The 127764-nt window shown below is 46.2% G+C and overlaps 1 protein-coding gene across 3 annotated transcripts; it reads left to right on the forward strand.

Moving 5' to 3' along the window:
• Positions 1-6962: 6962 nt before the first annotated feature.
• VOPP1 (VOPP1 WW domain binding protein) lies at positions 6963-109769 on the forward strand. Of its 3 annotated transcripts, none has more exons than XM_030797047.1 (5): positions 6963-7298; positions 58818-58876; positions 83260-83337; positions 88524-88660; positions 96290-97030. In XM_030797047.1, exons 1-5 carry the CDS (start codon positions 7245-7247, stop codon positions 96400-96402), a joined length of 441 nt encoding a protein of 146 aa, XP_030652907.1. In that variant the 5' UTR covers positions 6963-7244; the 3' UTR covers positions 96403-97030. The 3 variants fall into 3 exon arrangements, with proteins under 3 accessions (XP_030652907.1, XP_003275066.1, XP_030652908.1); XM_003275018.3 differs by lacking the exon at positions 96290-97030 and adding an exon at positions 107327-109769 and having other exon boundaries at positions 6983-7298; XM_030797048.1 differs by lacking the exons at positions 6963-7298; positions 58818-58876; positions 83260-83337; positions 96290-97030 and adding exons at positions 87977-88186; positions 107327-109769.
• The last annotated feature ends 17995 nt before the right edge of the window (positions 109770-127764 follow it).

Consider the following 127764-nt stretch of genomic DNA (forward strand, 5'->3'; position numbering starts at 1 on the left):
AAACCGAATCCAGCAGCACATCAAAAAGCTTATCCACCACAGTCAATTTGGCTTCATCCCTGGGATGCAAGGCTGATTCAACATACACAAATCAAGAAACATAATCCATCATATAAACAGAACCAAAGACAAAAACCACATGATTATCTCAATAGATGCAGAAAAGGCCTTTGACAAAATTCAACAGCCCTTCATGCTAAAAACTCTCAATAAACTAGGTATTGATGGGATGTATCTCAAAATAATAAGCTCTATATAGCAAACCCACAGCCAATGTCATACTGAATGGGCAAAAACTGGAAGCATTCCCTTTGAAAACTGGCACAAGACAGGGATGCCCTCTCTCACCACTCCTATTCAACATAGTATTGGAAGTTCTGGCCAGGGCAATCAGGCAAGACAAAGAAATAAAGAGTATTCAATTAGGAAAAGAAGAAGTCAAATTGTCCTTGTTTTCAGATGACATGACTGTATATTTAGAAAACCCCACTGTCTCAGCCCAAAATCTCCTTAAGCTGATAAGCAACTTCAGCAAAGTCTCAGGATAAAAAATCAATGTGCAAAAATCACAAGCATTCCTATACACCAATAACAGACAGAGAGACAAATCATGAGTGAACTCGCATTCACAATTGCTTCAGAGAATAAAATACCTAGGAATCCAACTTACAAGGGACATGAAGGACCTCTTCAAGGAGAACTACAAACCACTGCTCAATGAAATAAAACAGGACACAAACAAATGGAAGAACATTCTATGCTCATGGATAGGAAGAATCAATATCGTGAAAATGGCCATACTACCCAAGGTAATTTATAGGTTCAATGCCATCCCCATCAAGCTACCAATGACTCTTTTCACCGAATTGGAAAAAACTACTTTAAAGTTCATATGGAACCAAAAAAGAGCCCACATTACCAAGACAATCCTAAGCCAAAAGAACAAAGCTGGAGGCATCACGCTACCTGACTTCAAACTATACTACAAGGCTCCAGTAATCAAAACAGCTTGATACTAGTACCAAAACAGAGATATAGACCAATGGAACAGAACAGAGCCCTCAGAAATAATACCACACATCTACAACTATCTGATCTTTGACAAACCTGAGAAAAACAAGAAATGGGGAAAGGATTTGCATTTAATAAATGGTGCTGGGAAAACTGGCTAGCCATATGTAGAAAGCTGAAACTGGATCCCTTACTTACACCTTATACAAAAATTAATTCAAGATGGATTAAAGGCTTAAACATAAGACCTAAAACCATAAAAACCCTAGAAGAAAACCTAAGCAATACCATTCAGGCCATAGGCATGGGCAAGGACTTCATGACTAAAACACCAAAAGCAATGACAACAAAAGCCAAAATTGACAAATGGGATCTAATTAAACTAAAGAGCTTCTGCACAGCCAAAGAAACTACCATCAGAGTGAACAGGCAACCTACAGAATGGGAGAGAATTTTTACAATCTACCCATCTGACAAAGGGCTAATATCCAGAATCTACAAAGGACTTAAACAAATTTACAAGAAAAAATCAAACAACCCCATCAAAAAGTGGGCAAAGGATATGAACAAACACTTCTCAAAAGAAGACATTTATGCAGCCAACAGACACAAGAAAAAATGCTCATCATCACTGGCCATCAGAGAAATGCAAATCAGAACCACAATGAGATACCATCTCATGCCAGTTAGAATGGTGATCATTAAAAAGTCAGGAAACAACAGGTGCTGGAGAGAATGCGGAGAAATAGGAATGCTTTTACACTGTTGGTGGGACTGTAAACTAGTTAAACCATTGTAGAAGACAGTGTGGTGATTCCTCAAGGATCTAGAACTAGAAAAACCATTTCACCCAGCCATCCCATTACTGGGCATATACCCAAAGGATTATAAATCATGCTGCTATAAAGACACATGCACACGTATGTTTCTTGCAGCACTATTCACAATAGCAAAGACTTGGAACCAAACCAAATGTCCATCAATGACAGACTGGATTAAGAAAATGTGGCACATATACACCATGGAATACTATGCAGCCATTAAAAAAGATGATTCACGTCCTTTGTAGGGACATGGATGAAGCTGGAAACCATCATTCTCAGCAAACTATCGCAAGGACAGAAAACCAAATGTTCTCACTCATAGGTGGAAATTGAACAATGAGAACACTTGGACACAGGAAGGGGAACATCACACACCGGGGCCTGTCGTGGGGTGGGGGGAGTGGGGAGGGATAGCATTAGGAGATATACCTAATGTAAATGATGATTTAACGGGCGCAGCACACCAACATGGCACATGTATACATATATAACAAACCTGCACATTGTGCATATGTACCCTAGAACTTAAAGTATAATAATAATAAATAAAACAAAAACAAAAACTGAAGTCAAATTAAATTTAAATGAGTTTAATTGAGCAATGAACGATTTGTGAATCAGGCGGCCTTCTGAGCCAGGGTAGGCCCAGAGACTCCAGTGCAGCCACATGGTGGAAGATTTATGGATAGAAAAAGGAAAGTGATCTACAGAAAACAGAAGTGAGGTACAGAAACTGCTGGATTGGCTGCAACTCAGCGTTTGCCTTATTTGAACACAGTTTGAACACTTGGCTACATTTGATTGGCCAAAACTTGTTGATTGGCACAAGTGTAGGCTATCATTTGTTTCCACCTCCACTTGTTATAGTTCACCATGAACAGAAAAATCTTTCGGTTGAACTTAAACATGTAGGAACTTTAGGCTAAACTTGATTTAACACAACAAGTCACCTCATCCCTTGCCTGGAATCTAAATGGAGAAATAGCCACTTAAACAACTATGATATAGAGTGCTGAATGCAGACACTAGGGAGTCTAAGTGTAAATCAGAAATAAAATTCTAAGACTCCAACTAACTGAATGGATCCCTCCTCTCAGCCAAGGGAATCCCAAAGGAAACCTAAAAAACTAGTTCAGGCAATGATGGGACGGCAGGTGGGACAAGCCTCATCTTAACCCAGACACGACTTTCTGTTATTTCCAGGTCTTTAGATAATAATTTAACTTTTTCAACCAATTGCCAAACAGAAAATCTTTGAAAATATCTATGTCCTGGAAGGCCCCCTAATCCCCAGTTCAAGTTTTCCTGCCTTTCCAGACCAAACCAATGTACACCTTACATGTATTGATTGATGTCTGCCTGTAACTTCTGTCCTCCTAAAATGTATAAAATCAAGTTGCAACCCGACTACCTTAGGCACATGTTCTCAGGACCTCTTGAGACTGTGACTTGGGCTTTGGCCACTCATATTTACCTCAGAATAAATCTCTTCAAATATTTTACAAAAGTTGACTTTTTTCTGTTGGCACATGGACCACATTGACACAAGAATAAAACAGGGTGATCACAGGAGAATAAAAAATTCCAGGGAGCAGTTTCACATGACTAGAGGCTATGTTAAGACCCCGAAAAACGAAGGTGTTGACCAAGCTGGCTAAGACTGACTGGATCCAACATAGCACTGGGTTTGACCCAGGTTTCACCTAGGACTTCATTATACACTCATTAACATACTAAATCACACACTCACCAGTGCCATAACAGTTCCAAGAACACCCATATTTGGTGTACAAATGGGTTGCATCACAGTTCCAAGAACTCTCCACCTTTTCCCAGAAATTTTCATGAATATTCCACCTCTTGATTAAAGAAACCCATAAAGGTAGTAGCAGCCCCAAACTCCATTTGCACAACTCTCTCTTGAGTATGCCAGCAATTGCTTTCTTGAGTGCTTTTTGCTTTGCCATAAATCATACTTTCACTATTTTTGACTCATCCTTGAATTCCTTCTTGCGATGGTGTCAAGAGCCTGGACACCGGCTGAAGTCAAGATTCCCCTGGCATTTGGGGGACCTCCCCTAGCCCACTGGTATCAACATCACATCCATCTCCTCACTGCTTTTCCAGCCTCTGCCCTTCCCTCCACCCTTCCCAACCCTGCCCTAGTCTGTTTTCTACACAGCACTAGGGCTGATGCTTTGAAGGCTTAAGCCAGATTATGTGACTTTTCAGCTCAAATTCCTCAAATGACAGCCCATTTCTTTCAGAACTAAATCCAAGATCCTTATAATGGGCTACAAATCTGAGCGTCTATTTCTTCTTTGAATTCAGGTTCTACCCCTGATAAGGGAGCATAGAGCTCCAGCCTCACCGATCCTGTCAGGAAATTCCTCAGGCCCATTTTTCCTGCCTCAAAGCTTTGATTAATAGCCTTGCTTTGCCCCCTTTCCTACCTTTGGGTCTCTGCTCCTGGCAATTTGCCATAGGGGCCTGGCCTGGCCCTCCTATTTTTTTTTTTTTTTTTTTTTTTGAGATGGAGTTTAGCTCTTGTTGCCCAGGCTGGAGTGCAATGGTGGGATCTCGGCTCACCAAACCCTCTGCCTCCCAGGTTCAAACGATTCTCCTGCCTCAGCCTCCCGAGTAGCTGGAATTACAGGCATGCACTACCATGCCTGGCTAATTTTGTATTTTCAGTAGAGACAGGGTTTCTCCATGTTGGTCAGGCTGGTCTCGAACTCCCGACCTCAGGTGATCTGCCCACCTCGGCTTCCCAAAGTACTGGGATTACAGGCATGAGCCACTGCGTCCGGCCGACCCTTGTATTTTTAATTACACTCAGTCTTACCTTCCAAATGCTTCACTTAATTTGTTTTTCTTTCTGGCACTTATATACATACTTATTTATTTATTTATTCTATTCTCTGTTACCCCTCACTAGATTGAAATCTGCATGACAGCAGCCACTCTGCCTTTTATGCCACTGCTTTGTCTATTTTATTCAGGGCTGTATCCGAAATGTCCAGAATAGAGCCTGACCCAAAACAGATGTACATAAATATTTATTGGATAAATAAAATACATGTTCATCATTCATGTAGACTCCACAGTTTTGCAGGGAAGCTACAGGTCAAGCCCAGTCTCTCTCTTATTTGTTTCCTTTGCCAACACACATGCCCCAGGCTCTGGGTCCTTACTCCTCAGGGGCAGCTGAGTAGACCAGGACATGTCCAGTCCTGCCCCAAACAACTCATCAAGAACTTTCTTCTAACCCCAAGTCACACTCTAACCGTTGTTCTAGTGAATGCAGCTTTATCTTGTAACTTTTTCAGTGGTATCTGATGCCCTTATAATTTGTGCTCAAGGAAACAGCCTGGCTGGTTAACCTACACCCCATCCTCCAACCATGCCAAGCAACTACCACATCATTCAGGACCAAACAGAGAGCACACAGGAGAGGTATCAGACTGAGGTGAAAGCAGAGTCACAGTTCTAATTTTATACTTGGAAAAAAATTTGCACAAATTACAGGAAGTCGAGCTCAGCAAAACAATCTTCTAGGCAGAGATAGAGATACAGGAGGGAGGTTATGTCAGACACTAGTAGGTTGCTCACAATGCAACAGAACCACAATTTGCACACGAATACATCGTGGACACATGTCAAAGTTCCATTTTAATCCATTAATGATGGAAACAGTGGGATGACAAAGGTGCTTCAAAGGGGAATGCAGGCAACCGACCTACACACACAGTCAAAAGCGGGGAGAAAAGAGAAAGGAAACGCTGGGAATGAAGTGGCTCAATCAGATAGGAAGCTGGTTATGATTCTCACCTTAAGCAGGGGTCATTTGTCTTATACACACACACACGTTTTAATGGAGACAGGGTCTTGCTATGTTGCCTAGGCTGGGGTTGGCAAACTCCTGGGCTCAAGTAATTCTCACACCTCAGCTTCCCAGACTGCTGGGATGATAGGCATGAGCCACCCTGCCTGGCCCATTTGCATTTTTACAGGACGAGATCACTTCTATCCCCACTGGAAAAACATTTGTCTTGCTAACACACAACAACCTTTCAGCTTAGTTTTCTATAAGTTAACTTTTCCATTAAAAAGAGTTGTAAAATGTCCTCATTGTAAATAGTAAATCAAAATTACTAGAGTTCAATGGCGTTTGGCAGTCTTATCAGACAGGTGCCTTAGCATGACTGAAGGCCATAGGCATTGTTTCTGTCTTACTTGCAAGTTCTGGTTCTGACAGGTATAGTCAGGTGGTGCATGCTCTATGTTAATCAAATGAGGCTTTGAAAGCTGGGAAAGAGTTGGGGACTTGCCTCGGGTGACATCTGTTTGTGTGACCCCCTCCTTCCACTTCCTGTGCTGCGCAGTTCATGTCCTTTATGCCCCTCTGTGATGCACCCACCTCCTGGTCTCCGCACTCAGCATTCTGCATCAGGTGGTTTAACTGACTCTCCCTCCCTCTAGGCTATGGGAGCAGTTTTCCTGTCCTCCTCTCGGCCTCCAACTCAGGATCTGGTACATCTTACAAGTTTAATAGTGTTTGTTGAATAACCTCATGAAGAAGGTGGGATCTGAGCTGTGTTGTGAAAAAATAGTGTCTGCGAGGACATGGAGGTGGGGTCAGCGGAGGCGAGGACAGCGCGAGCTCTGCACAGTTTTCTGCTGCGGGAGGGTGGCCTGCAAGGCGGGGCGGTTGCGGTCAAGTTCAAGTAGGGTCAGCGCAGGAGGACACTGGCATAAAAAATAGCCACATCCAAGGGAGCAGTGAGGTGTGGGGACCATCTATTTCGGTGGGCCTTCCCACTCCCAGGCCGGCCTTCCCAACACGCGTGGGTGTGGGGGCACTGCCCCAGCTGCGCGCAGGAACAGCGGGGAGAGCCAGGAGCGCAGCGGCTTCGGGATGCCACACTGAGCAGTGGGTTCGTCTGCGGCCACCTCTCAGGGAACAAGCTTCGCCCCGCGGAGACTCTGCTTCTTTTAAAAGCCTTCCTGGATGTAGTCAAGGGCGACAGGACGACCTCCCTCGGGAAGGGAGAGCCTGGCATTCCCCCTCCCATTTGTCAGGCGGTGCAGCGCCTCCTCCCGCCCGGGGCGCGCGCACCTCAGCGTCGCGGGCCTGGCGCCCAGCAGCCGCGCCCCAGGCCAGGCCTAGGGTTCCGGGAGCCCGCGGGCGCGCGCCCGGCCGGGCGTGTCGGGAGCGAGCGGCGGCCGGGGGCGGAGCGCGGCGAGGGCTGCGCGGCGCGCCCCGGCTCCCGCCCGCTCCCAGCCGGCCCCCCAGCCCTCGCCCGGACGGCTCCCGGCTCCAGTCTGCCAGCCCGCCCTGCGCCGGTGCCGAGTCAAGAACCGCGCCTGCGACCGCGTCCGGGCGCGCTGGAGAGGACGCGAGGAGCCATGAGGCGCCAGCCTGCGAAGGTGGCGGCGCTGCTGCTCTGGCTGCTCTTGGAGGTAGGGGCCGGGGACCCGGCGCTGCCGGAGGCGCGGCGCCCACCATGCTGGCGGCTGGGGGCGAGCAGTTCCGAGGCGCCCCGGAGTACCTTGCCTGAGAGCGCAGACGGTGGAGCGACGGGGAGCCACAGCCCTGCGCGCCTCCCGGAGCTGGGAAGTGCGGGACTCTGGTGACGCGGAGGCTCCCGCCCCGGTCCGCGCCTTCCGTCGTTTCTTCGGTTTTCGCACCCCGCCCCCACCCTGCGGGTGAGCGCGTTTCCCGCGCCGGCCGCCTCCGTTAGCTCGGGGTGACCTTTGTGCACCGTCCGCCCCCTCTCGCCGCCGCGGAGGGCCGAGGATCGGATGGACCCCGGGATGGGCGGCGGTGGTCCTCGGGCGCGGCGCAGGCGCGGAGAGCCTGGGGCGCCGGGCAGTTCGGGGTTAGGAAAGGATGGGTGCCGAGCCGGGGTGAGGAGCGTGCGGAGGGGACTGTGGGGAAGTGTCGCGGGAGTGCTGGGAGTTGTGGAGGTGAGCAGCGGGAAGAGGCGTTCCCGCGTGTGAAAATGAAGTGCAGCCTTTAGGTGCGGGGAGGAAATTCCGCGGAGAGCCTGGCTGGGTCGGGGTGCGGAGCCGAAGCCGGCGGGGAACTTGTTGAGCGGCTCCCGGGTGCGAGCGCCCGTGACCGCAGCCCTGGCGGGGACCGCGGCTGCTCCTGGCTGTGAAATTGCATCCTCGGATGGGGCCACCTACTTCTCACTAAAGCAGGTTCCTTAAAATGCGAACTAAAGGAATTCTGGGGTGTCCAGTCTGAATCAGGGCTTGTTCAACTTTCTCCTTAGCTTCATTATTCTGAAGGAAATTTGCATTAAATTAATAAAGTCAAAGTAAATAGGTAATGAGTCCCATGCCTCTGTTTTAGGAAGTTGTGAAACTGTCTTCCTTAATAGAGATTGGTGCTGGAAATTACTAGTTTGTCTTCGCCCTTTATTAAAAAGTAATTATTACAAAATGTTGGAGGAAAAGTGTTTTCCTGAAAGGAAGGCTGGTGGACAAATTTCTCCTTGCTCCAGGCTCCGCCATAGCCGAGACTTCCTGTTTCTGTTCGGAAATATCCCCCTAGCTTGGTATTTAATGTGTTTGTGGAGTGCCTCTGCTTGCATTCTTTCCATTTATTCAGAATTTTAGAACCTTAGGAATCACATTCTCTGAGTGACTCACCATAGAGAACAAAGAAGTGAATCAGAGACCACTAATCGCATGAAAACAGATGTGTGTGTACCTTAATGTGTGTACCTATACTTGCAATCTTTTTTATTTTTGTTTATTTCTTCAGTTTTGAGATGGAGTCGCATTCTGTGGCCCAGGCTTGAGTGCTATGGCGCGATCTTGGCTCACTGCAACCTCTGCCTCCTGGGTTCAATCTATTCTCCTGCTTCAGCCTCCCCCAGTAGGAGGGACTACAGGCGCCCACCACCATGCCCGGCTAATTTTTGTATTTTTAGTAGAGACGGGGTTTCGTCATGTTGGTCAGGCTGGTCTCGAACTCCTCACCTCAGGTGATCCGCCCGCCTCGGCCTCCCAAAGTGCTAGGATTACAGGGTGAGCCACCGCGCCCGGCCCTGCAATCTTTTTTTTTTTTTTTTTTTTTTTGAGACGGAGTCTCGTTCTGTCGCCCAGGCTGGACTGCAGTGGCGCAATCTCGGCTCACTGCAAGCTCCGCCTCCCGGGTTCCCGCCATTCTCCTGCCTCAGCCTCTCCGAGTAGCTGGGACTACAGGCGCCCGCCACCACGCCCGGCTAATTTTTTGTATTTTTACTAGAGACGGGGTTTCACCGTGGTCTCGATCTCCTGACCTCGTGATCCGCCCACCTCGGCCTCCCAAAGTGCTGGGATTACAAGCGTGAGCCACTGCGCCCGGCCCTGCAATCTTTTTTAATCGGCACTTGATGAAATTATTTAGGGTTTCTTTCATTCTAGTTTGTGCCACCCATGTCTCCCAAGCCTTCTGTCTGAGTGGTTCTGTGCCCTATATGTAGCCTAGGCGGCCTCAATGACTCCATTCTTTCCAAAATAGCTGTTTCGTTGCATAGGAATGTATCCTCTTAATAGGAGTTCAAATCATGTCTGCAAAGTTGAAACGACCTTAAAGGCAGAAGTGTGATATAAAACTGAAACCTAATGCCTAAGATGATACTTTCACAGTCAAATATTAGATGATTGTTTCAGAGGGGACAGTGTGATGTCACCCACTTTGACATGATGATTATCCTAAATACCACCACTTTGTGCTGGAGAGGCGTCTCTCTGAGGAGTTAAGGAGATTTCTTCATCATTTATCACATGAAATTTTATGTATGAGATTTATATTTGAGATTTTTTCATCTCCGTTGGGGTGCTCTGATAAATACCTGTGATGCCTCTGAAGTCCTGAATCACATACATGGATGTGCAGTCGCAGGTGTGGAGCATGTGCCGTGGCAAATGGCTCTTTTCAGGTTGAGTGCATAAAAGCAACCCAAGGAGCTATTTGGTGGCTTCTGGCTTCTGACTGCCGGCTGCAACCTGGGACATTTGTCTTTGTTTCTTTGTTCTGCCTGAGCTGGTTTCAGTGTATAAATTTGCCACGTGGTTGATCATAAACCACCTGAAATTAAGGGGTGGCCTTGTGGCAGTGGTGACTCTGTTCCCACCCCCAGCACCCTGGCCCTATCCAGCACCATCCAGAATCTCACATGCACAGGGGTTTCTGTGTTAGTGAGAGGTCCTTGAGTAGGAAGGGCATTCCAAAGACTGTTTTGAGAAGGGCTTTCCTCCCTTGCCTCACCATCCCTTTATAGAAATTTACTTACCTGTTAGACATAGAACTGCATATTTATGTTTGCTTAGCAAACATTCATAGAGTGCTCCAGGGTAACTGCCAGGCACTGTTCTATAAATGTTACATGTTATCTCATTAATCCTGCTAGCAATCACTTTTATATTCATTTTTGTTTCAAATGGGAAGCGAACACTTAACACTGCTGTTAAGTGTGAGGGCTTAAGATGCTAACCCGGGCAGTCTGGTTCCAGTGTGTACCCCGCCTCGATGCTCTGCTTCCTCTGCCGTCTGCGCACACAGGAACATGTTAGGAATTTGCATGCTCTACATCCCGGGGGCAGTGGTGGCCCTGGAAAGTGTATTCCCCTTGGAAACTCAGTCACCCTTCCTTGGAAAGACCATGTGATTTACCCTACAAACGGTGACACTTTGAAGAGTGAAATCGGGTGTTGTTAAGAGCTGTGCCTGGACAGTGGGCATCACCAGGACTCTCCTGAGAAACCCTGGTTGTGTTCCCCTCCTAAAGCCCAGGTAGGGCTTCAGGGAGGAATGAGCAGCAGCTGACAGCACCATCCCTCTCCTAGGGAGGCTTCTTGGAAGCTCATTACTGGACTGACCTTTCTTTTCTATCAACTCAGAGTTTCCTGTGAATTACATGCACAGCCAGTGAGGGCCCTGATTTTATCTCCCTCTCCCCTGTTGCTCTGTGCCAGCTGGTTATGATCCAGGGACCCAGGCCACGAATGTGGGAGATTCTCAAGGGTGGCTAAGAGTAGGGAACCTCAGAGGCCTTTTTGGTTCATAAAATGCTAAGGTTCTATGCTTCTGTTCCGCCAGCTGGCTGAAGTGAGGTCCTGCAAACAATCCTTACAGGAAGAGTGAAAGTACTAAGCTGTCTCCTAGTAGCCCTGCTGAAGTTATTCCCAGTGGCCTTCACACAGTAACTCCTTAGAAACTAAAAGGAAAAAAAAGGTTTTAAAACTGACTACACTTCAGTTGAGTAATGAGGCCCTGAGCATATGCACCTCCCCCGGGCTTTTTGTTGTGTGCATTGTTTTCTAGATACTGTCACTGCATTCTCTTTCTAGAGGTTTGGTTGTTGACACTTTTAAAATCTACTTAGTATTTGTTTGAAGGGCTCTGTTCTTATTGAAGTGAGCCCAGAAATGTATAGTATGCTATTTAGTGTAAAATTCACCAATACCAGTGCCTCTACTTCCAAGGAGATAGACTCATTTTAGTTAAGGGACTGCTCTCATCTTTCTGATCTTTCCCAGGAACCAAGAGCTGGAAACGCTTAAGCCACGTTGCCTTGTGCTTCAATGCTGTTGGGCAAAAGCACAGTTCTCCTTGGACTAGAAAAAGGAACGGTTGTCAGGCGGGGTGTGGTGGCTCATGCCTGTAATCCCAGCACTTTGGGAGGGCGAGGCGGGCGGATCACGAGGTCAGGAGATCGAGACCATCTGGCTAACACGGTGAAACCCCATCTCTACTAAAAATACGAAAAATTAGCTGGGCGTGGTGGCGGGCGCCTGTAGTCCCAGCTACTCGGGAGGCTGAGGCAGGAGAATGGCGTGAACCCAGGAGGCGGAGCTTGCGGTGAGCCAAGGTTGCGCCACTGCACTCCAGCCTGGGCGACAGAGTGAGACTCCGTCTCCAAAAAAAAAAGGAACAAAAGGAACAGTTGTCTCTTAGAGATAGTTGCAAAGTGGACATTATCTTTGAACTAGGGAAAAATAATAAGATTACTGAGTATTTTTCTGAAGTTCTGTGTATTTTGATGCCTGGGAGTCTGGAAATTAGAACCGAGTTATGTTTAAGAGTGTTTTTTGTCTCTTGCCAAATGTCTTTTGTGCCCTGGAATTCCAACAAATGTGACAGTCCCTGGCTGCCAGTTTCCTGAAATAAACCTTTCAGCCCACCCACTCTTAGAATTTTTAGAAACCAAGCAACATGCAATTTGAATGAAAAAGAATCCTGCAGGCAGTTTGCTGTCTCTGGAAACTCCACAGGAGGCCAGGTGGTCATGGGTGAGAAGTGGCAGCAATAAATGAACCGGCTGGCAAGAGCTCTGCTCTGAAGTGGGGAAAGCCTGGGTCCAGGTGTCTGAGGAGGCCTGTGGGCATTGGGCCCAGACCTGGGGCTTTCCTTGGTTTTTGCTTTCTTTTACTTTGGGCACAGCTATAAAGGCTAACGGGGGGTAAATGACTTAGAAATACATGGCAAGGATAGGATTAGGCTAGTACTCACTTGATTAGCTCTGCAGGGCAAGGACATTTCCTAGAACTCACTCTATCATGTCCTCTTGATGAAGCTTCTCAGATGTCACCTTCTCAGTGAGGTCTGTCTTGACCACCCTATTTAAAATTTCTTCTCAGTTCTTTCCCTAGTCTACCTTACTCTGACCAATATCCTCCTTTTCCCATAACTGTCTTTAAAATATGACAGAATTTACTTTCTACCATGTAAGCAATTTAGGGACAAAGGTTTTGCTCCGATTTATTGATTGACATATCCTTGGTTGCTGGAACCATGCCTGGTGTAGAGCAGGGACTCGATGGAGACTTGAATGAGTAATGCGGTCAGTGGTAAGAGCCCTGTGGGCAGGAGCTGAGTACATCAGCAGTGGGAAAAGAAGAGGCAGTTGGTTAGGGGCTGGAGGGCAGCAGAGCACCTCTAGTGATGGAAACCCACTGTGTCTTAAGACAAAGTATCAATTTTTGGGGCAACTTCAGTTGTTAAAGTTTTCTGTGATATTGAGGGGAAATGACAGTATTTTCAGCCTGGTCCTAGGTCTGCATTCATGGGCTTTTCAGAAATATCACAATGACAGGCCCTCAGTCTTCTAACACAACTGTGTGGTCCCATTTTGTGTGTGTGTTCTTTTCCAGGCCTCACCTTCTGTTGTTTCAAAACATGGTTTTAAATCATCTCACCGTCCTTATAGCTGCAGTTTGAAAATTTTGGACTGGATGGTGACGAGGATGTCCTCAATATCTGAAAATGATTGGTCCTAGAAAAAGGCCACTTAGCCATTAATCCATGTGAATCAGGGATCAACATTTCCTAGTCAAAGTGGAAAAAAAGTTTGGTTGGGACTTTATTTTGAAAAAACAAATATCAAATTGTAAACATAAAAGTAATTTCATCCTGAGTACTCATTTTATTTTATTTTAAATCTATCTATTTATTTATTTAGAGACATGGTCTCCCTCTGTCGCCCAGGCTGGAGTGCAGTGGCACGATCTCGGCTCACTGCAACCTCTGCCTTTTGGGTTCAAGTGATTCTCCTGCCTCAGCCTCCTGAGTAGCTGGGATTACAGGTACATGCCACCACAGCCCAGCTAATTTTTGTATTTTTTTTTCTTTAGTAGAGACGGGGTTTCATCATATTGGTCAGGCTCTGAGTACTCATTTTAGAATGATGAGTCCATTTTGGGGGGACAGTGTAATTTTCCTGACAAAATTCTATAATGCACATAGGACAGTCTTCACTTGATGTTGGACTTCAGTGGCATGATCATAGTGAAAGTTTTTTCCCCGGAATTAGTTGCGCTAGTCTGGAAACTCCCACCACCCCCACCTCCAGCTTCTCTTTGTCGTTTTTATTCATCTCATTCTCCTTTGGCCACCTTTTGGTTCATATTAAATGGCTTGACTGCCAGATCTTTTGTCACTTTCATTAGCTTCATGAGCTGCTGCACCTTTGTGAGGTCTGCAGGGCCTGTTTGCTGTCTGTGTGTGGTATTTGGGTTGCACTCTCCTGTGATCTTGGGATCAGAGATTGGTTTTGGAGCTGCCAGTGTTAAGTGGGCTGGGGTGAATCCAGTGTTTCTTGTGGTTTGTCCTGAAACCTTTGGTTCCTCTCCAGATCCTCCCCATTGGTACTTATTGAACAATAGGAAGCTCTGTTCTGTGGGTGTGGTCTGACTGGCAGCATCAAAACCTTTGGCCCTTGTCATTAAGCAGATAAAATTATACTAGTGCGTCCTCCCACCTCCACCCCTGCAGCCAGGAGATTCACCCTGAGTTTGCAATGAGACCGAAATCTTTTTAACATGTGCTGCTGCTGACCCACCACACCTCACAATAGTTGTAGAGCTGTTTATTATTTTTTAAAAACCTAAATTGAGGACTTTAGATTGTTTCCAATTTCACAGTAATCATTCATCTCATCTACTTAAGCCTGTCAACATCTGTCTGAACACTATTTTTTAAAATCCAGTGTCCCATATTGTTTTGTACCCTGGACCAATTTGATTATACTCCTGTTGGTTTTATCCAACTGATTAACAAACATGTTGAATAGAGCAGAGTCAAATACAGAGATTCTGGGTGGAGATGGATGACTGAGATTTTGACTTGGAGAGTAAGGATATCCTTAATTTTAAAAAGTCAGAGTTTAATTTTAAATGCTGGTTTTGAAGTGTTTGATGATCTGTCCTTGGTGAAAAGAGATCCAACAAATGAGAGTCTAGAATGCGGGAGCAGGGTGTCTAAATGCAAAGGTGATCTGCATTCAGATACTGTGGAGCAGTAGAGAAGAGGCCTTGCAGAAGGCCATCGGATTCGATAATTGGCAAACAGTGACCTTCCCTTAGGGTTAAAGAATAGAATGGTCAATGAAGACAGGGAGGCAGTGACTAATCCATACATATATAAAATTTCAGGAAGTACAGCTATATACTTCAAAACTGTCAACAAGAGAACAATGTCCTCAGACCAGAACAAAGAGATATTATCCTGTAAATCAGGTTTGAAATTGATCAATTGCTTGCTTCAAGCATAGGGCATATCTGGTGGTCGTTAGGAGTCACATTTGGATGGTGCCATGACTGTGTATTACAGAATCTCAACTCTATCTGAGTTGCCTGGGAGTCTTTGAGTAAACCTAAGCTCCTACTGACATTCACCTGTAAAGAGAAATCCCTCAGTGTTGCTGGAGGCCCTTTGGAAGATTCCCTACTTGGTCTGGAACTTGTGGCCCAGGGTGGATTAACAGAGTATTTATATTGTCAGTCATTCCCAAGCAAGTTTCCTGTGCCCAGGTGGCTGCACACCTGCGGACAGGAGGGAGGGTTTCCTTATCCTGTCGATTAAAAAGTGGGCTTGATTGTTATTATCTGTGACTAGATTAAGAAGAAACTTTGTCATAAGCATCCATAACAAGGGAAAGCAAGATTGTGATTATGATCATAGTTGGCTCTTAATTTCTGCCCTAGGTAAGACAAAAAAAGGGTCCATAGCCATCTCTTTTGCTAGGATGGTTGAGCAGCTACTCAGGTGACAGCTTGACTTTTAATACTGGGCTGAAAGATGAGTGAAACTCTTTAGCTCTTTAGTTGGCCTCATTCTCTTGGTGTTTTGTGATGTGAGTGTCATCAAGGGCCAAAACATGGCATTATGGAGAGGGTGGGGACAGATCCTAAACCCTTATGGGGAGTGGGGAGAAGAGGAGAGCGAGAGAGAGCGAGAGAGAGAGAGAAAGAGTGTGTTGATGAGATTATTATTGAAGAAGGTCCTAGTTCCTAGCTCCTCCTCCTTCCCTTTAGTTGGAGAGAAAAGAAGCCAGGCCTGCGGTGAGTGAAGCTGTGAAGCCAGGTTCCTATAGCTTAAGGGCAGCTGTGTAAAACAACATGGGGTTCCCTTAGATTAAATCTCTGCAACCTCTGTTCTTCTCTGCTGCCCTCAAGATAAATTCCAAACACTGTTTTTCCACCTTAGAATTTCTTCAGGAATTCTCCTTTCTTTCCTTCTTATTTCTTTCCTCCCAAATTGAGCAGCTTTCTCTAGCTCAAAGGTTGTCAAAATTTTGGCTCTTATACTCTTTTAGGGAATTTTCAAAAACTATATACCCTCTCACATAATTTTAAGTGGAACATACAGGTTAAGCAACCCTAATCTGAAAATCCAAAATCCTAAGTGTTGCAAAATCTGGAACTTTTTGAGTGCCAATGTGATGTTACAGGTGGAAAATTTCACACCTGACCTTGTGTGACAGATCACAGCCAAAACATTGTTTCATGCACACAATTATTAAAAATATTGTATAAAATTACCTTCAGGCTATATGTGTAAGATATATATGAACATAAATGAATTTCATCTTTAGGCTTGGGTCCCATCCCCAAGATACTTCACTGTGTATATGCAAATGTTCCAAAATCCAAAGAGATGCAAAATCCAAAACACTTCTGGTCCCAAGCATCTCAGGTAAGGGATACTCAACCTGTGTGATCTTGTTTATCATAGATTTTAAATGGTTACAATAGATTTGATTTCTCATGTATTGTAAACATTGTTAAAAACTAAACTATAATATCACTCTTTTAATGTATTCAGTGGAATCTAAATACGATTAGCAATTTGATCCTGATTTTTTTTGAAAATATGCAAATAATCTTCTCTAATGGCTGCAAATATAGCATTCCTTTTTTGAATTTCTACTTTATACAATTTTCTTCTAATAAAATATATTTATGCTTGAAAGACTAGTTTTGATCCGTCGTTTTTTGTAACAAAATCTGTATCCAAATTAATTTTTAAAACATTTCCTCAGATATACCTCCAAAAAATTTAAAAATGACTAATTTATCATCTTTATTGCACATTTGATTGACACTATACATGTATTACCAATTGAATATTATTAAACATAAACGGTAAAATTTACTGGAAATAAATTTCTGAGTGAGATGGACAAGGATATTTTAAGTTAGGGCATGTATAACTGATGGAAATGGAAAAAGTTTCATGTTGAACTTCCGAGTGATGTGCCCAAACCACATAGTAATCTACAATTAGGTCATCTTTCAATTTAATTGAAAGCAAAGAATTTGAAACCAGTTGAGATGCAAGGCATGCGTTGACAAAAACTCTCCCCTTGACCAAACTTTGGTTAGGATCCTCTGAGCCCCTTCTCACTAGGCCTCCACCTTGCCCTCTGTGTCTGTCCTCAGTGGAGCTCAGTTTCAGCAAGAGTCCTGCCAAGTCATCCCCTCACCTTTAATATCTGATCACCTTAGGCTGTCTTCAGCAAGAATTCCTCCTTACTTCTACCTATCATGCCTCTCCACTTAGCAATTTTGTATCCATTGACCCCCTCACTCTGCTCCTTGGCTGTGAATTCACACTCATTTTGGTTGTATTTGGAGTTGAGGTCAGTCTCTCTTCTCTGTTGTGATAGATTGACCCCTATTGCAATAGTCTTGAATAAAGCCTTACCATTTTTGACAAGTGTCAGAACAATTTCTCTTTAACAGTGTCACTACCAGTATTTTCAGTGGCCTTAGATTGGTACTTAAGAGAGTTTTTAGTTCTGGACCAGCACATCCCAGTAAGACTAGAAATGGGAGGGAGGCGTGCCTTTCTTTGTAAAGGGAGAGAAGGGTGACTGTAAACGGGGAATTAGCACTGTCACTTGACCAGCATCTGGACCAGGGCCTGTGTCTCAGGCAGTCAGCTTTAGGAAAGCAGACCCATGGAGGTTGAAGGTTTGGAATTTGAGTCCTTTAGCAGTATGGAGGAGCACCCTTGGAAAGCTTTCAGTATCTACAGAGACTTCCTTGCCATTCTCAGCTTTGGCTGTACGTTAGAATGAGGTAGGGAGTTTTGAACAATTACCTACACCTGGAGCCTAGTCATCTTTATTTTTTAACAGATGCACATTGCTTCTGATGCATAGATGAGGATCAGAAGTCTTCATCCAGTCCAGCAGACTGAACCGACTGCTGTGGGTCTTGAAGGCACCATACTTTCACTTCCTGTTTTCCCATCCCTTTGACTGTGCCGTTTCGACTCCCACCATACTTGAAGACCCTCAAGTGGTGTCATAGAAGGCTACTCTCATTGTCCACTTAGGTATGAGTTAATCCCCGACTTGGGCAAGCTACTCCCTGGGCAAGCTACTCCCACGTGCTCTGAGCTCAGATACTGTAATTGCCTGTTTTTTTTTTTTTTGGGGGGGGGGGGTCTGTGAATTCCTTTTTTTTTTTTTTTTTTTTTCCCAGACAAAGTTTTGCTCTGTCACCCAGGCTGGAGTGCAGTGGTGCGATCTTGGCTCACTGCAACCCCCACCTCCCCCTCTCCTGCCTCGGCCTCCCGAGTAGCTGGAACTACAGGTGCCTGCCAGCACGCCCGCTTAATTTTTGTATTTTTAGTAGAGACGGGGTTTCACCATATTGGCCAGGCTGGTCTTGAACTCCTAACCTTGTGATCTGCCCGCCTTGGCCTCCCAGAGTGCTGGGACTACAGGTATGAGACACCGTGCCCGGCCTGGTCTGTAAATTCTTTAGACCTTAAGCTCCTAGAGGACCTGTCTGTTCCAGAAGTGTGTGGCACAGTGAGGGGGATGGGCTTGGGAGCTTGGGTGTAGAGGTTAGCCTTCGAAGGGGAGTGGGGCTGTGAGGAAGGAGATGAGGAGGTCATCAAGAGGGAAGGTGCACGTAGACTTGAAGTTCGTGGGGAAAGGTTGGCGACCCGGGTGGGATGTCAGGAACTTTGCGTTGAAGTAAGCCACAGAGGTAAGCTGGGAAGGACCTGGGCCTCCAGGTCATGGTGAAGGTCGCACAGCGGTTGTGGTGAGGGTCCTGGGAAGCTGTGCATGTGCATCTCAGAGCATCCATGGTCGGGGTGCAGAGTGAGCATTTCGGGCAGTCCTGGATACAGCCAGCTGCCCTGACTGGCCCCCTAGCAGCATGGAAGCAGTGAGGTAGAAAGGTGGCTGCCAGACTGGGGATTGATACGGGATGGCAGTGCATCATGAGTGAGAGGATTTTGGGGAATTATTGTTATGATGGCTATGTTAGGGTCATTTCTTGAGTGTGTAAAATTAGAAGAGGGTTGATGGATTGGAAAATGAACAAGGCGTATTGGTAAAAAAGTAGGGGTTGACGTGGGAGTGAGGTGAGGGTATGGGACAGGTGCAGAGAAGGGAGAGTGAGGCTGCTGGCCTGTTAGAGAAGAACTTGCTGTGACCTCTGTGTTCATTACCTGTTGTTGCTGTAACAAGTGACTACAAACTTGGTGGCTTAAACCAATCCAGATTTATTATCCTCCCTCTCTGGAGGTCAGAAGTCCTAAATGGCTCTCAGTGGGCTCAATTCAAGAATGTCAGCAGGCCCGTGTTTCTTCTGGAGGCTCCGGGGAGGATTCGTTTCCTGGCCTGTCCCAGCATCTAGGGACTGCCTGTGTTTCTTGGCTGGTGGTCCCTTCCTCCCCTTCAAAGCCAGCGATTCTGTGTCTTCTAATTTCTCTCATGCTTCTCTCTCTGTCACTGTAAAGACTCTTGAGATTACATTGGGCCCACCTGAATTACCCAGCGTAATCTCCTCATTGTAAGATCCTTAACTTAATCACATCTGCAAAGCCCCTTTTGCCACCTAAGGTGACATTCCTGGTTCTGTGGATTAGGACGATGACATCTTTGTGGGCAGGAGGTAGCATTACTTTTGCTTGCCACAAGGTTGAAAAAAATTGCTTAAAATGGATATTTTAGTGAAATCACTGTTGTAAAGGTTTTTTTGTTTGCGTTTATTGTTTGAGACAGAGTCTCACTCTTTTGCCCAGGCCGGAGTGCAGTGGCATGATCTCGGCTCACTACAACCTCTGCCTCCCAGGTTCAAGTGATTCTCCCGCCTCAGCCTCCCAAGTAGCTGGGACTACAGGCGTGCACCACCATCCCCAGCTAATTTTTGTATTTCTAGTGGAGACGGGGTTTCACCATGTTGGCCAGGCTGGTCTGAAACTCCTGACCTCAGGTGATCCGCCCGCCGTGGCCTCACGCAGTGCTGGGATTACAGACATGAGACACTGCGCCTGGCCAGTAAAGGTTTTTATACTCCATTGCCACGTTCTGAGGTTCTTCTGTGGGGCTGACATGGGCAGTGGAGTGAGTGAGAACTTGCCGGTTCCACTGCATGTGCCCTGGGTTGGGATGGAGTCATTAACATAGGTTGTAGGTCTGTTTTATGCTTTGAGTTCTTGGTAGAATGACACAGGAAAAATATATGTTGGCTTTATTAATAGCTGGTCACCCCAGTGGAAGCTGAGATTCACTTCTGACTTTCTGAATTGCATGAGAAGTTAAATCGCAGATAGGGAGAAGGCTTTCTCTCATAATGAGAGCCTTGGACAAATTGAGATCACAGGTTACTCGATACAATTGATGCTTTTATCACTTTCTGGCAGAAAAGGAGGTGGACTTCAAAATCACGACATCTGGGCCCTGGTCAGCTGAGCCAGGCATTAGAGTCCTTCCACTGTGGTGGCCTGTTGGTCGGCCCAATGGCACGGTCAGCTCTGGGGGCAGCAGCTGCTCTCAGGGGCTTGCTAACAGGCAGTGCTCACGTTCCTCCATAAGATGGGAAGGGTAGGCATCCGAATTAGGGGTCTCTGGTCCCTTTCTGAGTGTCAGCATGACCTAGTGATGTATTCAGAGAAGCTGCCAAGAGTGGAAGTGGATTTATTTAGTGATGATTGTCACCACTAGAATCAGTACCTTTTTAAACTCCACTCTGTTTATCTGAATTCAGTTGTGTGGATGGTTCTTGTTTTGATGGATGGCTCAGGATCCCATTGAAGCCATCAGTCCAGAGGATGAGGGACCAGACTAAAAAACCCTTACTATCCACTGGATACTTAGTGACTTATATATAGCTAAGTTGTTTGCAAAGCTTTGGGCACAAATAAAATTAATACAATTAGGTCTTCAGAAGGAAATGCAGGATGGTATTAAACTTTTCAGTGAGGCTATCTTGTCGCTAACCTTGAACACTGACCTTTCCTTTGCTTTCTTCTTTGGTTTTTAGCAGCTCTGCATTGTTATTGCTGAAGAGGTCTCAGAACACTAAAATAGCTCTTTGTCAGTCAGCTTTACTAATGTTAATGATGCCAGGGTTTGGTGTTCACACTGTAGCCCTGCTGTGTTTGAGGCTGTATGTAGTCTGAAGTTTTTACTCTGTCTTTTGGGTCTTTGTCTGCAAGGAGCCTGGGGTGGGACATGGATGGATGGGTGGGTGGATCTGGGAGGTGAAGAGACTTTACAGCACCTGACACAGCACAGTAGCCTCTGGACAGGGATGCCTGGGCTCTCTGGAGGCTGAGCAGAGATGGTTGGAATTGGCATTAGCAGGGTGTCTCTGGGGTGGCAGGGTCCTCTCCCTGATTAAAGCATCATCTGTCACCCCTGCAGGTGTGCACACCTGAACAGGTCAGCAGGTGAGAAACACATTGTTTGTATGAGTTTTCATTTAGTTGTCTAATGGAAGTTTAAAGAACATATTAAAAATATGAATGATATTCTTTTTCTTAAAATTCATTCTTTTGTATTTAATTTTTTTGACATACAACAAGCTGCACATCATTAATGTATACAGCTTGATGAGTTTGGAGATAAGTATGCACCCGTGAAACCACCTCCACAATTTGTGCCATAAGCCTCTAAAAGTTTCCTCCTGCTATCTGGTTATTATTATTATTATTGTGTGTCATAAGGTCTACCCCTTAGCGGATTTCTAAGTACACGGTAGAGTAGTGTTAACTGCAGGACCTCTGTGGCACAGCAGCCCTCTGGGACTCACTGATTTGCATAACTGAAACTTTGTACTTTTTGACAAATACCTAATTTCTCCTCCTCCCAACCCTACGCAATGCCATTCCACCCTCTGTTGAAGGGTTTTCTTGTCTGTCTCTACTTACAACGCCTCACAGAGTACTTACTAAACCATATATTGATTAGAACGTCTTTGGCCCTCAGTGATAGGAAACCCAAGTCAAGTAGTACAGACTTGGAGGAAGTTCATTATCTGGCATGGTTAGGCGTCCTCCTGTTGGAGGCCCCGGGCCTGGGTTGTTCAGAGGCTCTACACAGCCTCCCATTTGCTCCACCCTCCATTCTGCCGTTCTCTGGGGTCGGTCCTGCCCTTGTGGTCATGTGTAGGTTGCAGCAGCTCCTCACAAAATGCAAATCAGTCAGCATCCAGCATGTCTTTCTTATGTATGTGTTTTGTTCTGTCGTGGCTGGGCAGTGTTACTTGGCCCCTTCCTTTTTCCATCCCCATAGTATTCCAATATTTTCTAATGGGGCACTCATTTTGGGTGGGGTTGGTGTTAGATGGATCCTGAAGAATTGGAATTTTCAGATTGGAAGTCAAGCCAGCGATTGAAATACAAACAGACATAGGAGCCTTCTTGCTAGCATATGGGGTTTTTTTAAGTCCTTTTTTTTTTTTTTGAACCATCTTATGTTTGAGTATTTTTTTTAAAACTTTCCAACCTTATTTTATTTCTCCAGATGATGGTGGCAATGTGATAACCAGCACTTAGCAGGTGCTTGCTGTGTGGCAGCATTGTTTTAAGTAAGCACATGGTGTTTCATCTGTGCAGCCTTCCCACCCCTGCCCCAGGCTCCGTGCTGCCCTCCTGTCCATTTTGCAGATGAGTGGACTGTGGCTCAGGAGACTGGGGTTTTCTCAAGATTTTCTGTAGTCGGACCTAGCATTCAAACCTCAGCAGATTGACTTGCCAACCTAAAATAACAAAAGGGGTCAGAATATGATTTAAAGAGCATTTAAATAAGTGCAAAGTGTAAGGTAGGCCACCCAGAAACACCAACTCTGAAGAAATGGAATCAGTTTTCCGAAGTAGGAAGTGAAGGCTTCATTTGTGTGGGCTGAGACAGTGGAGTTTTTAGCAGGATTACAACATTATTCATACAAGGTTGGTGTGTATGTTATAGCAATTTGATTGGCTGTAGGTGGTGTTTCCTTTTGGGGAGGGGATATTTAACATTTTCTTAACAGAGGGTGTAATAGTCCTGGGTTTTCTTTCATCTGGTCTAAGCGAAGCAGGGCAATGAAGGGGGGTGTTAATCTACAACAAGGGTCATTAATTCAGAGCGCAGGAGGCTTTTGACCCTGACATGGTTTCTCTTTAGTCAATGTACAGAGCAAGAAAAAGAAGAAAATGAGTTATCTATAATCTGAGAAACATAAATTGTAACCATAGGTGACTCAGATCACACTCACATTTCTCTCAAAGCTTGAAGTGTTTTGGAGGGTTCCAACAGCTTTTAGGTTTATTTGTTTTCACAGACTTCAGAGTATGTTCTTAAAGGCCCCAATGTGTAAAGTTTATATAATCGTAGCATTTTCCTCTTTGAGGTTCCATCATGGCCTGTCCCGGAGGGAGTTCCTGTTGCTGGTTCATGTTATGCATTTTGGTTATTAAGAGACTGAGAAACTCCATCATGTTATCCTAAGTAATGTGTCTTTATTATAAATAGGATGTGGAAATTTGGAAGATGAGAATTTTGGCTCATGGAATCCAGAATCGGATGAACAGGTTTGTGAACTGGAGGGTGGCTTAGGAAGGAACTGGCAAGGCTCACTGTGGCCTTGAGACCTGGTGGAATGAGTCAGGATCATTGTCCTGCTGGGCTGAGCCCCTGCCTCTCCCACCTCCTCCTGCCTTGCTAGGTAGCCTGCACACTCGCCCAGTCCTTTGTGGCAGGCTGGGCTCGGAAGGTCTCAGAGGAAGCTCAGCAGGTGGCTGGGAGAGAGCAGAGGCTGCCCTTAGGGGCACTAGGTGAGCACAGCAGCTTTCTGCTTCATACATTGAGTGCTTGGGGCCCCGCATAGGTAAGCAGCAGAGGGGCTTCCAGCACACACTCATGTTCTCATTATCATATACAGGTTATTAGAGAGGGGAAATCTACGGGGAAACATCTTAGAACACATGGAAAAGAAAACAAGTGAATTTTGCTGATAGCTATTGGGGTTATTCATTCGTTTATATTTATTTGCTTTGTGCTGTGTTCATCAGCACAGCTCACCGAAGGGAGTCCAGCATAACAGTCTATATGATACTGCAGTCCCCGAAAGGTTTTTGTAAGCAGGAACTATGTGAGCAAAATTTAGTTTATTGTTTCAAAATTCTCAAAGAATTATGTTCCCAGCAGAGCCTCCTGCTGTGTCAGTGGTAATTGATGACTACTGCCGTTTTCAACAATAATGAGGTGTGTGCTAGCGAAATGAAGAGGAGCCCATGCCTGAGGAGCTCTTGATACTTAGGAAAAGGAGAACGGCTGCTTAGAACAATACCCTGGACCCAAATGGCATGACCACTAAGAGCTGGATCTTACCTGGCACCTAAAATGTGCTGGGCAGTGTCCTAGTGGTTACCCCCACTGTGTCCCTCATGGTAGCCCTGGAAGCTACATGTTGCCGCTCATTTTACAGATGCACAAAGTAAGGTTGAGAAGTTAAGGGATTTAGCAAAGGTCATCTGTGCAGTGAAAAGAGGCAGTAGTTGTTCTTTCCAGCCTTCACATGTGAGGAAACAGTAGTGCTAAAAGTGAGCGATTGTCATGCAGTCTGCTTCCCTGGGGCCAGCAATTGAGCTGGGGGTGGTCGGGAGGGCAAGCTGCCCATGCAGAGCATCCTCCCTCTCCTGTCCCTTCCCCCTTCAGGCTTTGGTCCCTGTCCTGTGCTTTGCTTCTGTCTCTTGTTTTCCCTCCACTACTTCTCCAAGTTCTACAGGCAGATTGGAAATTTATTTTAAGACTGGTTCCTTTTTAAAAAGTATATTTATCTATGTAACTTAAGTTTCTGATGGATTTTTCTTTTGGCCTGGAGGCATGATTCAGTGTAGTGGTTTAATTTGTAAACAGCACCTTTCACCTGATTTTCTTCTTGGTGAGATGCGGCAAAAAGCAGCCACCTCGGAAGCTTTCCTTCTCCATTTCCAGACCCTCATCTCAGCCTCAGATGCTGATGTCTCCTGCGCTTGGGTGAGGTCTTCCTCCTCTCCTCATTCTGTGAAAAATCCTGGGGAATCTCATCTATATCTAAATCTTCAATGACAGTTGTTTATGTGAATGTCTCCAAAATCTATATTTCTGGTCCAAGAATTCCCTGCTGAGCTCCAGCCCCTGTCGACCCAGTTGTCTAACAGAGACGTCCTCCAGGGTGGCCCGGAGGCCTCAGACAATGTATCTGAAGCAGAGCTCACCCTTTCCCCAAAGCTCCGCCATTGGTTCTATGTCAGTCCATGGCACCGCCTCCCATCCAGGACAGTGCTCCAGAAACCCCACCATCCCTACATCCTCAGCAACCCAAGTTCGGCAATTTTTTACTCAAAGTTTCTAGAATGTGCCAGGCCCGGTTTTCTCTATTCCTGACTCAGTCCAGGCCATTTTCCTCGTGTACAGTCCTTGGGATGTTTCTTCTCCATTCTGCCCATGTGAACTTTTGAAAACTTTGTCTGATCTGTTACTTTTCTTCTGGAAATCCACTAATGGTACCCTATTGGCCTATGGGAAAAATTCCAGCCACCCTCAAGTTAGTTCCCAGTGCTCTTCAGTGCCCTGTGAGATCCTGGATGGAACGAGATAGAGCTGCCCTCTGCCGACCTTGGCAACTCCACAGCCCTTGCCAGGACCAGGTGCTGTATTAGATAAGGAGGCAGCAGGCATCACACATGTGTAACCTTGTTTCATTTTAGGATTGACCAGCCACTTGGAAAGTTTTAGAGCCTATCTCTCAATAAGAGATAAAACTCTTACTGGCATACCTCTCTGTCTCTTTTCTTTACCAGTAATCACAATTTTGGATAAGCTTTTGCATTTTGGCAACCATGAAGGATGGTAAGTAAAGAGGTCTAATATCGTAAGTCTTGAGCAGGGCAGGTAGCAGCTACAGTTGCCACGATGGATCCCTCCAGGACATGCCTTCCTCAGCGTGGTCTTTGTAAATGTTGTCCCCTAAGTTGTGCAGTGCAAGCCTGTGCGGCTGAACAGGAGAGACTTGGGAGCAACCCTGCTGTGCGGCTGCAGTCTGAAAGGAAATGACGCCTGGTTGCTAGGCCTAGGAAGAGGGTGAGAGTGTGTGTGTGTGTGTGTGTGTGTGTGTGTGTGTGTGTGTGTGTGTAGAGTGCAGGGGAAGGGAGCACAGAGATATCAGGGGAACCAGGGCTTGAGGACAGAGCTGGGATGTGTCTGGGATGTGTCTGGGATGTATCTGGGATGTGATGGAAGGAAGCAGTCGTGGTGTGTGTGTGGTAGGGGTGGGGTGGGGTTGCAGGGATTGAGGTCAGGGAGTGGGGGCTTCTGGAAGGGTTGAGAAAAGTATTTACTTTTGACCCCTAATTTGTATCATTGGTTTCGTTAAGGGGTATATTTAAACCAAAACCAGAAATGTTAGGCCTAGATCTATAATCTAAATACTATTTATTTTATGGTAAATGAGTTGGAGCTTACAGCCAAGCCTAGTGACCTTCGGGTCTGTATCATGGGAAAACAGCCCATTGCTCCCCAGGCTAGTCTTTTTATTTTCCTCACTCTGGGAAGCAGTCCCCTTAAAGAGGTTTTTACTGGTGACTCCTCCCAAGTACTGCAAAAGTAGAAATGAAAATGTATCCCCAATAAAATCCTGTTAGGTGTTGGAACTAAAATATGAATCTAAAATATAAAAATAGCCTGTATAACAGACGAACTGCAGCTCCTTTCCAACAATGCCTCCTGCTAGGGCAACACATATATTGGAAATGAGATTATGAGATATAATTAACTTGTCTGCCTATACTGTTACTCTTTGAATGTTTCCAAGTTTATTTTAGGAAGATTGACAGTCATAATTATATTGTCAAGCATTTGTCATTTTTGCTGTAGCAATAACACTGAAACCCAGACAAAAAGCTCCCACCTGACTTTGATTGGAATGGTGCAGCAGACAGATTTCGGTTGCATGTCTGTTCCTAAAGCGACTTAGCATTTGTCAGCAATTTGCAGCTAGCAGCATGTATAATTTTTTCTTTGGGTTCAGGAGTTTAGTCTAGGAGGAAATCCTGTCGTGTTGCCATAGTGCTCCGTCACCTTTCTGGGTTGAGCATGGCTGAGTGACTCAGCCCATGGGAGGTCTCCTAGGAGAACAGGCTCCACTTGCTGCCTCTCTGCGTGAACTCTGTGTGCCGGCAACCTGGCGACCAGACTCCTGCCTTCGGAGGGGCTGGGGCTCCAGGACCTGAGTGCCCCCCACTGTTGGAAGGCGGTGTCATGTGGTAGGAAAAGGGCAACTTTGGAGCCACACAGACCTGGTTCCAGCACTTTCTTTTGAGGCATCAATCACTTAGTGTTTTCCTAGACTTCATTTGTCGCCCTGGGAAAATCATGCTTGTGTTGCTGGGCATGTGTAAGCATGGAGATCCATCCTGTGTGAGTGTGTAGGTCTGAAAAATAATGGGTAGCTGGCATCCTTAATATGTGTCATCTGCTTTCTGATAGAGGCAGCCGTTTGATTTAAGACAGAAATGGGAAACTATTTCCCACCCCATTCCTATGAAGAGAACAGCATTTTGCGATAGTCTGAGCTTCTTGGGAGGAGAGGCATTTTGTACGGAGGTTTTAAAATCAGCTAAATTACCTTCTTTCTGTCATTGCTATTTCTAAATCCAAAAGGTGCTTATATTTTTCCATCTTACCCAGTCCCTCAGTGGACTGCCTTGCCCATGCAGTGCATGTTAATAACTAGCAGAGGCACAGACCTCGACCCTTGTAGGCCCACCGCTTCCTTTTCCACAGGGTCACTGGTCCCTGACCTGGCTAACCTGGCTCCTAGGGCTTTCCCTCCACCTCCACACCTTGTCAACACCTTTTTTTTTTTTTGGACACAGTCTCTTGTTGCCCAGGCTGCAGGCTCACTGCAACCTCTGCCTCCTGGGTTCAAGCAATTCTCATGCCTCAGACCCCCAAGTAGCTGCGACTATAGGCATGCGCCACCGTGCGTGGCTGATTTTTGTATTTTTAGTAGAGATGGGGATTCACCATGTTGGTCAGGCTGGTCTCAAACTGCTGACCTCAAGTGATCCACCCGCCTGGGCCTCCCAAAGTGCTGAGATTACAGGCGTGAGCCACCCTGCCCACCCTTCAACATGTATTTTGTATTTGATAATTTCCTCCTTCAGATTTTTTCTGCTTTCCCTCCCACTGCATGTAAGATGAAAGAGAGGCCCTCTTCCTCCACCTCAGCCCTGACCGTGTTGAACCCTTCCCCACTTGGAGTTTCTTTCCCTTTTTCCTAAGGGAAGGGGGAAAAACAAGGTGACCTATTCCATTTCTAGAAATGGAATAACTAGACCAGAGCTTACTGGCAGATTTCCTGAGGGAAAGAAACACCAAGTGTTTGTGCATTTAATTCTTTGTGTCTGATGGGAGAATTGACTTTCGAGGCATGCTTTGGGGAGCACTCAGAACCTGATTTTGAAGGGAAAGCATTTTGTGCTGTTTCAGCCCTGCCGGACGTATTTGCCAGCACAGGTGCACGGTGCGCACGTGGGGTTCTGGTGCTCCATGACGTAACATTCCAGGACATTACTTTGATGTCAGTGAAAACTTCCATTGACTCTAGGAGTGATGAAACAGCAGCAAGCATGGCAAATAGGTTTATTTCACATGAAGCCTTGCTCGTCTTCTTGGTAGCGACAGCCCGGAGTGCCTTGCTGTAGAGAAGTCTGGAAGAAAGCCATGGCTGATGAGGGAAGTTATGTCTGCGGGATGGTAGGGCTCATGGTTTGTTGTTTTCTCTGCATAACAGGGAGATAATTTGCCAACCCAACCGGAGCACTCAGTGTCTTCATGCTGTCATGTGCCCCTTTGCCTGTAACCATGCCCTTCCCTCTTCTCGGGCTGTCCTCACTGTGTGTCTCTCAGTTCTCGTTTTAGATACAGCCTTCTCCAGGAAGCCTGCTCTGATTCCTTCAAGCCAATGTAGTCTCTGACTCTAAAATTTCATTGCTTTATTATGAAAATAAGCCTAATGCATTCTAATTGTGGAATAATTGGAAAGTAGAAAAATATACAGACACGAAAATAGGTCATGTTTTCCTTCCAGCCATTTTCTGCACTGTTTTCATACACTGGTCGTTAACATATACTCAATCGTGCATCCTTCTGTCAGGAACACTTCCATTCTGTTAACAATTACCCATCAGCCCGTTAGCGGCTATATGATACTTCGCAATAGGGCTAATGATGGACTCGCGAGTGCTCCTGACATTGAATATTTAACTTGTTCCCGTTTTTGTATATTATAAGAATGCTGAAATGAACATCTTTGTACATTTTGGACTTTTTTAAAGGATGGATTTCTAGAAATGGAATGACTAGACCAGAGCTTACTGACAGATTTAAAGACATCTGATATATATTTCCAGACTGCAAACTTTCAGAAAGCTTTTTTCAAACCAAATTTATATTCCCTCCAGCAGTGTACAAGACCATGGGGTTAAATATTCTATCATTGCTTCTTAGGGCAAAAATAAGTGTTGCCTGTGTTACAAGGTTTGGATCTTCGCCCTTATTTATGTACACTTATGTACATTTGTTTACAATCTGCGTTGGCAGATTTTCTCTCCAGAGGGTGGCACCTGCCTCACTGCGGCACCTAGTGGCTGCTGTTGGGCTGGTGTCGCACCTTCGGCTTTTGTGGGGGCTTTATTCCTATGCTAGGAAGTGGATTCTGCCAGGAGTCCTTGGACTGATGCAGTGAAGGAAATGCTGTTCCCTCTCCCAGGCGCTGGTGTTTCCAGGGCCCTCCCTTGTTCTGGGGAGTAGCGCCTGTGCACGGCTGTGCAGTCCCCTTGGCCCAGCCCGTGGTGGCACTCAGGCTGTCATGCTGAGGAGAGGCCTTGCTCATGATGTGGATGACCAGGGACTGTTGGTTTTCCTGGTCAGGGTAAGCAGTCTCTGCGGTGACCATGATGGGGATGGGGGTGGGAAAAAGTCTTTTCCCAAGCAAGTTTGAGAGCACCGCTCATGGAGGAGAGGAGCAATGGCATTTTAATATGTGGGATTTTTGTAAAGGGGGATTTCTTGCAGAATGTGTGCATACTCTCTTGTCTGGAAAGAAGGAGGTGTTCTTTGTCTAAGTGGATGTGTGCCTAGAGCATACTGTTTGGGGAAAGGAAGTAGATGAGCTTCTGCTCCTTGCAGGTGCTTCCTCCGCTTGTTTCTGTTCCCAGGGTAACTGCCCAGGGCTCAAGGTACACGGCCGGTCGCACTGCAGAGTGTCCGCCAGTGTGTCCTGCTCCTGCTGGCCACCTGCAGCAGACGGCTGAATGTGGAGCAGAGCCTTTTTTTTGACAGTGGAGAAAGGGAAAAGGTCTCTGTAGAAGATTGAGGTCTGGTTCAGTCCCAGTCGCAGAAGCAGTGTTTCAGGTTCACTTGGTTCTTCAGCTTTTGTCCAGACTCCAGACTGGCTACGGATTTGGGGATCTTAGGAGAAATTAATCCATGGGCCTGTGCATGTGCCATCAGTCTGCCTAGTCCAAGGGAGTCTGTATGCCTGATCGTGAGGGCCACTTGCCCTGAGAGAAGGGCAGATTATTGGGAAGCTTAGACCCCTTGTTCATCTTTTTGCCCCGTGACTGTCTATGTAAATTGCCCTTGGATGCTTTCAGTGTTTTGGAGTGGTTTATGATAAACTGGTCCTATCTCCCCTGTCAACCTTTAGGTAATTTAGGTGCATTTGGAGTACCTGGTCTCTAGCTGCCTGGATTGCCCATTGTCTGTTGGCAAACCTCTTGGAAGTGGTGTTTTCACTGCTAGCCCTACCTGTTTTTCCCCTGTGTTTAAATCTCCCAACTTCCATGCCTCATAGGTGGGTCTGCCCTCAGGCTCCGTGCCTCCAGATGGCCAGTCTCACTGTGGTCACCCTGGGTTCTTCCTGGATATAAATGATGATAAAACAATATCCCCCCAGGGTTGTGGATTTTGTTGGGTTTGGGAAATGCTGGGATCTCATGATCCTGCAATGCCTGTTATAGAACCCAGTTGCTTGCAAGTTTTCTTTCATCTTTCATCTACTTATAATCTACAGAGCAAGAGTGCTGGTGATTATGGACTATATTTCCCAGATTTCTGAATGTAGTCTTGGGCCAAGAGGAATGTGGTAAACCCAAGCACAAGGCTAATAAAAGTAAAGATGGTTACAGTCCATTAGAAAGTGTGCACGAAAGAGAGCTTTGTATTCCCCAGTAGCAGGCGTCTTCACCCACACCCATGCATCTTGCTGGATGGCCTGCACAGAGCAGACAGCATGTTTGGGAGTGTGGGACTCAATCTGAATGCTAAGTAAGTAGTAGGTTTGCCTCTCATGGAACGAATGCAGGTCCCTGTAAGTGAGGACAGATACGCGTCCCAGCTCTAATGTGAGAAAACAGGGAGGCAAGCCAGGGATCCCCCGGGGTATCCCCGAGTCCTGAGGGGCAGAGGGCGGAGCCTCTGAGGACCAGGCGGTCAGCAGCTGCTCTTCTCAAATTAATCATTGCGGTGTGCTGGGAGGAGGGGAAGACGCAGGCAGCATAAACCTGGCAGATCTTCCTGGAGCCTGCATTTTACTTGACATGTTTAGGGGTTAGGGGTTAAAGGCAACCTTTTAATTGATAAATAATTGAAAACATTATGTGTGAAATTTAATGCAAATATATAATGGAGTAGAATACAACATGTGTAAATGAAATAGAATGTAAGGGCGTGAACTTCTAAGGTAAAGCTTGGGGTGTCAAAGAAATTTTGCATCCCACTGAGTGTCATTTAAGACCACATCTCCATTCACCTGGCTCCCATTCCCAGAATCTGTGGTCACGGTCTTAGGTGACTGTCAGGGGTATTTTGGTGGAAATTTTTAGAAAGCCCTTGGAGGGGAATCAAACAGGTGACTGAAACTGCTGGTGTGCTTTTAAGAGAAGTTGGAAGAAGAGACATTCTCTGTGCAGAGGGTGGTAAATGCACATGCCTGCAGGCTCAGGGCACAGCCTGCCAAGCCACATCTACTAGGGAGTGATGGGAAGTGTGGTAAAATGGAAAAGATCTCGCCATGTGAAAGGTATGGCAGGGAAGAGGGAACCAGGCACCACTCAGTTCTAGCTGATTGTTAATGAGTCTTTGGATTTTTCAGGAAAAATTGAATATCTAGATTTTGTGTAAAGTTTCTTTATCTCAAAGCTATCATGGGCCAAACAAAACATGTCTATTGGTAGCTAGTAGGAGACGATCATTCCCAGCTCGACTGGTTTGTCAGTCAAGTAAAGGGTTGCATGATGGGCATACTTAGTTCCGTGCTCCAGAGCTCTCTGTAAAGGTGTATTCCTGTTGTTTCTTAAGTTTACATGAGATTCTGTAACTCTCAAAAACTTGGCAAGGTTTATTAGTACGCAGAGGCTTATGTTTAAATTAAAGATTCCTGTACTTACGTGTCACTGTTAATTAGCCCAAATTTCACTCCCAGCCTTGGTGTGTGTATGGCATCAACCTTAGAAAGCCTTGGAGCCCACCTTGCCTGCCACTCTTCCTATTCATTTTGCCCTAGGGGGAAGGTAGCCTCAGTCCTGTTGGGGTCCTGTTATCTGTGGAACCCCTGGAGCCTCTTTGTCCCCCATCCCCAGCCTCAGAGCGGGGACAGGGTTGGATCTGGATGTTAGCTGGCATTAGGTGAGAACAGTGGAATCAAGACCCAACCCACCACTCCCTCCTACAGCTCTGTCGGCTTCTCCCAAGTCTTCACAGCTGACCTGGGGCTGCTAAAATCCAGGTCAAAGGGATTACAAATTGCATGGCCGCCTTCTGCCAGTCTGGGCGGTTGGCAGAATGTGGGTCGAGAGAGCTGTGTTGCTGAGTCATCTCTGCTCTGGCTCTCTCATCAGTGAAACGAAGGCTGTCCTTCTCCATGTTCAGGGGCACTGGGGACAAGGCCTGTAGCTCCCATTTGTGGAGGTGCTTTCTGTTTGGTTTTAGGATGCAGACCTGATCCCGTGGCTTAGCCTCCCAGGGTCTGCATGGCCTGAGCTCTCGGCCTGCTGGCCTCCGCTCCATCGCCCCTCCCTTTGGGCTCTGTGCTTCAAAGCTGGGGCCTTAATTCAGGGGTGGTGGTGGTGGTGCTGGTATCACTTATTTCTTGGCGGGGGAGCACAATATATTTGTATATTTTTTAAATCAACTTTTAATTTTGGAATAAGTTTAGATTTATAGAAAATTTGCAAAGCACATTTGCAAAGCAAATACAGAGTTGCTGTATCACCCAGTTTCCACTAATTTAACAGCTTACATTGCCATGCTGCATTTGCCTAAAAAGGAAACCAACATTGGTATATTGCTATTAATTAAAATTGCTTTATTTGGATCTCTCCAGTTTTTCCATTAATGTCCCTTTTTCTGTTGGGAGATTCAGTCCATCCTGGCGTATTGATTTAGGCTTATTTCAGTTTTGCCAAAACTTCCTGCATTCTGCCACCTCACGTTCCATAGAGCATATAATTCTACCTTTCCCTTAAGTGTTCTCTTTGTACAACTATTCTCAACTCAGTGAGCTACCTGGGAATTATATCTTCATTCATGGGCCAGATCTTGTCTACATCTCCCTTGACTGTCTTGTAACTCAGGAGATGGCACAACCTCTGCCCTGCTCATGACTGAGTCCTTGGCTTCTAGCACAGGCCAGAGCTGTGGAGTGCTTAGTGAGTATCTGTGAGCTGATGGAACAGCTGGGCTCAGTAAAGCCTTCCTTTTTTTCACTTTTTCTTTTCTTTATTTTATTTTTTTTAATTGAGACAGGGTCTCATTCTGTCACCCAGACTGGAGTGCAATGGTACAATCACAGCTCACCGCAGCCTTGACCTCTCAGGCTCAGGTGGTCCTCCCACCTCAGCCTCCTGAATAGCTGGTATTACAGGCATGTGCCACCATGCTTTTTTTTTTTTTTTGTAGAGTTGGGGTCTTGCTGTGTTGCCCGGGCTGGTCTCAAACTCCTGGGCTCAAGGGATCCACCTACCTCAGCCTCCCAGAGTGCTGGTGTGAGCCGCTGCACCCAGCCAAATCATTCCTTTTTAAACACAAGAGCTGCAGCTCTCCACAAATGACAGATCTGTGAGCTTCCATGGGGCTTGCCAGACAGGGAGCCTTAGGCACAGAGCACGAGCAGGCGGTGTTCAGCTCAGTGGATCCCTCTTGAGTCCCGGTGGATGTGTAACCAGTGTGGCCCACAAGCTGTGATTCCAACTGCAGTCACGCCTGTGTTATTTTTCTAGTCATACTGGAGCGTAGTCATACCTGTGTTTATCCTAAGGTGAATTCAGCCATGCATACTGGGCCAGAAAGAGGAGGGGGAGAGCAGGCTTCTTCCCTGCTGGCTGCCCCTCTGAGTGCTTCCCTTCTGCCACGGGTCAGTTGTGTGCTGCTTTGCCTGGGGCTGGTGGGATCCTGACATCAAGACAGGCCTCCCAGGGGAGAGCAGCATGTTCTTGGACCTCACAGTACTGGGGGCTTCAGTGACCCAGTGGGATGCACCTCCTGATGAAAGAGTTTTCTTCTCCTAGCGTGGTCTCACCTGTGCCCCTTTGAAGAAATAGTGATCACAGGGAACACTGACCATAAGTGACTTTTCCTGTATTCAACAAGTTTATTTCATTTTTAAATAAAGTAATATATGCATATTAATGGAAAGTTTAATGTCCGAGCTTAACACAGTCTTCCCCATGCCCCGCCGTTGTGGTCTGCTTCTCAGAAGAACTACTTTCAACTCTTATTTAGCTGATTCTTTTACTGTTTGCCTCCAAATTTTAAAATAACACACATACCTTCTAGCTCTTGATTTAACAGTGCTAGACATTATTTAATCTCTCTTCCTCTATCCTCTCAGTATATCTGTTTATATCAGTACCTATTACAAGAAAGTAAAATGTATATAAAATATCTGGTTAAATCCACATTTAGTATCATTATTATGACTACGTTTTGCTGACTGTTGAGCTATGTAGAACACTAAAATTGCGCTTTTATTGGACAACTTTTTTTATTTTCCTTGAGTTCAAAATGGCCTCGTGGTTTCATTAGCTTAGTTTATTTCAGATGTTTGCTTGAGTTCCACGGTCTCCACCAACTCTGCGGAAGCCTTCAACAATACTTTCCAGAGTTAAATGTTAGATTACATTTGTCAGTTTCAGTTTCCCCCTGATGAGGTCCTCCCTGAAACCCCCACTCTTCCACGCCAGTTGGATATGTGTTCTTTTTGGGAAGACCCAAAAAGAAGTTTTCAGCACATTCCAGTATCAGAAAGACTGTTTTCTTCTTAAGAAACACTATCTTTTCTCACAAGTTGTTTTCATCCGATGGACACCGTGATGTTGTGACTAACAGCGTTCCCTGTTCTGCCTTGGCCTTCAGGAGCCTGAAGCTAAGTGTGGGGCCATCTCCTTCCCCCACCAGCCCTACTGCCCCAAACCATGAAAACCATGCCATTGTGTGCATTTATTTTGTTCCAATTTCATCATATTTTCTTCTTCTTGTGTCACTTTTGGTCAGCTAAAATCTTTTAAGAAGGTGTTTTACAGATTAACACAGAAGCATGCTGGGCCACACATTTACAGCCAGTTGATTTTTGACAAAGGGGCTGAGAACATCCATTGGGGAAAGGACATTATCTCTTCAATAAATGGTGCTGGGAAAACTGTATATCCATATGCAGAAGAATGAAAGTAGACTTCTGTCTCTCGCCATGTACGAAAATCAACTCAAAATCAAAGACTTAAATGTAAGACCTGGAACTATGAAAGTATTATACTAAAATATAACTTCGGGGAAATGCTTCAGGATATTGTTTTGGGCAAAGATTTCTTGAGTAAGAAAAGCACAGGCAACCAAAGCAAAAATTAACAAATACGATTACATCAAGCTAAAAAGTTTCTGCACAGCAAAGAAAACAATCAACAAAGTGAAAAGACAACCCACAGAATGAGAGAAAATATTTGTAGGCTATTCATCTGACATGGGATTAATAACCAGAATATATAAAGAGCTCAAACAACTCAACAGCAAAAAACCAAATAATCTGATTTAAAAATGGGTAAATTATTTGAATAGACATTTCTCAAAAAAAAACCATATAAATGGCCAACAGGTATATGAAAAAATACTCAACACCGCTAATCATTAGGGAAATGCAAATCAAAACCATGAGATAGCACCTCATCTTAGTTAAAATGGCTATTATCAAAAAGACTGAAAATAAATGTTGGTGAGGATATGGCGAAAGGGGACCTCTCAAACACTCGTGGTGGGAATGTAAGTTAGTACTATGGAGAGCAGTATGGAGGCTCTTCAGAAAACTAAGAATATGGAACTACCTTATGATCTAGCAATCTCATTGCCAGGAATTTTAAATGGACAAAGGATTTGGACGCATATTTCTCCAAGGAAGGACATGAGCATATTGAAGAGATATTTGTACTCCCATGTTTGTTACAGCACTGTTAATAGCCAAGATAAGGAATCCACCTACGTGCCCATCAGTGGACAAATGGATAAGGAAAATGTGGTTTTATATACACAATGGAATATTATAAAGCCATAATAAAGAATGAAATCCTAGTCTGGGCGCGGTGGCTCACGCCTGTAATCCCAGCACATTGGGAGGCCGAGGCAGGCGGATCACGAGGTCAGGAGATAGAGACCATCCTGGCTAACACGGTGAAACCCTGTCTCTACTAAAAATACAAAAAATTAGCCGGGCGTGGTGGCGGGTGCCTGTAGTCCCAGCTACTTGGGAGGCTGAAGCAGGAGAATGGTGTGAACCCGGGAGGCAGAGCTTGCAGTGAGCCAAGATCATGCCACTGCACTCCAGCCTGTACGACAGAGCAAGACTCTGTCTCAAAAAAAAAAAAAAAAAAAAAAAAAACAAGAAGAATGAAATCCTGCTAGTTGCAGTAATATGGATCAACATGGAGAACATTAAGTGAAATAAGCCAGGCACGGAAAAACAAATATTGCCTGTTCCTGTATTTTTTTTTTTCTTGGAGATGGAGTCTCGCTCTGTCTCCCAGGCTGGAGTACAATGGCACGATCTCGGCTCACTGCAACCTCTGCCTCTAGGGTTCAAGTGATTCTCCTGCCTAAAGCTTCCCAAGTAGCTGGGATTATAGGCATGCACCACCACGACTGGCTAACTTTGTATTTTTAGTAGAGACGGGCCTTCACCATGTTGGCCAGGCTGGTCTTGAACTCCTGACCTCAAGTGATCTGCCCGCCTCGGCCTCCCAAAGTGCTGGAATCACAGGCATGAGCCACCATGCCAGCCTGCCTGTTATTAATCATGTGGGAGCTAAAATATTTGATCTCATGAAGGTAATGAAAAGAAGAGTGGTTACCAGAGGCTGGAAAGGGTAGTGGGGAGACGGGGATGGAGGGGGGTTAGTTGATGGGCATGAAAATACAGTTACAAGGAATAAGATGTGGTGTTTGGTAGCACAGTAGAGCAACTGTAGTTAACAAAAATTAATTATATATCTCAAAATAGCTGGAAGAGAAAATTTGGAATGTTCCCAACACAGGAAGTGATAAATATTTGAGGTGGTAGATATTTCTGTTACTCTGATTTGATCATTACACATTGTATGCTTGTATCAAAATGTCATGTGTAGCCCATAAATACGTACAACTATTAGGAATCCATACAAATTTGTTAAAAAAAATACATGCTGGATTTGTCTTATGTTTTTAAACAACTATGTTGAGATGTCGTTCACATGCTATCATCTCACCCATCTATATTGTATGATTTAATTTTTGATACAGGGTTTTTCATCCATCATCACAATCCAATTTTGGAATATTTTGTTCCTCCTAGAAGAAACCTTGTACCTTTAGCAGTCACTCCTGATTCCGGCCCACCCTACCCAAGCCCTGAGCAACCATTAATCTACTCTCTGTCTCTGTAAATTTACTCTTTCTGGACATGTCATATAAATGGAATCATATAACACGTGGTCCCTTAGGACGAGCTCCTCTTGTGTTATAGCATGAATCAGTACTTCATTTTCATTGCTAAATAACCGGATACACCACATTTGTTTATCCATTCAGCAGTTGATGGACATTTGGATTGTCTCCACTTTTTGGCTATTGTGAATAATGCTGCTGTGAACATTTGTGTACAGGTCTTTGTGGGCATATGTTTTCATTTCTCAGATAAATATCTACAAGTGGAATTGCTAGGTTATGTGATGACTATTTAGCCTTTTGAGGAACTGCTAGACTGATTTTCAAAGCTGCTGCACCATTCTGTTCCCAACAGCAATGTATGAGAGGTCAAATGTTCCACATTTTCGCCAATACTTGTTATTGTCTGTCTTTTTATTATAGTCATATTAGTGGGTGTGAAGTGGTATTTCACAGTGATTTTTACTTGTAATTCCCTAATGACTAATGTTGTTGAGCTTCTTTTCATTTGTTTATTGGCTATTTGCATTATCTTCCTTGGAGAAATGTGTATCCAAATCCTTTGCCCGTTTAAAAAATAACATGTTTATTAAGATAGAATTTAAATATCATATAATTCATCCACTTAAAGTGTACAATTCTGAGGTTTTTCATATATTCAGAGTTATGCAAGTATTGCCACAATCAAGAATATTTTCATCACCTCACAAAGAAACCCTGTACCCATTAGAAGTCACTCCTTTGCCCATTTTTAATGGCTTCTGTTTTTGATATTGAGTGGTAAGACTTTAAATATGTTCCTTATCAGCTAGATAATGGGCAAGTACTTTTTTCCCATTTCTGCGGGTTGTCGTTTTACTTTCTTTATGGTATTGTTTGCAGCCCAAGAATTTTAAGTTTCAATGTAGTCCACTTTATGTATTTTTTTCTCATTATTTTTGCTTTTGGTGTTGTTTTTTTCCTTGTATTTTAAAATGGTATTAATTTATGTAAGCCTTCTCAGACCCTTTTTGAGATCTAAGCCAGATATAAAAATAAACAATGCCGTAAAATGGTGGCATCGACTCTGTCTCAGTGTTGTCTTGGCGGTGAATTCAATAGTAAATTCCGTGCGTTGAGGCCGCAGCGGAGGTGAAGACCTGACACTTGGGGAAGCAGCCTGCAGGTGAGTGCTCTGTGAGGGCAGCGCCCGTGGTGTCTGGAGGAGCCCTGAGTCCATACACATGGAACTTATGCTCCACGTGTGTACTCGGCTGGGCACCAGGTGGAGGTCAGCCCTTGAAGCTGCTGAGAACAGAAGCACAGCAATGTTGGTGACGGCCAGAGGTCTAAACAGGCAGCCTCCCTGAGGGCATGTGGGGTCTCCTCAGCAGACAGTCTGGGGCAATCAAACACAAGGACGGAATGGGAGTTCATTTATTTTTATTTATTTAGTTATTTTTGAGACGGAGTCTCACACTCTGTCGCCAGGCTGGAGTGCAGTGGCGCAGTCTCGGCTCACTGCAACATCCGCCTCCAGGGTTAAAGCGATTCTCCTGCCTCAGTCTCCTGGGTAGCTGGGACTACAGGCACGCACCACCACGCCCAGCTAATTTTTGTATTTTTAGCAGAGACAGGGTTTTACCATGTTGGCCAGGATGGTTTCGATCTCTTGACCTCGTGATCCACCCTCCTCGGCCTCCCAAAGTGCTGGGATTACAGGCGTGAGCCACCGCGCCTGGCTGGGAGTTCGTTTATTTTATGAGCTAAACAGACATGTGTTACCTAGCCAGGGAAGTTCGCCAACATTTATAACATCATTTCCATGAGAAAATGAGCCCTAAATTTTAAACCATCCCTAAATTGGGGATTATCTGGCTTAATTCATGAGTGTTCTTCTTGCTGTTTCCTTATTTGGGAGGCTGTGTGTGTGTGTGTGTGTGTGTGTGTGTGTGTGCAACGCTCATGTTATGCGCCCGTTGTGTTGTGTGTATGACAAATATGCGTGTATGTGTGTATATATAACATGTTTATCCATTGAGTCCTGGTTCCTGTCCATATAGTTGGTTCAGCAACCACTTACTGAGCCTGCCTGTGGCCACCTCTGTCCCAGGTCCACGCAGGAAGGCAGTCTCCCTTCAGCACGCCACCTCCAGAGGGACTCAACTCCATATGTGTCAGGGGCTATTGAGCTCACAGCGGGGCTGATGATCCAGTTGTGAATTACTCACATGCTTTGTTTCCTTCCCTTTCAGCCTCACATGTGGCCCTTTAACAGCTCATTAGTTTTGTTTTAAGGACAGGCAGGGAGAGAGGAATGAGGAGAAGCTGAATTCAGTTTGGTTGAATCTTTGAGGTAAAGGGGTGAATACCAACTGGAACGGAATTCTTAAGTCATCTGGGGATTTCATGTGTTGATCTTGTTTCTTATTCTCATAGATAATTGATTTGGTGGTTTTAAGTTTTTAAATACAATGAATACACGTACTCTTTTTTTTTTTTTGGTGGGCGGGGGCATTGAGTTTTGCTCCTGTCGCCCAGGCTGGAGTGCAGTGGTGTGATCTTAGCTCGCTGCAACCTCCTCCGCCTCCCGGGTTCAAGCGATTCTCCTGCCTCAGCCTCCCGAGTAGCTGGGATTACAGACGTGTGCCACCATGCCCGGCTAATTTTTGTATTTTTAGTGGAGGAGAGGGTTTCACCATGTTGGCCAGGCTGGTCTTGAACTCCTGACCTCAGGTGATCTGCCCACTTCAGCCTCCCAAAGTGCTGGGATTACAGGTGTGAGCCATCACACCCGGCACCCTGCCCCTCCTTTTTTTTTTTTTTTTTTTTTTTAAAGGAATGAAACCTTTCCTTCCCCAATACCTTCTCAACCCTAGACCCTCTACAGAGAAAGAGGCATACCTGTCTGATAAGTTTCTTGTGCAACTCTTTTTTTTTTTTTTTAAGATTGTATACCCAAATATTTGGTTAAAAGTACACAGATGGGATCATATTATAGACAGTGTTCTGCATCTTGTTTCTCCTTTTTTTTTTAAGAAATGTTGCTTGGAGATGTTTCCTCATCAGCAGCTCAAACCCACAGCATTCCCCTTGGAGTTACAAAGTGTTCCTTTATAGGAATGGCCATGACTCATTTTAATCCGCCCTCTCTTGATGAACAGCTAAGTAGTTTGTAGCTGTTTTTGTCATTACACACAATGCTCAGGGAAACTTTTGGGCTCTGTCTTCTGTGCTCTTGCAAGTTTGTATAGATGGATTATTATGTTTGTCATTAAACCATGTAAAGCAGTTTACAGTGACCCTCAGCTGGACTGTGGAATCCTCGGTCTTTGGACCATAGGGTTGTTCTTTTTGTGTGGTTCGTGTAGCCTGGCAGGAAGGGCTTATGTTTAGATTTTGAGAGGGTATTTGAGCATCAAGTTAGCAAAGAACGAAACATTGTTCATTTCAAGAATAAGTCTGAATAACATGTTGGATTTATTCTTTGCAGCTTCATAATGCTTTGCAGACTGGAAGGACTGTGGCTACATCTTTACCTGGACCTAGAGAAGGACCAGAGAGTGTAGCTCAGTTGGAGAAGAGAGTTCCCAAGTGCGGACTGCATAAGGCGTAGTGTTTGCAAATCGCTACTCAGGGTGGTTTGTGGCAAAATAGACTGACTTTGCAACACTTCATGTTCCAGAAACACTTATGCAATGAGAGCGGTCTCTAGAGGGGATCAGCAGGAAAAGTTTTCCACCACTTCAGCTGGTGAAAGAGGTGTCTTGAAGTCCTAAGGTGGGAGAGGCAGAGGGCAGCTTAGTGTGGTCGGGCCAGGCTGGAAGCAATGTTTAGGTCTGGTTGTGTGAGCCGAATGGGGGCTCCTGGGGCCTTCTCGCTGGCTGGTCTAGAGGAATCGCAGGTGGGCAGGAGACAGCCCAGATTCATGCTGGCCTCCATCTCTGCCTGGTGGGGCCACTTGGCACTTAGTAAGTGGTTTGGGGGAGAATGAACTTTTGTGGGCAGTTCACCCTTTCATGGGTTTGGAGTAGTGGAAGTTGGAGGGGACGTGGGGGCTGTGGGAAGTGCATGCTTCTTGGTGGCCTGGGCCTGGGGGCTGGACCTGCTTTTCACACTGTCACAAACGCTGGCTTCTTGAATCCTTGTAGCGTCCTCCATGGTAGATGTTCTCACCACTCAACAGAGGATACTGCAGGGTCTGCGGGCGCCAGAGCTTTATGTATGTGTGCTCCGTATTGGAAGGCTGTGTGTGACCCAGCAGTGACAGGACCGTGGGCGACTGGCTGGAGAGGAGGTGCGCTGCCTGCATCCTTCCACCTTGCAGAACTCGAAGGACAGGCTCACACGCTCAGGTGCTTGCTCGGCTGGTGGTTCAGTTTACTGTGAAGCCTGGCCCAGAGTTTGGTCTTCAGTTCTGGGAAAGAAGAGCATAGTGGGCAGTCATGTGTTACCTCCAGAAGGCTGGAGCACGAAGTCAGTGGTCTGACTTGTCGGCCTCTGCTTGCTCCAGAGCCAGCGGTGGGGGCAGAGTGCCAGCTGAGGTGTGTGAGAGACGTCCGTGAGATTCCTGCTTGGCTTCCCAGATGTTGCGGCACGCCGTGGGTGTTCGGGGTTCAAAATATGTGTCTTCAGCCGAAGGAAGTGAATGCAGGCCTGGTTGGGACAGGGCAGGGTCAGTGCTGCTGTGACGGAGGGGCAGAGCCTTCCACGCAGGCACAGTCCAGGGTCAGGGAATTAGACAGGTCAGGTCGAGAGATCTTGACTCACCATCTGCATTGCCTTTCTCATCAGAAAATGTCCGGCCCCTCCTCAAAGCCCCTTCCTTAATCCTTTCAGCCTCTCAGACATGACTTGAAGTCTCAGGTTTTGTGGCCAGGCAGGCCCCACCTTCCCCTGGTGGTGCCTCAAGAGCTCTGCATTTCATGCGGTCTGGCTGCCATTCTGTTCACTGTCTCTTGCATTTGTGGGCACTTACATTGAATGCCCTATTGAGTGAGGCTGGGTGCCTACCTCAACCAGACTGGGTACGGTGTGCCCTTCCGTGTGGCAGATGCCCTGTCTGAGCCAGGATCAGCACGCTGCCCCTCTGGTCACGCTCCATGCCTGGGCCAGTGCTCCTTGGTGTGAACACGAGTTGTTTTTATATCAGTGTCATTGTTCAGTCCCGCCGCATGCCATGTGCTCTGCCCTCCGTCTCTCCTGTCTTCCTCTTGGAAAATGTTTTGAGAGACACAATGAAGTTCTCTTTGTCTCCATCAGCATATTGTGCTCCTAAGTTCTCTATCCTCATGGTGGTAAATCTTGCCTGAGTTTGTTTTTTTGTTTGAGACGGAGTGTTGTTCTCACCCAGGCCGCAGTGCAGTGGTGCAATCTCGGCTCACTGCAACCTCTGCCTCCAGGGTTCAAGCAATTCCCCTGCCTCAGCCTCCTGAGTAGCTGGGACTACGGGCGCCTGCCACCACACCCGGCTAATTTTTGTATTTTTAATAGAGACGGGGTTTCACCATGTTGGCCAGGTTGGTCTTAGACGCCTGACCTCAGGTGATCCGCCTGCCTTGGCCTCCCAAAGTGCTGGGATTACAGGCGTGAGCCACCACGCCCGGCCTTGCCTAAGTTTTAATCAGCCTATGTAGCCTGGCAGTCAGGGCCAGTCTCCACACTTCAGGATGTATAGTCAAATCCAAGTACAACTTTTGAGCAGGCAGAGGAGGAAGCGGATATATGAGCGTTTCCACCAAAGGTTTCCTGAACACTTGGCCTGGGTCAGACGCTGGGGCCAACAGGATGGCCGAGGCAGGGCCCGTACTCCTCAGGAGCTCCTGAAGACCCAACCCTGCAGGAGGAGCCAGGGCTGAGTGCATGATCCTTGCTTGGCACAGAGTGTGGGTCAGGTGTAGGAAAGAGTCGGTCGTCATCAGGGAAAGAACACGGTCTTTGGAGATAGTCTCAGACCTGCCGTAGGTTGGTATCTGCCTGCCCAGCCTCTGCACAGAAGGACAGTGCCCCTGACTGCATCCTGGGATGACAGACACAGTGCTGAGCATGTCTGCTGGCTGAGGGCAGCCCGCTCCTTCCCATGGTCTCATTAGGACCAAATAAGTTCACGGAAGGGAAGATTCCTTGTAAGCTGAAGTGCTGAGAGTTAAATTTAATCAGAGCCCCAAGGGGAAAACTAACAACTCACCTTCTGGAAGTCTCAAAAATTTTCATCCAGGTGACACTGAGGCTGAGGCTCCGTTGGTGGAAACTGTGAAGAAGTGTGTTCCAGATGGAAGTGAATAGACCTAGGGTTCTCTAGAGGTGCACGGATGGAAATGGCTGCGGGGCAGGGGACTGGGAGGAGTGGCAGAGACAGGAAGAGCTGATGGCATGGGGGGCGGCCAGGCCAGAAGGACACTCCCTGGGGTCTGTACTTCACCCTCAGTGAGGCAGCAGGGTTTCCAGGGGGAGCCTGTCCCAGTGCCCTCTGAGCTCACTGAGCTTTGCCCTGATCAGTCAGCCCCACTCTTTTTGCTTGTTTGTGTAATGAAGCCCACTGAAGATAAAATTGCATTCAGAAGAAAGGAACTTGTGACCTCAAGGGGAAGCAAAGAGAAACCCACAGTGAATGGGGAGCTCCTGGAGATTTTCTAGCAGGGGTTGGTGCGCTGTGTGCCCTCCTTTCCTATTCTCTTTGACAGAGCCCTGCCCTGCGTAACCCCCTGAGCTTTGTCAAGGCTACTGAGAGGTTTAGGGGCAGGTGCAGTGTCAGGAGTCCCCCAGCCAGGCCCTGGCACTAGAGGCCGTGCGGCCAGGCTTGGATGTGGCAGTGGTCTTGGGGCAGGTGCTGCAGGCTCTACCACTCTTCAACTGTGTCTTCCTGTTCTCCTCTTCTCCCATCAGCAAGCTCACCCCCTGGCTTTTGATGCCAGCAATGCTGGCCTCCTTGATGGCCATGGCAGGAATGTCCTGGGGAGAGACAAGGCTTGACCACGTGGATGGAGTGGGAAGACAGGAGCCACTGGGGACAGCATGTGGCTGGGGTGAGCTAGTGGGCGGTGGTACTTTCCCCAAAGTCCAGAGCACTGGGTGGGAGCAGCACTCAGCTCTAGAGATGTCTGGTGTGAGGTTCTTCTGGGCACCTGGCAGAGATCCCAGGTGGCAACTGGCAGAGGGTCCCCAGCTCAGGGTGGGCCCTGCAAGGCGTTTTATGCTGGTGTTCTTTTGTGGGCAGGACACCTGCAAGAGGGCTACAGCTGGAGAAATGGGTGGGGAGGAGTGGCTGTTGACAGCTCCCTGGGCCCAGAGAGAATTGAGTCAGAATTGGGGAAATTGCAGAGCAAGCTCAAAAGCAGAAACCCAGTTGGGGTAAAGTACTGAGCCCAGGGCTCTAAATGACTAATGCAGAAATGATGTTAAGTTTACCTCCAATCAGAGTGAAACTTTGGGCAGTCCCCGCTCCCTGCACGCAGCTGCCCTCCAGGGGAAGTGAGAATTGGCCCAAGCCGCAGGTGACCATGACAGGACCTTGCACTGACTGAGACCTGAGGGTTTAGGAAATTATATGAGAAATGAAGCAAGAGATGATTATCTTTTGACAGCCAAGTCCCCCAATGGAATTTAGATATTTGAACTAGGCCTAAGGAATGTCTGTCTATTAAGCGTTTGTAGAAATTTCTGTCATCTGCTTGCACTTGCTGTTTTACTCTGCTACCATTCTTTTCTCTCTCCATCTCATTAAAAAAAAAAAAAAAAAACTACATGAAATGATTTCCTTCACGGATTTTAACAAGCCAGGACACAGTGACAGCTATTAGAAGTTATAGCTGACAGGGCTGGGAGACAGCTATACAGTTTGCTGGTAACCTTGCACAAATGAGTTGTTTTGGGTGGAAAAGCTGTTGCTTGTTTACAACACTGAGGCAGAGTTGTTGCTTTTGGACCTGAGTTTTGCCATCCTCCTTCCTGTGGGTGTTTTCACTCATCTACCTCCCTACCCACTCACCACACACTGGGTACGAGAAAAGGTAAGAAGAAAAGACTGGGAGGATCAGAGGATATGAAGGTCAGTATCCAGACAACATCATCGAAGTTCACCCCATCACTATGTTGATGACTGAGGAGGGAAAACCAGGTAGGGATTTAGGATTAACCTGAGTGCCGTTCTACATTCAGCCTCCCTTGCTAGTCTCCCTGATGGGGACTTTCCTTTGGTGGGTAGTATGAGGGGTTCTTTGAGTTAGCAGAGTCCCTCCCATCTGAAGAAGCTGAGGCTCAGGGGAGTTTCCAGGCAGCGAGACCCTAGGTCCGGAAGGGTGGTCTTGGGGTCAGTCAAGTCATTCCCTGATGTGGTATCCCAAATAGCTGCTTCCTCTTTCATGGTTAAAAGCAGATGGCAGACAGAACAGTCAACCACGGTCATCTCTGAGGCTGACTCAGAGCAGGCAGGTTTTTTTTTTTTTTTTTCTTGGCACAGGGAAATCTAAATGAGGGAAGAAATATTTATAAGTGATGGCTCTGGGAGCTGCTTGTGGGTGGACAGTGGTGCCCTTCCTGAGTGGGGAAGGCAGGGGCATCTCTGCTGCTGTCCTTGGGCACTGCCTTTCAAGAGCACCACACTGCCCCTTGCATGCACCTACAGACAACACTGAGTGACCCGCCTCCATCCTCACCGGTCTGACCTGGAGGCAGCTGACTGAACCAGCTTTTAGGAGGCACTCATGTGAGTTTGTGTTAGACAGAAATGATTGAGTTGATTGGGTTCAGGAGAAAGACAGAACTGGCATCAAAATCACCTTCCTGGCACATATGTTCTCAGTCCTCCTGGTTTTAGCTTAGGCCTCCACACCACCAGAGACTCCCTGAAGATTTTCTAATACACAGATGCTGCTTTGGGGCAACACGTGGAACTGACTCTCTTTCTCCCCAGATTTGCTGTAACAGCTTAGTCCCTTAACATTTATAATAAATCAATTCATGACAAGAAATAGAAAGTCTCCTAAGCACAAGAATCGCTTTTTGAGTGCAGGTTAGATATTACCAGATTTAATGAAAATGCATATTACCAGAATTGAGGGGGTGTGAAATTTGGTAGTAGTGAAAAGGAATGAGAGGAGTACACGTGGCAGTGCTTCCCAATACCTTCCTGGGAAGAGAATGCTGACAGGGTGTGCCAGAAGCCATGAAAACTTCCATGGAAAGGGGAGGAGGCTCCCTCAGATTGCTTTGAGCTATATTTTTCCACACCAGGGTATCATTTCCAAGCTGGTGGTTGTAACTAGTGTAGTTTCTAAACTTCCGTTTTTTGTTTGTTTGTTTGTTTGTTTTTCTGATTCATTTTGGATCACAGATTCCATATTCTCACTCTCCATAGAGACACAAAAGTAGGTTGTAGAGAATGTTAACTGCATCTTTAGGTTGAGCTTTACTTGACCATGATTCTCAAGAATAAACCGACACAGCACACAATGTAACGACTTAGCAGGAGGCTCCTAGAATAGTGGGCATGCGCCAGGTGGTTCGTATGCACTATTTCGTGTAAACCTCAAGGCAAGACAGAAATACCTCTCTCCATTCTGTAGACAAAGAACCAAGCTTAGAGACCTTCAGTGACCTGACCATGGTTGGGTCACTGTTCAGGCACAGAAGCAGGCATGCGGCAGGTGCTGTGTGTGTTTATTCTAGTAAGTCACATTGTCTTTAAATGTGGGTGACACCATCATTTATTCAGCCTTTAGTCAGACTTTAGTCACATCTCAGCTTTTCAATTTCTTGTGCTCTTTACAGTTAGAATCTAGACTTACAGAAATATATGTCATCAGAGAATCCAACACACTTTTCTTCTAAAATAGAAGTCAAATAGGTAGGGTAGTGCGCAACCTGAGTGCAAAGATCCTTACGCATTTTTTGGCATTTTGCTCTTGAAGCTGCTTCACTTATTAATCTTTCTGGGCATTTCTGTCTGCAAAAGGTAAGAAGTTGATATTTTCTCTTAAGTGTGGTGGTTGAGTTTTGGATCTGCTGGCCAAGATTTAGGCCCAACTGGAGGAGAGTAGTCTTTTGGTACATATCTCAGTTATTTCATTTTGGGGGCATAGTAGTTGGACACAACAAGCCTGTTATTCTTCTCAGACATGTAAGAGATCATCAAAGCCGGGTGCCCAAATCATAGATTAGGAGATGGCAGAGCTGATCTGTTGACTTTTTTTTCATAATGTTACTCTTGCACTCTGCAATTACATCAAAAAAAGATGACTTGTTTTCTGGGCGCTGTGGCTCATGCCTGTAATCCTAGCACTTTGGGAGGCTGGGGCGGGCGGATCCCCTGAGGTCAGAAGTTCGAGACCAGCCTGGCCAACAGGGTGCAACCCTATCTCTACTAAAAATACAAAAAAATTAGTTGGGTGTAGTGGCGCGTGCCTGTAATCTCAGCTACTTGGGAGGCTGGGGCAAGAGAATCACTTGAACCCAGGACGCAGAGGTTGCAGTGAGCCAAGATTGCACTACTGCACTCCAGCATGGGCGACACAGTGAGACTCCCTCTCAAAAAAAAAAAAAAAAAAAAAAAAAAAAATTCTGGATTAGGCCTTTAAGGAGAGCATTCAAAGGTTTGGTCCTGTTCATTGCTTTTGTTGGAATTGAGCCCATAACAAAGGTTTATCATATTCATTTATTGCCAGCAGATAACAGTAGCACTGATATTTCCATCTGTTATCACTGCTTTCAGGCCATTCTAATGAAGTCTCCCACTCATCAGCTTTTTGAATGAATGATGTTTTGTGGCATTTGGAAAATTTGTCACATGAACCCTTTTGACTGCAGGCCTTATATTCATTTTATATAGTTATGTGCCTAAAATGGCTAACACGGTGAAACCCCGTCTCTACTAAAAATACAAAAAATTAGCCAGGCGTGGTGGCAGGCACCTGTAGTCCCAGCTGCTCTGGAGGCTGAGGCAGGAGAATGGCGCAAACCCGGGAGGCGGAGCTTGCAGTGAGCCGAGATTGCGCCACTGCACTCCAGCCTGGGCGACAGAGCAAGACTCCGTCTCAAAAGAAAAAAAAAAATGGCACCTCTAAGTATTTTTGGCAGCTAAAAAGTGATTTCTGAGAGTGAAAGGATGCTTCATAGTTTGCACCCTGGTGGGCTTTGGGCTCCTTGACTTTGCTCCTTTCCTTTCTCTTGTGGTTTGTTCCTGGTGGGCTGGGCATGCTGATTGCAGAGACAGTTTCCTTAGCAAAGCTGCTGGGCGCACTTGTGTTTCATTTCTGCTCCTGGAGATGTAGTAATTGACAGTGTTGAGAGTTGAGGAATGCTGAAAGGTAGAATTCCTAATAACTCATAAAAGGTTATTTTGGGGGCATGGAGATAGGGTCTTTCACGTGGATTCAGTCATTTTAGTTTTCTTCTATACAGCAAAATAATGCCTACAATAAATCTTATTCCAGTTCCATGCACACGATGTGACAGACATTCCAAAGGGTGGATCGTGGATTATGATGACACAGAAAACTGCAGCTTCTAGACATTGCCACAGAAAAGCACACAGACTTTGGAAACCAACAGACCTGAAGTCAAATGCCGACTTTCAGCTTGCTCTTGTGTTACCTTTGCAAGTCAGTTCACCTCTTTGAGACCTTAGTTTGCTCTTTTGTAAACCGCCTAACTCTCAGGGTTGTTACAATGTTAAGTGAGATTTCACATGAAAAGCACCTAGTGGATCACAGGCATTCCATGTATGGCAGCTACGGTTTTTTGCCTTCTGATTGAGCTGGAATGAAAAGAGTTTCTACATCATTGGTCATTAGGGAAATTCCAGTTAAAATCACGATGAGATACCAGTACAGTACCAGATGGCTAATATCAAAAAACAGATAATAAGTGTTAGTGACGATGTGGAGAGACTGGAGCCCTCTTACATTGTTGGTGGGAATGTAAAGTAGTGCAGCTGCCTTGGAAAATAGTTTGACAGTCTCTCAACAAGTTATGTAAGGAGTTACTGTGTGACCTGGAAGTTCCACTCCAGGTCTTGGAGTGGAATGTACGTACCCGTTCCACTTTTCTTGGTATGTACCCAAGAAATTAAGATATCTGTCCATGCAAGGACCTGTGTGCAAATGGATATAGCAGCATTATGGATAACAGCCAAAATGCAGTATCAACCCAGATATCCATGGGCTGGTGAATGGATAAACAAAGTGTGGTGTCTTCATAGAGTGGAATATTGTTCAACACTAGAAAGGAATGAATTGCTGATATATGCAGCAACATACAATTCAGACATAAGAGACTGTAAGTTGTATGATTTTCTTTAATTGAACCGTATAGCAAAGGCAAGACTATGGATAAAGATAGAAAGCAGATCAGTATTGCTTGGGGGCTGGGGTAGGAGTTGGAATTGACTGCAGAACAACATGAGGGAACTCTCTGAACTGAAGGAAAGGTTCTGAAGCTGGATTGGGGTGTTGGAGGCACAGCTGTATACATTTCCTAAAACTCATCAAACTATATCTTGAAAATGGGTGATTTTATAATGTATAAACTAAACCTAAGTAAATTGAGCTAGAACTTGGATCACCTGATCCAAGTATCATAAATTGTGATTTATATTGATAATTATGTTTTAAAAGACAGCATAGTTTTCAGAACGCTTTTGTTCAGCGGGCATGAGTAGGAGCTCCTGGGTGCACATGTGTGTTGGGTCTTGCAGCGAATCCAGTCCTTTGCACTCATTGAGGACCCTTTTTTTTTTTTTTTTTTTTTGAGACGGAATCTTGCTCTGTCACCCAGGATGGAGTGCAGTGGCGCCATCTCAGCTCACTGCAACCTCCGCCTCCCAGGTTCAAGCGATTCTCCTGCCTCAGCCTCCCAAGTAGCTGAGACTACAGGCGAGCGCCACCACGCCCATTTTTAGTAGAGATGGGGTTTCACTGTGTTAGCCAGGATGGTCTCCATCTCCTGACCTTGTGATCCGCCAGCCTTGGCCTCCCAAAGTGCTGGGATTACAGGCATGAGCCACTGTGCCTGGCCCATTGAGGACTCTTATGTGTCCCTTGTCTCTTGCCACAACAGCCTCTATCATCAGAATTGAAGGCTTCAGTAGAGAGATATTTTAAAAAGAAATCACACCATCCAAATATAACACTGTGAATTTAGGCTTATGCTGTTACATTCTTTCTCCTATGAATATGTTTATTTTTACATTGTTGAAATTAAATATATATAATGTGTTTTAAATTAACTATATGAAATAAACATTTTCCATGATAAACCTTCTATGAATACAGCTTTAATTGCTGACTCTGTGTTTGAGTATACCCTTTCTAGCCTTGTATATTATTTCACAAACTTTATCTATTAGTTTTTATTTCATTCCTAGCTGGAGAATGTTCTTTCTTGTTAACAGTTATATTTTCTTATTTTAAATATTTTTCTTTTTTTTGAGACAGAGCTTGCTCTGTTGCCCAGGCCGGAGTGCAATAGTGCGATCTCAGCTCACTGCAACCTCCACCTCCCGGGTTCAAGTGATTTTTCCTGCCTCAGCCTCCCGAGTAGCTGGGATTACAGGCATGCGCCACCATGCCCAGCTAATTTTTGTATTTTTAGTACAGATGGGGTTTTACCATGTTGACCAGGCTGATTTAAATATCTTTTCATATCCAGTTTTCACTTCTTTTTTGGGTACTAAGTGGTCTGCATTTTAAAGTAAAATTTAATAGAGATTTAAAAATAAAATGTACAAGTTCCATACAGGAAACTTGGAGACCGACTAACAAAATGTATAGTGGAAAACAATCATCTCTAGTACCAGCTAAAACATAATTAGTTGTCAGTGTTTTGGTACATGGCTTTCCATATTATTTTCTGTTTCCTATAATGTATAACAAAAAATACAATTCTAGATGTACTATTTTATTGACCTTTTTTTCTTAGCGAAATATTCCTCATTATGTTTGTCTACATTCTGATGGTAAATACCTACAAATACATCTTTTGGATGTCTTATAATTTTGTTAGCAAAACCCATTTTGAAAATGTTGGTTATTTCTAGTTTTTTAAATAACATTTGTTCTCAATTGTTTAAACTTGCCGAAATTACGTACATTTTAAAGATTTTTGATACATATTGAAAAATTGTCTTCTTGAGGCATTTTATTTTCCCAACAATTATGTGATTTTTTTTTTCCCTTATGCTCTTGTCTACAAAGGGTACTATGGGATTTTTTTATTACCAATTTGATGGGTTAAAAACCATACTATTGTAATTTATATTTGGTTGTTAATGAATATTGTCTCTTAAAATAGGTTTATTGGCCTTTTGTGTTTCTTTGAAAAATTCTCATATGTATCACTTTTATTATTTTTCCTGTTGGAATTTTTCTTTTTCTCATTGAATCATGTAAAGTCTTTATTGATAAAGATATCAGCCCTATTATATTTGGATAGTTTCCTCTGCTTCTACCTTTTAAGTTTGGTTACTGATTAATTGTCACCTGCTGGGGATGAGGCTTTTTACCTACTGGAATGAGGGGCCGTGAGGAGGTCTTCCCTGTCCTTCTGTTGAACACGAAAGCAGGTAAAGCAGACCAGCTGTTCGGAGTCTAGGAGAGTTGACAGAATTTCCCCTGGGATCTGTGGTTGGGATTCGTTTAAGGTTTACAGCCTGCATCCCCGGATCTCATCTCTGATCGTTATTTGCTGGCCGTGTATGAATTTCAGGTGTGGTTTCTTCTATAAGACGGGGATCTTTTATTTCTGTTATTTTCTTAAGAGTTTATCTGCTTTCTTCCCTCTAAGAAATGGTGCTTGTGAGAAGCCTCATACTCTCTTAAAAAATCAAGGTTTCTTGGAGATAAGACATTCCTGAGAAACAAAATGTCCATAAACCTGGGGATTAAGTAATTAGCATTTAGGCAACTGATTGAAATTCCAGTACAGGAATTTAAAGCATGATCGGTCCTATTTATTAATTGAAATTCAGAGACCTTGAGATAATTGCCTGTCATCCCCTGCATAGATTTTCTCTCTGCATTGAGTAGGCTACCCCCTGCCCTCTGCTTCTGTCCCTGGTCCTGAGCATCAAGCCTGCCAGCACCCGCGAGGCTCCCTTTGTTCTCAGCCTGTGCGGAGTGTAACGAGCCCACTCTGATTGGGCTCAAGCTGAAAGCAGCTGGGATCTCATTGCCTGTGTGTCAAGTTCTGCTTTTGATGAATGCAGAAGCAGTGTGAGGCACAGCAGGGGGCCCCTCCCTTTTGAAAAAGATGGAGTCCTTGGGCTGATCTTCTTTGGGGCCGTCCCACCATCCTGAAGCAAACCCTGGACTTCTGGCCCGGGACAGACTGTTGGCCAAAGCTGTTGCCGTGATAAGTAACATAAGGATCCTTACTTTGCAGAGGTCAGTGAGACAAGTCCTGTCAGTGAGCTGCTGGTTTGCAAGTTTGTCTGCTATTTATCTAAAGATCTCACCTTATCCCCTGAACTTAACAAAAGCAGAACAGGTGGAATTTAGGTAAAATCCATGTTGTTTTGGATCCTTGACCCTGCTGTCCACTCCCTCATGTCCCAGAGTCACAAGCTTCAGTTCCTGCCAAGTCAGCTGTGTCTGCCTGTGGTGTGGCTCTGTTTTAGCCTGGGATAGAAAAGGGAGAAGCACCCATCATCAGTGTTGTCCTGCGTCCTTCCTCACTCAGCGCACATGGAGGAGTAATTTATGTCACTCTGAGGATTACTAGTGGAGATCAGCAAGGTTTATTCTCTGGGGCTTATTTAGATCCTGCCTAAATAGGGATAACTATATTTGGGATGGCTTAACTACATCTATAGATACCTTAGTCCTTGAACCATGGGCGTCCAGAGTCCTCCTTGAGCAGAGACATCTTTCAGCCCTCTCCAGTGTGAACTGTTGATCCCCTCAAGGGAGTTGCTCCTGAAGGTTTCCTCGTGAGCCCACACCCTCTGCCATGTTCATAGTTTGTAAGTTGTATGTTACTGTTTTCATGAGCTCTTCAAGAAGCATGTGGCTCTACGTATTGTTTCTGCTCTGCACACGGAGGGAATATCCCACAGGTGCTCATGCAGGGCTGCTGTTTTCCCAGAGCCCAGGACAGCATCCTGAAAACTGAGGATGCCTGCTAGGTAACAGAAAGCAGGTGACCTCCCCTCACACACATAATTTCTGTTTCCAGAGATGGTTGATCCTTAAGAAATCATGGTATCTTCGTAAAATGTGGGTAGACTGACTTTTCAGAGTGGGCATAAAACCTGGAAATTCACTTTTTTCCCCCTTAGTTTCCATACATTTTAAGGTTTTTTTTTTTGTTTGTTTGTTTGTTTTTTTTTGTTTTTTTTTTTAGAGAGGTTTGTTCCTTTTAGGGAGATTTTGGAAAACTAAATACTGTACACGTGTAAGGCATTACATATTTAAAACCTTTGTTCTCGAGAGGTTTGGTAGCATTGCTTCTGCTTAGATGATAGAGTACCACGTAAGATGAGCCTTGGAAGTTGTTTGTTCCAGAGAAGACACAATTAGGGACAGAGGTGCTAGCTGGTGTGGGATCAGGAAACGATGCCCTAGTCTGGCCAGGCATTTTGATGCAATCCCAGTTTCTTCATAAAGTAGGGAAGAGAGCCCATACTCCTTTTTTTTTTTTTTTTTTTGGAGACGGAGTCTCACTCTGTCGCCCAGGCTGGAGTTCAGTGGCACGATCTCGGCTCACTGCAAGCTCCGCCTCCTGGATTCACGCCATTCTCCTGCCTCAGTCTCCCGAGTAGCTGGGACTACAGGCGCCCGCCACCACGCCCGGCTAATTTTTTTGTACTTTTAGTACAGACGGGTTTCACCGTGTTAGCCAGGATGGTCTCGATCTCCTGACTCGTGATCCACCCTCCTCAGCCTCCCAAAGTGCTGGGATTACAGGCTTGAGCCACCGCGCCCGGCCGAGAGTCCGTACTCTTAAAAACGAGGAGACTGAGACCCAGACTGGCTGGCGGTGTGGCTGGCAGGTTGCAGTCAGGGTCAGAACCCAGAGCTCTGGTTCTTTGGCTCCTCCTTTCCCTGTGGGTTCCCTTTTGCTCGTCGACTCTGGTGCTTCCATGTGACCCAGCACGGGGCCTTCTTTCTGCCTCCTCCCGCTTGCTTGTGAGGCCACATCTGCCTCCCTGCTGGTGATTGGGAGTACTCTGAAGATCCCTCTTATTTGTCCCTGGTAAACTCCCCTTTGACCACAGCTCCAGCTGTCTGGCTTTGTCCTGAGTCCTGGTGCTGGTGCTGGATTTGGAGTTTGGACTTGGTAGGCAGAGACTGCCTTTCTCATCAGACTTCAACTTGGCAGCACCCGGCTCTCAACCCTGGGCTCCTCGGGCAGGCGTGTGCCTCTCCACCTCCTGGTCTCCATTCCCATCACAAGGCTGCGTCCTCCTGGATTGGGCAAGCTGACTCTGACACCTGGTGTTCAGTTAGCAAGCATTTATTGAAGGAAAGCCTCAACAACAACAATTATCAGGACTTATGCGTCCTCATTTTGGCGTTTTTCAGTTGAATAATGAGACCTGTGACTTTGCTTTCTTCATATTATCTGGCTGTCAAATGGAATCATGCCATGCATTAACTGTAGTGAGATAGTATATGTGTGTATTATTACGATGTTGGCATTCCTCAGGAGAAAGCTGCTACAAAAGTCCAGCTACCAAAAACAGTGAAGCAGTTTCCAGAATATTAGCAAATTTCAAACACACTAATTTCAGCAGCAACAAAATGGAACTACACTTTAATGCAAGGTAACTCTGTTTAAAGGTGCTTTCTGTTTCAAGAAATGTAGCCTTAATATTTTCTTAAGAATAGTTTTTGTAAAGGAACAAACTGGGGTTAAATTTTTCAAAATATGATTTATTTGGGTAGCTTAGTGAGAAATGATAAAAGGTTATTAGCAAGTAACTGAGCAAGAGTAACCAACAAGTAGGCAGCTCTGAAGTTAGGGAATATCCCAGAAAAATGCGGGAAGAAGAGTAGGATGGAAATGGTGCCCTTCACCCGGGAAGGCCCCAGGAAGGGCCCCCAGAAGAGTGAGTGTCTGTGCGAGTCTCCTGTGAGCACTGACCTCACAGGCATCTACCCTGCTTAGTTGCCCCTGGCCTAAAGGGGACATGTGTGATCATGTCATGATAGTCTTTTATAAATCTTTTCAGTCTGAGAAGTGGTTTTAAAAAATACTTTCTACTTTATTATCTGAAAAAAACATTTCAAAAGTCAAACTACATAAAAAGATATTCTCAGAAGAATTTCGCTCTTGTCCCTGTCTTTTCCACTCCACCCCACCCACCCTCCACAGGTAAGCATTTTCATTAGCTTTTACAGAGACAAATCTCTAAATTTAAAACATTTTGTTTAGGAAGTGAGCATTGCAGTCTGGGCCATATACTGGGTGGTCTTCAGTATGTGTGAAGAATAAAGAGAAGTTTGGAAGTTTTATAAAAAGGAGAAATGTAAGGGATTGTTTTGAAAGAGAGTTGTTCACTGGCACTAAGTAAAGTTTTGGGGAGCTGGCAAGCTCTCATTGGTGTGCAAGCTCTCATTGGTGTGTGATGGGGCTGGGTAAGCTAGTCTGAGAGTCAAGGCAGGCAGTTTCAGCAGCCAGGCTTGCCGAGAATGATCTGAGTGCTTTGCCCCTCTGGCCTTGACTCTGTTAGTTGGGTATGACAAGAATGACCCAGTTCTTACGATCAATTTTCACATACTCTGTCCTTCCTGTGATTTTTTTTGAAAAAAAAAAAAAAAAAATGTATTGGTATATAATAATTGTATTTATTTATGGGATACATGTGATGCTTTGATGTGTGCAAACTATGATTCTTTTAGTGTAAAGCAGGCCAAATGTACACATTTCCTTTTGCATCAAGGATGGCATACTGGACATATGTTTTTGTTTTTGCCTATGCTTTTTCACTAACACCGTATCTTGGGGATCATCTCACACCAGTTTTCAGAGGCCTTTGTTCTTGCTGGAGGTGGGCAGAGTGGATTCCTCAGGGGAGCTCTCGTGAGTCCAGAAGACACTGTGCTGGGGGCTCTCTGTTTTGCCACCACAAAGAAGCTGTGTGACGCAGAAGAAGACACCCACCAAGGGCCCTGGTGCCTTAATTTGTAAAGTGGTATTCCTCATATACCTGTATCCCAGAGACAGTGTGCATTCAGAAGTGTGGCATTATTTTGTCTGATTGGAAGAAAAAGTCCTTTCTGAAATGCAATGCATTAGTGATGGAGATGTGCTGCCAGAGTATCAAGTGGCTGCTTTGGATCTGGGAACGCTTTAGACCAAGAGGAATTGCAGTAAAGGCCGCTATGGAGGCCAGAGCCTGTCCTTATTTCCAGTGCCAGCCCGTGCGCCTGGCTCTCGCTGCGTGGCTGTGGCCTGTCTCTGCGGAGCAGCCCTGGAGCAGCCAGGCCCCAGGCAGGTGGGGGGCTTCAGGCTTGAGTTCTGATGTTCCCTGGCCTCACTTCTTGATTGTGTGGAACTTAAGTGTCAGCTTCCAGGAATGTTTGGTTGTCAGTGGCGGTGATGGAGAACAAGGGAGACCCGTTTAAAGTGCCACATGGAAGGCAGACCTGGTTTCTCTGTTTATCACAGAAGACTCTAGTGAAATGAATTATAATTTGGGGCAGAGACCTGAAATTGCTCTTCTGTGCCAAAATAAATTGATTTCGTCAGCAGTCTGAGCTTCATTTCTTAAACTGGACAGGAGCTAACCTAGTCTAAATAAAACTCATTTTCTGTTAATAAAACTAGGTCACTCCAGGCTGCCTGAGTATGCTTTTGAGTGTCTTAAAGCACATTCTCCAAAATCCAGGGGTTCATGTCATTTTCATAACCCATTGAATGTCGCTGGCGTGACATTGGCACTCACCTCTCCCATGGCATGCCACTATAGATGTGGGGCCTGTCTCTAACTCCATTCCAGCTGCAGGGCAATCGTGGCAGGAGGGCATTGCTGTACACCTGCTGGGGCTGCGGACAGGCTAAGAGGGAGCTGATCCAGCCACCCTCCCACCAGAGGAGGGGCTTTGGGCAGGACGGCCCTGCCTCGCCCAAAGAAAGCTTTGTTTGCCGTGCCTTTGCCAGTGTTCCTGCTGCTGGGAGCTTTGCACCATAATGTTTTGAAGGTTATTTACACATGGGGGCCAATAAACTATATCATGGAGGTAGGAAGTTGTGAATGTAAAACAAAAATGACAGCACGAATGGAATAATTTTAGAAAAGCCTTGTTCAGATAGGAAGAGCATCTCTGCATAGAGAGCTCCCTGAGCAGTGGGGATGCTGGCCTGCCTCACTTGCTGGAGGTTTGCGAGAGCCTCCAGGTGGCATCTGGCCCCTGCTCCGATGCCTGTGCGCAATCACCCGCCCCGCCCTGCCCTGCCCTGCCCTGCCCTGTGGGGCTGGGCCCTGCCTCCCGGATGTTAGGAGCTGGACTTACCTGGAAAGCCCAGGAAGGGCTCCCATTGTCTTTCCTTGTTCCTTTCTCTTCCTGCACGTGAGAGGGCAATGAGTGAACCGTGACTCGCAGCATCTTGCAGACGTAGGTCGGAATGCAGCTTTAGCATATTCTGAAATATACAGCTCTAGAAATGCTAAATCTATTGGAGAGGTCTTTCTAAAACAAATTGGGGGGCAGTGGCAATCTTTGCAGTGCTTTATTTCTAGCATTCTTATGTAATCTGAAGTATCATACCAAGTACATTTTAAACAGTGGATTGTCTTTAATAAAATGCTGACACACAGTGTATATAGAGATATGAAAGGCTACGAAAAATAGAAAAATAGATGTTTTAAAGAAATAGTCATGAGAAAGGGGGCGGCTCTCCCTGTAATGCATTGTCTGCCCTGATATCCCAGCTTTTCATGGGTTAAGCTGTGTCTTCTCATCCTTCTTTGCTGCCTTTGTGAGAGCTTCTCAACAACATGCAGATTCCTGAGTACTGAAAGACTTTTTCTTGCTTCTATTTGCAGTGCACAGAAGCCAAAAAGCATTGCTGGTATTTTGAAGGACTCTATCCAACCTATTATATGTAAGTATTTGCACCTTTCTGTGGTTTCATTCTGTGGCCATACCTTTCTCTGGGAATTGTCTTGCTAAAGTTCTGGGTGTGGAATGGGGAAAGCCCGGCGTGGCCCAGCCTCTGCTGCGGTGCCAGGCTTGCCTCGCTGGGGGATGAGTAGGTGACCTCACCGTGGTATCTGGCCCACTCAGACCAGTTACGCTGAGGACAGCCTGAAATCCTGTGCCTTGTTCTGTGATGCAGGTGAGCTCACGTGAGGGTTTAAAGGGGGCGAGATGTCTGTGGAAGGCAAATGTTACGTTGGCTTATACACATTTTCCTAGGCAAAGAGAGCAAGGATCATAGGAGCAGATCTGTGGCCTTGAGCAGGACAAGAAACAGTCCTCAGCGGAGCCACTGTGACAGTGTGTGTGTGTGTCTGTGCATATGTGTGGGAAATCACAATGATCACCTGTCTCTGAGGCCTCCTCGCCAGAGAGCTGCTGTCACAGTCTCTTGTGGCTCTTGGCTCAGAATGGGTTATAATCCTTCCGGTGCCCCCTCAGTGTCTGTCAGTCTTTCTGTAATGAGGGCATTGCTGCATTTTCTTCCTGTCGTTTTTGTGTGTTTTTAATATCTGCTGTGGGAGCCACCAGCCCTGTGGAGCCACCTGCCTTGGTGGCCACATTAACTCTCCAGGTTATCAGTCACTGTTTTTGATTCTGTTTTGAAGTTCCTTAGGTATTGAGTTGAATGCCCTAACCAAATTTTCCCAAAAGCTCTATTATTTTTAGTATTGAATTTTGTGAAACCTGAGATTCTTCAGGCATATATATTGTAGTCTAGCAGAAACACTATATATTCTAGCATATAGGGTAATTGGATAGGAGATATATAATAATAGGAAAAAGTTATTTTTTTAATCTGCCAGAACATACATTTTTCTTACCTGTCATTATTATTATTATTATTATTATTTGAGATGGAGTCCTGCTGTGTCACCAGGCTGGAGTGCAGTGGCGCAATCTCGGCTCACTGCAGTCCCTGCCTCCTGAGTTCAAGCAATTCTCGTGCCTCAACCTCCCTAGTAACTGAGATTACAGGCGTGTGACACCATGCCCAGCTAATTTTTCTATTTCTAGTAGAGACGGGGTTTCACCATGTTGGCCAGGCTGGTCTCGAACTCCTGTCCTCAAACAATCTGCCCGCCTTGGCTTCCCAAAGTGCTGGGATTAGAGGCGTGAGTCACCTCGCCCAGCCTCTTACCTGTCATTCTTGAGGAGCCCAGTATAGGAGGGAAGGGCTGTGTATCTGTGAGTGGGGGTAAAGCACGCGGAAGCTGGCCATGTTCGTCATCTTGGTTTCATACTGACAAGCAGGAGTCAGTGTGCCCCATGGCGTGGGGGCCCTGGAAGGAAGCCTCTGCAGCTGCAGAAAGACAGACCCCACTTGGAAAATAAAGCAGCAGCATAAGGACTTGGGCTGTAATTACAGAGTTGTCAGGTTGAAGAGAAGTGGTTGTGGGATAACAGGAAGAGAAAATATTTTGGTTCTTCTCAGCGTAATGAATTTTCATCAGTACGCCTTATTTCCTTGTTCAGCTTCTTGCGCAAATGTGGACCTTTTGCCTCCTCCTGTGTGCTCTTCCTTAAAAACCTATTTCTCCAATTGTTTTATAGATCAGCTTTATCAGAGCTTGGGCGTCAGAGGTCATTGCTGTTCTTGTATTGACTTGTTCATTTGTTCTTTATTCATTCACTTGTTCCCTGCATATTTTGAAAGTGTTTTGCATTGCATTGAACTGGAGACAGGGAATACAAAGACAAGCCCTGCTTTTGTCACTCAGGCCTGTGGCCCAGTTTCCTTTTACGCTTTTTTCTTCCAATGGTGGGGAAAAGGATCCAGAACTCCCTAGGTGCACTGTCCAGAAAAAGGGAAAAGTGAAGTCACTGTGAGAACACGAAGTTCAGCATGAGAGTAACAGCAGGTCTCAGTTATTAAGTACTTACTCCAGGCCCCGGCATTGACCTGTGCCCTGTATGTGAATTAAGGTCTTCTGATCTCATGATGCCAGGAAACCCCAGCCCCACCCACTAGTCTTCTCTGTTCTGCCTCTGGTCTTTCTGTTTCTCCCCTCTGTTCCCAGTGTCCTCACCCGAATCCACATCTGTGAATGTCCCTCTGAACCATTGCCGAAACTTTCTAGCTAGTCTCCTTTCAGCCTCTTCTCCCGTCCAGTTCTCATGTCTTTGTAAATTTCTGTGTCACTTTTTTGCTTAAAACCATCAGGAACAATGTCCTTTTAACAATAAACTTTCAAGAGAGCATCTGGCTTTATCTTCCTTCTTTATTGTGAGTCTCATGAGGGCAACAAGTTATAAATACTTGGTTTCCCAACAAGGCATAGGATAGTGCCTGGCACACAGCGGCCATCCTTGATGTTGAGTGGATGCATTTTCTTGCAGTTCCCACCATGCAGTCAGCAGCGCCAACCCATGTAGGGGACCTTTGATCATTCCCCAGTTCTCTGAGCCTCTTCTGACTCAGTTCCCTGTCCCCATAAGAGTTTGTTCCTCCCCTGCTGTTTTGGCTGTGAGAGAGTGCTGACAACAGCAGCAAACTGCACCACCCGGCGAGTGCTTCAGGATGGGGCCGTGGCCTGTGCATTCCATAACCCTGCTGCCTGGCCCAGTGTGTGGCACCTGATGTTTGTAATCATGTTTGTGCAGAGTTCACATATTTGCTCTGTTACTTTTTTATTTAATTGAGGTGAAATTCAAAGAACAGAATTAACTGTTTTAAAGTGACCCGCGCAGTAGCATGAAGCACTTTCTCTGCGTGTGCGGTCCCCACCTCTGTCTAGCACCAGCCTTCCCATCCCTCCACTCTGTTGTTTACCAGCTCTGTGACATTGTCAGCTGTTTCCTCTGTAAGATGTGACTGCGAATTCTGACCTGCCAGGTTTGAGGCACAGGGCTTGCACACAGCCAGTGCAGAAGTCCCATAAGAACATAACCTACCCAAGGCCAGCTCACCTCTCTGTTACATATGCTTATGAGATTAGTGCTACAGACTCAGTGTGCCACTTCCCTGCACATGCGAGGGACGACAGTGTCCTGACAGCGGTGAACCCAGTGTGGTGCCAAGGAGAAAGTTGGTTTTTTGGGGCCAACCAGCACACATGGGGTGGCTTGTCCAATACCCTCACCGGTCCAGATATTTAATACTCAAAAACTGTCTTCTCCAAAGCTGTCTTCTCCACTGTCCATCAAGTTGGGGTCATCAAGCATTTTCCTTAAAGGAGAATGAGTAGAAATTGCTTAGCTATATTCTACTCCATCCAATCTTGCTCAAGGAGAGGTCTGCTACAAGCAAGAGACGGTAGCTATACCCCCACTGGAAGTGCTTGACCTGCAGGAGGCACAGCCGCCTTAGAGTTAACCTTGAGGGGTACGTTATTGTTGATCACTGAAGCCCACTGTGGTTTCTGCTGCCTTGGTGGAGAAGGCAGTGCAGGTACAGGAGACTCACATCCAGCCCATGCTTGCCCTGCTGCTGGGGGCCTCAGGCGGTGGGGATGCAGGGGAGGCTGGCGGGCTGCCATTGCACACTGCTGTCGGCCGGGCCTCTGGACACATGGCCGGTGTGCAGGGTGCTGTCCCGGGGATGGTGACGGCTGCACTTCATTCATTCCATCCACAGGTGTCTGTGGAGGGCCCACGACATGTCAGTTGTGGTGCGTTGTGGTGTGCAGGACAGGGAAGGTACCTATGCCTCATGCAGCAGTGGTATAGTCATGTGAGAGTGACTAGTCATTTCTGAAGCATCTTCAACATCACATTAAAAAAAAAAAACTTAAATTAGGCTGGGCACGGTGGCTCATGCCTGTAATCCCAGCACTCTGGGAGGCCGAGTCAGGCTGATCTCCTGAGCTCAGGAGTTCGAGACCACCCTGGGCAACATGGTGAAACCCCGTCTCTACTAAAAAAAAAAAAAAAAAAAAATTAGCTGGACATGGTAGCACAAGCCTGTAGTCCCAGCTACTCGGGAGGCTGAGGCATGAGAATCGCTTGAGCTCCAGAGGCAGAGGTTGCAGTGAGCCACACCACTGTACTCCAGCTTGGGCTACACAGTGAGACTCCGTCTCAAAAATATATATATATAATGGATCTCATCTAAAAAGTACATTTCCGGTATATTCTACGTTTCATTTCACCTGGGTAAAGTGCTGAGATTCTCCAAAATAGATATTCCTTACAAATAGTTGACTCAAGGTGGCGTCCTATTTTGTTAGAGGTTGTTTTTTTTTTCCTTCCCCTGCAGAAAATATATTTCAAACAACACCTCTGTTTTGTGAATGTAACTCACCATGTGGAATGCATTGAGGAGGGAACATCTAGGTTGCAAACTTGTTGTAGAGATTTTACTCCTATATTTGATAATCTGATTTCATTTTGTCTCACCGGAAATCCCAGGTGGCAGCCGCCTTCTCCCCACTCTGCCTGTCCCTGCATTTCATTCCAGCGTGCCAGTCAGTAAGCTAACAGAGACTGATCTCTTTTAATGAAATGTAGGTTTTCTACTGTAGCTACCTAGATATGCAAAATTATTCTCACCTGTTCTGATTTCTTTGTGCTAAATGATCTCTCTCTTTCTACCCTGTCCCTGCATCAAGGTTTATTTCATTTCCTTAATTTGATATTTTTCCATTGTTGGTCTGGAAGACTGTGTATTACATGTATAAACAAGATATTCGTATTTTTGAAGAAAAAGACCCTTTGGTATCTGAACAGAAAAGCAACACATTCCTGTTCCCTCCAATAATGTTTCTTTCCCCCTTCACTACCTGCCTTTCCTGTTGCAAGCTGCCCTTCCAAGAGCCCTGATCAAAATGTGCCTTTCTGTGCTTTGGTTCAGGGCTTACTAGGTGTCTAGTAACGTGTGGTTTAAAAATAGCAAGTGGCTGTGTGGCCTCAGCAGCTCCCCACCCCTTGACTTGCATTCTCTCCTCAAGTCAAGCTTCTGCTTGGGCCTCGCTCCCTCAGCTCCTTTGCCAGCACTGCCTGAAACAGGGGCCACCGTGTGAGCTTCCTGGAGCCCAGAGATGAGAAGATAAAGGTAGGAACTGACCGAGGAGCATGTTTTGTAGGATCCAAAGCAGCCAACAGCACACTTCCCTGTCAGTCTAGAAATTGCTGCCGACTAAGGTGGTGTTTGTCAGAGAAGAGCCTAGATGCAGGCCCACATCCGGGAACTCAGTCCAATGTCCAGGTGTCTGCAGGGAGCACTGGATCCTCATCAGGTGACAGGGAGCTCCTGCCTGTCACAGAGTCTGTGCATGCTGCTCCTGTGGCACAGAGGGGAAGTGGAGTGGTAAGGGAGGAGGTAGCTCCAGGTGCTATTCAGCCTGCGGCTTCAGTTTTCTTAAAAAAGGTGTGGTCGTGGTGCCTGCTGCACTGGGTTGCTGTGCAGTATAAATACTACTGTGCATGTGAAATACAGAGTAAGGACTCAGTCACTATTTGGGATGCCTATATTCTCCCTAATATTTGCAATTTCATTTGGCACATTTTAACACTGAGCTTGGAGAAGACTGGGGGTTCTGTGCCCAGAGGTGGCTGATGGTTCTGCTGATTTTATCTGGGGACCTCTGCCCCAGGGGACAAACTCACCTCGCTGCCAGTCATGCTCTTGGGGACGCTGTGGGAGGCGGCCTTTCCCAGCCCGTCTTTGATATCTGCCAGAGGTTACCTGGGCCTTCCTTGGTGCCTGAATGGACACCACCACCTCTTTGTAGGTAGTGGGAGGCCTCTTGGGTCAGGAGCAGTGACTATAAGAAACATCACCATCTCCACTGAGATTTCCAGCCCAGCTGCTCCTCAGCCCCCTAGAGGCCACCCGGCTTACAGCCACCACCCCTGAGAGGACTTGGGTGCGCGGAAGAGCAGAGAGAGGGCGGTGGCTTGGGAGGCAGCAGCAGGCTGGAGGTGACAAGGCGTGCCTGTATGCCATGGTGTGGACAGAGACCTCGGGAGGCTCCTCCACAGCTGTGTGTGTCACACAGGGTCCGGGGTTTATCCAGCAGGAGGCAGAGCCCATTCCAGCAGCACTGCATGGCCCCAGCTCACTACAAGGACAGCTGAGACTGCCCACTTCTTTGCATCTACCTTTGCAGCAGGACAGAGCAGAGGACAGCTCCAAGTTGTCCCAGACTAGCTGAGACACAGAGTCTGCCAGATACACAGCCTGGGAATGCAATGGCTGACATTTATGGAGTGCTTGCCTAAGCACTCTGCGGTGTTATCTCCAGAGAGCTGGGGATGAGGGTCTCTCTCTGCGGCCCATACCCCTCTTTGGTGCATGGGTACCATGCTCCTTCACTGGACTTACTGTTGCTGAAATAAAACATCTGTGTGTCTTCTCCCTAGACTGGGAGCCTGTCTTGCTGATTTTTATACCTTCTGTGCCCTTCAGGGCCTGGCCCATAGAAGGCACTCAGTATACCTTTAGTAATGGAGACAAGTGGTGGCTTAAGGAGAGTTGGAGACAGAAGGAGTGATTCTGAAAGCATTCTTTGGGGATGGAAAATATTTAAGGGGCTGGAGTTCAAGAGATCGTCTCTAGATCTGCTGTGCCATCAGGTTGCTGTGTGATCTTGGGCAAATGTCCAACTTCTCTGGGCCCCACATCACCTTCAAGGTCTCATCCCGCTTATTCCACAACACCGTGGCTGGCTGCTCGGAATAATTTAGGGCCTAGAGAATAAAAGATGAATGGCTGAGCAGGCATGTGTGTTGTAGCAGAGACAAGCGACAAATGGGAGATGGATTTTAGCTCATTAAGGGTCCAGCCTGCTTGCCAAGTACAAAGCGACCACCTCATCTCTCCTTCCAAGCCAGTGAGTCTTTTTTCTTCTGCAGGTCTTGGTACTGACATGATGGTGTGAGAAAGGGTGCTGCTCCCAGTCAGGCGCTGGGGTGGATCTGGGAGCCTGGCTTCACTGGACCAGATCTTATGGTTCCTTAGACATATCAGGTGCTTTCTGACAGTTACCCAGACTTCAGATGATGACTGTTTCATGTGACTTTAATAAGCCAGAGAGAGAGCTGGCTATTTAGATGTGCAAATTTCTTGTTACTGTGAATTGAAATGAATCTCTGTCCCCCAGAAAATTGAGGGTGGGTTAGAAATGGTTGAGTATTCTTGACACCAATGATTTAAAAGTGAAAATAGCCCTGTGGCCCTTTGAAGAGCTGGGAAGAGGAAAAGATTTGGCCCCAAAGGTGGTTCTTTACTTACCTCCATTCTCAGAATGCCAGGAAACCCTAAGACCATCCTCATCTAGTTTTACTGACATGGCAGCTGACACCAGGAGATGCTAAGTCTCCTTGGGCCTGCCGCATCTTTAGAGGTCTTTTGCATGACTAGGTCACATCTCTGGCTGCCACATGGATGGGGCAGAGCTGCAGGGCATTTGGGTTCTGGGTGTTCTGTTTGCTCACTTATTTTAGTTTTTCCTTCAGATCTAGGTACCACTGAAGGAAAGAATGTGGGGAAGCTTCTTGGAAGTCAACTCCACTGAGACGATAGGGAATTCACACACTGCCAAGCTCAAAGGAGAGCATGGAAGGGAAAAAATGGATGGCTGCATGTTGTCAAACCGCTGGATAAGGGGAAGATAGGATCCATGAAACAGAATTAAGGAATACGATCATCAGTGTCATGCCTTACTGAGTACCTGTAATTTCCAGAGCACCACTAAAGTGGGAGGGAGCCAGTGTGTAGGGATGATGGGAAGTTAGCGATGAGGGAGGCAGGGCCTGTCCTGGAGGAGCCCAGAGTCCAGGGTTTATCCAGCAGGAGGCAGAGCCCATTCCTGCCAGCACTATGGATTTTGACCAGGCTGCTTTCAGGCCGTATTCCCAAGTCTCCTGTTGGAGCGTGAAGCTTCTTTTTAAAGTGCTTACATTACCCTGTGTTGTTGGCTGCCTCTGGGTTCATTTCTCTACTGTGAATAATTAATGCTGTGAGTGGATGAAGTGCTGTTCACAGGTGTCAAATCAAGATCCAGAGACAAGGTTGGCAGAGCCAGCACCGCTGGGCCCCTTTACCTGCCTGCTAGGGGTGCAGATGCCAGAGTCAGTCCCAGGCTCCCTGGACACAAGGTCACCTCTCACCAGCAGGCACCCTTTATGGCTCTGCGGACAGACTCTGAGCCTGTTGGGGAGGCCCCTCTGTGCAGAAGTCAGCTGGACTCTTTCACTGAGCTCTCCTCCCGCAGCACTGGGGCCTTCCAGGATGCATGGAAGAGGGCATTGGGGGCGGGGGCACTTCCCTGGCTGAGTGCTCCATACGCCTGCTGCAGACCCTCAATATTCTGCCATCAGGAGATGGAGCACAGCCTTCGGGTTGCAGCCTGGAGGGGGCAGATATTGAAGAGCAGAATTTCTTTTCTCTCAGTTCTTGTTGGATTTAGCAATGAAGATTCCTGGTGTAAGTTGAAGACACCTTCTCTATAACAGGGAGAAATTTTCGCTGGTGATCTTCTGCTTAAGAACTTTAGACCCCTAAAATGTGACCTTGATTTATTTTTCTTTTCTTTTTTTTTTGAAACGGAATCTCTTTTTTTTTTTTTTTTTTTTTTGAGATGGAGTCTAGCTCTGTTGCCCAGGCTGGAGTGCAGTGGTGTGATCTCGGCTCACTGCAAGCTCTGCCTCCCGGTTTCACGCCATTCTCCTGCCTCAGCCTCCCAAGTAGCTGGGACTACAGGCGCCTGCCACCACGCCTGGCTAATTTTTTGTATTTTTAGTAGAGACGGGGTTTCACCGTGTTAGCTAGGATGGTCTCGATCTCCTGACCTCGTGATCTGCCCGCCTCGGTCTCCCAAAGTGCTGGGATTACAGGCGTGAGCCACAGCGCCCAGAATCTCACTCTTGCCCAGGCTGGAATGCAGTGGCACGATCTCGGCTCACTACAACCTCCGCCTTCCAGGTCCAGGCGATTCTCCTGTCTCAGCCTCCTGGGTAGCTGGGATTACAGGCACATGCCATGACACCTAGCTAATTTTTGTATTTTTAGTAGAGATGGGGCTTCACCATGTTGGCCAGGCTGGTCTTGAATTGACCTCAAGTGATCCGCCTGCCTCGGCCTTCCAAAGTGCTACAATTACAGGTGTGAACCACTGCGCCCAGCTGAACTTGATTCCTTTTGACTATACATTGTGAATATGCTTCTAAATCAGTATACAAAGCCCCTCATGCTTTTTGATAGTAGCAGAGTATTTCCTGGGGATGCCTCATCATTCATTTATACAGGTAGTGCCTATATTTAGGAGTTTTTGTTTTGTTTAACTATTGAAGGTTCTCAGTTCCTTGTCTGTAATTCTTGTAAACCCAGAAAATCTGAGACGGGTGTCAGTTAATTTAGAAAGTTTATTTTACTAAGGTTGAAGATGTGCACCCGTGTCACAACCCCAAGAAGTCCTGACAACACGTGCCCAAGGCAGTTGGGGCACCGCTTGGTTTTATATATTTTAGGCAGACATGAGATATCATCAATATGTGTAAGAAGTACATTGGTTCATCCAGAAAGGCAGGGACAACTGGAAGCAGGGAGAGGGCTTCCAGGTCACAGGTAGGTGAGGGACAAGTGGTTGCATTCTTTTGAGTTTCTGATAAGCCTTTCCAAAGGAGGCAATCAGAATATGCATCTATCTCAGTGAGCAGAGGATGACTTTGAATGGAATGGGAGGCAGGTTTGCCCTGAGGAGTTTCAGCTTCAATTTTCCTTTTAGCTTAGTGCCTTGGGGATTCAAGATATTTTTCTTTCACATTCTAAAATTTTAAGCTGTGCTCATAAACAAATTTTTAATAATTCACTTGGTAGCAAGAACATATTTGAGCAGACATGAGGCTATTTATAGTCTTTTAAAATTCCATTTGGTATGATGTTTCATATATTTTAATGCTGGCTGTATTATATGAGGTGAATTTGCAGAAATTGAATTGCTGAATCAAAGCTTATTCTTATTTTATATTCTGCTAAATACTGTCCGACTGCTCTCCCTGAGGGTCATCATGATAACAGGCTATCATTGCCTGGGAGCACCTGTTTCAAACTGTCCCCACCAGTACTGTGTTAACATTTTAATCAGTGTCCTTTGTATGCTTTGAGTTCATATTGTTTCCATCTTTGCTGATTTCCCTTTCTGCTGCAACATCTGTTCTGTTTAAGTCAAAACCTTTACAAGGTTCCGAAACCAAGGTGGATACCTGGGCTATGCATAGAGGAATGAGATGGGGTTGCTCTCAAGCTCATGTCTGGTGTAGAAGACAGAGGCCTCTAACAGTTAACCACAATATTGCACATGGTGAGAACTGTAGAAATGGTCCTGCCAAGGGAGGAGCAGGACAGATCGGGGAGGGCAGGGGATGGTGTTGGGAGAGACCTCACAGGGCTGATCTTTGAAGCGGGGCGGAGCAGTCAGACTATGGGAGGAGTGCAGGCATGGGAGCATGAAGGTGCAGGGTGCAGTGGGGACCATGGGGCTGGAGTCCAGGGTGCCTGGTGGATGGCAGGAGATGAGATGGGAAAAGGAGGGAGAAGCCTAGCAAGAAGAGTCTCAAATGCCGTCTGAGGGGCTGAGACTCCCTGCTGCATGCAGCATTGTGGCAGGCCAGGTCTCACCAACACAGGCCTCCATAACAAGTGTTTCAGTACTGAGTGGTTAAGTTAAATATTAAAAGCTAAAAAAAAAAAAAAAAAAAAAAAAAAAAGCCAGTGTCCTTATATAAAGGCTGGGATGTAACAAAAGCCCACCAGGAGTTTTGCCTAGGCCTTTCCTGGGCCTTGAAGCATGACAAAATAATGAAGGAATTCTTAACATGACCCATTTAGGATTAAATAAGTTTTATTTGGTGTCTGAAGAAACTCCCCAGGCCTCCACAAACAAGTTTATTGCGGGTCTGAATGAACTCCCCAAACCTCTGTGATTTAGTAGGAGACAAGATAAGGGTAATCACCCCAGCACCTGGACCCATTTAGATTAAGTGAATTTACTGAGGCTCCAAAAGAAGGTCTTGAGGACTGAGACATTAGTTATAATTTAAAAGAAGTTAATCACTTATGTCTTTAGATGACTGCACACTTACAGGTAGACATAGCTTAGAAGGTATATAAGCTCTGGAAAACTTTGTAATTTTGAGTTGGTCTGGCCATAATTTCCAGGCCTTCTATCAGTAACTGGTTGCAGAAATAAAAATTCTCTTCCTCCCCAGTTCATCTGCATCTCATTATTGGGCCACAAGAAATAGCAGCCTGACCCTCATTTTGGTCTAGGAACAGTATGACGACACGGTCCTCTGGTCTAAAGGGGAGGAGGTTGTGGTTGTAGTAAAGGCAAGACAGAGTCCGACTCCTGTGGAAATAGGGCAGAGGAACAGGCGGTGGGCATGAAAAGCATCTCACAGAAGAGTCGATATAGAGGTAAAGGGAGTCAAATAAATCAGAGGTTTCTGGTTGGGAAGACAGAGAGAGACCATGAAAAGAATAGGTTCTGGGAAAGATTCAGTGGAAGACTGAGTAGAGAATGTCATACATGCATGTGAGGTTTGGAGTTCTTGCAGAATACCCAGGAAATGGAGCCAGTGAGGAATTCACTTTTGCAGCAGAAGTGGAAGAGGGCAGGATGTAGTCCAGAGCTGCAATGTAGACTTAAGAGTTCTGAGCATTTGCTTATAACAGCTAACCAGCTGCTATAGTGTGAATATGTGTGTCCTTACAAAATTCCTGTATTGGAACCTAACACCCAATGTATTAAGAGGTGGGGCCTTTGGGGAAGTGACTTAAGTCATGAGGGCTCTGTCCTCGTGAATGGGATTACAAAAGAGGTTGCAGGGAGCTCCCCTGCCCTCTTTTGCCCTGTGAGGACACAGCAGCAAGACATTTATGAAGCAGGGAGCCCTGACTGGATACCGAATCTGCTGGGCCTTGATCCTGGGCATCCCAGCCTCCAGAACTATGAGCAATCAATTTCTGTTGTTTATAAATTACCCAAGCTGTGGTATATTGTTACAACAGCCTGAATGGACTAAGACCAACTCAAGTAAAAATAGAGCTGAGAAAATAAGCCAGGTGTGAACCTCAGTGTAGGTTTCCGGATTTTTTAGGTACTAGAATCTTATCTCCCTTCCTGATCTCATTGCCAAACTCAGCTCATTACTTTAGTATTTATCATGCCTGTGTGATTTCAATGATAGGAAATTTATTATAAAATTAAAATTGATAATAAATTTGAGACAGGGTCTTGCTCTTCACCCAGGCTGGAACACAGTGGTGCAGTACTAGCTCACTGCAGCCTCAAACCCCTTGACTCAAGCGATCCTCTCACCTCAGCCTCTGAGTCGCTAGGACTATAGGCATGTGCTACCACGTCTGGCTAATTTTAAAGATTTTTTTATAGAGACAGGATCTTACTATGAGCTCATAGGCAGACTTCTGAGCTCATAGGCAGACTTCTGTTTTTCACTTTAGTATGGAAAATGAAAAACACCTTCCAGAGAAGGTGGTTTCTGGTAATAACTGTATTTCTGAAAGAGACATATTGCCAGAATTTATTTTTTTAACCGTATAGTCAACCAGAAACTAGGAGGATTGTTTTTCAGGATAGGATTGAATAGAACTAATTTTAAATGATCAGCAGTTTACTGAAAGGAGAGAGAGGGAAAACCTCCACCCCAGAAGCACAAAGGTGGAGTTTCAAAAACTCTGGGCCAGGTGCAGTGGCTCACACCTGTAATCCCAACACTTTTGGGCCAAAGCAAGACGATCACCATGGCCAGGAGTTGGATACCAGCCTGGGCAACATAGTGAAACCTCATCTGTACAAAAAATTTTTTAAATTAGCTGGGCGTGGTGGTGTGCCCCTGTAGTTTTATTTATTTTATTTTATTTTTTTGAGACGGAGTCTCACTCTGTCACCCAGGCTGGAGTGCAGTGGCGCAATCTTGGCTCACTGCAAGCTCCGCCTCCCAGGTTCACGCCATTCTCCTGCTTCAGCCTCTCCGAGTAGCTGGGACTACAGGCGCCTGCCACCACGCCCGGCTAATTTTTTGTATTTTTAGTAGAGACGGGGTTTCACTGTGGTCTCGATCTCCTGACCTCGTGATCCGCCCGCCTCGGCCTCCCAAACTGCTGGGATTACAAGCGTGAGCCACCGTGCCCGGCCGCCCCTGTAGTTTTAGCTACTTGGGAGGCTGATGTGAAGGGATCACTTAAGCCAAGGAATTTGAGGCTGCAGTGAGCTATGATTGCATCGTTGCACTCCAGCCTGGGTGACACAGTGAGACCTTGTGTCAAAACAAACAAACAGAACAAAAAACTCCATAGTTACCAAAGTTCAGCAGTAATTTAAGAGCTTCTTGGCCCATCTTACCTCACCTCTTCACTTTAACTCTGGGTGCATCTGGGCTCCAAGGCAGCAGCTACTCAAGGGTTAAAATGGCAAGGAAATCAGCACTTTCTATCCCATTTGGTCTGCTAATATTAGTGATTTTAGTAAGCATTTGTAATGCTTTCTCCTGTGGTAGAAATACAAGTAAAATTTCCCTAGGTAAATCCTGTATGCCACCCTGAATGCAACTAGTTTGGGTTTATACAACTCAGAGAAGGTATTTTCTGGTGATAACTGTGTCTCTGAAGGAATGATTGATAGGGCAGCCATCTTCCCACCCTCAACGTCTCAGGCTCAGGCCTCGTCAAAGCAGTGATGGCCCCCTCCTTAGAACCCAGAGATGTTTGACTTCGCCTTGGGATGTGTTGACCAAATCAAAGTTGAAACATCATCAAAATGGGACCATACCTCTCAACACACAGGCAACTCCCTACCCGTCAGGGAAACCTTGTCAGGCCAGGAGGACAATTCTGACATCATGTGGATTACCAACTGAGGTTGACAGGAAAGAACCATGAGTTCATAGTCAGGTCTGTGAAGTTTTTGACTTGAAAGCAAGACAGATAAAATGGTCTAAAATCTTGTGTTTGGAAAGATGAAAGTTCTATTAAAAATGTTGTTTTCTCGCAGATGTACAATATTACAAATAATCGGGTTATGCCTAGACTTTCATTGTGGTGGTATCTTGGGTGTTTGCATATGACCAAACTCATCAGATTGTACACAGCTCTTTGTATGTCAAGTATACATCAGTAAAGCTGTTAAAACAAAATACACCTGCTCAGAAAAGCCAGAACAACACCCCCCACCCACCAGCTCACCCACCACATGTTCCTTCGCAGCACCAAGAAAAGAGTCACAGGCAAGAGGGCTCCAGATTTAGGTCCTTGGTTCTCAGCCCTGCCGTGTACTGAAATCTCCTGAGGAGATTTCAGTGTGTGTCCCAGCCAGCAGGCACGGGTGTTTTTAAAGCTGCTGGACAGTTCTGACATGAGCCCGTGCTGAGAGCCACTGCTTTCCACAGCTCCTCACAGGTGTGTCTTGAGGCTGCTGGAGTTCTGCCCGAGCCACCTCCTCCTGATTTGAGTTTTATCCACATGTATGGGCTGGGACTTCTGCTGCCTCATTCAAATGAGAGAGCTTTCCTGGGGTAGGATGGACTCCTAAAGGCAAAGCCGGGATATGACCCAGGAGGTTATGCCATATTAAGGCTGGAAATGCATAAGTGTATTAAGTAATGCTATAAAGAAGCTTGTGGGGCCAGGCACAGTGGCTCAAAGTGCTTGTGATCCCAGCAGTTTGAGAGGCTGAGGCGGGTGGATCACCTGAGTTTCGGAGTTCGAGACCAGCCTGACTAACACGGGTAAACCCTGTCTCTACTAAAAATACAAAAATTAGCCAGGCATGGTGGCGCATGCCTGTAATCCCAGCTACTTGGGAGGCTGAGGCAGGAGAATCGCTTGAACCTGGGAGGCGGAGGTTGCAGTGAACCAAGATCGCACCATTGAACTTCAGCCTGGGCAACAAGAGTGAAGCTCCATCTCAAAAAAAAAAGAAGCTTGTGGCTGGGTGCAGTGGCTCATGCATGTAATCCCAGCACTTTGGGAGGCGGAGACAGGCGGATCACCTGAGGTCAGGAGTTTGAGACCAGCCTGGCTAACATGGTGAAACCCCATTTCTACCAAAAATATAAAAAATTAGCTGGGCGTGGGGGCACACACCTGTAATCCCAGCTTTTCGGGAGACTGAGGCAGGAAAATCACTTGAACCCAAGAGGTGGAGGTTGCAGTGAGCCGAGATTGTGCCACTGCACTCCAGTCTGGGTCACAGGAGCAAAACTCTGTCTTAAAAAATGGTGATGAATAATACATTTTTGCGTAATAGACTTATCATTGGGAGAGATGAGTGTGAGGCAGTGATGTCATCTGAAAGGGAAGCGAGCTTGCAAGAGTTAGTGGGAGAATGTCCTGATTATCACAGATGACTTGTCTAGGAGGGAAGAGGCAGGAATGCCCAGGGCACCACTGTGCCCAGAGACAGCCCACCAGGCTGAGATTTTAGAAGGAACTGGGCGAGAGATGGGAGGTGGGCTTGTCAGGGCAGTCGCCAGAGCAGTGGGGACGTCTTGAAGGTGTCAGGAAATTATTAAAAGGGTGTTTTGTGCTCGATTGAAATTAATTTGGGTTTGCTTCTCTAAGGTCCCATTGGGTTGGTCTTTTATGGGACTGTGAGACCGGGACATCAGTGATCTGACACCGTGTCCTGGTTTCATAGAGACGTTTGATAGCATCTCTGCTGAGATCAGTAATGAATAGTCCAGTTAGGTGGATTTGTAACTGTTATAATAGCTGTATTTATAAAATTATGATTAGTAAAATCTCAACATAGAAGGAACGTCTCTAATGGAATTCACTATTGACTTTATCATCACTTTAGCATTGATTTGAATGAAAATAGGGAAGGCTTTCCATGTTGATCATATGTACAAGTTCCTTCCCTCCCTCCCTCCCTCCCTCCCTCCCTCCCTCCCTTCCTTCCTTTCTTCCTTTTTTCCGTCCTTCCCCCTCTCTCTTTCTAAATTAAGGTACAATTCACCTACCATAAAATGCACGTGCCCATTTTTTTAATCCCGATGCTGAAACTGATATGCTCTGTCTGAGTAGAGAGCATCTGGGTAAGTTGGGCTGAGCTCATGGGCTTTCACCTTTCCGTCTTCCCACCTCACCCTTCTTTTCTGTGCACTCCTAGAGTCCTTGCAGCTAAGCCAGGACTCACTTCGTGGTGCAACCTTCTTTCTTTCCCTTTGGTTCTTTCTGCAGGCAGACTTGCTGGACTTTGGGAAGGTCTCAGGTTTTGGATTTCAGCTTCAGGGCATGGAAAGATTCCTCTTCATTTTCAGGCCCCAGACTTGTCTCTCCCTGACCCAACTGTGGATTATTGGACGTGGCCATTCTAAGTCATGTGTGTGATCGTCGCAGAGAGGAGGAGCAGAGTTGGTTGGGTAGCCTTCAGCAGTCCTGGGTCCCAGCAAAACTTGACTCATATCCTTCATGTCAGTGACAGAAAACTGGAAGGAATAGTGAATGCCTTGAGTGACAGAATGAGGATCCAAAGGCTCTTGACAGGATAAAAGTAATGGGCCAGATTGCATAAGTTTACCCTTTTTATGGATAAGCATAAGGTCCTATATTTGGGTCCCAGACTGTACTGCATCCATACAGCATGGGAAGACAGAACTTACTGAGAAGAACTTGGAAGTTTTGATGGAAGGTTTATTAGGATTTGGCTGTGTCACAGTTGTTAAAAAGGTTAATCCTGCCTGAAGCTCCAGTAAGTGTGGAAATGAGAGTAAACTGGGATTCTTCCTAATAAAGAGAAACCATAATTTTGCCCAAGCTAGGCATTGTTTCCTGGAGAAGAGAAGGCTTGGGAAAATATGGGAGTCTCTTTGGACATTGGAAAGAAAGACTGGCTGTGTGAGTCATGAATCAGCCTAGCGGGGCCTGCCTTGGATTCAGCACAAGGAACAGTGCCCATGGTCATGGAAGGCACTTGCCCTGGGGCCTTGCCGCAGAGTGGCAGCGTCTGCCTGGGCAGGTTGGAGGGGAAAGTCAGTCACTGAATGGTCGGGTGGATTCCTTGATCCAGGTGAGGCACAGAGCTCTGCAGTCCTTACAAGGAGATTTGCTGGGGCACTGGGTGGCTAAGGACTGAGCCCTCCTCTGCTTGCCCAGAGGCTCACGTATCCTTTGGAGTTTTCTACTGAAACTTTATAGGGCTCTGTGTTTAGTTTCTCTGGAGAGTCCAATTTCTCATAGGTAGCTAATCAAAGGCCAGTGATAAGCCTAAATGTAGTTCCTGCTTCTAACTCGGGAAGCCTCCTTCAAGTATGTGCTGCGGGCTCAGCTCTGTGGAGAATGCAGGTGATAATGAGTAGTGTGAAAAGCAGGGTTAGCTGGCAGGGGCAGTGTGATTGAGGAGAACAGACTAGCTGTCAAATTGAGAGACTGGGACTGGATGGGAGAAAGGAGCTGTTGCACCAGCAAGTGCTTAGTGAAGAGAAAGTTTTGCTGAGGGTAAATCCTGCAGGCAGGAGAAAGGATTGGATTCTCAAACTCCCCAAAAAAGTTACAATCCCCACCAACTCTATCTCCAGACCCGCACCCTGAATATTTTGCTCAGACTTCAGCTGCTCCACCAGATGCAGAGATGATTTTCTATAAATCCTTTTAAATACAGTTACCGCTAAAGTGGTGCTTAAGTTCAGGCTGCCGTAACAGCAATACCAGAGGTTGTGGGGCTTAAACAATGTGTGTTTATTTCTCACAGCTCTGGAGGCTAGAAGTCCAAGATCAAGGTGCCGTCAGCTCTGGTGTCTGGTGAGGGCTCTGTCCGTGGTTCGTAGGCACTGTCTTGTTCCATCCTCACGTGGTGGGGAGCAGAGCAAGCAGCAAGCCCTCTTCGTGGCTCTTCTTACAGAGACCCCAACCCTGTCACGAGGGCTTCACCTTGGTAACCGGATCACCTTCCAAAAGCCCTACCTTTTAACACCATCCCATTGCGGGGTAGCCTTTCAACACACCAGTCTCGGGGAGACACTTTCCATCCATAGCAACAACACATGGAAAGGTTTACAGACTGACTTTTGGCTTTTTTCTTTTTTACATAGAAAGATTTTGTGACTTTACTAACACTGAACATTCCTTGACCTAGTATGTTATCCTTTCCTACTCTTGAGATTTATGTAACCCAAAGGCTAAGAATTAAATGTGTCCAGTGGCCATACCCTCTTTCCTCCTGTGCAGGACTAAGCATAACACATGCTTCCTTCTTAGGCTCCAAAAACTCCCACAGCGACCACCTGTTGTTTGCATTTTTTTGTTGCTCTGACACCTGTCTAAATCGTGGCCCGTAGACTCTCAGACATACATTTCCTTTTACATGATGAATCTCAGGGACTGCAGGTCCTATCATTGACTAGGGGAGAGAAGCCAGACACCCTGATTTTTATCTCTGTAATATACCTAATTACCTGTCAGCAGCTGCTCAGAGTGGACTACCCATTCTCTGACCTCAGCAGAAATCTATATTTGTATCCAGGGGTACAGTAAGGAATACTGTAGGCAGTAAGTCCAGGGGCCCATGTCTGCTGCTATATGTGATCTTTTCATTCTTTTGAAGTATCATGTGTATTTCAGAGTCTCAGGACTATAATTAGATATGCAGTGGAGCGGATTTAGTTAAGAGTAATGTTTCTTCCTTTCTATGGGAAGTCTGACAGTTTATACATCTGGCACACAGAGAAGAACGAGATGAAAAACCCTTGCTGTTTTCTCCATCCTGATCTGTTCTGCAAAGGTGTAGTCTTGCGACGTCCTTGGGAGCAGCATTGCCATTCTGAGGCTTAGGGCAGTAGGAGTATTTGACTTGATGCATCCATGATAGGCATCTTCAGTGTGCTCAACTGCCTGGTAATGTTTACTACTTTAATTAAGCTCAGTGTTGCAGTGAATGTCTCTTTGTAATTGCAGCTCTTTGAAACATCAGCAGGTGTGTGTGCTTAGGGCCCCAATTTACCAGCAGCTTCAAAAGGAAGAAAGCAGCAGAGAGAAAAGGGGTAACAGTGTCAGCACCTGGGTAATTGTGTGCTCCTTCGAGTAGCTGGGGCCTGCCAGCATCCACAATGGGAGCCGGGCCAGGGCCACAGATGAGCCGCAAGAATACAGAGAGTGAATGGGTCTTCAGCTCATGGAAGGAGCATAAAGGGTTCCTGTGTTTTGAGAGATGAAAGAGATAATCCACACTTACTGGAGCTTCAGGCAGGATTAACCTTTTTAACAACTGTGACACAGCCAAATCCTAATAAACCTTCCATCAAAACTTCCAAGTTCTTCTACAGCGTCCTTTTGACAGCGTGTATTTGCTGCTGGTGTTCCAAATTTGGATTCTGAAAAGTGAGCTAGAGCACATAGATGTTGTATCTTGCCAACAAAGAGGAACTTGTAATCCGTTATACTCCAAATATTCTAGGACGGATATGTTCTCAGGCTGAGGGGTGTATGTGTGTTAATTCTGGAAGAGGGCTCTACATATGTCTGAAAGCTGGTAGTCTGCTCTCTCCAGCATGGGAAATAGAATGCCATAGGGCTTAGGTTTCCAGGCAGCAAATGCTTCCTTACAAGTGTAAAGCTGAAAGGGAAGCATTTTAGCAAATTCAGCTCACGAAAAATGATTCAGTCACTAAATTTATTACTGTATACCTGTTTTCCTCTTTTATATCAAGTGCATGGCTGCCAGCATTGGAGGGACCCAAGTATTAATACCTCTTAAGCATTGGCTATGCTCGGAGCTGGAGCACGGACTATATGAGCTGTTACAGTCGGGAGTAAAACCCGAGAGGGAGAGACACAGGAGCATCATGGTGGCAGAGGGTGGCGGAGCAATGGGAGGGAACTAGCAGGAGCTCAGAGGATCATGGCCAGTTCCCCCTAAGCTGCAGGTGTCTGTCATCTCTGTTCCGCACCTCCCTCCGTCCCCTCCCTCACCATCAGCACGTGCAGAGGAGGCTGTTCATGGCTAGGCAGTGAGCTGAGTGTCCAGTTTGAGAGGGTCTTCATGAGAGTTGTATCTTCTAGAATTTGATCCCTTGAGGACAATATGTAGTAGAATTAGGCATAATGGCAAGAGCCATTTGACTAAAGCCAGTGCCACCTAGACAGAAGACAAGGACCGAAAGACCTTAGCCCAGCACTGTTAACAGCAGAAAGTGACCTTACAGTCAGGGAGACCTGAACCTGAGGGCCACCCAGAATCTCCCACGAGGATGAATGGAGCCAGTCCTGGACACACCAGAAGCTTGAGCCTGTCTACTTTTAACTTGGGGCTTCCCTGGCCGCAGCTATGAAGAAGTGTGCCTTATGTCACAGCGTGGCACACCTAGATTTTTGTGCATGTGTGTGGATGTCTGCTGAAAACAGCTAATGTTGTGGGGGCATCCGCCATTCACTACAAATCGACACTGTCCTTTCACCTGATATCGCATCTTACTTTATTATTTGTCTCTATGATTAAGTTATCTGCTAACTGTAGCGCATTGCTGACATCAAATGATACAGGCTTTTCCGGAAATCTTTCTGGTCAATATGCAGTTCCTAGCTGAACAAAGAACATGCAAGCACTATTAAAGAGTGGTTGCTGAGTTCCTGTCTGTGGGTCCTGTCTCAGGGACCTCCTGTCATTTGCCCAAGGGTCTGTTTTTTTTTCACATTGTCTCTGTTACCATGGTCTTTGAAATTTCCACGGCAGGTTATAAAAGCAGGGCCAAAGAACAACAGGAAAATCAAGTGGGGATAGAGAAGGTGACCCTTGGCCGGGCGCGGTGGCTCACGCTTGTAATCCCAGCACTTTGGGAGGCCGAGGCGGGCGGATCACGAGGTCAGGAGATCGAGACCACAGTGAAACCCCGTCTCTACTAAAAATGCAAAAAAATTAGCCGGGCGTGGTGGCGGGCGCCTGTAGTCCCAGCTACTTGGAGAGGCTGAGGCAGGAGAATGGCGTGAACCCGGGAGGCGGAGCTTGCAGTGAGCCGAGATTGCGCCACTGCACTCCAGCCTGGGCAACAGAGCGAGACTCTGTCTCAAAAAAAAAAAAAAAAAAAAAAAAAAAAAAAAAGAAGGTGACCCTTTGGTGGTGAAAGGCTCCATGTTACTGGAGAGGCAGCATCTGTGCAAAATGCTTTCCTGAAATGCTGGCCAAGTCCACTCTTCGCTTCTGCAGACAGTGACCTGAGCTGGAGGTGCAACATCTCTGATGTCTTGCTTCTAAGCTTATGTCAAACATGGCACTAATAATACTTTATCTTGTATGTAGATGTTTTGAAAATTAACAAGACTTTTGTGAAGCACTTAGCTTGGTGTAAGGTAAGAAGTGCTCATAACCTGTAAGCTGTGTTCTTCTTGACTCTGTGGCTGTGTAGTAAATCACGATAAACGTAGCAGACTGAAACAGCACCCCCTTATTACTGCACAGCTCTGTAGATCTCAAGTCTGGGAAAGCACATTTGGGTTCTGGGCTCAGGGCCACCTCATGAGACTGAGATTAAACAGTGGGCTGGACTGCATTCTCACCTGGAGCTTGGAGTCCTCCGAATTGATTTGGGTTGTTGGCAGAATTCAGTTTCTTGTGGTTGTAGGATTGAGGTCCTGCTGGGATTGCTCTTGGTGCCTGCAGACCACACTCAGTCCTGGCCACATGGCCCTCTCACGTGGCTGCTATTAATACTATTTCAAAGCCAGCAGGAGAATCTCCAGTCTGCAAGGGCAGAGACTTAGATAACACACCATCTCATTGAATGTTCTGTGATTGCGAGAGCGGCCATCCGGTATTCACAGGGTCCTGCCCACTGAAGAGGAGGGGATTATGCAGGGTGTGTTCTCTGAGGGGTGCAATTCTTTGGGCCATGGTTGCGTTCTGCCTTCCACACTCCCAAACTCACCATGAACCTCACTGGAGTACTGAGGACGCCTGTCTTTGCACACTCGTGAGAGGAAACGGTCCCACCTCTTTTAGTTTACAGTTAATTGGCTGAACTCCATCCACCCTAAAAGCAAGAAGTCCTTCCTCTCCCTCGACTGCTGCCTTCTCTTCCACACACACAGGCACACACACATTGATCAACCAACACCAGTGAGATTCTAGGGGAAGGCCTAGGAGAATTGCAGAACGTACTGTTTGTGCAGGGCTCTGGCCTGCAGAAACAGCCAGACCAGGTGTCTCACTCCCCCTCACACCCTGTGCTCCTGCACTCATCTCCAGCATGCAGCCGTGGAACCAGGGGCACCAGCATTCCCCCCATCCCGAGCCCTGAGACCCCGTGCCAGCTTCCCTCATTGGCAGACTGGATTCCTGTGTGCTGTCTGTTCAGACGTCACCTCCTGCACACATTCTCCCTGAGCACCCTGCTTCCTTGTGCTCTCAACCTGCCAGTGCCGGCTCCATTTTTCACCACGGAAGAACTTATTACTATCTATCACAGTTTATGTTTTCTTGTTTACTATTTTCTCCCCCTTCTAGAGAGAAAGCTCCTCCCCAGCAGGGGTTTCCTCTGGGTTTTCCCTGCTCCACCCTCAGGAAAGCACAGAGCAGGCTCCTAGTAGCCCTTTGGTGGATGCATGGAGTGTCAGGAGTGGAAGTGGCATGATCTTGGCTCACTACAACCTCTGCCTCCTGAGTTCAAGCAGTTCTTCTGCCTCAGCTCCCTGAGTAGCCGGGACTACAGGTGCACACACTATGCCCAGCTAATTTTTGTATTTTTAGTAGAGACAGGGTTTCACCATGTTGGCCAGGCTGGTCTCGAACTCCTGACCTCAAGTGGTCCACCCGCCTCGGCCTCCCAAAGTGCTGAGATTACAGGTGTGAGCCACTGCACCCAGCCAGGACCAGCAGCATTCTTGAGCACTCATTTAGGTAACTCTCAGTGGGAGCCAGTGGGAGCATTTCATGGAAATCACAACACTTTGGGTACTGGGTAGGAATTCATGTTCATGGGCCAGGGGAAGACTGTACATGAATGCTGCCATATTGTCTGTGGAATGGCGTGGGGGTGGAGTGGGGAGGGAGTGTCTCTCAGCCCAGTTTGTCCTTGAAACAATAGAGGATTTAGCTGCCGTTGGGTGCGGGGCGTTTACAGAGAGGCAGCACCACCTCCAGGAGCTTTGGGCCTACTGGGTGCACAACCAGGGAAGAGCAGCTTTGGAGCTTGGGTCTGCTGAGTTCCAGGCTCACTTCGCATCTTAACTAGTTTTCTACACATACTTCTACATAAAACAAGCCTGTTTGTACTGCAATCATCTACACATTCAGTGTCCAAGACCTTAGACTGAATTGTATATTTCTCCCAGGTACTTTTTTTTTTAAAGGAAAAAAACTGGCAGGAACCTAGATCACAATTAGGTAATGGTTTAATATTGTAGAGAAGTGGCCCTCCCCACATCCCTGCCAATCCATTGCCGCTTGGGCTCGAAACGCTCTAGTGAAAACTTCTCTGTATAATGGAAGGGTTTGCGCTTTCATGGCATCTTCTCTCTTCAAGGAGGACATGGAGTTGGGGCAGGGCAGGGATGTCGAGGGCACCAAGTGCCTCACCTGAGACCTGAGCAAGGGCCCATGCTCAGGCGGCTCTCTGGAACAGCTTCTGAGCACACCCCCGAGAGCTGTGCCCTGCCAGGGGCCTGGAAACCTGAGACATGTTGGGGGATGAGGGGAGGGAGGCAGCGTGAGCAGTAATAGTGCCATCAGCACTTTATATGGCGATAAAGGCCTTAAAACTTAAATGAACAGTAATAGTGCCATCAGCACTTTATATGGTGATAAAGGCCTTAAAACTTAAATCAGTGCTGTGCAGGGCCCCTGCGGTTCCACCCATTTTGCTGATGGAGAAACTGAGACTCACCAGAAGTCCCCACAACTAGTAAGTGGTAGGACCAGGACCACACCTGCAATTTATCTAACTCCACAGCCTCTGCTTTTAGCCTCAGTGGATGTGGTGGCGTATTTCCATCTTTTCCCCATAGTCGGGGACTGAAGACAGCAGAGATGAGCACCACATGGGTGCTGGGCTCCTGTGGAGCCTCCTCTCAGCAGCATTCCTGGTAGGCTTAATGTCTGTCTTTGGTTGTGCCACCTGCCGGAAGGAATCCATTGGATTTGGCACACAGGATGCTTGTTAAATGCAGGGCTTTGCATCACACTGACTGTGCCCACCTCAGCACCTTGCTTTGGGCCACAGGCTGATGTCATTCTGCCCTGCTGGTTCTGTGAAATGCAGTGGAAGCAGTTCTGTCCTTTTTGCTCTTACTGATTTCTTCCTTCAAGAATGATTACATTGAAGCCCAGCCTGGGCTGCATGGCTGGTCCGGTGGCTGCTTCCAATTCAGTGCTGACCAGCCTGTGCCTCTCTCCACAGATGCCGCTCCTACGAGGACTGCTGTGGCTCCAGGTGCTGTGTGCGGGCCCTCTCTATACAGAGGCTGTGGTACTTCTGGTAGGTCACAACTCCTCCTTGTTCCCCACCCCGAGAGCTCTGCCCCAACGTCAGTGTTGTCACAGCCTTGGGTGCGACACCTTCGCTTGGGTGGTGGCCTCAAGGACAGCCTTGGTCAGGAAAATGGGTATGTTTGGGTTGGCTTCATGACCAGCAGTTGTGGGAAGCCTGTTTTTGTTTTGACGGATTTTGGAGTGGGAAGAAGAGCTCTGCTTCTGGTAAGGTGGCTGGACAAGAGCCTCATCCTTCAGCAGCTCCTCAACCAGTTTCTGAAATGGAGCCAAGGCTGATTGTCTTGAAGAATCAGAAAATCACCCAACCGAGACTGGCAGGCGATCAAGTTTTCATTGCCTGGACTCTTCCCCGTCCATCTTGTGTTGGCTGACTCTTCGCTTTCAAGATAGAAGCCTGCACCCATGTGCCTCCTCCAGCTCCTCTGGGGCGCATACAGAGCAGTCCAAAATCTGCTCCTTGAGCAGGAACTGGTTTGATGCCTGCAGCATCCTGGAAGGGTGGGAGCGCATTCCATGGTGGGAGCCTCCTGTGGGCGGGAGCCTCAGGACGCCTGCTGGAGTGCCCCGAGCATCTGTTAGACTCTGGAGATGACAGGTATTGCTTCAGATGAGAGGGTGGCAGAGCACGTGTGGGAAAGGATTTATAAACCAAAGCAGCATTTCTTGTACCCGCCTGCTCCTCTTCTCCCATGCAGTGGTGATGCCCTTCAGTAAACTTCAAAAAAGTTTAGAGTTTGCTCTCTGCATGATGCAAGCTTTTTTATGATGTTAAGATTTTGACTTTACTGACCTTTTGAGGCTTAAGACCTTACTGAGCATGTGACAGCAGCCACCTGAATTTTTGTGCGGTTTTATCTTTCTCCCTTAACACCTGTGCCCAGGGTTTGATTAGGGAAGCCTATAGGGAGTGGGGACTCCACGTGTTAGGTGACCAGGATGTTCTTTAATAGTGATGCCTTCTTTCATCATCACCTCACCACCTCCTTGGCCTCGCCTGACCTTACAGCTGCTGGCCAGGCCTCCCTTAGGACCAGCCTGGTAAGCCCCACCTAGGTGTACCCCCCTAACAAGGGAACTGGTGTCAAGTCCCCACACTGCAGAGGTGCCATTGCCTAAAACTCTGTAACAGAAGAAGAATTGTTGTAGCCTAAGACTGTTCAAAAGTTAATGGCTCTGTGTGCATCTCCAGATGGAGGGGGCCAGTACCAGAGATGGGGGAGGGCCCAGTGTCGGGGACAAGGCCCAGCTTCAGGGCAGGCCTTGCCTCCGGAGTCTCCTCCCGGGACCTTGGGGTGGAAGGAGGCGGACTCTCTGGAGTGTGAAACCCTGAACTGTGAACAGGCTTGTAAGGATGTTGGGTTGGTCTAAAGCACTAGATAAATGATGATGAGGGCGTGAGAATGCTTGTAAAAAATGAAAAAGCTTATCAGTGTTCAGGCATTGTATGATTAAAAAGAAGAGAAGTTTGAGAAAGTCCAGCTGAACTGTTAGGGCCTGGCAGCTTCTGTGGGGCTGCCCAGAAGCTGTAGCTGCACTGGCAGCCAGGTGCTTCCTAGCTGCTGGCCAGGGTCACCTAGTTAGAGGCAGGGCACCTTGGTGAGGCAGCACACGACGACTTGGTGGGCCCCATTTGGAGAAGCTCCCACAAATCCCATTGCACAAGGTCAGGCTATTGCAAGATCTGAGTGCCAGATGCCAGAAGATGGGGCTGAGTCATTAACGTTGAGATTCCGACACAGAGTTCTGAGCTGACGATGTAGCCAGGGAGCACCTGGGAGTGTGAGCTTACAGTGCCTCACCCGAAATACAAAGGGCACCTGGGTTCCACCCCATGCATTTTCTCTCTTAGTCTACATTGGGTCTGACATGCATCAGGCATTGTGCTGGGGTTTTATGGAGAGGGCTTTAGGCAGGCAGACTCCTGAAGAAGATGATGTCTAAGCAGGTAATGAGCTGTGGATACTTTCAAGCCACAGCACAGAACTTCTAAAGCCAGAAAAGTTGGAGAAAGCTACAAAGCTTTTGACTGGGTCTTCAGAGAGGGCGTTTGGGGCAGAGGGACAGCACCTTGCAGGGCTGGAGCGTAAGAAGAGTGGATGTGTTAAAAGGTGATGGGAAGCTTCTGTGGTGAGGATGGGCATTTGGTGGACAGGAGTGGGGCAGGATGGGAGGGAGGGGCTGCTCTGCCGCCTGGGCCCCACAACGTTTGAAGGTGTCTCCTGACCATAAAACAAAGGTTTTGAAGGAGAATGCCTTCAGAGTTCCCGCCAACTCTAAGATCTTGAGGATCTTTTCACCAAGGAGGTCTGGATGGAATCATCAAGAGTAGAGAAGGTGGACTGATGGCACCCTTGAGTGGACTCAGAAAGCACAATGGGCCCGAGTGAGAACTGACCTAGGTGGCACTGCGGGTGAGTCCACAGCAGGGTCCCATGCGGAGTCCTGAGTGGGGTCTGGGCAGGGCTTGCACAGTAGCTGCACCAGTCCTTGGGACTGCAGAATTGAGAACTGCTATACTCGGGGCTGGGGGGTCGGGGGAGGAATCAAAAAACAAATTGGATTAAAGTAACCAGGTAACTTCTAATGTTAAAAAAAAGGCACAAACTTTCCTCTCTTAATCCCTTTGAAAGCTTCCAAAACCTGTTGAGCAACCAAAGAGGACATCTAGGGAACAGCCAGCCCGTACCCCCAGCACTGCAAGAACTGCCTTTCTTACTACTACTCCTTTCTCCCAGCCAACACCCTGCTTCGTCTCTTTCCTTGTTTTTAGAAGCGCTTTCTCCTGCCCCTTTGTTAATTTCTCTCTTTTAAAATAAGTTCTTGGCCTAGCACAGTGGTGCACTTTGGGAGGCCAAGGTGGGAGGATCACTGAAGCCAGGAATTTGAGATCACTGGGCAACATAGTGAGACCCCGTCTCTACCACAAATTATTTTAAATAAACTTTTAAAATAAACATAAATGAACAGAATAAGTTATCAGACTACGATTTCAGTAAGGGATGAGGTGGATCCCGTGTAACTCCATTCCAGCCTCGCCTTATGCTTGCTCACCATTAGTCTTAGGTGGGAGCTGCAATGTCACTTCCTTTTGTCTAGAAAAACAAAATGTTCTTACTACTGTTGGCAGTGGAACCGACATTTTAGCTTATTTTTTAGACAAGACTAAGATCCCAGGTGCCTTCTGCATTTTTCAATCTAAGGAGCCTGGTCTCTTGGAAGTGGCGAGTGGCTCTGAGACAGTAAACCCTGTATACATCCAGCCTCTCTGTGCTTTGTATATTTCTACCCAGATACTAGCAGCAGGACTCAGTGCTGAGTGTAAGACTGCCACCGAGCCCACCTGAGGGAAATCAGTTTTAGGAGAGAAAGCTGTTCCCTTTGGGAACTTAGCGAGTATTCTTGATGCCGAGCACATTAAGCCTTACATTGCCACACTCCTGAACGGTTTGGGTCTCCTGGCTCCCCATGGCTGCTCCTTCCGCCCGTCATGGGGACTGAGCCCCCAGGCCTCCTGCTCCAAGCTTCTCCAGCCCCAGTACCTGCGCTGTGTTCTTTCCACCCAGAATGCCACTTCTTCCCCTTCAGCTTGTCTCTTCTCGTTCTCCAGAGCCCAGCCCAGCTGTCACTGAAAGAAATGCAGTGTTCCCAGTCTTGCTCACCACCACAGATACCCTTGTTCAAACCTCTCGGTGCACTGAATTATGCACTTAAAAATGATTAAAATAGTAAATTATGTATATTTTACTCACACACACACACACAGAATTCTTCTTGCATCACTCATTTTTTCTTTTTTAGCACTTATCAGGTTGTAGATAAATAGTTGTATAGGTTGGTATCTGTCTCCTTCCTCTGTAAGCTCAGTGTTGGCCGGGGCGGGGAGGCCCTCACCTGTCTACTCACTGCCGTGATCAGTGTGGTGACAGGGCATAGCAGGCACCTGCAGATGACGTGCTGAATGAATAATGAATTAGATGGCAGATGACAAAGGCCGCAGTTTCCATCTTTCCTGAGTCATGAGTCATTCCTGTCTCGTGCCTCTGACTTTTCTCCCTGCTCAGCCTTCCAGGGTTATCCAGTAAATACTTTTGGACTGGCTGAAGGCCTTGACATCACATTAATATTCTCAAAGGCTTTATTGTACGCTCTTAAGCTTCTTTTATATGTGGACCGGTGCCACTGACTGCGACCCGCTCTGCTGCATGCCCATCCTCACAGGGCGGCAGGTGCCCTCACCGTGTGGTTGTCTGCATGGCTTCTGGACAGTTCCATGGGTCCCCTCATAATTTCAGTTGAGAGATGGGCAAGAGTTTGCCAGTTTGCCAGTTTTGTCTATTACTAGTTCTTCTCAAAGTGACTCTCCTCTTTTCCTAGAAACAAAAAGTATAGTGCAAATGAGGAATGGAAGGAAGCCATTCATGTGTTCATTCTGCAGTCATTTACTGAATGCTGATGAAGTGATAGTCAATGAGAATTCACAGATGGGTTGGACAAAGGTACTACCCTTAAAGCGTTCAGCTCTGCTTCTGTTATCGTTTGTATTTTATTTCTATTGATAGATTGTATTTCTCTTGATTCTATTTTTATTGATTGTATTTCTGTTCCCGTAGTTTCTCTGTAATTAAGGTGTGCTCCAGGAAGGGTACTTCTGTTTCCTTGTGGGTGTTGATGTGATAATGGAGACATGGTCTGGAGGATAAATGTGCTCTGCCTTGGTGCTTTGACAGTGAAGAATGGAAAGCAGAGACAGACAGCAAGGCCAAGGCTGGAGCGGCCATGGCGTTCAGACAGGATTTAGACGGCATCTCCTGTTCTAACCAAAATGTCGAGCTGAGGTCAGAGCCGTGGACAGGGAAGTGACTGCATGAGCTTTTTTTTTTTTTTTTTACGATGCTTTTCAGTGTGGGTGGCCTCACCAGGGGCTGTCCCAGAGGCTGCAGGTCAAGCATCTACTTGTTGCTGTCCACTAGAGGAATGTCCCTGGGTAAAATGAGCCCAAGAGGACCAAGTCTGAGGTGCGAGCCTCATGGCTCTGCCCTTGCCTTCTGATCCGTGCATTTGGGAGTCATTGGTCCCAGACCCCCGAGGAGTGCGTGAGGCCTTTGAGCTGTAGGGCCAAGCCCTCAGGGCCCCCACCTGCGAGCACGACCCTCATGTCTGTACTCTCCTCAGGTTCCTTCTGATGATGGGCGTGCTCTTCTGCTGCGGAGCCGGCTTCTTCATCCGGAGGCGCATGTACCCCCCGCCGCTGATCGAGGAGCCAGCCTTCAATGTGTCCTACACCAGGCAGCCCCCAAATCCTGGCCCAGGTCAGCCAGCCCTGTCCGTGTCTCTTCTCCCCTCAGTGTGTGTCCTCTGCCAACATTTATAAAGGGTACTGCTGCAGAATGTGCCAGAAGAGAGAGAGCTCTGGTGTGTTATTCATTTTTTTAGTTCTGATGACCAGCTCCATTGTGCATTTGTGCAGATAACAAATGTAAGGTATATCGCATGCCCGTCACCTCATATTCTTACAGTTATCAGTGTGCCACATATGCACGTGATGTGATGCAGTTTGTATAAACGTATTATTTGCTCTCTGCCCTTTTCCTTAAACATTATTTCACATATAAATTTCTGTGTAGGAGCAATAATACCCCTGCCATTTTTAATGCTTCTGGACTAGATACTAATTATGTTACTAAATGGTAATTTGCTTAGATATTTTTTTATTGCTGATAATTTGTTTTGTTTTCTCATGTTTTGTCTTTTATTCATGCATTCAACAAGTATTCATTGTGCAGTTACTAGTATACCAAATACTTACAAAGACCGTAGCAATAGACGTTTTTGTACAGGTCACATTTAGTCTGTTTAGTGCATATCACCCATTTTGACATCCCAGGGTCAAAATGAATTAGCTGTTTCTTAATTCTTGTAAAACATTGCCTTAGCCATCTAAAACTCCTACATACTGTGGTGGATAGTGTGGACTTCCTTAGGACACAGGCCAGGGAGCTCTCTGATGACAGCGGAGAGCCAAGGGTCCTGGAGGGCTGGGCCGGCTCCGCTAATCACAGCGCCGGTCTTCTGGCCAGGTGTAGAGTGAGGCTGGGCAGAGGGGTGTTGCTGGTGTCTGCGTCACCCTGCTCCCAGCCACAGTTTCCACCTGGGAGCCTGGGGATGGGACTCTCTATTGAGTGCACACTGTGGATAGGTGGTCAGTTCTAGGAGCCGTGGTTGCCTTCGCTTTTACAAAGTTTCAGTTAAGAAAAATGAGTAAGTCCTAGAGATCTATTGTACAGCATAGGACCTACAGTTAATACAACTGTAATGTATAATTAAAATTTTGCTAAGAGGGTAGGTCTTATGTTAATATATGTTCTTATCACACAAAAATAACAAGAAGAGCGGAGAAAACTTTTGTAGGTAATAGAGATGTTTATGGAATAGAGTGGCGATGGTTTTCTGGATGTGCCCCTGTCTTTAAACTCATCAGGTTGTAGGTCTTAAACATGCACAGCTTTTTGCCTGTCAATCAGACCTCAATAAAGTGGTTTTTAAATAGGAGAGAAGTAGAGGGATTGAATGTAAAAGGAGAAAATTACCTTCTCTCTTTTGTTTTCCTGAGAACAGGCTGTTATCAAGATGCTAAGTCGTTTGCATATTTGTTCTTTTACAGCTTTTTTCCACCAGGTACTCCGCAGGGTTTTCCTTTCAGAAAGAATTTTCTTTATTTTAAAAAATGTTGCTCAGAAAAATATAAATATATATTTCCACAGCAGTTCACTGGGAGCTGTGCCTTAAACTTTTAGGCAGGTTAGTACCATTTTGAATCCGTAAGTGGATTTTAGCCTTTGATATTTGGAAATATTTGAATTGTTTTCAGATTTGTGCTGCATCATAGGGTAAAGTGCAAAATTTCTGTTAAAATGAGAGATGAAAGCTGCCACTCACTGGGTCTCATCTGGATCAGTCAGAGAGGTTTTAGTACAGGGAGAAGCAGCCCCTGCCCCACTTGGCATGGGAGGCCCCACTGCCCCCAGTGCAGGAGGCCACATGTCCCTGGTCCGTGGTCCTGGCCGAGCTCAGAGTCTACCACTCATGTGAACTGGGGCTCTTGTGGTGAGTAGGTGAGTTGCTGAGACTGTGCCTGCAGCTGCATAATTCTTTTGAACCCTGGCATGCCAGGGTTTCGAGAAGAGAATGCATCCCTATGTGCACTCCTTTCTGGCCCCATCCCTCTGTTCTGCACAGCCCTGCACCCCACCTACCCCCGCTCCATCTGTCTGGGAGAATCCCCAGCAACCAGGCCATTAGATCTGCCACATCCCTTATCTCACCCTGGAGCAGTGCCTGCTGGCCGCTGGTCTCCGCCAGCTCCTCCGTCTTCCACTTGGCTATCCTCAGACCCATCCCCATTCCTCTGTGTCCAGTTTGAGTGACCTCCTCTCTCTAGTCCCGCATCGCACTGAGGCCTGCACAAGCCCTCCTTCTGCCTGGAAAATGCCTTCCTCCAAGGTGCCGTTCTGTGTTGTGCCCATAGTGAAGTTGTCTCTGGCTGCTTCACATCCTCCACTTTCTCCCTGGGTCCCCTGCTAGGGGCTTTACCAGCTTTAATGCTCCATGTTTACACTGGGCTCCCCACGGGGCTGTGTACAGGACTCATGGTCTCAGGCACCAAGTAGATGCCTGGCCCTCATCCTCAGGCTGGGTGAACTGCAGGAGCTCCCAGGTTTGCAGCCTGGTAAACCAGGGTCGGGATACATCACAACCACAGTCACAGCCTGGAGCGCAGACCTGCATGAATTGCTGTCGAGGCCCATATTTACTGCACACCTGTTGAGGCGCCTGCAGCAGCTCAAAACACTGCACAGCCTGGACACCTGCCCTCAGTCACCACTGCATGCACAGCTCCAGTACCCGTGTGGGCTTTCGCGCAAACACCTCTATAGTGACAGACCATCATGAGTGTGAGGAAGAGAGTTGAGAATGCTAGGAAACCATGTAAGTAGGAGACTCCATCTGGTGCACAACTCCAGGAAGGCTTCCCATGGAAGAGCCATTTGGATTAAGAATAAGTAAGCCCCCAGCTGTCTACAGCGAGTGGCTGCTGGTCCCAGTGCATCTTCTCTGACCAAAATGTAGACTTGGTTTGCCATCCCTTTTTCATTTTATACTTCTTGCAGGCCTGCAACGGTGTGGCTGATCCCAGGATATCCAGACTGTCATATGAAAGTAGGCTCCCAGGGCTCCCAGTAGTGTACAGTTTCCATCGTTTCTCTGTCAGGTCCAGGGCTGGATCATTTGTTAACAGTGCTGAGCTTGGGAAGAATTCAGCTGTTTCCTAGACAGAGTAATAGTGAACACAAGAATGGGGTCTGCAGGGTCCTGCCTGCTGTTGGTCTGGACACCCACCTCCCCTGAGGGTGGCTTCACCCTGCTGCAGCTGTCTGCTCAGATCCCAGACTATCTGCGGCGTGGGCCCTGGGAGCGTGGGGACTGAGAGGAGGGCCACACAGAGTTTGGCAGTCCAGGGAGAGAGAGGAGCCGAGGGATCCCAATGTCCCATGTGGTCCACAGGGTAAATGTCATGCCCGAGGCTGTCCGGGCAGTGCCAAGGTGTGCAGGCATCTGCACAAAGCAGGGTGGGTGTTAGTGAATTTTCGGCAGAGCCCCATTTTTCCTCTGCTGGTCTGAGAGGGGAAGTGGGTTCAGGCGTGGGATGCCTGTTGATGAAGATGAAAAAGCAGAGGGATTTAGAGGACCCAGACTCATCCACTGGGGCAGGGGAGGGTAGTGGCTCATATCCTGGGGTGTAGGGGGGCTCGCATGGCGCTCCTGCTGGGACCAGCATCACTGATGAGCATGGGAAAGCAAAGAATCTGTGCATTGCAAAGAGGCTCCTGGTCGGGGAGGGGAGGAAATTGGCAGCATTGTGGTCCTGGGGGTTGGTGTGGGTTGGGGCAGGACTCTGAATGTGGTGGAAAGGGGCTGGCAAAGTCAGCATGAGGCTGAGGTTCAGAGGTGGCTCTCCAGGCCAGCCCAGGAACCAGGACCCAAAGGCTGCAGCTGCTGGCCGAAGGGCTCCGGGCCTGGCCGGGTTGTGCAGAGGCTGGAAAATGGGAGGAGTGTGGAGTAGCTGTGGTTTGAGGAAGAGGCCCTGGTCAGGGAGTTAAGAGGCCTGAGGTCTGTGAGACCCAGGGTAGGCCACGGTCCCTTCTAAACCTCAGCACCTTAACTGCAAAATGAAACAGTGTGCAGAAAAGCACTCCTCATTCTGTGTGATCAATGCATATAGTGTCAGCCAAGATGCAGCAGCAGCAGAAAGAGCTCCCTAAATGTCCAACCCCAAATCCTTCCCCATCAGGATGTTGGCAGGGTCCCACCAATATGTTTTCCTGGGTAGAGAGGAAAAAATTGTCTTCATTCATTTATTCACTCACTCTGAAAACATGAGCTAACTAGCTCCAGCCGCTGTGTTCACACAGGTGGAGGGTGTGGGTGAGAATCCTCCCTGCTCTTTAGGAACTGTAGAACGGTGGGGAAAATGTAAAACCTAGGCTGAGGCAGCACAGTAGGCCTGGGGGAAGGAAGGGCTGGCTGGCTGGCTGGCTGGCTGGCTGGCAGGAGGTGGCCTCGGCTGAGTGTGGAGCCCCTGTGATTGAATGTGGCAAGGGGATGGTTAAGGGAGCTCCAAAGAAAACGATGATTGAACTATGGTCCATCTTCTTTGTGGAATATTATGTGGCCACTGAAGTTCATAGTCAAGATCAAGACAATTTGCTGGTACGGCAAGACCATCAAGGTGCAGTTAGGGAAGAGAGCATTGGATAATGTTTTTTGTGAAATGGTCATGAGGCTAACCAGGCCCAGTGACATACACCTGTAGTCCCAGCCAGTCAGGATGCTGAAGTGAGAGGATGGTTTGAGGCCAAGAGCTCAAGACTGTCGTGTACTGTGATTATGCCTGTGAATAGCCACTGTCTTCCAGCCTGGGCAACATAGGTTGACCCTGCCTCTAAAAAATGGTCATGAGTTCAACTATGGAATCCCATAGATGCATAGAGAGAGATTGCAGAGGACAGTCAATAATGAAATCTGTGGTGTTAATGTGATTCAAGTTTTCTTTAAGAATGATTTCCTTTAATGTGACTGAGTTTTCCCATCCACAGATAGTTTTCTTCCGTTCCAGCAGCCATTTGTGGTGAGTTCATTTATGGGTTTCTGACTGTTCATTCTCATGTCTCAATCCTATAATAAGTCTGTCAGCCTGCAGTGACTAAATGACACCAACTGCAAGAAAATGGAAATAGTAGGGAGGGTGTTTTGACAGTTTAATTACCCTCAAGTCATAGCCCAAGCACAAACGGGGCTGCTTCGGTTGTGAGGACATCTGGCTTCAGAACTGGTGGAATGAGGGTCGTTCTTTTCCAGCACGACGGTGCTGTTGACGTGCGGGGATGATGATGGGACAGCCTTGCAGGCCACCTCTCCCCGGTCTCCAGCCCCTGGGGCTCTGGCGTTTCCATTCTGGGTTTTTTCCTGAAGAAACAGCAGGGCAGATGGACCCAGGGTGTGTGGCCGTGGGGGGTTTCTAAGGGTCTGTTGCGTTGCAGGGTCTCACACTCATTGCCTACCCTGTGCTGCCCTGGGCAGCCACCTTCAGGATAGAGATTTTTGAGTTTATGGTTTTGCTGAAAGAAATTAACTGGAAATACTTTTTTGTTTACAAATCACAAATGCCAATCTATTCATACATTCTCATAGCTACCAGAATATTCCTTACCTGTTCATCCCTGATGGCAGAAGGAAACTGGTTGATCAGGGTCAGGGTGAGGGGGTGTGGGTGTGGGAACTGTCTTACTTGGTGACACCCAGGAATTGAGATGGCCTCCCAATATGGCGGGCCGCCTCACCAGCAGGAATGTGTTTCCACAAAGTTCTCCAGCTCTGTCTATCTGACATTCTGTCTCTGTCTCCGTTATTCTTACTCAGCACTTCTCTTTCCAGCCCCTGTGCTGCCCCTCCCCTCCCTGTGACCGCTGCCTCGCTATTACGGTTTGCACAGCCCAGTTTGCATAAAGTGGATACATCTAGAATGTTCTGCCATACAAAAGTGGCAGCTGTTTTTTTATCCATGTGAAAGCATTTAATGTCCTTAGCCACTATAAATAATGACAGATAACACACTTTGCACAGACTGTATTTCAAAAAGAAATTTTTACAGCCTGCCCTGTTGGTAGGCAATTCCTGTTGTTACATTACTCACAACAAAGCTTGCACATCTGTGATCTTTGATCAGTGGGAACAGAAACTTACAGCAGATTTAAGTCCCTTGCCCACTGTCCTCTGCTTCGCCAGTGATGGGGCTGACATGGAGCCCGAGCCCCTGGCCCGTCCTGGTCCACTCATGGGTGCCTGCATCTGGAGGGGCACACTGCACATACCAAGGGTCTCCCTCACATTTGCTCACTCGGGCTCTGGGTCCAACAGGCCCCCCTCTCCCCCCCACCTCACTGGCTGCATTCCTCTCCCCGTGGGAAGCAGAGCCTCCTTCAGATCCCTTGGCTCCCAAGTCTACCATTGCACTTTTCTCCCTAAATGTATTAATATTTGAAATGGCTGCTTCCGGCCCTTCCGAGGGGCGGATGAGGGAAAATGTGGGCCAAACAAGACCGGAGGCCCCTTGTTGCAATGAGGCCTGCAGCCGCACATGAGGTCCCTGTGCCTACACGTCCCACCTGCCATCTGTCACTAAGTGCTCTGTGAACGTACTGTGTGTGCGTCCCGTGTGGGGACGCCCTGTGTGGGCCCTGTGTGGCGGCACAGTGCAGCCACAGGACAGCCGGGGTGATGAGGCAGCTGTCCCCGGCCTGCAGCTCTGGGATGAGGACAGGGCGACAGTGACTTCCGACCTCCTCTCATAGAAAAATGTGGGTGCTGCACCACCCAAAGTGAAAGGCTGAATTTGGAAGTCCCTTTTATCATACACATTCAGATTGCCTGTGGAAATTCAGCAAAAATATGACATATATTTCCATTCTATCTGCCTTTTACCTTCTCAACCTTAAATCAACTTTCAGTTCTCTGTCATGTTTTCTCTTTTTTTTAGAAGACTTCTCATGACTTGGGAAAATACTTCTAAAGGATGTGAAGTGGTGTTTTTCTGTCTGCTGTTTGTTGAGTATCAGTATTTTCAGCCTTGGTTCTCTGTGGTGGAGAAGCTGGCAGGTGGGGAGGTAGGCTGGCTGCTTAGATGAGGCCTGCACATGTGATGATGATTACTGAAAACAAAGCGAGGAGCTTAATTGGGCATGTGGCCATGGGGATTTGTTATTAATTACCTTTGATCTAACTTAGGCAAAAAGGGGAGAAAAAAATTATGGGGTCACAGAATCCCAGGGCTAATCCTAAACAAACAAACAAAAAGAAGCCCTGCACAGTTTTAAAATGTTTCCAGTAATTATGCTTCTGGGAGCAGTGCTGGTTTTGTTGTGCTGAGACTGCCTCTCATGCTGTGGGCTGACGTGGGCTTGTGCTGTTGACAGCAGGAGAAAGTGCGTACTAGATTCATGTCCCGGGGCTGCCCTCACAAAGTACTACACAGACTGGTGGCTTAAAACAGCAGGAATGTGTCTTCCCCCAGTTCTAGAGGCCAGAAGTCGGCGTGTCAGTAGGGTGGGTTGCTTCAGGAGACTCTGAGGGAGTATGAACGCATACTTGTTCACAGTATTCTAAACATCTTTTACAGTAAGCATTGTCTTTGTAGTTATTTCTCTCTCCATTCTATTTCTGGGGTGCCTTTTCTCTCTCTTTTTTTTTGATCAGTTTTGCTACATGTTCATTGTATTATTTCAAAGAAAAAATGTCAAAAGAATCTCAAGGCTGGATGGGATTCTCAAGGGCACCCATCCCAAGCTCACCCCGTGTGAATAATCTCCTTACTCCACACCCAGCTGGCTGGCACAGAGACCACTCCACTGAGGACATGGTGCTGTCCTCAGCAGCTCCAGCCTGCACTGCTGCTCACCCCCACCCCCCAGCGACCGTAGGTTGGAGAAGTGCGTGATGAGGTCACAAAGGAAAGCGCCTGTGCTTCTCCAGGTTCAGTGAAGAAAGACTGGAGCGGGGGTGGAAGAAGGCTCACGAGGATGAATCTCCACAAAGTCAAGTCTGATGTGTTTGACAGCTCCTGGGATGTCTCTACAGTAGCTCCTCTTGAAATCTAAAGCAACATGTCCACATTCTAAACCACTGTCAAAGATAGTAATAAAAGTTAAAAAGTGGGGGGAGGGCAGGGAAACAGACTAGATAAGAAACAGCAAGGAAACAAAAACAAAACGTGACAGAGGAAGATCATCCACAGTCTATATGGCAGTGAAGAGGAATGTGCTAACACTCCTCTGTAAGAAGAAAAAGACGACTGGGTGCAGTGGCTCACGCTGGTAATCCCAGCACTTTGGGGAAGCTGAGGCAGGTGGATCACCTGAGGTCAGGAGTTCGAGACCAGCCTGACCAATATGATGAAACCCTGTCTCTACTAAAAATACAAAAATTAGCCAGGCATGGTGGCATGCGCCTCTAATCCCAGCTACTCGGGAGGCTGAGACAGGAGAATTGCTTGAACCCAGGAGGCAGAGGTTGCAATGATCTGATAGCGCCATTGCACTCCAACCTAGGCAACAAGAGCGAAATTCCATCTCAAAAAAAAAAGAAGAAGAAAAGAAAAAAGGACCAACATGTTGTGTTAAAATCAATATCCAAGTATATTCTGCTTTAATGAGAGAGGCTAAAGAGCATGACATGGGAAAGTAACAGGAATTCACCAGGAGGGATTAGCAAAGAAGGGGCGGGGTCAAAGGTGACTTGGGAGCCGCATAGGAGAACTTTTGGAGAGAATCATAAACCTAAGCAAAGGAACCCGAGAGAGAGCTGTAAGAGGCACTGCCCCACTTGGCCAGGATGGGGCACTGGGGTGGTGAGGACAGAGCAGGGATGGGGTCCTTCCTGGGCCCAGAGCTCATGGAACTTACTGAAGGGTTGAGTGAAGGGAGGGACCTACCTTTCATGACTCAGATTCCCCCTCTGTAAGGAGGGATGGTAATCATATCATGTTATCAGGATCCATAGACACTTATCAAGTGCCTCGCACCTGCTACTCAAATTACAGCCTGAAGACATGCATGGTCCCTGGAGCCTGTTCTCCCTCACCCCAGCGCCACCCAGAGCCGCTGAGTCAGGGTCTGTATTTCAGCAAGGTGAATGACGAAATAGGTGATGCAGGATGCCCCCTGCACTGAGAAGCGCTATAGGTTTGATGAAGACACAAGCATTGAAGGATGGGCTGTGCTGGCTACAGTCATGTAAATTCAGCATTAAGAATAGTGTGAGCACCTGTGAACTCTGCAGAGCTGGAGTGAAAGTGAGTGCTCGTCTCTTGAAATAACATGACTGCTTTTACTCTAATTTCTGGCAGATGCTTGAGGATCTGCTCTGTGGGATGCACTGGAATTCTCTTTATTAAAACAGTTATTTTTGCTTTTGTTTAAAAAAAATCAGCAGCAGCAAGCAAAACCGTTGTCTTCACTCAACTTCTGATTTATACAGCTAGGAAAGAAAAAGTGAAAACTTAGAGTGGGGGTTTCATTTTCTACTTAATCTTGCTCACTAAGTTTGTCTATGCCTTTTCTTGTGGGACATTAGGGCCCCGATGTCTTAAAGCAATGTTCACATGCATCTCAGCTGTGTTTCAAGTGTATGGTCTCTGTAAACCCTAACAGGTCGGCCTGAAGGCTGGGTGCCTAATAACCACATGTGTTTAACTCCCTTCCTCCTCTCGGCCAGACGCGGTGGCTCACGCCTGTAATCCCAGCACTTTGGGAGGCCAAGGCAGGCAGATCATGAGGTCAGGAGATTGAGACTGCCATGACTAACACGGTGAAACCCCATCTCTACTAAAAAAAAAAAAAAAAAAAAAAAAAAAATTAGCCAGGCGTGGTGGCGGGTGCCTGTAGTCCCAGCGACTCGGGAGACTGAGGCAGGAGAATGGCGTGAACCCAGGAGGCGGAGCTTGCAGTGAGCCTAGATAGCACCACTGCACTCCAGCCTGAGTGAAAGAGCGAGACTCCGTCTCAAAAAAAAAAAACAAAAAACAAAAAAACAAAAAAACACAACAACCAAAAAGCCTTCCTTCTTCCTTTCTTCCCCAAAAGGCAGTAGCAGGAGGTTCTTTTTTGTAATGGATAATGTATGTACCTCAAGAGGAAATGTACAGTGTATACAATGAAAGAAGAAATATACAGTCTGCAGTCCAATTCCCTTCCTCCTGCTTATCAGTTTTTTTGTGTATTCTTTGAGAAATATTCCATAGATTTACTAATATATGCATGTGAAAAGGAAGTCCTTTTAATACTGATAAAAATCACCTTTTATAAAAGGTGAAGATATAATAGTCATGTCTTAAGTTAATTTTCAAAGTATGTAAAACAAAAATGTAAAAATATGACAGAGTGATGGAAACTGTAGGAGTGTCAATGCATTGCTATTAATCTGATCAAAATATAAAAATAAATGGAACATTTGAAAGAAGCACTTAGATTTCACTACAAAGGTGTCTGAATACGTTTATAGAAGTAGAAGCTGCATACCTCCGGATACTAGGGGCTTTGTTTCAAACTTCGTGCCTCTCTGGCAGTTTTGGGAAAGTTGCTTAGTTCTCTGAGCCTCAAGCCCCTGAAGCTGGGATCCTAAGAGTACTTCCTTCGTGTCCCCTGCTGAGCACAGGGCTGGAGAGTCAGCACTCACTGAGGGGCAGTAGTTACTACTCCCAGTAGGACATCTGCAGTTTGCAGATGTCTGTAAATGAACAAATGCATGTTCTGCACCCACTTGGAAATGAAAGGCCAGTCCCATAAATTATGTATTGAGTCAAAAAGGTGGGAGTGGAGGACCCTGCAGTGCTGGTTCTTTCCTCCGCCCTCTTTCCAGGCCCCACCTCTGTTCTTCCAGGGCTCCAGCCAGGAGCCTTGGGGCCAGTTGGCCTTTCCTTGGGGCCAGGTGGCACCACCCTGGCTGCCACCACCCTTTATTCAGACTCTGATGAGAGCCTCCCTGGTGGTTCTCTTGCTGCCCCTTGCTTCCAGCAAGGCAGCCAGAGTCACAACAGGAGCCAGGGCTTGTGCTCCCAACACTCCCATGGGCCCACTGTGCCACAGAAGCACTTTGAGAGGCCAAGGAGACCCTCTCTTCTCTCAGCACCCCTCCTGGCTGCCCAGCGGGCTCTGACCTCTCCTGTGGCCCCTCCTGGCTCATTCCCCTGCAGCCACTCACTGGCCTGTGGCTTGTCCTGAGACCCTCCAGGTAGCCATTCCTCTGCCTGAAAGGCTGTTTCTCCGTGGACACGCCCAGATACACGGCACGTTCCTCCAGTACCTGCTGCCTGCCCCTTCTGCCCAACAGTTCCATTTCCTTGAGGTCCTTCACCTCCTCATGAGGCCTGCAGACACAAGGAAAAATGGCACTGCCCTTCCCCCTCCCCTTTTGGCTTTTCTTTTTTCAATTTTCCTGCTTTATTTTCATCTTTAGCACTTATCACCAACTAACCTATTTTTCTTACCTTGCTCATCGTCTCTCTAAACTGCAAGTAACATGAGAACTGAGATTTTCTGTTTTTGTCATTGTTACATCCTCAGTGCCCAGAACAGTGCTGGCACTCAGTGAGAATTCAGTCTTTGTTGAATACACAAATGGACATAGGCGCCAATGAAATGAATGCAACAGTATATGCAGTACATGTTCAGCAAATTTTTAGAGGCATTAATAGATTCATAGCTTTATTCTGTTAAAAGTTTATGAAAAAGCAAATGAACTGAGCTCTCCTCAAAAGAGGCTCAGAAATTAATAAAGTCACAGAAATGTATAAAGAGTGGGTAAAATTAAGCCCGGGAAGTAGAGATGGGAGAAATTATAAATAAAATACAGATTAATTGTAAAAATCAGAAAAATATAATTATAAATCTAAAAGTTAGCAGTTGATAAAAAGCAATAGAGCAAATTACATTGCTTGTTCCCCTCCTGATAAATCTAATCAATAAAGGAGAAGAACACAAAAATAAAAGCATAAATTAAAACACTACAGATTCAAAGGAGTTGAAAATCACAAGGAAGTATTCATGAATTGGAAAATCTGGTAAGATGGCAAAGTGTACGATACCAAAGTGCGTAAAGACATTGAAAATTTCGATAACTCAAAAAGCAAGCAAGAGCTTGAAGACGTTTTCAAAGAATTGTCTCCCAGAATGTCTTTAAATTCATATGGCTTTTTTGAAACTTTTAAGAAACAATTCATTTTAACGAATGTATCAATTACTGCAAATCATAGGAATGCTACCTATCCATGTTGTAAAGTTAGTATAACTTGGGAACAAACACCAAAATAAAATTATATCGAATCATATTTAGGAAACTGAATTAAGCAATGTGTCAAAATAGTAAACCGTCATAACCAACATGATCTTCCTGACAAAAGATCGTTTTATTTTAGGCACGCAATTAACGTTATAAGTTATATCAAAAAGCAATGATTGTCTCAGTAGGTGCTGAAGAGGCTGTCAGTACAATTTGATAAATATACCTTATCAAAACTCTCTCCAAACTAGCCATGTAAGGCCTTTTATTAATATAATAAAGACCTCATGTAAATTCCTGGGTTCCGGGCTCAAGCCTTCCACTGCGTGCTCCGTGTTACCAGCTATGCCTTTTGAACGGGAAATGTTGCATAAATAATTGTTGAGTATGCACTTTAGATTCTTTGCTAACATCACATTTAGTGAAACTATAAAAGAATTCTCATGAAAATTGGATTGCTTAGTAGCATAACTGATATTTAATAATATTTAATATTGCTCTAAAATTTCTGGCTAAAATGAAAATATTCAACCATCAGGAAGGAGAAACAAAACTATTACTATTTGTAAACAGTTTATCAGTACTTACCTAAAAATCCTGGAGAATGAGCTCAGAAATATTTTTAAGAGTTGAGACAGCTGAGCAAAATGAACAGCTACAACCTCAAACTAAAGCAAACTAGAAAGCTCAGAGGACACAGAAATGCCAGTACTGAGCTGGCAACACCTCTATTGTTTGTGAAAATGTTCTCTGGAAGAGGTAGTTCAAGGCTTTTGGCTACAAGTAACACATACCCCAATTCAGCCAGCTTCAAAAATAAGAAAGAATTGTCTCTTATGATAGAAAGTCACATAGAGGAAGGGCCATGGTTTAACTGCATGGCTTAGTAGCATCCTCGGGCTGGTCTCCTTCCATGGGCCCCTGCTGCCCCCCTCAGCTCCTCCCCCTCCAGCTCTCCTTCCTGGCTGAGAGAGGTCTGCCTGGGTCCTCACGGATGCAACAGTGTCCACTGGGAGGAGAGTCCCTTGAGCACATTGTGTAATTTATTTGGACTTCGGCTTTTGAATCTGTAAAATTGAAATAGTGTGTATCTCATAGCATTCCTCTGTGGCTAGAGTGACAGGCTGTATGTGAGATACATGGATCTGTGAGGAAAATGCACTTAGCATGTCATAGGACCCTGAGGTCCTGGTTCTCTTCCACGCTTCCTGCACTGAGAGGTACTTGGTCAGAGGCAGGCAATCTGAATGCTCTCCCCAACATCCGGTCAGTTCTGATTTATCTTAGTCTTTCATTTTCCCTCACCCATTTTTTTTTCTCTCCCTTTCAGTTTGCAAACCATTCTCTTTGGGAGAGAATACCATTTAAGGTAGTTTCTTTTGCTATTTGTTTTATTTCGTAATCTTTATTCTCTGTGCGCATGCAAAGCCCCCTTTTTTGGCTAGAGTCATTGCTTCAAGCTGCAGCTCCCTTGGGCTTTGTTTTCCTGACTTCATTCTGTATTTGCTCCTGGTAATAACCTCATTTTGTAATTTTGCTCTTTAGTCACAGAGCTTCATTTGGGACACTCACATTTTTGTTCTCACCATGCTTATTTGTGATTAAGGAGTTGAGGTTATGACTTTAAGGTGCTTTCGATTCCAGAGCCATGTGCCATAGAATCATCTGTGGTTTGTGGGAACGTCTTTGCCGTGATCTCTCTGAAGTCTGTGGGCACATTCCAGGCCCTGCTGGTCTTCTGTCCGCAGGCTTCCTGCAGAGAATGAAGTGTCCTTGCTTTCTCTTTCCTAAATGCGTCTCTGCCTCTGTGAGAACTGGGTCCACCTTCTCTCGGTTGCTCTTCTTTGTGGGAGCCTGAATGGTAAGCATGGCCAGCGTCCTGTGAGGAGTTGTTGTAGCCAAATGAGCAGAAGCTGAGCAGCTGTCTGGGTGGGCGCGGCCTCTGCGTGCTGCTTCCCCGGCCATGCTGCCTCCACCTGGCCAGGGTCCCTCAGCTACTCACATGAGGCTCTGGTGTCCGGCCCCGCTGCCTTTTAACCTCAACTACAGCCTCTCCAGTGTGGTCACCAATTTTTTCACCTAAGAGTTCATGTTCTTGACAAGTACACAGTTTATTCATCTTCTATCCGTTCTCTTTTATATTCCAAATACCTCTCCATCTCCATGTTCAAATATTTCAATCCCATCCCACCAATTCCTGGCAGGATCCATCACTGTGGCTATGAACACGAAGATACCAATTAGACTGGATGCAAGTGCTGGCGTTTCTGGTTCTGCAGCGTGAGTGGCCACATTGCAAACATAGCCTGGCTGCCTCTAATCTACAAAGACCACACTCCCGCCCCTCCCTCACCTGCAGCGGGGGTTGGGGTCCTCCCCTCCACAGGAGCCATGGGCTTGGCACAGGCTTGCTGAGTGGGGCAGCCAGTCACTCCTGTCATATCAGAAACAGGTGTGTCTCAGGAAACCCATGCACACCCACCACAATCTGGCAGCGCCAAAGTCCAGATCCAAGTTGCCACTCGTCCCCCCTTCAGTCACTCCTCCCATGTATTTATGGAACGTCTGCCACATGCAAGGTGCCATTCTGGGCTCTCAGGGCACCAGGATGAGTGATGCTCTGTTCCTCATGTTCAGAAGGCTCAAAATCATACCGTACTAGGCAATTGCTGCATACTCACGGACATGCCTTGTTCTGGGTACCAGAGGACAGGGGTGCCTGCTCAGCTGGGAAGGCAGTGACAGGCAGCAAGAGGGGGCTGCCTGGTGATTCTGAGCTGAGACTAAAAGATACATGGGAATTAGCCAGACCAGAGGCTGGGAGGAGCCTGGCATGAGGTGGTCAAAGGCATTCCAGGAGACATGGTCTGGGTGGTGAAAACCTGGGATATGTTATCTAGTGAGGGCCCAGGGAGGGCAGACCGGATCCAGGCAGTGTGGTTACTGCTGGAGATGAAGAATAGGGCAGGCGGTGAGACACAAGGCTCTGAAGTGGGCAGGAGCCCCTCATAGCAGGCGCCGTCCCTCTGGAGAGCTCACCATCCCATGAGTGATTGGTGGGAAGGAGTGTAGGGCCAAGCCTGCCACAGCTTGGGTGGCAGGAATGAGCTCTGCCCATGCTGCCCTGTGTTGAGGCTCCTGCCCATGGCTGGAGGAGTAGCTGGGCCAGAGGGGACAGAGCAGGGAAGCCAGGGCATGGCTGGAGAGGAGGAGAGGTGAGACCAGAGACTCACGTGCCCTGGGTTGGGAGGGGCTGACTAAAATGATGTGGGGATCCTGGTGGAGCTGGAATGCTGTCAGGAGTCAGGCCCTGGGCCCCTGGCCTCTGTCCCCTGTCCCTCCTGGGCCACATACTGTCAGCCACCTCTCCCTCTCCCTGCATTTCCACCCCTCCTTCTGTGGCCTGCTAGACTCTTGCATCCCCAGGAAAGATTGGCCCAGCCCCCACGACACGCCACTGGCCAGTCAGCTGGGCTAGAGAGGTGGCAGGTCCTGCTAAGAATACAGGCTGCCTGGCCAGCCTCCTGGCACCTGCAGGGCTAGGCCAGCTCACTGAGAAGGAGTGATTGTCAATTAACATCACAGTGTGTCCTCGAAGTCTTTGCTGAGCCTGGAGCTCCCTTTCAAACCATGCCAAGACTCCCAGTGAGGAGGAAATGATGGCGTTCAGAGTAAAACGACTCCAGCATTGTCCAGAGACAGATGACATGCCAAGGGTGTGAGTGCAGTCCGGCTGGGAGGCTGGCTGTGGCGGCCCTTAATTCTTAGACGGCGCACCACACAGGAGCCCGTGATGCCCCCAGTCTCCTGTGGCTCTCCCATCCCACCCTTGCCTGAACTTCTTCCCCCACTTCACCATCCTGTTTCGAGAGACGCCTGTCATCATAGGAAGAGTCTGACTTTCTGGTTCTCTACTGGGTTCAAGTTGTGGTGCTGCTATAGCAGTAGTGTGACCTTGGTGAGGCACGCACTCTTGCAGAGCCTCTGTTCTCCCACCCAATCCCCATCCCATGCCGTTCCCCACAGTGCACATACGGCACAGGCTGGCCTGAGGGACACTGGTGACGTGAGGGGCAGCCATGGTTTTACTCACCTCTCCTTACCCTTTCTACTGCATCTTCTGGAGAAAGTCTTCCTGCAACCCCAGCCTCTTCCTAGAATGTTTTGTGTATTTTCTTTAACTGAACCATCAACCACAAACCAGAACTGAAGGGCTCCTCCCAGGGCACACCCCGTGTAGGGAAGGTAGGGATGGTGGAGTCCTCTTGCTCCTGGCTGTCACCTCTGTGCAGATTGTCCCCACCACATCAAATCCTGCACCAGTGGGCCTGTCGCTTCTTGTCACTATTTTGGCTCCCATCTGTGACCGTCACGCACTGCTCCCTTCGTCCTTGAGGCTTTTGGTCAGTTCTCCTGTTGCCCTTTCCCACATCCCTGTCAGCAAATGAATCATCTGGACCTGCTTCGCCTGGCAGTGGAGGCTGCCGGCCATGTTCACCTGCCCCTCTGCCAAACCCATGGTGGCCGAGTCCCTTGCTGTGCTTTTCAGGGCCACACCCCACATGGCTCTGCCCACTCGGCCCACTGTCTGGGGTGTCTTCCTGTGCACCAGCTCCCAGCTAGTGGGCTCCAAGTGCTTTACCAGAGGCCCTTACCCTCACCGAGCTGTGTTTTCCCCGAAAGTTCTCTGTCCTGTGTGTCTGTCCCCACCCCTTCCCATATGCGCAAGTGTTTCCATCCTTACAAAGGCACCTTCCCTTGCCCTGCATGCCTTCCAACTGCCACCCACCCCCTCCTACAGTCTTCATCCCCACCCTGGACTGTTTCTGCCTGCTGCAGCAGGGACCTGTGTCTACCATGGTGTGAAACTGCAGAGAAAGAGCACGGGAACCCCAAAGCCATAGTCACTGGAAATGTGCCATGCTTATTTCGAGCTCTCTTCAGCTGGGGAGAGAACATCACTTCTTCCTGAAAATTCTTCACCCCTTGCTGCCCTGGCTCCTGGCACGCCACCTCCTGCCACATCTTCCCATTGCCTATGCGTCCTTCTCATCAGCCTTAGACACTTCATGCTCCTCTCCTGGCCTCAGTGCTGCTCCTTCCTGCAGCCTTCTCCTGGGCACGCCCACGTTTCCACCACCACCTTCCCACAGGAGGCTCCAGCTCCAGAGCTGCTTCCGCCCTCTCCAGTCCAGCAGGGACTTTTTCATCTGTCCCGCCCTTGTCCTGGTGCTGCTGTAGCAGTAGTGTGGCCTTGGTAAGGCACTAATTCTTGCAGTGCCCCTGTTCTCCTGTATTGCCCTGCCTGTTGGGGGGCCCTTATTGAGACCAGAACCTAGGGCCTTTTCTTCTCAGCCCTTGTCTCCCCCGCTGTGCGCTCCCCATCGAGTCAATCCCAGGCCAGTCATTTCCGACAGCCCTCAGCGCCTCATTCTCTCTTCTCCATTTTTTCTCTAATATTCAGAAGCCTTCATCATGTCTTGCCTAGACGATTGCAATGCCCTCTTTTTAAAAATCCTTGGTTTTTTAATTGTGTAACATATAGCAAGATCCAGATCTAAATAAAACATAATCTCTGCCCTTGGGAAACTCACGGTAATGGCAGTAGGTCGACTTCTAAATAGAACACACCCAAGGCAGCGGGCGAGATGCATCAGAGCAGTGCAGTTGGCATCTGTGGGACCACACGGCATCTCAGGTGGCGTCTGTGGGATGGCACAGCCTACACAATATTCACACACGGGCAGCTTCTTTGACACTTGAGTGTCTCCCTGAGCTAAATGAAGCCTCACTTCAAATACACCTGAGTCCTGTCACAAAATCAGCTATACCCAGGGAACACCCAACACTTTCACGGTTTTGCCTGATTCTTTATTTACATATGCATAATTCTATAGTGTTAATCTGCATGATCACAGTAACCAGACTGAAAACAGCACCTCAGAGTGAGGGCTAGATTTGGGGTCGGGTATCCAGCCTGTGCCCTCCCGTCACGTCACCTTCCATGGTGCCCCCATGCCCTGCTCCTCAGCTTGTCACTAGGAAGTCAGCCTGTGGCTCCACTCCTGACCCGTGGAGTGTCGATCAGCTGCAGCCCGGCTATGTGTGCCCAGGTGCACGGCCTCCTTGCCTGTGAGTAACTCCCACCCTGAGGACACGCTAGCCCGGCAGGGAGAATGGACCTTACTTCAGAAATGGTCACCAGCCAGTGGCGTGCCCAGAGGGGTTGTGGAGCTGCTGCGATAATGCCAGCCTGAGTCGCGGAGCCTGGGTGGTCTTTGCAGCTCTTCCCATAGTTCACCACAGACGGCCTTACCTTACTGTGGCCCAGTTTCCTCCACCCTAATGTGTGAACTGGTAACGTGGAGTGTAGCCCAGTAGAATCAAAGCCCCGAAAGGGCAGGGACCTGCCTGTTGTGTTGCTTGTCACCACAGCCCAGGTGCCCCCTCACCGGGCATGTTGGGTCCTTCATACACTGTTGCTGAGTGAACAGCGGGGCGTGGTCTGCTGGCCCTGCAGCCTGCACATACTCAGGGTGTGATGGGGCTTTCCCTTCTGTGCTCACCTATGTTCGTCTGTCTTTCAGGAGCCCAGCAGCTGGGGCCGCCCTATTACACCGACCCAGGAGGACCCGGGATGAACCCTGTCGGGAATTCCATGGCAATGGCTTTCCAGGTCCCACCCAACTCACCCCAGGGGAGTGTGGCCTGCCCTCCCCCTCCAGCCTACTGCAACACGCCTCCGCCCCCGTACGAACAGGTAGTGAAGGCCAAGTAGCGCGGTGCCCACGTGCAAGAGGAGAGACAGGAGAGGGCCTTTCCCTGGCCTTTCTGTCGCCGTTGATGTTCACTTCCAGGAATGGTCTCATGGGCCGCTAAGGGCAGTTCCTCTGATATCCTCACAGCAAGCACAGCTCTCTTTCAGGCTTTCCATAGAGGACAATATATGAACTCACACTGTGTCTCCTCTGTTGCTTCTGTTTCTGACGCAGTCTGTGCTCTCAGCTGGTAGTATGGTGATAGTCCGCGAGGGCTGACGTCCTTACGGTGGCGTGAGCAGATCTACAGCAGAGAGACTGAGAGGAAGAAGGCAGTGCTGGAGGTGCAGGTGGCATGTAGAGGGGCCAGGCCGAGCATCCCAGGCAAGCATCCTTCTGCCAGGTATTAATAGGAAGCCCCATGCTGGGCGGCTCAGCCGATGAAGCAGCAGCCGACTGAGCTGAGCCCAGCAGGTCGTCTGCTCCAGCCTGTCCTCTTGTCAGCCTTCCTCTTCCAAAAGCTGTTGGAGAGACATTCAGGAGAGAGCAAGCCCTTTGTCATGTTTCTGTCTCTGTTCATATCCTAAAGATAGACTTCTCCTGCACCACCAGGGAAGGGTAGCGCGTGCAGCTCTCACCGCAGGATGGGGTCTAGAATCAGGCTCGCCTTGGAGGCCTGACAGTGATCTGACGTCCACTAAGCAAATTTATTTAAATTCATGGGAAATCACTTCCTGCCCCAAAGTGAGACATTGCATTTTGTGAGCTCTTGGTCTGATTTGGAGAAATTACTGTTACCCGTTTTTTTGGTGTGTTTATGGAAGTGCATGTAGAGCGTCCTGCCCTTTGAAATCAGACTGGGCATGTGTCTTCCCTAGACATCACCGCCTCTCCAGGGCATTCTCAGGCCCGGGGGTCTCCTTCCCTCAGGCAGCTCCAGTGGTGGGTTCTGAAGGGTGCTTTCAAAGCAGGGGGCACATCTGGCTGGGAAGTCACATGGACCCTTCCAGGGAGAGAGACCAGCTGAGGCGTCTCTCTCTGAGGTTGTGTTGGGTCTAAGCGGGTGTGTGCTGGGCTCCAAGGAGGAGGAGCTTGCTGGGAAAAGACAGGAGAAGTACTGACTCAACTGCACTGACCATGTTGTCATAATTAGAATAAAGAAGAAGTGGTGGGAAATGCACATTCCTGGGTAGGAATCACAGCTCACCCCGGGATCTCACAGGTAGTCTCCTGAGTAGTTGACGGCTAGCGGGGAGCTAGTTCCACCGCGTAGTTATAGTGTTGATGTGTGAACGCTGACTTGTCCTGTGTGCTAAGAGCTACGCAGCTTAGCTGAGGCGCCTAGATTACTAGATGTGCTGTATCACGGGGAATGAGGTGGGTGCTTATTTTTTAATGAACTAATCAGAGCCTCTTGAGAAATTGTTACTCATTGAACTGGAGCATCAAGACATCACATGGAAGTGGATACAGAGTGATTTGGTGTCTGTGCTTTTCACTCTGAGGACGTTGAATCGGAGAACCTCCTGGGGAATTTTGTGGGAAACACTTGGGAACAAAACAGACACTCTGGGAATGCAGTTGCAAGCACAGATGCTGCCACCAATGTCTCTCACCACCCTGGTGTGACTGCTGACTGCCAGCGTGGTACCTCCCATGCTGCAGGCCGCCATCTAAATGAGACAACAAAGCACAATGTTCACTGTTTACAACCAAGACAACTGCGTGGGTCCAAACACTCCTTCCTCCAGGTCATTTGTTTTGCATTTTTAATGTCGGTTTCTCCCTTTATTTTTTGTAATGAAAAAGCACACTAAGCTGCCCCTGGAACCGGGTGCAGCTGAATAGGCACCCGAAGGTCCATGACTAAATTTCTTTTGTCTTTTTGATAGCAAATTATGTTAAGAGACAGTGATGGCTAGGGCTCAACAATTTTGTATTCCCATGTTTGTGTGAGACAGATTTTGTTTTCCCTTGAACTTGGTTAGAATTGTGCTACTGTGAACGCTGGTCCTGCATATGGAAGTCCCACTTCGGTGACATTTCCTGGCCATTCTTGTTTCCATTGTGTGGATGGTGGGTTGTGCCCACTTCCTGGAGTGAGACAGCTCCTGGCATGTGGAATTCCCGGGGCGTCCGTGGTTCAGAGTAAACTTGAAGCAGATCTGTGCATGCTTTTCCTCTGCAACAATTGGCTCATTTCTCTTTTTTGTTCTCTTTTGATAGGATCCTGTTTCCTATGTGTGCAAAATAAAAGTAAATTTGGGCATGTGCTTTGATTGTTTTGTGGGGGAGTGGGAAAGAGGGTGGAGATGAAGTTTCTAATGAGGAAGGGTGTACAGCAGATCCTTGGTTCAGTGGGGTGGGGTGGGTGGAGGATGCACCTGGTCTCAGGGGAACCAGAAACTAGATGTTATTTGAGAATGTAAGATACAAGCTATGGAGACAATTGTCCCCGGTGAGTAGGAAGACAGAAGCATCGCTAAAGTAATGTATTGTTGATATTGTTAGTTAACCTTGAGCTAGGGCTGTTTTTCACAGGTGGGGGGAGCCTTCATTTTAAAACACAGCTCTGCTTGGTCAGAAATAACACTTCACTCACAGATGCTACTGAAGAGTGTAGCTGCTACAGTTAAACTGCATTTTAATTATTTATTTTTTATTTTATTTTATGTTTTAGAGATGGGGTCTCACTGCGTTTCCCAGGCTGGTCTCAAACTATTGGCCTCAAGCAATTCTCCTACCCCAGCCTCACAAGCTGTATTTTAGATGTATCACTAATTGACATAATGTTTGCAAAGAAGCATTTTCTTTCTTTTTTTTTTTTTTTGAGACGGAGTCTTGCTCTGTCACCCAAGCTGGAGTGCAATGGCGCAATCTCGGCTCACTGCAAGCTCCGCCTCCCGGGTTCACGCCATTCTCCTGCCTTAGCCTCTCCGAGTAGCTGGGACTACAGGCGCCCGCCACCATGTCTGGCTAATTTTTTTTTTTTTTGTATTTTTAGTAGAGATGGGGTTTCACCGTGGTCTCGATCTCCTGACCTCGTGATCTGCCCACCTCCGCCTCCCAAAGTCCTGGGATTACAGGCGTGAGCCACCGTGCCCGGCCACATTTTCTATTTTGTTTCCTTTTTGTTTTTTGGAGACAGGGTCTTGCTCTGTCACCCAGCCTGGCATGCAGTGGTTCAATCATAGCTCACTGCAGCCTCGAATCTCTAGGCTCAAGCGATCCTCCCACTTCCCGAAGCCGTGGGATTACAGGCATGAGCTACAGTGCTTGGTTGATTTTTGCCTTCTTAAAGCACGAGTCCTAGAGCATGGTCCCTCCCCTAAAAGTCTGTAGAGCATTTGGGGATCACAATTGTGTCCATCCCTGGGAGACTGGCAGTGCACACCAGTATATTGAACAGTCTGAGAAGCATCTTAATGCTGTTTAATCCAGCACTCCCCCAAATTAGTAGGCCATACAGTTCTTTTCCTTGTAGCAGGCAGTGCTGGCAGTAAGCATTCCACTTCTGCCCACCCCATATTTGAGGACGGCTGCCCTGAAAGGCAGAACAAAGAAAGGGCAGCAGTGCTCCCAGCTCTGTTATTCTGCATCCTTGCAGCTGGGCCTTTTATCAAAGTGCTGTTCTCAGGCAGGGCGCCGACAAATCCACTGACTACTTGGCACTGTGTGTGGTTTTTGAAAGTCTGTTTGATTTTTTTTTATATATTTTGCAGGTGTTTTCACCTTTAAAAGGCAGCTGCAAATGACCCATTTTTATGATAAAACTAACTCAGAGTACAGGTGTAGCCCCACTGATGTAAACAGCTTATGAGGCTTTGAGGTTTTAGATGACAGTCATCTAAAACACGAGCTTCTCAAATACATCAGCTTCAGGCCTGGGCTGAGCCTGAGGAGCCTCCTAGGAAGTTAGAGATTTTCGAGCTCAAAGGGCTCAGGAGAGGCCCAATAGTTTTCATGCTTCATTAACCTGAAGGCTTCCCGACAATCGTCGAGGGGTTCCTCAAATGCTCGACTACAAAATAAAATGTTATTTGACCACTTCTAGGCATTTTGTCCTGAAAAATTTAAAGCATACAGAAAAGCTGAAAAAAGATTACTGTGAACACTCATAAACCCACTAGCTAGATTCTACAACTATTTATACTATAAAAACTAGTGTACTTTAAAAGAAAAAACTAGTGTACCTTTTCTGACACTTTATATACTGTGTTTTAAAGCATTGATAGTCACTTTGATCCCAGAATAAGGTAAAAATTAGTTTATCCTCAAATACTGTGACCTGCCTCTCCGTTTTCATTGATCCTAAGCACAGTTCTAGTCAAATCCTTCAAACACTGAGGTCTGACCTGCCCATTTTAGCAGGAAAACATTATCTTCCCTCCTGTCCCATGGTACCCTGGGGCTTCACTCTGCCCTTAGGCCACAGACCTATCTCCATGTTGGTGTCATTGACAGCCACTCCTGTGGGGTCCCATGCAGGCTTACCTGCAGCTGCAGCTGACGTGGCCCCGCCCAGGCACTTCCAGAGGGGTTCCATCCTGGGCCACCTGCTGGGCCCATCCTCCAGCCCATCCCATAGTTGCAATCCAGTCGCTCATCCAGACAAACCTTCAGGTCCCTCCGAGGTGTGTCTGCTACAGTAACCATGACCGTTGATCCATCTCATGAGTTTCCAGACCATTGCACCTCCGCTGGGAAGGGCCAGGCCTCAGCCTTTCCTTGGAAGCTCCTTGGTGCCTCTGCAATTTGCCTACCTCCTCTTGGGGCAGCCAGCACTGCCACCATGGGCCACTTAGAGGGGAAGAAGGGAGCTGTGGACTCCAAAGGCCCCATCACGTTCTCTTCTCCTCCTCAGGGCCTTCTCTTTTTTTTTCTTTCTTTCTTTTTTTTTTTTTTTCCTGAGACGCAGTCTCGCACTGTCGCCAGGCTGGAGTGCAGTGGTGCAATCTCGGCTCACTGCAACCTCCTCCTCCCGGGTTCAAGGGATTCTCCTGCCTCAGCCTCCCGAGTAGCTGGGACTACAGGCACATGCCACCACACTCAGCTAATTTTTGTATTTTTAGTAGAGACGTAGTTTCACTGCGTTGGCCAGGATGGTCTTGATCTCTTGATCTCGTGATGCACCCGCCTCGGCCTCCCAGAATTCTGGGATTACAGGCGTGAGCCACTGCCCCCGGCCAGGGCCTTTTCTCCTATTAAAAAATGTTTTAGTTACTCTTCAGCACTTAAGTACGTATTCTGTAAAAGAAAATACCAGTTTAGCTTGTTTTATATACTGGAATCCTGTCATCAATTTTACCTGATAGAAGGGGTATATTACAGGAACAGGTTTGATGGATACTAATCTCATCCATGACCCTTGTCATGTGGACAGAAAGTAAACCAGAAGAGGCTGAGCAGCTCACCTGGCATCACAGCCACCTATGGGAAAGGAGACCCCACCTGGCCAGCTTCCCCTAGTAAAATGGAAGCAGAGGTCATTTACAAGACAAATATCATGACTTGAGATGCAAACTGAATGCTCACTTTTATCTGTCCTTCCCAAATGTCGTTGAACTTCAGAAAATCTGTAACAGGCCAAAAAAGTGCAAGAACAAAAATGTTGAGTAATTTTCGAAATAGGAGAAGGGAGGTGGGTTGACTGATGAGGAAGGAGATCTGAGGAGACAGAAATTGAACTGTACACAGAAGGTGGCTGGGGAGGGTGGAGCTGTTTCTCAGAGAGGCTCCGCATTGAGGCCGGCAGGTACAGAGAGCAGAGGGGCTGTGGAAAGGACCAGGGAGATTGACCAATGGCCATTGCAAGAATAGCTGTGCCAGGGACCAGAGGTCTCCTGCCTGACTCCCTCCTGCCCCTCACCCCATGTGCACAGAGCAGCTGGCTGCAGGAATTAATGGCCCAGAGCTCGTTTTCTCACAAAGGGGGTGCTTTACATCAGGGGTTCCCAACCCCCAGGCTGCAGATCGGTACTGGTCTGTGGCCTGTTAGGAACTGGGTCGTACAGCAGGAGGTGAGTGGCAAGCAAGCATTACCACCTGAGCTCTGTCTCCTGTCTGATCAGCAGTGGCATTAGATTCCCATAGGAATGTGAGCCCTATTGTGAACTGTGCAGGAGAGAGGTCTAGGTTGCATGCTCCTAATGAGAATCTAATGCCTGATGATCTGAGGTGGAAGTTTCATTCTGAAATCATCCCCACCACCCCCTGGTCCGTGGAAAAATTGTCTTCTACAAAACCAGTCCCTGGTGCCAAAAAGGCTGGGACCACTGCTTTACATGGTAAGGCTCCTGGCATGGGTGAGGCGGGCTGTTGGCATCACTATCCAATTTTAGGTGTTTTGAACATTTTCTAATTTATCAATTAAAATGTTCATAGTTGGGCCAGGTACAGTGGCTCACACTTGTAATCCCAGCACTTTCGGAGGCTGAGGCAGGAGGATCACTTGAACCCAAGAGTTTGAGACCAGCCTGGGCAACATAGTGACATCCCATCTCTTTTTTAAAAAATTAAATTTAAAAAATAAGATGTTCATAGTCTGGGGCTCCCATGGCTTTCCACAGGCAGGATGACCCTGGATCTCAATCCAAGGTCATTCACCACAATCCCCATCCCACCTTGGAAAATTTCTCTGGCACTAGAGGAAATAAACTCAGCTTCTGGTTTCCCCCTCAGTCCCCGAGCCTCCGCCCACATTGTGGCTCTGCGTCCTTTTCTAGAGGATCTGCGTGCTATTTAAAATGCTTTGTCATAAAGCAGAACTCTTCCCTCCTTTCTGTCACTGTAGGAGGGGAGAGGAGTCCCTCCATTTTGACTCTAAAGTTTTCTCCTGACTTGCACTATACCAGCCTTTCTACCCAATCGCCCAAGCATTTCTCAGCTAAAGTGATCCTTAGTAGTTTGAATTCTTGTCACAATCTGTTCAGGCTGCTATAACAAAATACCATAGGCTGGGTGGTTTATAAACAAAGGAAATTAATTTATTAGAGTTCTGGAGGCCGTTCGGAAGTCCAAGGTCAGGAATGCAGTAGCTTTGGTGTCTGGTGAGTGTCTGCTTTGTGGTTCGTAGATGGCTGTCTTCTTGCTGCACAGTCACTTGGCAGAAGGGGTGAGGGAATCTCTCTGGGGCCACTAATCCCATTCATGAGGGCTTCCTCCCCCTCATGACTTCATTTCCCAAAGGGCCCATCTTCAAACACCATCGGATTGGGGATTCAATTTCAACATAAGACATTTGGGGGGACACAGACATTCAGTCCATAGTGGTTCTCAGTGCCTAACATTCTTTGAATGCCAAGAATGAGAGCATAGAGTAGATGTGAGAGAGTCCCTGTGGACCTAACTGTCCATTGCTGGTGTCATGGAAAGACTGTGGGCTCTGAAGATGGACAGTCTTGCTCAAGTCCTGAGTCTACTAATTACTGGCTTTGTGTCTTCCAGCAAATGATTTAATCTCCAGTCTCAGTTTCCTCAACTCTAAAATGGAGATTATACTACCTATTGTTTATACCAAGCTTGCACATAGTGGATAATCAGCAAATATTAAAAATCCTCTGCTCTCTCTCATTCCACAATTCCTTGAGAAGTTGAAGCACAGTGGGAGAAGAAATGAGCTCCCACCCAAGCTTTTGCTCATCTGTGAGGAGTCTAGGTCTGTGATATCGTCAGAGGAGTGTGAAAGGAGGAATTTTCTTGAGACATTCTCCATGTAGTCTCCATCTTTCAGACTATGATCATGTAAAGGAAGCCAAGAGTTTTCACATACACCATCACCACTCCACACATCACCTACCGTTCTCCTTGTCTTGAAAGGTTGATGTGTGTTGCCCAGTGGATGTTGAGCCAATCAGAGCTAGAAGGAGAAACCTTAGGCAACCACCTCTTTTTTCCCTCACTACTTATATGGGATGAGATCTGCGAGCATCCCAGAACAAACCTCGAAGTGTAAACAATTATTTTGTACATCCAGAGAGAAGAGTTTCAAGATAGCTGACTAGAGACACCTGGCACTTCTGCACAAAGAAGGACCAAAACTGAACAATCACATAACAAGTGGAGCTTCTAAGAGAACAATGGAATTCATCAGAGAAGTGACAGGGAACATCTGAGGCTTGGAAGGAGAGGGAAGCAAAGCAGCTGGCCCAGCTGCGATCAGCTCGGAGCCAGGAGAAACCCCCCAATGCAGAGAGAAGGTAAGCAAGAGATCTTCAGCAGTCTACATTGCCACTGCTGACTCTTACAGTCCTAGCCACAGGAGAGCCCCTCAGCCCTTGTGGGCCCTGAGACTAGTCTAAGGAGCATCCTCAAGTCCTCCAATGCCATTAGTCCAGAGAAGAACTTCACTCTGGGTCCCCCACACACCCCTAGACCAAGGCACCTGCAGCATGGCACTATTTTGAGAGTCCAGCCTCCACCAGACTACATCCTTCCCTGGGACTCAACAGCCCTTGTATCTCCACATCCCAAGGCTGCAGCATCACAACACTGGCTGGACCCAGCAGTATAGCCAGATTCCCAGGACTCTGACTCATACAGTATTCTATACCGCAGGGAATCAGTGGTGCTGTGCACTGGGGAGGCAGTCACCAGAACAAAGGGAACTGGAATTCATGCTCCCCAAAGCCTGAGAGCCACCTGGGTTGGGCCACTGCCGTTGACAGCAACCCCATCCCCCAACTTCCAGCAGCAAGGCCACTGTGCACCTGCACATACCTTCAAGGGACCTGGGAACTGGTTTGCCAGGCACCATCCTGGAAACTGAAAACAGGTCTGCTGCACCTGTCACCACCACTGGCACCCAAGCATGCCATAAAGGGGACCTGAGGATCAACCTGCCCTGCCCACCACAGCTGGCAAGTGCATGCACCATCAGGTAGGCCACCTGTCCACCACCTCTGCCCACACTAATGCATGTTGTTAAGGTGACCATGGGATCAGCCCATTCCACCTGCCACTTCTAGTGGCTTCATGTGCCATCGTGGGTTCTGATGACAGGCCTGCCCCCTACTCTGCCACTGCTGCTGGTACCCAGACATACCATCTGAGGGCCTGGGGATCAACCTGTTCAACCCACCACAGCCTGTGCCTGTGTGTACCCTTGAGAGAGCTGAGGATAGGTCTATACTGCCCAGTGTTATCCCTGCCAGTTGCCATGTACATTGTCTGGGGCCTGGTGATCAATCCACTCCACCTGCTGCCATTAGCATCTGCACATGCCTCTGCTGGTCTGAGAAGAGACCTGCCCAGTCTGCCGGAGTTTGCACATGTTGTCCAGGCATCTGGGGATTGACCAGCCCTGCCTGCTGTAGCCTGCATCTATGTGCACTATTGTGGGGCCTAAGGGCAGGCCCACCCTGGCTGACACAGCCTCTATCCGTGACCACATGCAATGTCCAGGGTCCTGGGGATCAATCCACCCCACCCACTGAGCAGGTCATGCACACTGCTGTGGAGCGGGGGTTGGGGAGGAAGATCAGCAGGCTTGACCCACAACTACCACCACTGGGGCCCAAAGACTGCCCGACCTGGCATCCCCATCCCCAGCAAAGCCTCACCACAGCCTCCACAAACAACCACAGCCCAATCCACTGAGGAACTTACAGATACCACTGACACTGATTATAGCTGAAGAAACATGGAAACTAAACTATGCCCCCACCCAAAATAAAAGCCAAAGCATCCTACCCAACCAATACTATAGATACATCTATCAGGAAAAGTCTTTTCCTATGAAAGCCAATCCATAAAATTGAAAGAAGAGACAGTTACACCAGATGCACAAGTATGAGTGTAAGGATACAAGAAACATGAAAAAGCAAGGAAACAGAATGGCTCTGAAGGAACACAATAATTCTCTAGGAACAGGTTTGAATGAAAAAGCAATACATGAAATGCCCAAAAAAGAATTTTAAGTAATGTTATTAAACAAGTTCAATGAGATACAAGAGAACATAGAACAAAAACTGCAGAATACATTCTTCTTGTCAGCACATGGAACATTCTCCAGGATAGGCCATATGTTTGGCCACAAAATAAATCTCAACAAATTTTAAAATTAAGATAATATCAAGTACCTTTTCAGACTACAATGGAATAAAACTAGAAATAAATAATAATACAGATGATCTGATTAAGAAATTCAACATAGATATCATAAAAAAGAACCAAACAGAAATCCTGGGACTGAAGGGTTCAATGAATGAAGTTAAAAATATAATCAAGAGTTTCAACAGTAGACTAGACCAAGCAGAAGAAAGAATTTCTGAATTCGAAGACAGGTCTTTTGAATTAACCCAGTCCAACCCCCCCAAAAAAGAAGATCAAGAACAAAGAACAAAAGAGAAAGAGAGCCTATGAGACAACATAAATGAAATTTGAATATTGGGTGTTCTAGAAGAAAAAGAGATGGGCAAAGGCATAGTAAACCATTTAATGAAATAATAGCTGAAAACTTCCTACATTTTGGAAGAGATCTAGACATCCAGATACAGGAAGCTTAAAGATACCCAAATAGATTGAACCCGAAAAAGTCTTCCCCAAGGTATATTATCGCTTGAGGAACATTTCAGCTTATAACTGTCAAAAGCCAGACAAAAAAAGAATTCTAAAATCAACAAGAGAAAAGTGTCAAATCACATATAAGGGAACTCCCATCAAACTAATAGTTTTCTCAGCAGAAACCTTACAGGCCAGGAGAGAATGTGATAATACATTAAAAGTGCTAAAGGAAAAAGAAAACTGTCACCCAAGAACACTATACTCGGCAAAGTTGTCCTTCAAAAATGAAAGAGTAATAAAGTCTTTCCCAGCCAAGCAAAAGCTGAGGGCATTCATCACCACTAACTATACCAGCCCTACAAGAAATGCTTAACATGTTCTACATCTGAAAACAAAGGGATGATATTTTCATCATGAAAACATGAAACTCACTGGTGGAGCAGATACAAATGAGAAAAAGAAAGGAATCAAATGTTACCACTACAGAAAACCACCAAACCACAATGATAACCAATAAGAGAGGAAGAAATGAACAAAGGATGCACAAAACAAGTAGAAAACAATTAACAAAATGGCAAGAATAAGTCCTCACCTATCAGTAATAACCTTGAATGGGAACTGATTACATTTCCCACTTGAAAGATATAGACTAGCTGGGCCGGGCACAGTGGCTCACATCTATAATCCCAGCACTTTGGGAGGCTGAGGTGAGTAGATCACCAGGTCAGGAGTTCAAGACCAGCCTGGCCAACATGGTGAAACCCTGTCTGCACTAAAAATACAAAAATTAGCTGGGCATGGTGGCACCTGCCTGTAATCCCAGCTACTCGGGAAGCTAAGGCAGGAGAATTGCTTGAACCGGGACCCAGGAGGCGGAGGTGGCAGTGAGCCGAGATCGCGCCACTGCACTCCAGCCTGGGCTATGGAGTGAGACTCCATCTCAAGAAAAAAAAACAAAGTTATAGACTAGCTGAGTCCATTTTTTTTTTAATTTCCATAGGTTATTGGTGAACAGGTGATGTTTGGTTACATTATTAAGTTCTTTATTGGTGATTTGTGAGATTTTGATGCACCCATCACCCAAGCAGAATACACTGCACCCTAGTTGTAGTCTTTTATCCCTCACCTCCTTCCCACCCTTTCCCCCAGAGTCCCCAAAGTCCATTGTGTCATTCTTATGCTTTTCATCCTCACAGCTTAGCTCCCGCTTATGAGTGAGAACATATGGTGTTTGGTTTTCCATTCCTGAGTTACTTCACTTAGAAGTAAGTCTCCAATCTCATCCAGGTCACTGCAAATGCCATCAGTTCATTCCTTTTTATGGCTGAGTAGTATTCCATCATATATATAATATATAATATATATAAAACACACACATATAATACATGTATATATAAAACACAGTTTCTTTATCCACTCGTTGATTGATGGGCATTTGGGTTGGTGCCACTGAATGCATTTTTCAAAATAACCCAACTATATGGTGCCAACAAGAAACTCACTTCACTTGTAAAGACACATACAGACTGAAATTGAAGGATGGAAAAAGATATTCCACACATTTCACACAAATGGAAACCAAAAGTGAGCAGGAATAGCTATAGTTATATCTGATAAAACAGACTTTAAGTCAAAAACTATAAAAAGAAAAAAAGGTCATTATATATGACAAATGGATCAATTCAGCAAGGGGATATATTAGATTGGTACAAAAGTAATTGTAGTTTTTGACATTAAAAGCAAGAACTGCAATTATTTTACACCAACCTATAACAATGCTTGATATACATGTACCCCACACTCGAGCACCCAGCTATATAAGGCAAATATTACATCTATAGGGAGAGATAGACTTCAATACAATAATAGTTGGGGACTTCAACAATCTACTCCCAGCATTTAACAGATCACCTAGACAGAAGAATCAACGAAGAAACATTGGATTTTAACTGGAATTTAGTAAGAACAGAAAATAAATAAACTGGACTTTAAATCAAATTTGACTTAACATTTAAAAAACATTTTATTTTATCCAAAAGCTGCAGAATACACATTCTTCTCATCAGCACATGGAACAGTCTCCAGGATAGGCCATATGTTAGGCCACAAAATAAATCTCAACACGTTTTAAAATTAAGATCAAATCAAGCATCTTTTTAAACTACAATGGAATAAAACTAGAAATGACAAGAGGAGCTTTGGAAACTGTACAAATACATGGAAATTAAACAATATACTCCTGAATGACCACTGGGTCGATTAAGAAATTGAGAGGAAATTTTTAAAAATAAGTTTAAACAAATGAAAATAGGAATGCAACATACCCACACCTATGGGATACAGAAAAGAAGTGCTAAAATGGAAGTCCAGAGCACTAAATGCCTACATCACAAAAGCAGAAATATTTTAAATAAACAGCCTAGTGATACACCTCAAGGAACTAGAAAACCAATGACAAACCAAACCCAAAATTAGTAGAAGGAAAAGTATAGTAAATATCAGAACAAAAACAAAATAGAGACTAAAAAACAATACAAAGGATCAATGAGACAAAAAGTGCGTTTTTTTAAAAAAAAAAATACACAAAATTGATAAACCTCCTAGATAGACTAACCATGAAAAAAGGGAGAAGACTCAAAATCAGAAATGAAAAATAAGACATTATAACTGATACCACAGAAACACAAAGGATCATCAGGGATTACTATGAACAACTATATGCCAACAAAATGGAAAACCTAGAGGAAATGGGTAAATTCCTGGACACATACAACCTTCCAAGATTGAACCTGGAAGAAATAGAAAACCTGAACAGACCAACAACTGGTAATGAGATTGAATCAGTAGTAAGTCTCCCAACAAAGAGAAGCCCAGTAGTGGATAACTTTATTGCTGAACCCTACCAAACTTAGAGAGAAAAACTAACACCAATTCTTCACAAACTGTTTAAAAAACAGTTGAAGAGGAGGGAATTTTTCCTAACTCATTCTGCAAGGCCAGCACAACCCTGACACCAAAACCAGAGAAGGACACAACAAAAAAGAAAGCTACAGGCCAATATCCCTGATGAACACAGGCATAAAAATCATCAACAAAATGCTAGCAAGCTGAATTCAACAATACACCAAAAAAGAGAATATACTATGATCAAGTGTGATTTACCCAAAGATGCAAGGATGGTTCACATGCAAATCAATAAATGTGATAGATGACATCATAGAATGAAGGAAAAAACTATATGATTATCTCAATAGATGCAGAAAATTGATAAATTCAATATGCCTTCCTGATAAAAAAAACTCTCAACAAATTAGACATACAAGGAACATACCTCAACATAATAAAGGCCATATATGACAGATTCACAGCTGACATCATACTAAATGGGGAAAAGCTGAAAGACCTTCTTCTAAAAACGGAACCAGAACAGGATGACCACTTTCACCACTCTTATTCAACATAGCACTAGAAGTTCTAGCCAGAGCAATCAGGCAAGAGAAATAAAAGGCATCTAAATTGGAAAAGAGTAAGTCAAATTGTCTCTTTCTGTAGATAGCATGATCTTATATGTAGAACAACCTAAAGACTTTACCAAGAAAAACCCTTACAACTGATAAATTCAGTAAAATTTCAGAATACAGTATTAGTAGTATTTTGATGCATCAATGATGAAAAAGCTGAAAAATCAAGAAGACAATCCCATTTACAATAATTAAAAGATAAAACACCTCAGATCTAACCAAAAAGGTGAAAGGTCTCTACAAGGGAAACTACAAAACACTAATGAAAGAAATAAACAAATGGAAAGGCACTCCATGTGCATGAATCAGAAGAATTAATATCATTAAAATGACCATACTACCCAAAGTAAACTTGATTCAAAGCAATCTCTATCAAAATACTATTGTCATTTGTCACAGAAATTGAAAACAAAAATACCAAAGTTCATATGAAATCAAAAAAGAATCAGAATAGCCAAAGCAACCCTGAGCAAAAAAGAAAAAGCTGGAAGCATCACACTACTTAACTTCAAAACATTACAGGGCTATGGTAACCCAAAGAGCATAGTATTGGTATAAACAGACACACAGACCAATGGAACAGAATAGAAAACCGAGAAATAAATCCATATATTTACCACCAACTGATTTTCACCAAAGGTGCCAAGAATATATATTGGGGAAAGGATAACCCTCTTCAATAAAGGGTACTGAGAAAACTGAACATTCATCTGCAGAATAATGGAACTAGACCCCTAATGTCTCACCATATACAAAAATTAAAATGATTAAAGGCCTAAATATAAGACCTTAAATTATGAAACTACTGGAAGAAACCACAGGGGAAATGTTTCAGGACATAGGTCAAGGCAAAAATTTTGTGGCTAAGATCTCAAAAATAAAAATAGACAAATGGGACTATATTAAGCTAAAAAGATTCTGCAAAACAAAGGAAACAGTCAACAGAGTGAAGAGACAATCTGTAGAACAGAGGAAAATATGTGCAAACTATTTTATCCAACAAGGGACTAATATTCAGAATATACAAGGAACTCAACAGCAAAAAAAAAAAAAAAAAAAAAAAAAATCCCTGTTAAAAAGTAGGCAAAGGACATGAAGAGACATTTCTCAAAAGAAGACATACAAATGGCCAAGTATATGAAAAAATGTTTAACATCACTAGCCATCAGGGAAATGCATATCAAAACCACAGTGAGATATCACCCCAATTAGAATGACTATTATTAAAAAGACCAAAAAAAAAATGCTGGCAAGAATATGGAGAAAAGGGAACTCTTACACACTGTTGGTGGGTATATAAATCACTACAGTCATTATGAAAAACAGTATAGAGGTTTCTCAAAAAAACTGAAAGTAGAACTACCATATGATCTAGCCATCCCCACTACTGGGTATTTACCCAAAAGACAGCAAATCGGTATATCACAGGGACACTTGACCTCCATGTTTACCGAAGCACTATTCACAATAGCCAACATATGGAATCATGTAAGTGTCTATCAATGAATGAATGAAGAAAGAAAATGAGACATACTTATACAATGGAATACTGTTTTGCTATTAAAAAAATGAAATTCCATCATTTGCAACAACATTAAAAAATGAAATTCCAGGCCGGGCGCGGTGGCTCACGCTTGTAATCCCAGCACTTTGGGATGCCGAGGCGGGTGGATCACGAGGTCAGGAGATCGAGACCACAGTGAAACCCCGTCTCTACTAAAAATACAAATTAGCCGGGCATGGTGGCGGGCACCTGTAGTCCCAGCTACTCGGAGAGGCTGAGGCAGAATGGCGTGAACCCGGGAGGCGGAGCTTGCAGTGAGCCGAGATTGCACCACTGCACTCCAGCCTGGGCGACAGAGGGAGACTCTGTCTCAAAAAAAAAAAAAAAAAAAAACGAAATTCCATCATTTGCAGCAACAGGAGTTGGAACTCAAGGTCATTATGTTAAGTGAAATAAGCCAGGAAAACAAATATCACATGTTCTCAGCAATATATGGGAGCTAAAAAAGGTGATCTCATGCAAGTAGAAGGAAGATTGATAATTACCAGAGGCTGGGAAGTTGCAGGGGTTGGGGCAACAGGGTGTCAGGAAGAGAGGTTGGTTAATGGGTACAAAGTTACAGCTCGAAAGAAGGAATAATTTATATTGTTAACAGCACAGTAGGGTGACTATAGTTAATAATATATTTTATAATAGCTAGAAGAGAATATTTATTATTATACTTTAAGTTCTGGGGTACATGTGCAGAACTTGCAGGTTTGTTACATAGGTATACACGTGCCGTGGTGGTTTGCTGTACCCATCAACCCATCGTCTACATTAGGTGTTTCTCCTAATGCCGTCCCTCCCCTAACCCCCAACCCCCGACAGGTCGTGGTGTGTGATGTTCCCCTCCCTGTGTCCATGTGTTCTCATTGTTCAACTCCCACTTATGAGTGAGAACATGCAGTGTTTGGTTTTCTGTTCTTGTGTTAGTTTGCTGAGAATGATGGTTTCCAGCTTTATCCAAGTGCCTGCAAAGGACATGAACTCATCCTTTTTTTATGGCTGCATAGTATTACATGGTGTATATGTGCCACATTTTCTTTATCCAGTCTATCATTGATGGGCATTTGGGTTGATTCCAAGTCTTTGCCATTGTGAACAGTGCCGCAATAAACATAGGTGAGCATGAGTCTTTATAGTAGAATGATTTATAATCCTTTGGATATATACCCAGTAATGGGATTGCTGGGTCAAATGGTATTTCTAGTTCTAGATCCTTGTGGAATCACCACACTGTCTTCCACAATGGTTGAACTAATTTACACTTCCACCAACAGTGTAAAAGCATTCCTATTTCTCCACATCCTCTCAAGCATCTGTTGTTTCCTGACTTTTTAATGATCACCATTCTAACTGGCACGAGATGGTTTCTCAATGTGGTTTTGATTTGCATTTCTCTAATGACCAGTGATGATGAGCTTTTTTTCATATGTTTGTTGGCTGCATAAATGTCTTCTTTTGAGAAGTGTCTGTTCATATCCTTTGCCCACTTTTTGATGGGGTTGTTTTTTTCTTGTAAATTTGTTTAAGTTCTTTGTAGATTCCGGATATTAGCACTTTGTCAGATGCATAGATTGTAAAAATTTTCTCCCGTTCTGTAGGTTGCCTGTTCACTGTGGATGATAGTTTCTTTTGCTGTGCAGAAGCTCTTTAGTTTAATTAGATCCCATTTGTCTATTTTGGCTTTTGTTGCCATTGCTTTTGGAGTTTGAGTCATGAAGTCTTTGCCCATGCCTATGTCCTGAATGGTATTGCCTAGGTTTTATTCTAAAGTTTTTATGGTTTTAGGTCTTACGTTTAAGTATTTAATCCATCTTGAGTTGATTGTTGTATAAGGTGTAAGGAAAGGACCCAGTTTCAGCATATGGCTAGCCAGTTTTCCCAACACCATTTATTAAATAGGGAATCCTTTCCCCATTGCTTATTTTTGTCAGGTTTGTGAAAGATCAGATGGTTGTAGATGTGTGGTGTTATTTCTGAGGCCTTTGTTCTGTTCCATTTGTCTACATATCTGTTTTGGTACCAGTACCATGCTGTTTTTGTTACTGTAGCCTTGTAGTATAGTTTGAAGTCAGGTAGCGTGATGCCTCCACCTTTTTTCTTTTTGCTTAGGAATGTCTTGGCTATGTGGGCTCTTTTTTGGTTCCATATGAAATTTAAAGTAGTTTTTTCCAATTCTGTGAAGAAAGGCAATGGTAGCTTGATAGGGACTGCATTGAATCTATAAATTACTTTGGGCAGTATGGATTTTCACAATATTTATTCTTCCTATCCATGAGCATGGAATGTTTTTCCATTTGTTTGTGTCCTCTCTTATTTCCTTGAGCAGTGGTTTGTAGTTCTCCTTGAAGAGATCCTTCACTTCCCTTGTAAGTTGTATTCCTAGGTATTTTATTCTCTTTGTAGCAATTGTGAATGGGAGTTCACTCATGATTTGGCTCTCTGTTTGTCTGTATTGGTGTATAGGAATGCTTGTGATTTTTGCACATTGCTTTTGTATCCTGAGACTTTGCTGAAGTTGCTTATCAGCTTAAGGAGATTTTGGGCTGAGACAATGGGGTTTTCTAAATATACAGTCATGCTGTCTGCAAGCAGAGACAATTTACTTCCTCTTTTCCTAACTGAATACCCTTTATTTCTTTATTTCTTTCTCTTGCCTGATTGCCTTGGCCAGAACTTCCAATACTATGTTGAATAGGAATGGTGAGAGAGGGCATCCTTGTCTTGTGCTGGTTTTCAAGGGAAATGCTTCCAGCTTTTGCCCATTCAGTATGATATTGGCTGTGGGTTTGTCATAAATAGCTCTTATTATTTTGAGATATGTTCCATCAATACCTAGTTTATTGAGAGTTTTTATCATGAAGGGCTATTGAATTTTGTCAAAGACCTTTTCTGCATCTAATGAGATAATCATGTGGTTTTTGTCATTGGTTCTCTTTATGTAATGTGTTATGTTTATTGTTTTGTGTATGTTGAACCAGCCTTGCATCCCAGGGATGAAGCCAGCTTGATCATGGTGCATAAGCTTTTTGATGTGCTCCTGGATTCGGTTGGCCAGTACTTTATTGAGAATTTTCACATTGATGTTCATCAGGGATATTGGTCTGAAATTTTCTTTTTTTGTTGTGTCTCTGCCAGGTTTTGGTATCAGGATGATGCTGGCTTCATAAAATGAGTTAGGGAGGATTCCCTCTTTTTCTATTGTTTGGAATAGTTTCAGAAGGAATGTTACCAGCTCCTGTTTGTACTTCTGGTAGAATTCGGCTGTGAATCTCTCTGGTCCTGGACTCTTATCGGTTGGTAGGCTATTAATTGCTGCCTCAGTTTCAGAACTTGTTATAGGTCTATTCAGGGATTTGAACTCTTTCTGGTTTAGTCTTGGGAGGGTGTATATGTCCAGAAATTTGTCCATTTAGAAGAGAAAATTTTTAATGTTCCTAGCACAAGAGAAAGATAAATGACTGAGAGATATCCTAAATACCCTCGTTCGATCATTACACCTTGCATAATTGTCTCAAAATATGACATATACCCCATAAATGCATATAATTGTTACGTGTCTACTAACAAAATTTTAAAAATAAGGACTGGATGTGGGTGATGAATAAATGAGGATTCGGTATACTATTTTCTCTACTTATGTTCAAAATATTTTATAATAAGTTAAAATGAATAATAAAATAACCAAAAAAGATCTCAAAAACCACTATATTTTGTACATTCATATTACAGGCACACTTTATTTTATTGTACTTGGCTTTATTGCTCTTTGTAGGTATTGAGTTTTTTACATATTGAAGGTTTGTGACAACCCTGTATCAAGGAAGTCTATCAGTGCCATTTTTTCCAACAGCATGTGCTCACTTTTTATCTCTATGTCTCAATTTGGTAATTCACACAATATTTCAGACTTTTTCATTAATAAACAACTGTTATGGTGATCTGTGATCGGTGATCTTTGATGTTACTGTTGTACTATAGGGTGCCAATAACTATGCCTATACAAGATGGTGTACATAATCAATAAATGTGTGTTCTGACTGCCTTGCCCTCCATTCCCTCATCTCTTTCCCACTCTATTCCCTGACACACAACAAACAATAATGAAATTAGGCCAGTTAGTAACCCTACAATGGCCTATAAGTGTTCAAGTGAAAGGAAGAGTTGTATGTCACTCATTTTAAATCAAAAGCTAGAAATGAGTAAGTTTAGTGAGGAAGGCATGCCAAAAGCTGAAACAGGCTGAAAGCTAGGCCTCTTGCACCGAGTAGCCAACTTGTGAATGCAAAGGAGAAGTTCTTGAAGGAAATTAAAAGTGCTATTCCAGTGACACACAATGCTGATATAGTCTTCAATTCTATGGAGGCTGAAAGAGGTGAGGAAACTGCAGAAAAAAAGTTTGAAGCTAGCAGAGGTTGGTTTATGTGGTTTAAGAAAAGAAGTCATCTCCATAGCTTGGAAGTACAGGGTGCAGCAGAAAGTGCTGATGTAGAAGCTGCAGCAAGTAATCCAGAAGATCTAGCTGAGACCACTAAGGAGGGTGGCTACACTTGACAACAGAGCTTGCATGTAGACAAAACAGGCTTCTACTGGAAGAAGATGCCATCTAGGACTTTATAGCTTGAGAGGAAAAGTCAGCACTTGGCTTTAAAGCTTCAAAGGACAGACTAACCCTCTAGTTAGGGGCTAATATA

The sequence above is a fragment of the Nomascus leucogenys genome, chromosome 17 (genome assembly GCF_006542625.1).
Source record: "Nomascus leucogenys isolate Asia chromosome 17, Asia_NLE_v1, whole genome shotgun sequence".
Taxonomy (NCBI): Eukaryota; Metazoa; Chordata; class Mammalia; order Primates; family Hylobatidae; genus Nomascus; species Nomascus leucogenys.

What these genes read in the sequence shown, in the direction of transcription:
- VOPP1 (XM_003275018.3), top strand. Translation starts at nt 7,245, where the DNA reads ATGAGGCGCCAGCCTGCGAAGGTGGCGGCGCTGCTGCTCTGGCTGCTC. An exon ending in CAGAGGCTGTGGTACTTCTG is followed by an intron (nt 83,338 to 88,523) that starts GTAGGTCACAAC and finishes TACTCTCCTCAG; the next exon opens with GTTCCTTCTGATGATGGGCG. An exon ending in GCCCCCAAATCCTGGCCCAG is followed by an intron (nt 88,661 to 107,326) that starts GTCAGCCAGCCC and finishes TCTGTCTTTCAG; the next exon opens with GAGCCCAGCAGCTGGGGCCG.